Here is a 144,179-nt window from a genome sequence, read left to right as displayed (position 1 = left end):
CATCGGTGTGGACTCAAATCGAAATTAGATTCAGGTGGATATGTTGGTCTCTAATGATTGGTTCAGAAAAATCAAACCCCTCTCCCCCACAGGAATCAGTGAGTGGACGCAAAGTCAGACTGAAGATGTAAATGGAGTGTAATGAGTTGACAGTGCTATCTGATATCAGGTGTCTCTCCACAATCCAGAGGTTATAATTCATAGTTTTGCTTGTTGTTGTCTTTGTATTGCCATGGTGACTGCAGAACCATAAACTTGCAGTGGATGGAGAATGGAGGACAGGGTGGAACTCTGCGCCTGTCCTGGTTCTGCCAGCTCGCTGTGACAAGGAGCCACATTAATCAACCCCATCCAGTAGACAAGGGGAGAGTCCAAAATTAACATGTCACCAGATTTAGCCCATTTTGACGACAGAGAGGTTACTACCCCCCCTCCGCAGGAATACCCTGGCCCAAATATCCCTTACTGGCTCCGCCTGAAGTGAAGAAATCCTTCACTGGTGTTAAAGGTTAAGGTAATATGAAAAATAATTGGGCTCTATCACTAGACTTGTTTGGATAATGTTAAACATAAAATATATTGCTGAGCATGTACTATATTTGGAAGGTCAAATTAATTTATTAGGAAAAGCTAATTAAACAGACATTAATCTATTAGAGCTCCTAGTTTGACTGGCTGATTGCTGCAGGCAGATAAGGCCCAGACACCTCTGCAGGAGACAGCCTCTTTTCACACAGGGAGACAATGGAGCTCGCTGTATTGATTCAGTATAGATTCAAAGTTCAAGACATAGAGAGATCTCCGCCCTAAGCTCCATACTTGTTTTGGGGGAGTGCATAGCAGCAAATTAGATAAGATTGTTAGAGAGTGAAACGGAACCCAGTTAGGATGCAGCAGGGGGGGATTTTGCGCTGGTGATGCTGTGATTTGGCTCTCATCCGCAGGCCCCGGCTCTCATCCCCCTGCCCGATACAAGATGTAATTTTGTCACACCAGACTGAGCACCTCTCTGTCGACCCTATGGGCGGCCGGCACTCTGTTAGTTATGGTGAAAAAGAGTACGGCCATTTATCAGCCCAGGCGATTTCTTAAATGAGGACATATTGGCAGGTGCCCAAGCAGCATGAGACAAGATGAGGGCTTTACGGCGGCTGCGGCCAAGAGTGCTGAGGTGACAGCGGTCATCTTCTTCGGTTTTAATGGGGGGAAGAAGATGAGAATTTATGGCTAAAAACATGAAGGCAGTGATTGTACCTTTGCAGAAATTTGCATTCACTGCACTGTAGCAATAGTGCATGCAGAATGCATTTTAATTAGATACAAAAATGAGGCCCTGAGAAACACACACATTGGAAATACAAATGAAGGACTGTCATGCAGAAATATGTCACAGGCTGTCTGTTCAAATATGATAACAAGACATTTCTTCTGTATAAATCAATAAAGCAAGCCTGTTATCAATTATAATTCTTTTTGCTAAGGATGCAGTATAGCTGCAGTCAAACAACACCGCCCAGGCTGTATAATGAGAGATGGGACAAGCTCACAGATTAATTTATAACAAAAGAGTCAACAAAGAAAAGAGCGTTGTATATCACCTGGTGCAGACAAGATAAGTACAGGGTCTAAATTATATTTGTTGAGATACAAACATAGATGGATCACCTCTGTTCCCAAACAGTGAATTAACATGCAGCATATTCACCTCAGCAGGCGCCTCCTCCTGCTGCAAAACTTTTTTTTTCTTTTAATTTATTTGCTTATTTATTTATTTTCATTTAAGCAGGCAGCAGGATGGAATAATAAATCGACCTCTTTGGTGGTTGGTTAAGACTCATTAAAAATCTCTATAAAGCATTGGGGCCAACCGAGACTGTGTACCGTGTGAATAGCCTGCAAAATAAATATTGTGCTTCAGCCATATTTTCTTTCAGGGATTTACATTAATAAGATAGTGGGTGTGCAGTAATCAGCTAATGGCAAGCCTGGCCAAGGAGGGCTAATAGCAACGAGGTTGTGCTACAATTAGTTGGCGATTGCAGGCAACAGCTGAGACAGTGGGTTCCTTCGGAGGAGGATGGAGAGACCATAATGAGAAACCGTTTTTAAGCATTGTTCTGTTTAAAATGTAATGCTTACCCCAATTTGTTAGCAACATGCAGCCCAAGATACTAGCAAATTGTACACCTGTTATCTCTGATTTCTCAACAGCAACAACTCTATCACGGCGTGCAACAAGATATCCTTTCACACAGAACAACCAGCCAACAAAGACTGTACACTAAGTGAACTATAATCTTGAGTATGTTAAGTTTGCTGTATTTAGCAGTAAAGAAAAGGCTGTTCATTTCTAGGCCCGTCTCATAATTCCAGCCCATCCAGCCTTTTTAACACAGGAGTTAAACAAAGAACCCGACTGTGAGCAGAGGACCTGACCTCTATTCAAAAGGACATCATGTAAGCCCTTGCAATAGAACAGCGTGTAAAAATAGCAGCCTCCTGGCCCTCCTAACTAATCCCACATTGCTGCGTTTCTCCAACATTTCTGCACTTGATAGTTGGTGGATGAAGGAGAGAAGGAATAATCAAAGCAGAGGTGTTACTCTCACCAAATACTGTAGTTGTTTAATCATTAATTTATTATTGACATTCACAGTCTGATCACAATTTGATCATGTTGCCAGAGCTTTGGTGGGCTCCAAGTGGCTATCTCTAGTACATCAATAGTGGCGTCAAAACACCTTTGCCTGCCAGTGGAGTCAGTGTGTCAGGACACTGTCCTCTTACACAGTATTGTCTCATGTCTTCAACGCAGCAAAAAGCTAAAGTTTTATCAGATGATAGCTGTGCATGAATGCGCTAAAATGTTTTGGTGAACTGGGAATTTCATGTATCTGTCTGAAACGTATTAAGATAAGCGTGAGTGTCGCTCAGTGACAGTGAACGAAGCTTTCGCACTGTGTTTTATGGCACATGAGGATTTACAGCACCCAGCATGCCAGTGTTGTGTCAAAGATTGTTTCCTTGTTGAAATGCGTTCCCTTTACCTATAAATCTGAACAGCTAGTTCTCACTCCTAACTCTTCAAATACCCTCATTTTGTCAGTTGACCTCAGCATCAGACACCAGTGCACAGAGGCACCCTTTGCAGCGGTATGATACACATTGGGTGGCATCAGCAACGACTATAGTATAAAGAGCAAGAGAGTTCATATAGGGTGGGCAGAAGGGGAGGTGGACAGGTCAAACAAACATATGTGACATGACCTTGCCTTACACTACATTATGGTTGTTAGTAACCATATTTATCTTAACTTTTAAATTTTGTTTAGACTTAACCACATGCTTTTGTTGCCTAAGCCTAAGAAAACATACCTAAAATCAAAGTGTTTTACCTACATTGTAAGACTGTGGGCATGTAATGAGCAGAAACTGTACATATCCTGTAAAACAAAACAAAATAGTGTACTCTAAAAAGGCACAATGCAAGAACAAGCGTAATTGAAATGCTGTCCCTGAACATCCAAAACTGTTGCAGGAGAGTACTAAAGTAGTGTCCTATTTTGACGTGTAGGACCACTGACAAAGTGGCAGGAAGGTGTAATCTCTTTCACTTAACCATGGAGAGGGCCGCTATACATTTTAACAGGAGGGAAACACTATTTGCAGAGGGAACAGACTCAGACACAACCACCATGGCTAGTGCAAATGGCAATTCAGATGATAGAGCTACAGCCAGTTCTTATGGATATTTGAATGAGTTTTATGAAAAAAAAAAATGATAAAAATTCAAATGAAAAAAAGTCTTCCATTTTGTGCAAATTGAAAAACAAATCTGAATGTCAGCCACACTGGCAAGGAATTGAAAAGATACATCGACTCTAGCAGCATCAAGCAGTCTTGGGAAATATCTGTGAGTGAATAACAATCACAAGTTTCCTTATTGGAAGAAATAAATATAAACTAGATCAGTTTTTGGGACTGTGAGCTTTGTTAAAAATTCAAATTGTGAACAATAACCCGAATTATTTAAATCTGTGTAAACTGAACTTTGAGTCACTCTTGTAAAATTTAAATGTGCACAATAATGTCAACAACTAAATTTGGTCCGGATATTCATGGTCCCCAGAGGATGAATCCTGATGCCATTTTGGTGATTCCCTGACTTTTACTCTAGAGCCACTGTGAGGTTGACATTTTTGTTTTTTGGTCAAATGCGTTGATAATTATAAGATAGCTTGCCATGAAATGGCGAATGGAAATTTGGTGTAGATGTTTTGTGTTTCCCTCAGTTAGACACCCACGTCCGTGCTTCGTCCCTTCTCTGATAAATGGTATCTGCAGGCACATACGTCATCAAACCATGTGATGTTTGGTATTGCTGGATTCAGGAAGCTCTCAGTTGTTCAAAAATGACATCGTTTTCCTTTTATCTCTTATGGATTTCGCACCAGAGCAGCCTAAACACACAAAGTCCAAAATCGCGATGAGTGGCGACAAGTCATGTCATGCCGTTTTTCAAGGGGAAAAGTTAAAGGATTACTCACGATCTTAAGTGGAGTTGCGAGTGGAGACTTAGATCTTTTATAAAAGGTAAGAGTCTCACTCCTACCACTATTTTCAGCTGAGATATACCGCCTAGTAAGTGGGATCATCACTTTCACATTTCATATGGCTTTATTTGGTGATATTTATGATGTTTCTGTGTCACAGAAACAGTGTTGGGTAAGGGTTACTTTAAAAGTAATCAAAGTACGTTACTGCGTTACTTTTTAAAAAAGTGACCAGTTACTTTACTGCATTACTCCCTGAGTAAAGTAACTCAATTACTTTAAAAGTACTTCCAGTGTTACTCCCTGAGAAAAGTAACTCAAGCACTTTTAAAGTACTTTTGAGTATTCTACATTTCCTATTGGGCAATGGACCACAGGGCGCTAAGCCTACATTTTTTGTCTCCAAAATTAAAGTTATGGACCACTTGCCCTTCACTGAGATCCAATTCTCCCATCACAGCCGTCACTTTGACCAGTAGAAACACAGAACGATCTGCTGCCGTAGATGCTACAATATGTTATTACCAGTGAGATAAAGGTTATCTGTGAGATACAACGTTATGTTAGGAGTGTTTTATCTCTAATTGTTTAGGAAACACGAGCAAACATTAGCACAGTAATACTAAAATAACACGTTTTATGTGATAGTCACGGCACAGTGCGGCAAATATAGGTTGGTACGATTATAATATATGCATTTCCAGAGTGTTCTTCCACAGGAGTTCTTTCCACCTGGAATAAGCAACGCCGATATTCACTCGCATTTTGTCCCATCCTTGCTTATCTGATCTTTTTCTTTTATTTGGTGGCGTGGTTTCCCTCTTAAGGGGCAAAACATGTGTGTGGTCCTCCATTTAAAGTGCGACAGAATCATAAAAGTACAAAGCAGGTTCACGCAGAAGCGTCCCGGATTGAGCTTCACCTTCTCTGTCTTCAGTGACGGCAAGTTCTAGATAAACGCCACTGTATTCAAATATGGCGACGCAAGAAGGCAGCCTCCAGCATACCGCGCCCTGCCTGTGTATATATAGAGAAATCATTCTAAGCCTATGAGAAAGCTTCCATTTATATGTGAATTGCATTACACTTTAGTAAATATATATTTATGAAAGCAGTAGTTGATATTTGCTAATAAACAAGCATGTAAATTACACATTGTAACATTAACAAATAGCGGCGGGGCTTTTACTCACCACAACTGCAGAGGCTCCCAGCTTCATTTGAAACTAACCACATTATAGATGGTCCGTTATTTATTAATCCCTCTGTGTGTTTATATATTTACTTTTTATCCACTCTGTTGTCTTTATAAAGTTAACATATCGTTCTAAAAGTAACGGAAGTAACTGATGTCTTGTTTGAAAATGTACTTAAGTATTTGATTACTCAAACAGCAAACTAATGTGTTAGGTTACTTGTTACTGCAAAAGGTAATCAAAGTACTCTAACGCGTTACTTTGTAACACGTTATACCCAACTCTGCTCATAAACAACATCAGCTATCATAATCACACCTGATTTCAATAAGGTACAATGTTTGAAGCTGGCTGAGTGTTGTTTGATCACTGATAGTACTGTTTTGAAGCAGAGTGAGCACTTTTGTCATTTGGAGCTCCACCTGGATCTTTTCATGGAAAAAACGCTGTAGAATGGTCATACTTTGAGCAATCTTCTTCAAATTTGAATCAAATGTTCATTGATAGTGTGCCTACAGCCCCACAGTGTCATTTACCTGCTCAGATGAAGCTACAGACAGTTATTCCTCCTGAAAATCATTTTTTATTTTATTTTAGGCAAAACTTTTTACTGACTTCAGATGCCCATTACTCTGTCTCTGTATCACCTAGAGTGTTTCTGACACTTTAACAAGAAACTTTAGGGAGTTTTCTTTCTGGCAAGACCTCATGCATGCATGTAGTCAGAGCAGTTTAGACGCTACAGTCATTTTAATTTGGGTATGTCATTTTAGGCGTTTTTGCTACAAAATGGGGTTGGAGTGCAATGACTGTCATGGGAACTGCCCATTGGTCCGACAGCCCATTGTTCCGAAGTCCATTCCGAAATCATCATGATGCCCTGTGGTTAAGGTCTGGTTAGGTTTAGGCACAAAAACCACTTGGTTAGGGTCAGGAAAAGATCATGGTGTGGGTTAAAATGAAAAAGAAAGTGACAAACACATAAGCCGTGAGCCTGCTCCGCCTCCCCAGCCAATCGCGTCGCACCATACGCCCGCCGTGAGCCGTTCAGCACTGGGGACAGTCGGACTAATGGGATGTTGAACCAATGGTCTGTCGGACCAATGACATGGACCCATCATCAGGTCAAATATGAATTTATCCAATACTCTCGTTAAAATCAGTTATCTGCAAAACATTCCCGACAGCAGAATGTTTAGTGCTAATTCGCAAATGTTAGCATGCTAACAGGGTAAATGAAGACAGTGAACATGGTAAACATTGTACCCACTAATCATCAATATGTTAGCATTGTAGTTACAAACATGTTAGCATGGTGACTTTAGCATTTAGCTCAACATTCCTGTCAGCATAATGTTTAGTGCTAATTAGCAAATGTTAGCATGCTAACAGGGTAAAGTAAGATGCTCAATGTGGTTAACATTATACCTCCTAAACATCAGTGTGTTAGCATAGTTATAAACATGTTAGCATGATGACTTTAGCATTTAGCTCAGTCTTTTCTGAAAATAGGCTATGTGATTATTTGTGATGTTAATGTCATGTTTTATAGTAGTAACCAGGCTACTTTTGAACTTTTGAACTTTGAACTCATAAACTACCCTGGAATTAGCTGGTCCTGCTGCATTACCCACGCTGCATTTTCTCAACACGAACACTCCTTCCCGCTGATTGAAGCCTCATTAACTGTTTTCTTACACCTCCAAGCCTCCAGGCTCATGTGAGCTTGTATCTGTTTGTTTATTTGTTTATTAAAGAACCCCCGTGACTACTCAACTACACTTCCTGGGTTCCATACAAACATAAAAAACAGTACATGAATCAAATCAGACCCTGTAAGTGTGTGAGAACTAACCAGGGGGAAAGCTACCTGGTTAAATGAGAAAACATGATCAAGACATGAACGTTTTCCTTCCTTTTTGTAAATTAAAGTTGGTGCAAAGATGTCAAAGAAGGTTGCTACCTTCTGTCAGCAGGGAGGGAAACTGATTCCCTTCTTCTTTTAAAATCTTCAGCTTGGCTTTTAAGACCTTTTGGACCTGACCTCCTTAGACGCCCACATTAATGCTGATCATGAAGATTGCTTAAAAACCTTTGCAGGTATTTGGTCACACTTTCAATTTAGCCATTAATACAATGAGTGCATAAGAGCGTGTCTTAATGACAATCTGGGCCAACAGAGTTATAGATTATTCAAATTTATAACCTGGGCATCTGCATCACTTCGGCTCTGATTCAGTGATCTTTATTCCCAACGGTAATTGAGGGCAAGACAAAGTCACTTAATGCCAGATCTCCAAGTCACCAGAGTGGAGGCTGGAAGGGAATTAAATCTATTAGCTTTGCATTCATAAATTATTAAATGCTTAAATTCACTTTGTGATGTTTTAGTTTGCATTATGTACTTTTACATTTTTCTCCTTTTCCAGCAAATACAGATCTGTTAAGAATTCTATCTCTATCTCTAGAGTTGGGTTGATGTGCAGCAGAAGTTTCGAGTGCCTCCTCCAGTGATGAATGAGGACACAAAGCAGGGTTAGGAACCACTAACACTCTGAGGTTTGCCTTTGCCCTCTCCTGGAGAGCCATCTAGGACATTTCAAAGACTCTTTTTGTTTTCTTGTTATTCCCCGTCTCTTGACTGTGTATTAGTTTCTCTCCAGTTTCTCTCTATCTCCAGAGGGCCATATCGAGGTGGCAGAGGTACAAGCTGCTGTGCCATACATCCGCCTCACATTAAAATACAGAGAGACGTTGCCTTTCCTCCCCCAGCCCCTTTATGGTGGATTAATGATTTATTGCTCTGGCTCCTCGCGCTTCTCATCTTACTTGGAGGGGGGGCAGTTTAACAAGCACGCTCATTTTCTCCCCCGGCCTTCAGATAGTCCTCACTCACAGAGAAATGTGCCATGGTGCCACTGTGTGCAGCACAGCTGTGACCCAGTTCAGAGACTTTTTCACCAGAACAGCCTCAGTGGGGAGCAGAGAGATCCAGCAAGAAAACCAAACCCGACAGGCACAGTTAAAACCTCAGTCCTGCTCCTCTTCATGCTCTGCCACGTACGCCACAGCATGCTGATGCTCACATTGAGGGGACAAAATAATATCAACACCATGAAATAAGGACTTTAAAGTTAATTTAATTACCAGACACTGTAACAATGTCAGAGTGGGGTCATCAAGGTTACATGGCAATTACGTCATGATTTGGAGATGTAATTTTCCTGTGCAAACTTCAGAATCATAATTTTCTTCCCTGTTATCCAGCAGCAGGTTGCATCTTCAAGACATCTTCCAAGATCCCACTGATGTCTGTCTGGTCAGAATGATAAAATATTTGCTCGGGGCAACAAACAATGTTAAAATCCCAAATTTCCATAGACTGTGTCTTTCAGTGCCCCAGGTAGCGACCTAGCCAAGAGGGATATCGGTTAGTTTCAACTTCTGACCCCTCTTCCTGTTTGTCCACACAGTACTCAAGACTTTACCTATGTCCTATTAAATACTGTATCTCCTCCATTGTTTCCAGTGCTCATGCAGTCTGGACACAGACCTCACCTACTTTGCACTCAGTTGGTCATTTCCTGTAGCCTTTGTTTTCATGCACTGATCACTTTTGAGATTTTAGGCCATTTTGCTTCCATTGTCTTTGTAGTGGTAAGCAAATGTCCAAAACACACATTTACATTTATTTTGGTTCAGATTTCTGTCCTGCAATTTTATGTCAAAAGCACTTATTTAATCACATAATGAATCATTTGCATATTCATGCATATCATTTTTGAAAACTTTTAATACAAATAAAAACTGTCTTAATTTAAGTAATCAACTGGAATTTTCATGGTGTTATGTGTAGTTATTTATTTATTTATTTATTTATTTATTTATTTATTTTACCCTGTTCACCTATAGTGTCTTATTGATTTTCTGAAATAATGTATGGAATTTTACAATTCATATCTTCAAAGGCCATTTTTTAAAATGACTTTTTTCTCATACTCTGAGCCAGAAATCTTTTGTAGCACTTACATACACCAAACTTTCCAGTTTTACAGTTTTACAGAGGGGCTTATTCATATACTGTATCATTTATAGCCTGGTTTATATCACATTTTATTACAAAAAGCATTATGATTTTTTTTAATATCTGTTGACAGTATTTTCTGATATATGGAGTGATTACAGGAGATATCCAAAACTCTATCAGTAAAACCTTTGACTCAACAAACAAACCATTAACCTGGCTTTATCCATTTGTGATTTCTGTTTTGGAAATGTATGCAAATTAGTGCATATATGATTAGATGATGGATCATTTGCACATTTAAACATATGATTAAAGGAAAACTGTCATACAACGTGGGTCAACTGAGGACGTTTCATGGTGATTTCTATTCATTTAAAGTATTACCTTGATTTCTGAACCTCTTAAAGGGGCATTATGTAACTCTGGAGGAAGCTAGTTGATTGTTGAATCTCATTTCCATCATCATCGTCATCAAATACGGACCAAACCAACAACCCAAAGTGTCTCTATTACACAACTTGGGAATGAGACTCAACAATCAACTTTCTTTCTCCAGAGTTATACACAGTACCCTTAAAATTGGTAAATGTTATTGAGAAGCATTCAGTGTGATGTAACTCACCTTTGTACCAGCGTTCTGAAGTATGAATGACACAACTTGATTGTGTCTAATCTTGTGCTCTACATACATGTGGCCCGCTGAGTTCTCCATCTTCACCCATGAAGAGACCACTTCAATCTGGAGTGTAGCTCCACATCAGCTGGCGGTCTTTTAGCTCATTCATTGAACTAGTTTTGCTCTCACTAAGCTGCATCTTAAAGTCCTTTTTTTCATGAGGTCTTTGTGTTCTTTCATACACTCCCATTACATGGCAGACAATTTACATATTTCACCATTTATCATGCCCTTTTGGTTACATTGGGGTTTAGGAAACAAAGTTTGTTTATTTGATCAGAGCACCTGAACAGTGTGGCACAGAGGCTATTGTCCTTTGTATCACTCTGTATAGGGGATGTTTTTCACTTTATCCACATCAGATTTGCTATATAATTCATTTGGATGACTCAGAAACACTTACACAAACATATATAAATATATAAACACAACACCTTTTCTTGCTTCCATTTTTCACAGGTTTAAGTTATGGATCTAAGACTTTTTAATGCACTCAATAGATAAATTTCTTTCAAAGTTGGTCACAAATTTATTAAAATCCATGTTAGTGAGCACTTTTCCAAGATAGCCCACCCACCTGACAGGTGTGGCGTATCAGGATGCTGATTAAAAGGCATAAATTTGGCAGTAACATCCAACCAGCCTTACAACTGCAGACCGCAAAATTGGGGGCAAGAACAAAAGTGTTGCATTTACATTTTGTTCAGGGTAGATATTTCAATGGACTGAGTCTGTCTTCTTTGAAATATTGTGCTATTTATCTTTAAACAAAGCTGTTTTATTCACAAAAGGTAAAAAAATCTGCCTGATTGTGAAAATGCATCTTTTAATGCTCATCAGATTCAAATCAAAAACTCTAAACATTTCTTACCAGCAACCAACAAATTCAGAGGGTTGTGCGACCTCTGGGATGTGCTCTTTGACTCTGTGCTAGTTTACCTATATTTATATGACATTTACTTTTAACTTTATCTTTTAGGGTTTACTACTCGGGAGAAAACTTTTCAGAGTACACACAGACTTCTGCAGCCATTGTATTAAAACTGCAATAACCTTCGGGATGTTCTCGGCGATTATGGGTGCTTTGGTGCTGCACCAACATCATAGCCATAATCCCAGGGAAGAACATCCTCCTGGGTATTTTTGCTAGAGGCAATAACAAACTCATAATCAATACAGTTTGAGTTTACACCACTTATTTGCCTGTCAGGCGCTCATAGAAGAAAAATTTGTGTATCTGCTTTCAGATATGGCAAATATATCTCTGTCTGGCCTCTGCCGTCAAACGTGCCATATTTATGCTTTGATATGATCTCTGTATGCATGTGTGCATGCCATTTATATTCCTGTCTGTCACACTGTCACTTGAATTACATGTAATTTCAGTGGAGAGGCAGCAACCATCTGCAGAGTGACAGGTGTCTCTTCAGAGAAACATGAGACTGGAATGAGCAACATGACCTTTACTGGAATTTGAAAACAGTATTTGTACAAACGATATTTCTTTCTGTTTCTGATGTACTCTGGTACAAAAATAAATAAAATTCTGTCCTGCCAAAACTTATGCCACCCTTTTATAACTTTACCAAACATCTGACTTTATGACAGAGGCTGATAGCCATCATAATCCTCCCCTATCATACGATCTAAATCAATTAGTTTTAAATGAACAACCCTCAATTTCTGTGCAAAGCAGTGGGTCTTTTTACTCTCCTGGGTATTTCTCTCTCTCTTTAGGCATACAGATGGGTTTTCCTTCACTAATTTATGGACTGCAGCGTTAGAGCCTCTGAAATAGCTGTGAAATGGCTTTTTATTAACTCATTTTATTCACAGCGTTATCTGTTCAACCCGCACAATAACCTTCAATCTTTACTGAGTGCAATCACCATAGATCCGGTAAGCGACACAAGGAGCTAAACAATTTTTTATCAAAGTTTCTTTTTAACCATGTGATCTAAAGCATTGGTTTCCAACCTAAATTAAGCAATCTTGGCTTGCAACCCATCATTACAGGTTGAATGTGAGCTGTGAGAAGTGTGAATTGTTTCACTGTAAGAGGTTGGAAATGTAAGAGTCGACCCTCACTATCTTTTCCCAAGTTCAAAAACACATTTTTGAGTAGCTTTTTCTGTAGTTTTTCTTCTCTTCTTTCCCATTAATCATCCTGCGACCTCTCAGCTTGTTTTGACACCTATAGCCAACTAATTTATTGGACAGTTTTGGCCTGTTTATGAATCATCAGCCGCACTGGACTTATGTATGGTAGCTTAATGGTGACAAATGGTCAGAAAAAGGACAAAAAAAAGAGGTGTTTTGTACCCTGATAAGTTGCTATATGGTCACTTTTTCCACTCAGTTTTTAAGGAGGAACTACAAAAATACACAGAGTTGGGCACAGGTTCAACACACAGCCGCTATAAATCCCCATACTCACATGCTGACATGCATGTGTTACCATGGTTACCAAAGGATTTGCATAAATATGTATATACGTTGCTTATGCAGACATAGGCATAGATTTTGGGGAGGAAGGAGGCAGGGGATGTGTCCCTCTCAATATTTAGAGCATGTACATTTGTTCAAAAGCATGAAAGTAGCAGGGGACATTTATTTTGATACAACTGAAGACATTTCTAACATAGACTGATGTAGTGTAGACACAATAGTTGTATAAAAATCCCCCAGAATGCAAGAAATAGTGTTTGACACTCAAGATTTCCTGAGGGAGGACTCTAGATCCTCTGTTGCATACTTGTATCCCCCAACGTTAAACGAAACCTGTGTCCTTGTATACAGATCACTTCTGAGATGGCTCCCTGTCAGACCACATTGAACTGCACCAGTCTAATTTTCAAGGCAGTCTCTGTCTAATCTCTCAAGACAGATTCTTTAGCCAATCACAATGGAGGGGGCGTGGCCGAGACGTGCAGGTGTTCCCAGGAAATGTGTACCTACAGAAACAGCAAGCTCCGCGTCCATAGCGACCGCTCCACCCAAAACCCCGTCTCGTCAACTTGAAAAATTTTTTTTTTTTCCAGCGGATGTCTGAGTTACAACATGATTGAGCAAACTGGAGTAGTTTCATGTCGTATCCAACAACGGGAGGCTTTTAACAGATGACGTCCTGATGTTAGCTTTCCTAACTGTCCCTGTCAGCTGCAGCCACTGCTGCTTTCTAGACATCGTGATTTCCCATAACCGAATAAATACCTCACATAAACACAAAACTGCTTTGCTAGCTCACTCATGTTGTAACTAAGATATCCGCTGGAAAAAATATTTTATTCACAGACCGTTTATTGAGTTATTACCTTATTTTTATACAGTCTATGGTTATTACAGACACCGCTAACGGCTAACGTTGACAGCTAACGGTTAGCCCAGCTAATCTTCGATGTTATTATTGTTATTATTTACAAAACGTGCACACAGAAATAGTAATGTTTATTCAATCATTGTGTTTATAGACAAACATCAGATTAGTCTACACGGTGATATACTGATGTGAAAAATGTGATATATACATATATATATATATAGCTAAACTCTGCTGGTTTTCTACCCGAAGTATTTGTAAACAACACGACGATTCCCGGGGGGCACCGCCTGAAGTGAAGGGCGTGAGCGATCGCCGAGGCCCCTGCACTTCCGCTAGTCGAAAAACTCCGGGCTGTGCTTCCAGAGGCAAAGGAAGAAAATTTTTTTTTTTTTTTTTTTTTTACTGATGGATTTCCAGATTGGTCTCTGTCCAGCAGTTAAGTCCACACCAGAGTAAGATTGACATCTTTCACAACAGCCTAAATGAGCTGCACTTAACAGGCAAACACACTGGAGCTCGTTTGAGTCAAATGACAGTGATGTAAAGGCACAGTCAGATTTATATTGTGATTGGGAGCCCTGTCCAGTTACCAGAGTAAATGTTGGCAGTGTACGTTTCTACAAACAATAAATAAATTATATTTGTACATTTCATAGCTATGACGTAGCTCAGATTACATGTATACAAGCTGAGTTTCTCATCAACACAAGGAGGGGATAGTGGGTGATGTGACACCTAGGTGAAATGGTTGCCAGGTAGCAGACAGCAGCAGAGCAATCCTCAAGAGCAACAAAAGCAGGTGATGTTAAATGACCCTAACCCAGACTGGGTATTTTAAGCCAAAATGTGATGTTTTCCAAACCATAACCAAGTGTTTTTGTGCTTAAATGTAACCATAGATTAACCACAGTGTTCCATCCATATATTTTGGTAACTGCTTATCCTCTTGAGCGTCACATGGGGCTGGAGCCTATCCCAGCTGACATTGGGCGAGAGGCAGGGTACACCCTGGACAGGTTGCCAGACTATCGCAGGGCTGACACATAGAGACAGACAACCATTCACACTCACATTCACACCTATGGACAATTTAGAGTCAGCAATTAACCTGCATGTCTTTGGACTGTGCAGGAAGCCGGAGTACCCAGAGAAAACCCACGCTGACATTGGAAGAACATGCAATCTCCACACAGAAGGGCTTCCTGTGCTTCCTGTCCAGTGCTGACCACTACACCACCATGCCACCAACTACAGTGTTGTCACAACCTAAATTTGAAAACAGAAATGTATAGAAATGTAAAATTTCAACTTATCTGCTACATGTGGAATGTACAAATGTAACATATCTGTGCTTTTGCAGAAACGTACGATGCCAGCATTTCTTCTGGTGATTAGGTTTGGGAACCACAAATCCAAAATCTGAAAACAAAAGCCTTGTTAACATTGTGACATGATGACCCAAACACTTACTGTCCAAGTATTCATTAGATTCTATAGAGCTACTGTCTGGTCCAACTTTGACCTAACCAATATAGTGGATTTTTGTTTTCTAAATCCTTTCCAATTATCACTGTTAAACTCTGTCAAACAGCTGATCAGACCAGACACCAGTAACAAAAGTGACAACAATCTAATGAATGAAGCGTGGTGTTTTTTTTAACCCTGCCTGAGGTTTTTTGTTTTTTTTTTTTTGGCCTGATGATATTCCACCAGGACTGTTAGCTCATCTGCACCAAGCTGGTCAAACACAGAAAGAAAAGGCCTCCCCGAGATAATAGACCTGTTTATGTGATTGTCACACGTAGCCAGCCCACCTGGGAACCATGCCATCAGCGTGGGATGTCCTGGTTAGGATTCTTGTTCAATCACTGCTCTTGGCTGCCGCTCGTGTTGCCTGTGGCATTTTGATTGAATGTTTTCTATTCACACACAGAGCTCCCTTTAATGGCCCTTTTCATGTGACAGTGATCTATATGCAGGTAATTACAATTGGCTATGATGGATAGTGCTGTCCGATTTACCATGATTATCCTGAGATTAAACATGTTTCAGAAATCCCAAATGTCAAAAACTATTACAAGGTCAAAGGAAGAGTTGGGTCTGTAGTTCTTCAGATTATAATTTATCTGAAAAGAATATGACTGTGGTGCTTTCCGTGAGTATATGAATTTCTCTTTTATGCTAAAAACTCTTTAGAATCGAGATTGTGTGATGTTTGTGAGCAGCAATGCTTCACGTGCCATGAGACTGTATGTACCATATAAAGCATGTGTGCCTTGTTTATGATGATTAAATCTCTCAGCATGGCTGTCACACTGCGGAGTGTGAAAACACACTCATTTGATGTTTAGTCAGACAGGTTTCACAGGCCTGTCTGACTGACTGAAGCCTGCCAGAACAGCGATGGATGCTTTATAGATATGATGCCAGCGAGTCTTCTGTTCATGTCTGTGGGGAGACAAAACAGAGAAAATGGATAAAGTATTGCCGAATGCCCTTTTCTGTTAGTTATTTAATTGTCTTGTTGGCATATACTACCTCTGGTGTGGTTTTTTATTGTTTTTTTAGTCCCTTTTAGACCCTGGAGAGGCATTTATCTCAACTGTCATCGTGAGTAACAATTTGTTCTAAATTGACCTCCCTTGTTAAATAAAGGTTATGTAGGAAATAAAAATAAAAAAATGCCCAAGGTTGTTCTCTGAAAGCTTGGCTGGGCCGGTGCCAGCCAGGCAGGAGGAAGCCAAAGAATTTCCTGAACTAAGAGGACATCCGCCAGAAAGACAAGGCCTTAAAGTCTAATTGGTCTGATTAGAGGGACTCCTAAGCCAGCACTTCTGATTAAGTGGAGTGATGGAGGTGATAAAGGCCGACTGGCAGGTGGCGCTGGACCATTAAGTGTGCAAAATGAAGCAAAGTTCACTCCTGGCTGGATGGGGATCCTGTCTTATATTTTATCCTCTGTGAGCAGTCAGATGTGACCATATCAGTCATCATCTTATGCCAGCGCCAGCTCCATGCATCTTCCTGCTGCAGCCATTCATAGACTGACACATGCTCAAAGTGTGAACAGCAGCAAGGGCAGAGGCAGGAGCATTTCTGCTCCAGGAGTTTCGCATTTTCCTCCTCAGCCGACGTTTAATCGCCTCATTCTTTTTCATTCTTTTGTGTTTACGCTGCTGGACCCAAACATTTCTTCCCTGCACCTCCTGCAATATGCACAATTCAATATTTGTACTTACTGTATATAATAAGCAGATTAGATTTCATTTTCCTTTGGAGACACACCAACAAGTTAAAATTCAGTTTAAAAACAATAACTGTAGGAAGGGAGAAAGCAAAGACACCCATGTAGCTCCGCAGGGCGTGTGCTATAACTGAGTTTACAATCCACAGAAAAAAAAGTTGCTCTTTTCTTCCAATTCTGGTGACGTATGGCTGTTTTGTGTTCTTTAGCTTTGACAGATGTGCCTCAGCGTGTTCAAAGATCCCTCTGGCATCCTGAAAAAAGTCTCAACACAACTATGCACACTACACTAAACACAAAATATGAAAAATAAAAGTATTATTCACATTGTAAAACATAAGGGACATATTTTTTGCGAAAAGCCCATGCCTGAGCACTGCCAGTCTTGCAGTGTAATTTAGGGACACAAGTCCTGATAAGGAATTAGGTCGTTTGGGCTGGGTGAGGAGGAGGCATCGTATGCATGGAAAAGAGAATATTATAACCGCAGAGAAAACTCAGTGCTAATCCTCACACCTAACTGCATAATACTGATTTATCAGTATGGACAAGTGGAAACAGCATGCTTCAGCAGCTGATTCAACAGTGAACATCATGTTAATCACAAATAACATCAAGCCTTCCCTTTTAGCATCTGTGTAAATTAGTTTTAGCTCATTTGATTAACATTAAAGAGTTAGTTCAGATTTTTTTTTAAAGTGGGGTTGTCTGACATTAAGTTAAAGCAGTGAAAATATTCTAAATATAGCATACACTTAAAATGATATAGATTATTTTAGGAGGAACTTTTTTTAGGTGGTGAAAATACATTTTATTGCTGACCCCTCCATAGCAGTACATTGCTTAGCTTCTGTGTCGGACTTAGATTAAGTTTCTAAGACGACCCCACTACAAAAGATCCACGCTATCCCTTTGATTTTATTCAGCGAGCAATGTTTATTATGTCAATACAGTCATGTATAGATTTGATACTGGATGTCTGGGCTTTGATCTTGTCACTTCCACTGAGCATGCTCCAAGCTCAGCCCAGCAGAGACTGCAGGGGTAACTATAAACTTCCCAATGGAAACCGGTGGATGTGGAGTTGGGTCTTGTGAAATGCTACATGAGCAGCAGCAGGGTGAGCAACAGCAAGTGTTTGCAGTAGTGAGGCAGGGCAAAACACTAAGCAGAGCAATGACCATCACATAGATTCACAAATATGATGGGAGAAGTATTCAGATCCTATACTTTTTGTAAGTATTATTTTACTATTATATATATGATGTTACTGGATTCATAATAAATAGATGGACTTGCACTTGCATAGCGCCTTTCTGGTCTTTACAGTCACATTCATTCACACATTGACTCACTGGTGGCTGAGGCTACTGTACAAGGTGCCACCTGCTACACAGCTTTAACACACGCACACACCAATTAAACAGCCATCGGGAGCAATGTGGGTTCAGTATCTTGCTCAAGGATACTTCGACATGCAGACTGGAGGAGCCAGGGATCGAAGCGCTGATCTTCTGATTAGTGGACAACGCTCTCTACCTCCTGAGCCACAGCTGCCTATTAATGCTGCATTAATGTGTATGTTGCATTTTACTGCTGTAGATGTGAATTAAAGAGAATTACCACCCAAACTTGGAGAGAGTCACACTCATGTTCATTTTAAGTCTTAAAGGTTTAGCGTGTAGGATTTAGTGACATCTAGTGGTGAGGTTGCAAAGGATAACCAACTGAAACTGCAAGACTGTGCCAAGCATGTAGAACTACCAACCTGTTCTCACTCCTAGCTCGTCAAATGCCCATTTTGTCAGTGATATTGGCGTCAGACAGCAACATAGAAAGGCACCCTTTGCAGCATTATGATCCACACCGGGCCAAGGCACTATTTGATGCAGCGGGCAACAACCCAACTCATCAAATACAAATACTTTGTCAGTGGACATCAACGTCAGACACCAATGCACAGAAGCACCCCTGGTGACGATATGGTACACATCAGGCGACAGCAGTTGATAACGCTGCCAGCAACTAGCATAGTATAAAGACCTAAAAGTCGGTAAAGGGAGGGTGGGAGGGAGAGTTCGATGTGCCAAACAAACGCCGGACTTTCACACGAGAGCCCACTGTTCGTCTCCTGTGTGAAACAAAAGGTCAGTTTGTTAATTTAATAACAGCATAGTCTGCAAGTATTTGCACGTCACGTGACATATGTCTCTTTACGTAACATTAAATCATTAACAACTGCTCTTATTTTAAGCCAAACCATGATGGGGGTTTTTTACCAAACAGTGAACTTTTGTTGCCTAAGCCTAAGGAAATCAACTTAAAAATGAAGTGTTTTACTTATGTAAGTGAATGAGCTGTAATGAGCATCCATCTCTGGAACGTCCAAAACAGACACAGGAGGTGACTTAACCTGTCATATTTTGACATGTGGGTCCACTAACAAAGTGTCAGTATTTGATGAGTTGGGTTGAAAACGTATTGGGACTATGGTGGCCGATCCGAAGACGAAAAAACACAAATCACTCTAACTAGTCCATACCCATAGCTTTGGTAGCTTTGTAACCTTCTATCTATGCCAATCCTCAATGCCTATGTGCAGTTTCACATAGATTGACCACGTCAGTGAGTAGAAAAACGTGGGACAGACAGAATGACACACTGACAGTTTCCGTGAATATGTACAGCATACCATACCATGACTTAGTCATACCAAAAATTAAAAAACCAAAAAACATTGGCCACAGGGGGAGCCACAGCGATCGGCCGCATTTTAGCCATTTTTAAGCATTTTTCTGTTGTTATAGCGCCACCCAGTTGCCAATTAGAGTTAAATTTCTCCAGTCACCTTGAGGTGTCCTGTTCTACGTATCTACGAAGTTTAGTAAAAATCGATATGGCGGTTAGGCCTAGATAAGAAATTAGCTCTCTAGCGCCCCCATTTTGTTTGATCGGGTCAATAATGAAGAGATCCCCTCAGATTACGTGTGGTCATATGCCTACAAAGTTGCGTGGTGATGCGTGAAACCCTTGAGATGTTATACACCTTTATGTGATGAGCCACGCCCTCCACAATATTCATTGCCTTATAGAAGCTCAGTTTTAGTAAGTTTTCCAACTTTTGCCAAGAGGGAACTTTAGATATTGGTCCCTAGATTATGTTCACCAAGTTTCATGCAGATCGGTCAAACTTCCTAGGAAGAGATCAATTTTAAGTGTTTTTCAAAAAATTCAAAATGGCGGAAAATCTATATAACCGGAAGTTATGGGTTCTTGAGGCAAATTTGTTCCTCATGAGGAGAGGCATCTCTGTGCAAAGTTTCATGTCTCTATGACATATGGGACATGAGATATGCCCATTCAAAGTTTGCAATTTCAATTGGTTGCTATGGCAACCCCCCCTTGGCCAATTGATGTAATATTGCTTCATTCGCATCCTCCCATGATCCTCTACCACTGTGCCAAATTTCACATGGATTGACCAAGTCAGTGAGGAGAAAAACATAGAACAGACACACAGACACACCCACAGATAGACAGACTTTTCATCATTATATAGTAAGACTAGAGCCAGTGTTCTGTTTGTCCATTCTGGACTACACATCAGGGTGGACTCCATTATAAAGGACTACTCAGTACGCAGATATAAATGGCTCATTCTAATGTAACGAAAACACAAAGATTCTAAGTTTTGGGTGATTTTACACTAACGAAAATGTAGCCGTGACTATTATAGTCCACTTCAGCCAATATACAAATTATACACACTAGACCTTTAATGCTTTTTTCCTCACACAGGCAAATACATTGAGAACACAGAGAAGAATATCTCTCCCTGCACAGTTCCTCTTTAAATGTCCTGTATTACAAAAACAAACCAACAAAAAAACACACTGTGATCTGAGGTCGTGGGTATGATGACATATTCACAGGCTCACAAAATCTTCACCATTTAACTGGCAGGCCTGCCGTCTAAACTCGCCTGACTCCACAGTAGTCGCACATTATGGCAAGACAATATCACAAAAACCAAGTTACACAGCTGCACTCCTCTGCAGCCCGAGCCTGGATACAATATCTCTGAATGAAGTCAAAGCACTCCAATCTGGTTTAGAGCGAGCATCAGCTCCTCTTCTCTTTTTGACAAACACTGTCCACTAACCATGTGAGGAGGAAGAAGGCTTAAGAGATTCCTCTTCTCATAATACATGTCAAGTCCTTATTGCCTCTAGGTTATTAAAAGTAAATGTTATATTGACATTTCAATCACTCGGCTTTATTGCTTTCTCCAAGACACTGACAGTGAACGCTTGTATCTGAGGACTTTTTCCTTGGACTTTTGTTTCGGTTACATGCAAAGCTTATGTTGCCAGAGCAAAGGTCATCCATAGAGTCTCTGGGTGTTTTTGTATCCTGCCTTTACTCTACATAATTAGGTTTTCATAACAACATGCGGAACTTACATTTAATAGTCTCAGGGGAGAGTTTCACTGCACACATATCGTGAGGAAAACTTCAACACAACCATGCGTGCAGGGGATTTTCCTATTTTCTGCCTCTGCAATGCATATCCAAGGGAAAGATGATAGTTTAATTGGAAATCTGTCTTTTTTTTATTATTATTTTTACCGGCAAGAATGTGTGTGTTTACAAAACTCTCAGCATCTAGTCCATCCTTAATAAACCACCGGTTCCTCTCAGTCTCTGCCCAGTGACAGTTTCCAAAGCTGTGACATTTATTTCCAAATGGTAATTGATTCAGAGGAAGCTGTTAGTATGCAGCTACAATTTAACAACTCTCCTCTTGGGGGCGGGGGTGGGATGAAGCCCTGGAAAGGAGAGACACTTTTTTTTGTTGTTGCTTTTTTGCTGTTGTTGTTGTTTTCAGTGTTCAAGGCAGCCCCCCTCTTGAGATGGGAAAAAAGATTGAAAAAAAAGAGAGGTGGCTTGTTTTCCACGTTTTGCTCCAGACACAATCACACACACACACACACACACACGCAGCTCGGTCAGAGGGATGCTGCTGAGGCCGTTATTGATTGGATGCCACTGACAGAATGGACTTTGTCACAGGCAGTACTCTCCACTCAGGCTGCAGGCTGTGTTTACTGGTGCGTCTTACCTGCGAAGTCGAGGCACCACCACCAACAACAATAACAATAACACAAGGGAGCGACAGGCAGCAGTAATCCTCCCCAGATGCTGTCAGGCCTGCTGAACAGAAATAATGGCATCGCATCCAGCGTGCTTACTGCATGCAGGCTGCGCAAAATTGCTGGAGTTGTCACTCATGATTAGTGCTCGTGAGCACTGGCCACGGACCGTTACAATTATGACACACTTGAGGAGAACAAATGAAGCGATGATTGGCCATATAATGTGACCTCTAGCAACCGTCATCAGGGTTCATTGTGCGTCCTCACTGTGCGTTTTTCTTCAACAGCTGCTAACACGGATGAAGGTAATCGCTTATCATGAAAGGCGCTATTAAGTAAACACACCAAAAACCTGAGTGGAAAAAGAGCAATCGCTGTGCCCAAGGATTATTCCTTTCATTACAACAATCCAAGGCTTCTCTTGAAAACAAACAATAGCCCCAGCATTCAATTTGAGGTTGGGCTGGAGCAGAGGTGAAATGAGTTTAGCACCACAATCTTAGCTAAACAAGACAAATGCACTGTTTTCTATAGTTTACACCCTTTAATCTAGTCTCCCTCCCTGATCATTAGTGTTGCACAAGTGATGAAAAGGAAGAAATCATCAGCTCCCTCAGATGTAAGGCCTCTGTTTCCCCTGGCATCTTTCATTACACTCCATTTTCTCGTGGAATAATGCAAACCAGCATGATATGGATGCAGGATCGTGACAAGAAATTTCTCCTTTACTACAATAATAACCTTTTTTATTGTTATTTGATTTGACATGTGGAGCAGAAATATATCAGTTTGCTACATGCTCCCTCTTTAAGACTGCAGTGTTCCCTCTTTAAACTGCACCTTATTTGCCCACCAACACTGACGGCCAGATGTCTTCTCATAAGTGTGTGTTTGTTTGTCACAAAACACCTGTGATGGTGTGATGCACTCAGACAGACAGACAGACAGACACACACACACACACACACACAGTCTGCTCCTTGACTTCTGTTTTGATATTTACTTTGCAATCATTGATCTCCTCTGAGAAAATCTCAGCAATTTTTCCTTCCTTCCCTCCTGCACTGTGGTCGTGTACCTTGAGTTCATGCCCCACTCTTATGCTACATCTCAAAAACAGACATTTTAAACAAACAAAGATGCTAAAAGTTTTAATTTCCCCTGACCCTCCTTTGTATTCTTTAGGAATTCATTAAGTATTCTTTAAGGCGCAACTCATCCAGTCACTCAGGTCCAAATTAGAAGTTTAAGTGTTTATTATAATCCTCTTCTATGCATCACAGAGCAGTGAGGTGTGTCAAAGAGAGACAAATTACAGGAATCAACGCACCAGCAGGTCTCTGGTTGCTCAGCTTTACCAAGTTTGATGAAAAGACAGAGATGGGCTCCTGAAACATTCCTTTTGTTTATCCTGTGTGACGACTGCTCCTGATCCCCTCAGACTGATAACAGGAACAAAACTTCTCCAAAGATGTTCAGTTTGTTCTGTTTTGCCGACAGGATGCTGCCACTATGTAGGACATTCACATACTGCTAGTACACCGAAAAGCACTATGAAAATGAACAGGTAAAAAATGTATTGAAAGATTAGACCCTGGTAATTTTGGTGCTACACAAAACCTGTAAAATATGGTGTTGCCATATCTTAAATGCAAAGTAGCCACCCAACATTGTTATATATCCTCGAAAACTTAACATCATAAAGGGCAAGAACCTGATGGTCAAAAGTACTCAATTTGTTTTAACTACATGAGCCACCTCCAAAAATGGAATGGATGTAAAAATTTAGATCCTTGAAATACTTAAAGGGAAATTTCGGTTTATTTCAACCTGTCTCCTATCGTCCTAAATTTGTTTCAAGTGACTAGTGACATAAAAATAATAGTTAGCATGTTAGCCGTTAGCATAGATACAGCCGGGGCGCATAGTAGCGTCAGACCTGTTAAAACGTAAGTGAACGGGCATCTCTTCAAGTGCAAAGTTAGTCCACTAAACAAGCTTTTTTTCCACAAACAAACATGGCACCACACCGGTAAGGTAAGACAACACGTTTACATGTCGTTTTCTATATGTTCTCTGACATTTATCCTAACGATATGAGGCGGTCTTTGTGGAAAAAAAGCTTGTTTAGTGGACTAACTTTGCACTTGAAGAGATGCCCGTTCACTTACGTTTTAACAGGTCTGACGCTACTATGTGCCCCGGCTGTATCTAGGCTAATGGCTAACATGCTAACTATTATTTTTATGTCACTAGTCGCTTGAAACAAATTTAGGACGATAGGAGACGGGTTGAAATAAACCGAAATTTCCCTTTAAAGGTGCAGGTTATATTGCCTGGCCACACACTCAAAGAAATAGGGGTGGCATTCCACCAGTCTACAACTGAGCCCATACTATTTATTTTTCCAGTTGTCAAAACTACTGTTGTAACAGTGTGCATTTCCAACCTGCCATACATGCCATTCTCTCAGTTAACCCAATAAATTTCCATTTACCCTGCCTCTCCACCACACCTACCTGCCAGCCTATCACCTGTCCACACATCTGCTGCTCCTGCCAGTTCACCACATCCACCTCATCAATCTAATGCCCCTCACCTGGTGATCGTTACCTCCTGCCACTATAAAGACCCCTGCTTCACAGAATTTCCTTGCCAGCTTGTTCTTCACCTTACCAGCGTTTATTCCTGGACTGCTTCCTTGTTGCTGACCCCACCTGCCTCTGTGTCTCCTGTTTCGTCTGCTCCCCGGTAAACCACACAGCCTTCTGGGGGCAGCTGTGGCAGAGCAGATCATCCACCAATTGGATGATCAGCCCTGACTCTGAGCCACAGCCGATGTGTGTGTGAATGGGTGAATGTGACTCCTCGTGTAAAAAGCGCTTTGAGGGGTTGGATGACAAGAAAGGCGCTATACAAAAGTACGTCCATTCTGTCCCTGACCAAGAGCTCTGCATCCACCCTCTTGGTTTCTGTTTGTCTGTTCGCCGTGGTTGTTTGGAGGGATCATCACCCAGCTCACCATACTGAGTTTACCTGTTCATCCACATGTGGACTTTTGTGTTGTGGATTGCTTCGCTGTATGGCTGCAAATTCCACTTTTTATGTGTGCGCTGTGGTTCCACTTGTGTGTGCTGTGATGAGGAGTCCCTCCTTGTCTACAGTCGGCTTCATTGTGGTAGCTTCTCCTGTGAGTACACCTGGTTTTGGATTCCCTGTTCATCTGACATCATCTCCCATCTACTCCCTCATGGTACCACTGCACACGCTGGAACTGCTTGTTGTGTGTGTGCATTCAGCAGATGCCACTGAAGATGGTTAAAATAACACTCTAACAGTATCTCTCCTCACTTGCTTTCCTTGTAACAAGACCATAGAGGCAGGAAACAGCTACATCAAAACCATATATTGACGACATTTGGAATATTTTTTGGTATGGTTTGTGTTGTCATTAGTTGCATTAAAAAAAACTTCAGCTAAAGCCAACGTTAAATATTACTGACCAGTGTAAAAGAAATGCTGAAAGTTTAAAGGTCATTTGCTCAGAACTACAGACCTTTGCATTATAAAAAGTGTTGCATTTAAAATACATATATATACATATTAGTGTGGATGTATTGTTTGTGTTTGCTGTGCCACTAACCAGGGGATGTACCTTCAATGTGTGTGACAAGCATTCGGGGCAGCTCTACTACTTTGTCCCTTCATATTGCATCTTGATCTCTTGATAGATTTAGGCAACAAAACTACTTGGTTATGATTAGGAAAAGATCAGAGTTAAGCTTAGTCATGTGAGTCGATTCACATACACACACAAGGGGTCAGCAATTAGATTTAGGCAAAAAAAACCCTGCTCGATTAGGAAAAGATCATGGATGTGTCTAGAAAACAACCAGTTCTGGAGACACAGATGTGACTGAAAAGGCAGCACTTTGTCACTTCAAAACACCTGGCTTTGAGTAGCACAAACGCTGTCACCAGTGTTGATTTGTTGAACTTGAATCTCAGTCTAGGTCAATGTCCTCTGCTACCGAAGTAACGTACTTTGAGGCCCAGGGAGTGAGACCAGGTGGGCTTCATGTTGGACCAGGGGCAGACTGTGTGCTACAGTGACTTTTCTCCTGAGGTACAAGTGTTATTACAAGGCAAGACAGGCAGGGAATAACTGGTTAGCATACTCATTTCAGCAGATATCTCTGCAACACAATTCATTGATGTCTTTGACACAATGTCAGAACTGTTACTTCCTCACACTCTGTTGATAATGTTGATTCTTTTTTCAATCTTTTAAACTAGAATTCTGACCATGTCTTACACATTGTACCTATAAATCCTCTTTGAAGAAAACAACAATGGTTTGTTTTGATTAAAAGTCAGAACTGAATTATCAGCTGGCCTTTTGTTTCACCATTGATCCAAAAGGCTTGGCAGGCATTAGGCCAGTGCATTGTTTAATTTTCAAAGTCAAGCATCTTGTCAGTGAATGTTGGCTCCACCAATGCCCGACCTTGTCGCCAATCTGTCTGTGGTTTTCCTCACTCTCTGCAAGCATTGAGTGATTTTGTTCTTTGTTCTTGAACAATCAAATATAATATAATCAAACATGATGCCCAACCTTAACCCTCTCTGCCTGAAGCCTAACTCGAGCTTGATTCCTCCCTTGAGGGGATGTCTTTGCCCAAAGGTTGGCTTATACTAGAAAATATGTAGTTTGTAGTGCATGTTGTTTGACCCTGTCAGAAATCAAAAGTGTTTATAGTTATTCCAAAAAGTCACACCAAGTATGTAGCCATGGAGTCAACATTGGGGGGACCCAATCTGACAAGGGGGTCTGATTAGCATTCACAAATCTGCCTTTTTTTCCACCAAAAACACCCCAGTATATGTTGTATTGGGTTGCACTAAAAGGTGGAGTGAAAAGCCAGTCATCATGAAGAGAGGTGAGACGCATTTTTGTTAAAAATGGAGATCACATTTTCATAAATTCTCTCCAGGAAGACATTCATCGTGTTACACTTAGTCCTTTACATAGAAAGTGACAGAAATAGCTGTCTCAAGAATGGGAAAAGAGACCTTGAGAGAGAAGGTCAAACCCTGGCTGCTTTCTCACTTCCACACAGCTGACTAATCGCAGTGTGACGCCGGTGTAAATAAAACATTGTTGGTTTCTAAAAGTTACAGAAACTGTAGGTCTTGGGCGTGATTTGACCATCTGACGATCAGTTCTGACGGAGTATACTGACACCATAGGTCCATTACCAGTGCTTCCTTCGGACCTTAAACCTCATTATGTTGGAGCATCTCTTTGAAATGATGGGGGACAGGATCTTATATCTGACTGTTATGTCTTATTCCAACATACATTTTTGAGTACACACATACACAAAGTAGTAGACAGTCTCTGGTCTCTCATGAATCTGAAGCTATGTGCGTACACTGATCAGCCAAAACATTAAAACCACTGGTGGGTGAAGTGAGTAACAATGATCATTTTGTTACGATGCAATGTTCTGCTGGGAGACCTTTGGTCATGGCATTCATGTGGATGCCAGTTGACGCCCTCCACCCACCCAAACACTGCTGTGGACCCAGTAACCCTCCCTCACAGCCAGGGGCGGACTGGGACTAAAAAACAGCCCTGGACTTTGACTCGGCCCAGCCCACAACAACCGGTGCGCATACGGTATGCGCTTCCTTCTTCTTCAATTTGATTAGCGGCTGGCCGGCTCATAGATAGCTATAGGCCGGCTGGCATCCAATTTAAGGGCTGCCACCGAGCGGACTGGACGTGGAACAGTAGATTATCAGGGAGAAAAAGGAAAAAAAACAACCAAAAAAAAAAAACAGTGATGACTGCGTGGCAGCCGCCAGCCATCCTGGAGTACCGGCCGTTCTGTGATTCTCCAGAACCTCCAGATGGCCAGTCCGCCCCTGCTCACAGCAGCGGTACTCCCTGATGACAGTGGCCCCCCAGCAGAAAAATGCACCATGCCACACCACAAAAACTGCTCCGGAATGGCCTTAGGAATATGACAAAACGCTCAAGGTATTGACCTGGCCTCCAAATCTCCCACACACCAATCTGACTGAGCATCTTGGGAAGTGCTGGTACCCCACCTCACAACTGACAGGTCTTAAATGATCCGGAGCCAGTACCCTGGTGCCAGACACCACAGGACACCCTCCAGATGTTATGTGCCCCGACATGTCAAAGACAAGTCCGATCCAAGGAATGTCCACTGTGGATTAGGGGTACCTCTGAAGTACCAGCACATCCCATGGATGCTCAATCAGATCTGGAGACCAGGTCAATGCCTTGAGCTTTTTCTCACATTCCTCGGGCCACTCCTGAGCAGTTTCTGCAGTGTGGCGTAGGGCATTTTCCTGCTGGGGTCCACTGCCATGTGGAAGTGCTGCTGCCATAAGGTGCGAACCTTGATCTGCAGAGGTGTTCGGGTGGGTGAAGCGTATCAAGTGGCATCCTCATGAATTTCTGGACCAAAAGTTTCCCAGGAGAACATTGCATTGTAACAAGACAATCGATGTTACTCACTTGAGCCTATAGTGGCTGATCGGTGTATATTGCATTGAGTATGTAACTGACATGCCACTCTGACTGGATGTTTGCTTTATAACACAGTATTATATACAACAAAGAACAGAATAATTTGTTACCTGTCTTTTTTAAGGTGGTACATGTTTGATAAAACAGTGTTTGATCAGGAGTAAGGTTAGGCGAATGAGTTTGACAGGTGGATTGGTGTGGTGTCGGCAGTGATATGGACATTGTTCTTGACTGTGGTGGTGAGGGGAGAACTGATACTGGAGATGAAGCCCTAAATGCACCTGTTGATAAATGTGCCAACCTGCGTAGGATACTAAATCAAATAAACATATAACATGGATACCAGCTGCATCAAGAACACCAAGAAAACTTCAACATTGGTTTTCTCAAATTGACATACCCCCAGGGGGGGGTAAGGATCACTCTCTAAGTAAAAAAAAAAAAAGAACAAGAATTCTAAGATGTTCCTCATTTGAATAATATTTGGTAAATAATTCATCAGATCATCATGATCTCTTCCACATGGGAATAAAAGTCTTGGTGACAGGTGAGTTGGTGTAGTTGAACAAGCTCAGAGTGCACCGCCACCCTGTCACCACTCTCAGTATTATCTATTAACTGCAATGTTTTGTTCTGCCTCAAGAGATTCTTGTAATTAATAAATTAAATTTTGTAAGTAAAATTGTCAATCACAACTTTTTTTCCCCCCTCAGCACCGAGTAAAAGGCTGTTGTGACTCAGGAATAATTGTACATATTTCATGGAAGGAGCCATCGCTGACCTAAAAAAGAGGTTTTTATACTTCCTTTTAATGGAACCAGAAAGTGCATACAAAATAAACGTATGGATACTTATTGTGGAAATAGTGGAAATAGCCCAAAAAGAAGCCCAAATTATCACAACTAGCTCAAAACGTTCTACCCACCCAGTTAAATTGGACAGAAAACCTGGTAACAGCATGTGATTGGTTGAGAGGTGAGAGGGTAGTGACACCAGCACTGTCATGAAAAGTGATATTATGAAATAAAAGTGTCATTGGGAAAAGGCCATTATGAAATGAAAACAAACTTCTAGGAAAGGATATTTGTAAATAATAAAATATCTTATATCTTAAAAGAACTATAAAACAGAAAATGATGGAATAACATTTAATATCAGTGGGTCGAGTTATATCACTTTTTAAATTGTATCGCAAGATTGTGTGATTTCTCTACTCACAACAATTTATTTGAGATCATTTATTTGATTTGATCATTACTTGTTTATCATATATTAAACACTTTTGGCTAGCTACCTTTTATGGTTCCAAATTTGCCTCCCCACTTATCAGCCTCTCTGCTTTTTGATCATACCTTTAACAACACAGTATGCTTTATAATATGCTGATAACTTCAGAGTGCTGGATAACTCTGCAGGCCTATGTGCTTGATGTAAAGTAAAGCTTATTATGGGTCCACTTTCAGTCAAGAGGCACAGTATGGAGGATCAGACACCTCCAAGGTCGACAGGATACGAGCAGCATGGCCCCTTTAATGATACACAGTCACACCAAAATGGTGTTAAGATTCACTTTGCATCGAGTGTTGAGCTTTTGAAACATATCGAGACTGCCTGGCTCATTAACAAAGGCGACGGAGCGGACCCTTGAACAGGGCCGGTGTCAGAGGAGAGCAATTCCCCTCTGCACCAGAACTGGGGCAGACATTTTGGTTGGTGCTCTGAGCTAAGCCAAATCAAGACCCACATAAAATCCCTGATTGAAAGACAAAATATAGACCAACTAGATACTAGAGAGAGAATGTGGGGCAAATATCCGTGATGCTAATCAACGTGACAATTACAAGGCAAGTGCTTTCAAGAGCCTTCCCACAGTGATGTAAAGAGCTGTATTACTTTCCCTACATGATTGTTTGATGCTGTTGCCGTGGAAAGCTGCCTCCGAGCTCCAGATCTTGTTGTGTCATTCATTATTTCATTCTTCTGTGGAAATATGGTCTCATTATTCTTCAGCCAATGTCGACCCCGCCGTTACCTGTCAGCGCTTTTTGCTGAGGCCAGCTTTGCACACTCAGAGCTGTTAAACACTAATGGACAATCGCTCTTCCCTTTGTGCTCAACATGCCATCTGATGTGCCATTGTGACTGACAGAGGAATGGAGGGCCAATTTGCAAATGCTGACTTCTAGAGCATCCAGTGTGGAAAGACATTCATCAAAAGCTCCGTGCCCTTTTTCTTGTCTCCTTGTCATATTATCTGTGCAGTGCTGTCAGGGGCACCGTGGAGTTGATCACACTTTATTTCTAAGGCCTGCTTGAGTAGATAGTGTAAAGTATGGGTGGGCAATTAATGTCCACTTCCTCTTGTGTCTGAGATGTGAAATTAGTAGTGTGAGATAAAGTATAACTAAAAATCCAGAAGCAAAAGTATAAATCAGGCAGGAATCAGTAAGAAAATGACTTTTCAAACCAACTGTGGTATGTATTTCATGATCTACTTAACAATCTATAATCTTTCCTCTGTCTACAATATTTTAGCTACAATTATATACATTAGCTAAATGGTCCCCAGCTGTTTTGGGAAAAACAAGTTGTTTTTTTTTTTAAATACAAAAATACAAAGTCAACTCACATATCCTAATTAAAAGTTACATATTTCTATTAGCTGCGAGTGCTTCAAGCTAGAAAAGAAGGATTTTTTAACAAATTGTTTTAATAGTTTTTAGAGACCTGAGGAGGTGAAAGTATTCAGTATTTTACAAGAGTTAAAGAGATAAATGTCTTGAAAGGAAGAAACTAGTTTACGGAGCAGGAAAAATAGTTTCATTCTTCTTTCTTAACTTGAATCATATACGTATAGATGGTCATCGTCATTATGGGTATGTCAAGATTGCAATTGTCATCATCATCATTGTCTTCATTATCACCCGTTGGTGTCATCATTGACAATGATGACCTTTGGCATCGATCTTGTTTATTGAAGCAACAGCCAAACATTGAACCTCCTTGAGGACAAGCCAGTATACACACATGCAGTGCAGCCTAACATTATTCGGAGTTCTAGTGCAGATACTAAAGCTTCCAAAGATACCAAAAATGTCAGGCTCAATTTGGCAGAAATGTGTCTAAATTTATGCTCAAGACAGCTAAAAAAAATGTCTGATGTTGAAATGGTGCAGCCATAAAAAAATGTGAAGTCTTGGGTTTGACTATTTCAGTTTGTGTAAACATCATGTAGCTTTGGAGCTGAGACAAGATAAAACTGAATATATATGTCACTTTCAGACAGCGTGGAATAAGAAGGTTTGAGCAACTGTAAAGGATCTGATGAGGAAACTGTATGTACAGTATTTACTAAAGTAATTAAACTTATCGTCATTTAAACAATCACACGCCCTCTGACTTACAAGCAAGCTTAATAGCTGCTACCAGATGTCACTGTTGCCAGGTTGGATTACTTTTTTTAATTTAATTGAAGATGGAAAAATAGTTTGGGACTAGTTGTGGTCATTTGGGCTGCTTTTTGTAACATGCAGGCAGTTTCCACTTATGAAAAATTAGACTAAACTCTAATAAATCCATCTTTTTAGCCTATTAGTGTAATAACTTCAATATAGTTAAATGTTGCAGTGAACACTAAATATAATCATCTTGTCCACTGGGGGCTAGATGGAAGCTCTCTGCCATAAAGGTAATAACAGCAGACCTTGGTCAAACAGCATTCACCTTGATCAAATAGCACTCAAGCTGGCTAAGACAAATAAATCTTGGCAGTGGTTTTAGTCTGCACACCAGATGGATGAGCTTTGACACGTCGGATAATAACTGAGTGAATGAGGACAGTGGAGTTGAGGCAATGACAGCAAAGTATTTGAAAGTCAATTTGATATGGTTTCCTTTCGCTGTCAAATTACCTGTCTGGATGTTTTAATGTGCTCATTTCTACCATCTGGTACGACCAGATCTACCAGATTCAAACACATTTGTGAATACGATTAAACCTCCATCAAAATGAAAAAGACCATACCTTATTAATATCTGTCGTCCACTCCCTATTTTCTCCTTGTAATGCCTTTGTGGAGATGGAGCGTTGCAATATGGAGGGAAATGATAAATTAATTGATCTTTAAATGAACTGAATGTTGATGGATGAAACAGTAGGGCATGCGTTTAATGTGCTTCTTAAAGAAATCCAGTCTGTGGAGGAGGATGGGGGCAGCAACCACTTTTTTCAAATTGTCTGAATTCTGTCATCAAACTCAGATTTTCGATTCTGAGAGTGAAGTCTAAGAATAAAGTTTGAGTTTTACGTATGAATAACACATGAGAATGAAGTCACAGAAATTTAAATCTATGAATTGTAAGTCAGAATTCTGACAAAAGTGACAATTTTGACAGTTAAGTGAATCCTGTGAATCAAGTTGTAGCCTAAATTTAAGATAAAAGTTTTTAAAATTAGAACATCAGAGAATAAGGTTATTATTTATGTACCAAAGTCAAAAAAAAGGTCAAATTTAGAAGTTTCAGATACATTTGGAATTCAGGTGGTACTGAGAGCCAGTCTAAGACGCCAGGGATCAGCACACCTGGGACTCCACCCCTATCTGCTGCCTGGCACACAATGCACCGGACCATGATTCCTGTCATTGTGGTTAGTGAGCCCACAGGGTGGCAGTTCCATGCTACCCATTCAGGATGAGCCTGACCAGGCCCCTTGGCCACCAGATGCTCTCTGGCGAGCTCCCCCTCAGGTCTGGCTCTGGGGTCGCCCCAGTGTCCCCATACCAGGCAAGGTGTTTAAAGTCCACGTCCCACTGGTGGGAGACCCCAGGGTAGGCCCAGGACATGCTGGAGAGATTGCATATCTCATCTGGCCTTGAAATGCCTTGGGATGCCTCAGGAGGAGCTGGAAATTGTTGCTGGGGAGAGGGACATCTGGGGTACTTTGCTTAGCTTCAGATAAGCGGATGAAAATGGATGGATGGATGGATGGATGGATGGATGGATGGTGGTAAAGAGACTTCAACACAATGGCAATCCATTCATAATATCAAAGTCAAATTTAAGACTAAAACTTATTAATGTCAGATCAAAATCAGCATTATTCTGACAGTTAAGTGAATTCTGAGAATTTTTTTTTGAAATTTTGCAAAATGTTTATGAAATCTGAGAATAAAGTCATATTTCTTTATAAAGCCACGTTTCACTAAAAGAACCAAAAGTTTGATGTTTAAGTCACAATTTTCAGAATTCTGAGAGTAAACTACATGCTTGAAATAAAGTCGACATTTAGTTGACATTTGTAGATAAATGTCTCTCAGAACAAACTCTGAGAAACCAAATCAATATTAAAGTCAAATTTCAGAAAAAATCTCAGAGTAAAAGTCAGAATTCTGTGCTTAATTTAAGAACTTCTTTTCCCTCATACAGCCTTTTCCATACATCCAGTAATACCTACTTTTACTTTGAAAACCAGACCAAAAATCCCAATTGGCACCAGACATTTTTAAGCAACCAAATCCCTTCCATCCCCCCCTCTGTACTTGCATGGCATTTGATTTATAATTCTAAAGTAAACCAGCTCAGGCATGTTTTCACATTTGCCTGACAACACCACACACACACACACACCGTGCACACTGCAACACAGAGGACGTGATTGGTGACTTGTGAGTGGATGCAGCTTGTGTGTGCACTGATGCGTAAATGTACACCAACAGCAGCGCCTCGCCTCTTACAGACAACTTCTAATACACTGTTATCTTTCAGCTTTTTTTCCACCTCCGCGAGTTATCGAGTGGAGCCTGGAGCCATATGACCGGAGCAGGGGTGGGAGATGCCGATTGATAATTAACTGAGGTACCTGAATCGGTGACGTGGGTGGAGGGTAGGGGGGGTGACGAGGAGAGAGAGGGAGAGAGAGAGAGAGTGAGGAGGAGAGAGAGAAAGAAGTGGAGGGAGGCGGGCCGGAGAGGAGAGAGAGGTCTTGCCTCTTGTCTTGCTGAGGCTCTTTGATTCAGTGGCAGTGGCTGAGACAACCCCGTTACCGGCCACCGTTAACCCGGTAAGTCCTCCTCATCTTCTCATCCTCTCTCTCTTTCATTTAATTCTTCAGTGTTTATCTCTCACAAGAAAAAAATAGAAGTTAATTCTCCGTTTCAACTCAGGAAGTCTAATAAAAGAAAGTTTATGCGTAAAATAAAGGCGAATGAGGCGAAAAAACGCTCCACAGCGGCACATTTTTCATCCCTCTGTAATTCAGAGCAGGACGTTGTATCTATTTTCTAGTTAAATCACCCGTTTAATGTCAGAAGTGAGATTATAACAGAGAAAAGGTCGAGCCTTTTTACTTTTTGATGCTGACGCGCTCCAGACAGCCAAACGGAAACTTGGGCGCTGTCCGTGGTGCTGACAGAGTTCGCAGCTTTACAGTCAGTGCAGTTATCAGTCATTTGTGACCCACATTTTCCTTTCCATCATGTCTGCTTATTGTTAAAGTTTCTAATTCTAATACTTGGCTTCACATCAAGTCGCGTTTTAACCAGCTAAATCCCGCTGTACATGTCCCTCTTCTCCACAGTGTAACTACCAGCTCCGATCATACTCAAGATCCACATCTCATGGTAAAGATTTCCCTAGAGGACATCGCGTCTTCTTCGCGTCTCTGCAGCCGAAATCAAAGAGGACATTTGCCCAAAGTAAACTTTTATAAGAACACAGATTCATACTGGATGACGGCAAAGTCAGAAGATGCTTTGTGTGTCTGATGAGCGCAAAATCTGCCAGTCAAAGTCCGTCAGTCAGAGCTTGGCACATGAAGGAGTACCTGTGATGAAGAAACCCGCAAGAAGCTCCACGCGGTAAGAAGTGGAAGAGTGCTGTTCAGAGAGAAAGATCAGACAGAGGAGAGTGGAGGCCAAAGAACAAACACCAGCGCGTCCTCAAATGATGGGGATAAAGCACCTTCTGCTTCTTTTGATTTACTTAGACCCGCTGAATGTCCTGTGCGCCGTCACCGCCAACAAAAAGAACAAAATCTCGAATAAGAGGACCCCAAAGTTGAAGGAGGTCAACGGCAGCACCACCGCGGTCCCGCTGGCCGCGGCCGTTCCGGGGAGGATCACCCAGGTCCAGGCTCCCACGGTCCAGCACGACACCTGCCTGGGCTACTACGACGTGAGCGGGCAGTACGACAAAGAGTTCAGCTGCAACAACACCGACCACCGCTTCTGTTGCGGCAGCTGTTTCCTGCGCTTCTGCTGCGCGGACCGGGGGAAGCGGCTGGAGCAGAAGAGCTGCACCAACTACAACACGCCGGACTGGATCAAAACCCAGCCCCCTTCACCGGCGCCAACAGGTGATACCTACGACCCGGAGCTGGACCAGACCAACACCACGGTGTACATCAGCTGCGGGGTCGTAGCGCTCGTCATTGCCATTGGGATTTCTGCTAAAGTTGCCTATGATAAAGCCACCAAGCCCCCTCAGGAAATGAATGTGCATAGGTAAGATTCTCCTTGTCATTTTTCATAGACGATGAAAAAGCTGAAAAAACAACATTATAAAATTTGTGCAGAGCAGATTTCATACCGTGAAAGATAAACAGTATGCCAGCCTTAAGCGAGCAAACAGATTTTGAGGATAAGCCCACCTTTATATTCCTGAAGCTTTACGTAAAGTGTGCTCACTGCATTACCAGCTTATCTTTTTAGTAAGAAACAGGTTGAATGTGAACTGCACACAGACAGACTGATATAAAGTGTAGAAAAATACTGTCACATAACACTGCATATATCTGCTGTCTGGCACTCATTTGAACACATTTTTCTGTGCAAGGGTGGACTGTAAAAACATGACTGTTGTTTCCCTCCAGTAACCTTAAAGTGAGAATCTATCCTGGTGACTCAACTGACTTACAGCAGCCTACGTAACTTACAGCCTCAATATCATGGGTTCAAACAGGCTCATGACCTTTAACATGTGCCATTACTCTCCTCCCGAGAGCCTCCCCCGTCAAAAAATGTCAAGATTGTATACCTTTCCACGGTACACATCCCATTCTGTGTCAATCCCAGGAGGGGGGACGGGTGGTATTCTGTGTCCGTTCAACCCCAGAGGGATAAAGTAAATGCCACTGAAAGCCATTATGAGAGATCACGTTCGCCCTGATGGGAGTGGTCTCCTCTACAAGGACTGTAATTTTTTAATGCTCAAGGCACCAGTAGTGGTCACTGAATTGTTCCATGAGCGTTAAGACAACATGAAAACAAATCCTCTGGCAATTGCTATATAGTGATGTTGGGAAGAGATGTCATGCAACATCTTAACCATATTGAATTACTGCTGTTATCTGTACTTGTGTCCTTAAACACACCTCCCACAAAGCCTTGTCTCAATAGACTTACGCTGCATCTTCTTTGTTGCCACAAATACAACTCCAATGACCAAATTAAGTGCATGATTTGGCATTTGAAAGACTGCTGGTCTCTTCACAAGCTACATGGTAGTGTAAAGTATGCTCTAAACTACAAATGGTGCCAGGAAATTTCAGTTTTGTTGGAGTGACATGAGCGTAGTGGTGCATTCAGGCATCATGAAAACACATCCTGTGGCCATTTCAGTCTCCAGCTGAACAGAATTGCTATATAGTGACGTTAGGAAGAGATGTAACGCAACGCTTTTACCACCCTCATCGTTCTGGCAGCATTCGTAAAACTTGGTTATTAGATTTAAAGTATTTCTTGATGATATTAAATATTCATGACAATCAAAGTTGAAGCTTCTTTCGGACTGTGTGGCTGATCAGATTTGATTGACTGATGCCTGAGAAACATAAGCAAGCAACCCCATAACTGTCAAATGGTGCTAAATTGTGATTGGTCTACAGGTATGTGACATCAACTTCTATCCGACTGAGCCCCGCCCATTTCAAACAAGTGACACAAGCACAGAAAACACACACACACACGCAAAATATCTTCAGGCTTGACTCATCCGAGTCCTGTAACTATAGCTGGTATGATTCAAATATTACTGAATTGAGAGAAAATTTATCCTCAGGTTTTTTCTCTGTTATTATTGATTAATTATCATTATTCAACCAAAAATACTACACCTTTGGTGGCTCTCACCTCTCAAATACGAGATTTTGATGTTTTTCTTTTGTCTTCCATTATAATAAACTGAAAATCTTTGTGGTTTTGGAGTGCTGCAAGCACAAAGCAAGCAATGTAAAGATGTCAGATTGGGCTGTAGGAGTCTATAATGGACAGCACTGTTACTTCTATAGCCCAAATGTTTAATCGATAATAGCCTAAAGCAAGATATGAGTTTTTAGATTTGTTGGGGATTAATACATTTTTTCTTTTATTTTTTTGAGGGGGGGGGGACTTCTCATAGGTCATGTATTCATGCTGGTCACTTGGGGTCCACCCACAATTCAAACCCAAGCCCTTGTAGCAGGTATTGAAAATGTATAAAAGTATAAATGGGTTTTTAATAGGGGTTAGGTCTGACTAAAATGCATGCATGTTTTCCACCCACTGGTCACTTAGTCATTGCTCTTATCCAAGAGTTATTTGAGTCACCTGCCATTAGCTGGAGTTCTGTCTGGACAGAGCAGAGGAGGACGTTTTGCGTTGATTTAAGGATATGAAAATAACTGAGCATTGTTATGCCTCGGTCATGAAACTTTGGCACCTGCTGCTTTGAAAATGTCAAAGGAGATTACTCAGCTTTCTGGAAAAAAAAGGAAAAAAAATTAGTGACAAGTTTTTGATGATAAAAAATGTCTAAATTCTAGCCCTGACAACAGAAAGGAGCTCTCCCAGTAGATCAGTTATAGATTAAATTTAAGCTCCAGTGATTGTTAGTAAGTGTCTCTTCAGAAGTTGGCACAGTCAGCTTTTAATATCCATAAGGACTCGTGAGACTTTATAACACAGTGTTTCATTTGAAACAACAAAAAGAACAACAAAGCTCATGATGCAGCACTTTTTCCATATCTGCTCTGAGAAATGAAGAGATGGTGAAGTTTATGTCTTCTTACTGCGCTGCAATCCTAGCCATAGGGCGTACTTTCAAGTGGATCTGCTTAATGCCACCACTTCAATACGAGCAGGGGCCATGAGAGTTTAGCGAGAGGTCGATTAAATGAGGAGGCATGGCTTGCTGGGTGCTCAATAGTGTTTTTTTTTTCTTTTTATGATTTGTTTATTTTCACCGACCATTTGGCACATAGAGCTGTCGTAATGATGTCTGCTGGAATAGACCTCAGAGCCTGGCAGCAGACATTCATGCTGACAGCCGTGACCAAAAAGAAGTAGTGGAACATGGGATTAGCTTTATATTTGGCAAGGGTCTGCTCCTAAAAAGTGGGTGCTTCTCTAATGTAATTTAGACTCCTACCTCTGTGACTGAGGGGAGGACTGTGAGCAGAATACTGAGCTGTTGGCAGACCTTTGCTGTTTGGTCGGTGACCTTCACCGAAACACAAGAAATGCAGAGTGAGAGCTAAAGCCAGTGGTTTGAACAGGCTGTATTGATCACCTTCTGCAGGGCAAACCGAGATGCAATTTATGCTGGCTAGGTGGTGAGAATAATGCTTTGTTCTGTGATTGCAGAACTGAGAAACTAAGTTAAAAGGCAAGATGATGGTGAATGGGCAAAAATAGCTGCACAATCACTAAAAGTTCAATTCAGAAGGGACAGAAAAGTGTAAAAGTTTATATGAGAAGTTTGCTATTACATTTTATTATCAGTCCATTTGAGCTCTATTGCAGAAATACTGGTATCAGCAAATATATTGGACAATAAAAGAAGAAGGATAGCAAAGCAGTGCCAAAGATATGTTCTAGGTTTCCAATGTCATTACATAGTTTGTCAATTAGAGAATAATAGCAAACAATGACAGTTTTAAGTTTTGTTGTGCTTTTGGTTAGACTGATTACTCCAACAAGTCCTTCAACCCAATGGTCCAAGGTATATGTTCATATCTCAGAATACGACCCACAGGCATATTTTCTAAATTAGCGCACCTGCTAGTGAATGACAGACTAGCTCGAATATCCGCTAACAGTTTTAAACAGCTGGGTAACATTATGAATCAGGGTTACTACAGGGTTAGGTTTAAGTAACAAATTCCTTTGTTAGGTCTTGAAAAAACATCATGGTTAGGCTTAAAATATGTATATTTGTCACTAAGGTGATGCAGAATATCTCAGATGACATATGTCACGTGAGGGATTTCATGTGACATATGTCATCTGGGATATATTGCATCACCTGGGACATACATCAACACCTTGTACGTTTCATTCAAAATAACTCTACATTGACTTTTGGTTTCATACGGGACACAAACAGAGGTCCTTGGAAGCTCACGGTTAAGTTTAGAGAAGTATCATAGATTGGCTTACTGTAATGTAATGTCACTTGACATATGTCACATGACATACATAACTAACATAGTATGTTCTGTATACTAGCAAACTACATCATTATTAAAATAACTCGATTGATTTTCGTTTCACATGGGTACATGGACATCGGGCTCCCAGGTGAAAGTCCAGTGCTGGTTTGACCCATCTGCCTCCCCTCCCTCCCATCCTAAGCCAACTTTCACACTCTTTATACTACGTCACCTGACTTCCTCCTTTGTTCCTGTAATACTAGTGGTCGCCACCAAGCAATGCACGTAAATATGGGGCATAATTTCTGCTTGTACAAACACCCTATGTGGTCATAGTTTGGAGGACAGTCTTGGTCACTCGGTCTAATCTTTAAAGGGTAAGGCTGGTGATATCCTATATTTTTGGTACTGTCAATAAATGTCAAGACAAAAAACAAAACCAACAATGTGTGAGTCCATTTCTGTCCGATTTCCCCATCCTGTCTGCATCCCTCAGGCCTATTTTGATTTCATTTTTTTGTCTTTTATTTTATCCCCAAAATAGCTTTTGTTTTTTAGCAAATGTTCATCAAACAAAAGGAAATCTTGTATTTTTTGGGACTACTTTTAGTAGCGGTTTAATCCACATTTGTTGCTCTAGTGAGTATTTGGGGCAGCAGGACGATGTATGTGGGACTGAGTCAGAATAAACTAGAGTGTGTATGTGTCTGTGGTAATGAAGGAATATGTTACCCAGTGCAATTGTGTGGCTGAAAGGTGTGTTTTTAATTGTTTTTGGACAACAATAAAGACCTATGGTACAGAGGACAAAGCTAAACCAGGCTTGGATACCCCCTCCACCCCAACACACAGAAAATACTTCTTAGAAGGGCCAATAAATGCTGGCTTCGGTCTTTTCATGGGCTTTCTTGACAGTATCAAAAATATGGAATATTGCTTACCCACTGTGTAAGAGCTTTGATTTACAACTGTTTTGTTCATAATGTTCATACCTTTCAGAGGACACACAATTATATTGTAATAGCAGACTCCTGTCCCTTTAAAAATCAGTTTAATTGAGGCGTTCCCCAAGGGTCCGTTCTTGGCCCACTGTTGTTTTCAGTTTACATGCTTCTCATTAGGATAGAGTGCAAAAAACAATGAGAATTGACCAATATATTGGTAACAGATGTTTCAAGCTATTATATGATTGTAGTAGTGTCAACACCAAAAATGTATTATTTATCAGGCTCTGTTAGGGTTATAAAAATTGACAGCATGTCTGACAAATGCTCCTGCTATTTCCAGGTGACTTGACAACAATCAGAAGTCTTTTGTACTTTTGTGGTTTTGTTTCCTAGGCCAGATATTAGTCTTTCTTATTAAAACATATACTGAAAGTTTGTCCTGCTCTTGCAAACTACAGAAGCTCCTGCTGCACACGACATAGCAGCCAACTGGGACAATGCAAAATCAGGTCGCCTCTGTCTGCGAAAAAGAAACGGCTAAAGTGTGCTCATCCTGGAAGGGAAATGCTATTAATATACTGTATATCTCCCAAAGTCACAGAGTTATGGAAAAGTGGAATGTGTGGTTGCTTTAGGTTGACATTGACACAGTTAAATTGCCCTTTCATTTCCTTTAAGAAAACGCAGCACCGGCACTCCATCTCACAGGCTGCCACTGTGCCTCCAAAAGTTGGAAATGGTGTTGTTGAAAAATTGCTTTTATTTTGTGGCTTCAAAGAAGAGACACTGACTTAACTCTTAATAAATGTGCCTTGAGCTCAAGTCCGGCACACATAATAGTTCCTGTCTGTACCTTGTGTACTGTGTTATTGAAAATCTAACTCCCCTGTGACTCAGGGTATAATTAGGATTTCCTCTATGCCTTGCTCCATACCTCTATGATTCAAATTGGAGCTGTAGCTAAATAAATTAGGAGGACCTGAAGGGGGGCGGTGTGGAGAAAAAAGGAAGTGTTTGGTAATTGGGAAAGGGAAACATTTCAATTAAATTTTTTTTTCATTGGTGTGATTCAGAGCCCTGGCAGACATTCTGAGGCAACAAGGACCAGTTCCAATATCTCAGTATGAACATGAAAACATTGCAGCAATTGATGGGTCACCCAAAGACGAGACGCCGGTCAGAACCTCGAAGAATCACTACACACCTGTTCATGCCAAGGCATCAAACCACGGTAGGTGACATTGCTCTGCTTTTATACAGAAGGCCAAATATCTCATGTGTAGCTTTCTCTGCATGTCCATTTAAAAAATCCCACTTTATGTTATTACGATGGTAAAGACCCCCTTCGCTTTCTTTAATCTTCTACAACATTTTTTGATTGACATCCACTGAAATAGATGGACGGACTGTGAATCTTAAGCTTTTCCCCTCAATCTTCCTTAAGAGGAAACACATAAGGAAATATATAGCGAATTAAATGCAAGGCTCTGGCTGAATTCTCATCTCCCTCACGCTGCGGCCCCATAAGCCTACTCAGCATTGGCTCAAAATTGAGATGCAAATTATCATCTTCTGCAGGAGACGCAAGCTTTTTGTCCAGAGATAATTCTGTCGTGCTACGCTGTTCCTCCTACTTTTATCCAGTCGGTCTCCAGATCCCTGCTCCAGGGATCAGCTCGTTTGCTAAGTGCCCTAGTACGATGTCCCAGATTCAACAGTGTTGTGTTTCACTCTTGTGTCACCCTGCCTCCACCCTCCTTTCCTCCACCACCACCACCATCCAACATGGAGGGAATGTGTCAGAGGAGAGCTGATACAGACTGTACTGAACTGCAGGATGTGAGCAACTTTTCTCACTTTCTGCAGCAGAATGACTTTTTAAACTTGTGTAAACAAGCTGCCCAGACATTAGGAGAAGCTGCTTTTGCCTTTGTTCTTCTACTATAGAAAAGTAGATGACTCCACACTTGGTCACCAATCTGGTCTTCAGTAATCTTCTCTTCATTGAATGCCTGCATTATTCAAAGTGTCATAGTTTTTATAGAAATCATGTCCTCTTTTCTGCTTTCCCAAGTTTCAGAACATAAATTGACATTTTGACATTTTAGTAGTGTTGCTGGACATTATAACCAAATCAGTGAGTTTATCTTTGAAGTAACAAACCACAAAGTATTTATCAAGGATATGATCACTTTTGCCAGTAGTCGTCGATGCAATAAATATTCAGCCTTCAATTAAAAGTTTTTATGGGATTCAAGACCAGAAAACCCAGGAATCCAGGAAGTTAAATGTTTGTTTGCAATAAGCAGGAGAAGGACCGGAAGAGTAGGTAACCAGAAAAAAGCATCCAGCCTGAACATTCAGAGGTGCCACAAAAAATGGATTATTAACCAGACAAAATAGGCAAATGAGCAGCTACCCCAGGGCACCAAACCTCTATGTTAATAAATCACCATTAATTTAGAGGAAATTGAATTTATTGCAAATTTGCTTAATAATCCTGCATGCACCAGTAAAGCATATTATGAACTTGATGATAAGGGACCATGATATGCAGCACCTGCAGTATTACTGGTTGTTAAAGGCCCATCTTGCAAGCTAAAGGAGCCCTGGGTTATAAAAATCTAAATAAACAATGTACCAAATAAATTAAGTTTTGAATTCCACCCCTCCAAAGCATCCACATAAAACCTTGCTGCAAAGACATTTTTTTATTTCTTTTTCCAGTGTCTGAAATGTGTCCGCATGATTTGTGACATTTTTTGCTCATCTTTTTTGAAGTGCTGCAGCATTTTTATCAGCAGCAGCAAAGTGTCTGAACTTTGAACACATCTCAGAGGAGGTATGGGGCATACAGGGCAGAACAGGCTTTTTTATTCAAACTTATTACATGGCCTTTTAGATTTGTGTTCTTTGGCCTGGCGCTAATATCTGTACAGTCTCATTTTTTAACTTATTGTACTGGTCGTTGTAGGCTACGGTGCTGAGAGAGTAAGCAACATTTGTCTGTGTGATTCACAAAGCCACACATTATTATTTTGTTCATAATATTGAATGCCCACAGAAAATATGTCTTAATTGCCCAACCTGTGTCATAGCAGCCTGCTATTGTTTGCTGCGTGAACAGAAGCAGGACGTCACAGTGCAGGGGTGAATGCTTTTAAAGGGAGAAGGCATCAGAGAGGAGGGTGGAGGGTGTCCAAGCAGGGATGGAGACACTCCAGGGAAGACATGATTCAGATTTCTATGACAAATTCATGACGGTGGTGTGAATTTAAAAAAGATGACTTTGTTCTTTTATCGGTGTAGAAATGGTCAAAGCTCATTATATTTGTAATACAGCTTCTGGGTATGAAATATTTAGCTCAAGCTGTTGTTGGGCTTCTCTAAGTGTTACTATTGAAATTTTCCAGTATAAACTCTTTGCACTGGAACATACTACTGCTACTACGGTACCTTTTATTAATGTGTGGCTGCATGTGTGTTCCTGTGGTTTTGTGCACATGCATGTTCAATAAGGTGTATCATTTTATTTGTGTCAGTGGTCTGCTTGTGTGAGTTTGTGCCCCATATCCATAGATAGGGAAATAAATAGATAAATGCATGAATCAGTCCTCATGTGGACTGATAGTCTATTAACTGAAACTTGATTCATTTTTGTCATCTCCCATAGGTAACCCCCCCCCTTCTCTTTTTTCACTGATGCCAGAGGGTTACAATATGCAGATGATGTCTCTGTTTTTAAAAGAATAAAAGTTAGTATATTGTAAAAGCAGAAAGGAAAACTAGCACAATTTTGACCTTCACACTTTATTTTTAGTGCTTACTTTTTATTCTTTATTGCTGAGTAGCACAGCTTGTTTATATTTATTTGGTTTCAGCTCCATAGATAGCTAGATAGACAGCTGGATAACTGGCCACTTAGAAAAATCTTGGTATGACCTTTTATGATTGAAGACATCAAGGTTAAATCAATTTTCACAGATTCAGAATTTCTTTTGCCCTTGAGGTATTCAATAAATATATAGGTTAAGTAAATAAAACACTTTATATAAAGAAAGTACAGGTATCCAATCAATATTCCATCTTCAAATCCCTCTGTGAAAGGTACAGTTCACCTCAGTGGGAGCAGTGGTCATGTTTTCTTTACAATATCTACTTTCATGGTGTTATTCACTGAGGTGACGGAAAAGTGGTTGGGAAAAGAAAAATGGTCTATGATCCACATCTAGTTTATAAGATGGCCCTTATAAGGGAAGCCAGCAGCTACAGCAATTCTTTGGTCTGAAACCATCTCCTGGGTCACAGCGACAGATCAAAGTTAATGAGAATAAAGATAGATTTGAATAGATTTTTTTGATGTAGTAGCATAAAGGAGTCTAAAATATATTGGTGCTGTCAGGAGCCTCACTCAATTGATGGTGTCCTGTCTGTAGCTCACTCTCTCTGTGCAATCCTTTTTATCACTCCTTTTTATACACTCTATAAGTGATAAAATAAAAATTACAATTAAGCCAAAGAGAGCAGTTTTAAAGCATTCCTACCAAATAGGAAAGTATTAGCCCAAGGGGAAAAACAATAAAAGGAGGCTGATGGCATGCAGCAATGGTGGATTTCTGGATTTCAACTCAAAGCATCAGCAATATACCATGTGAACTCATCCCACTCGATGTTCCAGAAGAGATATTATACCTAGATGAGATGCTGATGAAGTGTGTCTTGGGGTATGGATAGTACCTCTCCAGAACTGTCCTTGAGTGGGCATTATCACTTCAATTTCCCTGAGTTCTGTTCTCTCATTTTTGTGCTCTAAAGTTTCTATGGTGCTGTGAAAATAGGCGACAAATGTCTTCCACACTTTGCAGACAGAATGGAATCATCTCGAAGGACACTCATGGCAACTGGGTTCATTTGAGTGCTAAAACCCTGCAGAAGTTGACTATGAAATGGCAGGAGACCAACTTTGGGATGATTTTTTTCAAAGAATGGCGTCATGATGCTGATGAGTCTAGATGTCTCAGTCTGCTTGTAGAGTTACGATTACAGACTGTGCCTGCATTTATTCAACTGAAGTCAAAACAATTTACACTCTGTGAATCATCTCATCTAACTCAGCAAGAAAATAAGAATTTGTTCTTAATGACTTTCCTGGATAAATAAAGGTTAAATAAAAAAGCAAAAAAAAGAAAATGAACATGCATTTTGTTTACCAAAATGTCAGACTATTCTTTTGTGATTTCCCTTTATTGGAGCTAAGTGGCCCCAGCCATGAAATACAACCCGAGACCAAAAGAACTCAAAAGTATGTGGAGAGCAAAGTATCCTCAAGCTTTGTATGATATCTACAAGGTTAATGCCCAACAAACGATAATGTACCTGTATACTCAACATAAAGTTACGTAGGTTAGGCTAAGGCATGTAAAGTTCTGTTGGTTAGGTTTAGGAAAAGAAACAGAGTGACGACGTACCTTAAAATAACTCAAAGTTCACTTGGTTTCACATGGTCCTGAACACCAGTCTACTGGGGGAAAGTCCTGTGCTGTCTGACCCATCCATCAACACAACGTACCTCCTTTCATGAACTTTCAGGCTTTATACTACTTCCTTCTTTACTCCGATCAGCTTATTACTTACTTACTTACTTACTTACTTACTACTATTATTGTCACGTGATTGCAGCCTTCTTGATTACATGGGTTCCACACAAATTGTGGTTCATCACTATTTGTAGGTGTATATATACAAACAGTGCATGAGAACACCCTGGTGGAGGGAGGTGTTTTATAGTTCAATAAAATCATTCCATCTGTTGATGAAAATTGTGATTGTATGGTTAGTAGACCTTAACAGTTAACAGTCATTTATGTTCAATCTAATGACATTTCCCTAAAGGTTAATTCAAATATAGTCTTAGTGGGCAGAAGTTCGCTGCATAGATCAGCCTCTCATTGGGTGGAACGAGCCACCCGCTGAAGTCCTGCCCTACCACCTCTGGTTGTGTAGCAGTTTTCAACCGTTTTCAACACGTCCTTTACTAACTTTTGCGGTGTTTGATCTTGCGGGGATGTAGCCATTTTTCTGCCATGGTTCGCGTCCTGTAGGTGATATTTTTGTGGGCGTGTTACACCAAAACCTGTTTCCCCCGGCAATATTTTTGCAAGCGCACCATTGCTGTGGCACCGCCCAGAACGATTGTGATTGGTTGAAAGAAATACAAGCAGCCAGAGCGTTTTTTTTCTCCAATCTTAAAGTGAAAGTCAGCCCAGCCAGACCTTTCTTTTCTTGGTGAGCGAGACTAATTCAAATACTACTTTGTAAACTTCACTTTTATCAGGAGATTTAAGTTTCCATCTCTGAACTAAAGCACTTCCCCCTGCATTCATGAATACAGTGTGTGATGAAAAACTTTAATATTGTGGTTATTCTCTATAAGAACCGTTAGGTCTTTTTTCATTATGCAGTGTAGATAAGGCAATTTCGAGGCACATTTCCAGAGATAATAAGGGGCTATAGGTTTGTCCTACCACATGGGAGCAATTCATATCACAGTCAGCATCTCCAGCTACCTGCTTTCAGCTCCATGGTGCCGTCCTTGGAGCATGTGGAGGTTATGAATCATCAGCATTTCACCGTGGGAGACATCACACAGATATACTCTACTGTATCATCTACATAGACACAACACTGTGCTGTTAAAAATCACAAAATGCAGGGAAATATGTTTATAACTTTCTTCGTTTATTTATTTCTTAGAAGGTCCCAAATCAACAACGAGCGCGTCAGTAATCAGTTTATAGTCATCCTCTGGGTTTAATAAAATGAAACAAACATGCTGTGTTGCTCTGGCTTGAGTGCCAAACCTTGGTGCGATGAAGACCAGGCCTAATGGTCCCAGGTGTTTCTTCTCATTATGATAATCTGAAATGCTGTTCGATACCAGCTTCCCGAGGGCCAGAGGTCTGAGTGATGTTATTGACTTGGAAGTGGTTCCTCGGAGAAAGAGGCATTTAACGGTTTGCTGGCTAATATAGAGTTGGAAAAGAGAGGTGAGGTTTTATAAACCAACTTTTTTGTTGGTTTGTTTTTTGTTCTTTTTGCTGTTTGTGTTGACATTACATTCTTTTATTTCTTCTTAAGACTTGTCTGTGATTGACAGGACAATTGAAAGCTGTCAGGGTGCTAGCAGGCACCTTGCCTTGCTCCTTTGTGTTCAGGCCACACTCTCAATTACAGCACTGGTCTGGAGCAGAATTAACAGTGATGTGGTACAAATTGCATTACGGAGTGGTCTTTTAACACAGGGGAAATCCAGAAGAGTGGATACCTGAGGTGTACTGGCATCCTCAAAGAAGGGGGGCTTAAATCCTGTCTAAAACCAAGTGTGTCCAACTGCAATCACCATCCTCTGAGGAGCCAAAAACACCGCAATTTTATCTTAAATTAAATGTAATATTTCACTTACTGCGGAGAAAGAGAAGGGGGTTTGATAAATGGATGATATAAAAGTTCTGAAACCTGCAGACTGCATCACTGGCATCCTTAAGTGATACATATTGACGAGCTGATGATCCCACCTGAGAGTCAGTTGTGCCATTTTAGCCCTGTTTAGTATTCTTGTCATCCATGGCTACTTCTTTATAAAATGGCAGATATGACTGGGGAGTTGAGTACAGATCCTCCTTATTGTTAAGGCCAGTCACAGCATTTACAATGGTGATATTTTGCAGTGAATTGTGATGGAACAGCCACAATCAGTGGATTTGCTAGTGAGGTGAGATAAATACATTTTTGCATTGAATTTAACTTTGTGCCATTGACCATTATCAAACTGTCCTCTTGACAGTGCTGACCTTTGAGGAAACAGAGAGCTGGATACTTTAAAATGGCAGAAGCTATTGTTGCTCAGTACTGAGAAAATAAAAAGAATCTCAAGGCTGTTGTTACCTTCTAGCACTAACATGTTCCTATTATGTTGCTGGTGTCTTAGCCATTGGCTCATGAGCTGTATTAGCTCAGTAACTGGTGCAATGCCATTGTTCCAATGGCTAAAAATTCTAACGCTCCATTATTCCGAAATATGTCACATTGGACCGAAAGCCCGTTTGTCCGAGAGCTCATTACAGGAAAAATAAACGCCATTGATTCAAAGTCCCGTTTCTATGGTAATACACATTCATTGCAGTTGATTTCAGTTTCCCAGCAGCATTTTAGCCACCAATCCTGCTTGTTTTTAGTGATCTTTTGTAGTGTTACTCAGAGGTGTTTGAGCCACTGATCCTGGGTGTTTTTACTGATCCTTTGTAGCATTTCTCAGCGGCATTTGAGACACCAATCTAGATATTATTACTGCCCCTTTGCAGCGTTTCCCAGTGGCATTTCAGCCAAGAGTCTTTTTGTGCCTAAACCTAACCATGCACATTCACTGCAGTGATATTGAGAAATGTATCGGCTACAAAATAATGTACAAATAAAGCATTTTTTCAGGCATTTGAGTTGTTTAACTGCAGGAAATGTGTATTTTCAAAGAAATGGGACTTCAGAGAAATGGGCTTTTGCTCCAATGGGACATTTTTCATACTGGGTTGTCAGAACAAGAAGCAGCCCCCCCAATAACTAGTTCTGCTAGCAGTCTGTGTCACCAAGCCTCTAGCACCAGCTATTTCACAACACACAGATGAATTACACTGTACCACTTTCTGGTGTGACTACAACTTTATGCAAAGAGAACATCAAGCCCTACTGTCCTCAGATAGTTTTCTGTAATATTAATTTCTCACAATTTTTTGTCTCGTCAGGGCACTATGGCAAAGAAAACCTGCGCAGTGGAGGTCAAGACATGCACAACTTCATCTCCTCTGGGTTTGTGACACTCGGACGAGGCCACTTGAAAGGTAAAGTCCATGCTCATTACATGTTCTTTTTATCCCCCAGTGCCCTGAAAACCTGGCTCAGAATAATAATCATTTCACTCATAAAGCCACTGTGTCATGCTGTCGTTCTCTTTCTGCCAAACAAGTATGCACAGGACCGTGCAGTAAAAAAACAAATAATGTGCCTGTGACTTTTGTTCCAGCTCAGTGGAAGTTGGACATTACAACACATAATGGCTTGAAGTGACATCTTGCAAAGTCCACACACACATTTATTATCTGTGATTAAATCCACACTTCCAATGACAAAGTAACACTTCCGCCAGTGTGAAGGCAGCACGGCACAGTAGTAGATTCCCCCACTATTGTACTCCTTTAGAGCTTTAATGAATCCGAAGCTGTGTTGGAGTGAGAATGAGCTGTAAACAAGAGGCCCGTTGTCGTGTTTTTACAGCGCAGCACTCCATAGATGAATCGGGGCAGATGTCCTGGCAGGGCGATCTGGACATCCCCATGTCCTACGGTATGTTCTCCAAATGTTTCGCTTTCTGCCAGAGAAAAAGCCACACAACCTGCTTTCTGCTCGCACCTGATATGAAAAGTCACTCACTCACTCACACACACACACACACACACAGACACACACACACACACACACACACACACACAGAAGCAGTGGAGTGCCCTTGGCCGATAATCACAGCTCAGTCATTGGGTGCAGAGTGCCAGAGTTGTGATATTTTATTTATTTTGTTTTGTTGGTGGTTAAAATATTTCCACTGGTTGTTTAACGAGGTATGAATGAATGTAATGGGCATACAGTCATACAGTTTATTACTTTATTATGACTTTTATAGACAGGTGAAGGTGTCAGACATTGACACATTAAAAGTGTGAGTCTCGGCAGCTGATAAACACTTAGGTGTCTGCAAGGTAAGTGAAAAGTCTGATTTAGTTACTGTTGGATTGATTTACATTTATTCATTTATGACGGTGTATTTTCTGTGTAATCATCAACCACAGTGTGGGTCTGATGTTGATTTCTTTTTCCTTGATCTTCGGGCATATATAGTTTCTGTTCAGCCATGTGTGACAGTTCCTCTGTTTGTTGTAAAGGCCTTCACTAGAGTGAGAAAGCATTTTAATGAATCAGAATCCAGATTTAACAGTGATTCATCAGTCTGTGTTGTAGATCTACAAAAACACCTCATCCACTTGTAATGGAGAAAAAGCCATAAATATGTGCATGGTTTTGACTTCCCCTGGGTCTCCCCCTTTTTTCTGTAAAATGAATGTATACACTTTTTTTGTAGCTTCTGTGTCAGATCAGGTTCATCATTTTGGACCCATGAAGACCTCTAGTTTATTGCACACAGGTTACTTTACTATTGCTGCTGTATGTGACATAAATATCCAGAGAATGCTGCACCGAAAGCTGTTTCTCCGTAAGAGGTGTATTTTATTGAATCAATGATTGTAACCTGACAGCTTTATTTTGGAGTCTTTGTGATATAGAGCGACAATTTCTGCAAGTAGAAGTTTTGCAGTGGAAATGGGTTTGCTGGATCATAAAATATGTCTGGTGCTACTGAAAAGGAAAAGACTTCTAAGCCTTTCTTCAACTTGCTCCACGTTGTCTTAACCATCAGCAATCTCTTCCAGCACACATAACTCAAAGTGACCAAACACAGTTCTTGTGGTCGCCACCTGGTTTCTCTGCAGCCTCTAAACCCTTAAGTATAGTTACATTTACATGTGTGCTCACTTTGTTGCTATGCTGTAACCTCTTAGCACACAAACACTGCATATATCACCTCATGATACCAAATAAGTGTGTTCTCCATTGATAATTTGCAGGTGAGAAGGCATCTTGGTTAAAGTCAGGTTAAATATGGATACAAAATCTACAATATCTAGACTCTATAACCTTATTTGCAAGGACTAGTATTACCCAGAGACCTCTAGTAATTTGTTATAATTGCGGAGGTTGGCTGCGATCTAAATCCCATGCCATGAGAATCTGCCATGTCCATAATTTGTAAAGTAAAAATTCCACCACAAATGATCTGCCATAAAGGGCCAAACACAGATGACATGTGACAATAATAGTGTCATGCACATTGGTATTACCCATTTTAAATGTTTTTTTTTTCTATTAAGGAAGCGTCAGTAGTGGTTGTGAGCGTTATCGACAGGCGCTCATGCCACTATGACTAGTATATTTAGAATACCATTATCAGCTATTAAACAGCTGTTAACAAAAACTTAAGGTTTCTTTATGTTTCAACAACACTGTGGATAACGTGCAGTTTAGACACAAAAAAAACACAAAAATTTTTTACTGTTAAAAAAAGATTATTTTTAGCTTCAAACCAGTCCAATCTCCAGAATAAATACTGGCACTGTAAATGTCTGCAAACCACATATGTGTAACATTTGTACATCATTATGTAGCTGATAGATTGACACTTTACTTTTTGGCAGTCTTGTGCTTTATGTATGACTATGTTTAGTAATAAAAACACTTGGTTATGAATTGTAATAGATCATGTTTTGGCTTAGAATACCTGGTTTTGGTTTTAAAATCCCTGCTGGAAATGCAGCGATGAAAACAGACCTACGTTTGGGGGAAAAACCAATTACATTTTGATGGTCAAAGGTCAAGGTCACTGTGACCTTGTCTCTCATTCTTGTGAAGGCAGTATCTCGAGAGGGAACTTTTTCAAATTTTGGACAAACCTTCACTTGGTCTCAACAATGAACTTATACATTTTGGTGGTCAAAGGTCAAGGTCACTGTGACCTTGCAGTCATCTCATTCTCATGAATGTAATGTTTCAAGAGGGTCTTGAAGGACTTTCCTCAAATTTTGCACAAATGTCCACCTGGACTCAAAAATGAACTGATTAGAATTTAGTGGTCAAGGGTAAAATTTCAAGGTCGCTGTGACTTCACAAAACATGTTTTTGGCCAAAACTCAAATAAAATGGCAGAAGCTATTGTTGCTCAGTACTGAGAAAATAAAAAGAATCTCAAGGCTGTTGTTACCTTCTAGCACTAACATGTTCCTACTATGTTGCTGGTGTCTTAGCCATTGGCTCATGAGCTGTATTAGCTCAGTAACTGGTGCAATAATGATGAGATTTTACACTAATGTTTAAGGATAAAATGGTAAAGTGATGACATCATATATCAATAACTCCAAGGTCATCTTCACTGTGACATCATAATGTTCTGCAAAAACACTTTTCTGGACATTACTCAATATCATATGATATCTCAGGGACAGAAGGGGAGAGATTGTCAGATACTGCATTGGTGACACTAATCCCGGGTACCCACCTTGAAATTGTGCTGCTTGTATAGATCTTCTGTGTTGCTGGGGGAAAGATGTATAAGCATCCATGCTTTCACAGACATGGATATACTGTAGCTGCAATTTGATTAGTTTGTAGAGGCATTCAATCACAAGGTAGTAATTTTTTTTTTTTTTTTTTTTGCAAGGTTTGTGTTTTGTTACGCAGAGCCTTGACATGATTGTCAGTGATGTCAGTAAATTTAGGGAAGATACAGACTTTGCTTATCCCGTTGAAATGTGCCACATGAACTACGGACAACAGCATTTCTGTCTCTGCTCTCTAATGTGTTGGAAAGTATTTAACCAGTTTCATAAAAGGACAACAAAACTGTAGAATGTATAGGTAATTCTGTTTCAGTATTATATATTTGTCAAGAACTAAAGTCATGTGGCTCGAGAAGACTTTTAGTGTTTAGTGAGGCAAATCTAAGGACACCTATACCCCTAAAAATACCTGCTCTGCTGCTGGTGATGAATTGACTGACATTCATTGTCTGTGACATATTTTAGTGACTCAACCCTGAAGCCAAATGACTATCACACACTGAAGAAAGCCTAACAGAAACATCTGTGTTTATTCAACTGTGCTGGAAATTGAAACTGAAAAAAAAGCTCTTGCACTTCCCAGATTAATTCCAAGTTTCAAACAAACAAAAATTTAGGCAGTAAGGAAACCAACTGACAAAACTGAAAGTATGTACATTTTGTAGGTTTGTATTATCTTTTGGAGTGAGCAACACACTTTTGGGTTAAACACATATTTGTAAGAACTAGATGGATGTTTAAACAGCTGCAACTAAAGACCAATATTTTAAAAGGGCGTCTGAGGCAGCGACCCTCTCCTGACTGACTGTACCCGTCACCCTCTCGCTGCACCTATTAGGTGACACGCTTTAGTGGCCTGATGGCGGTAGCTGTCACTTCAAAGCGGAGGTCCTGTCAGCTTCCGTCGTACATGTCTTAGTTTAACAGCTGGCTATCAGCAGGCTCTCTATCCCCCCCCCCCCTCACACACACACGTGCACCTCCTGTTCAGGGGAAGCAGACTGACAGATGTGCACCATGTCACCGCTGACTGCATCCTGCCCCCGCTCCAACGCTGCTGTACAGACACCTCATATCTCATTTCTCTGATAGATAACATCTATGGCAAACATATCTGCACAGGTCATCTGACTCCCCTGCCCCCTGGGTACATCATTCTGATTTTATCTGAAGAGGTGGAAAATGGTTAACTGCTGCAGTATTTGAGTAAATGTACATAGGTACTGTTTTGAGATGCTTTGATTTTAGGGAAATTTTGTACTTTTTACACACTTTTTCCTTCTTCATTTCCTTCTGGCTTCCAATTTTCCTCTAATTCATTATTTTATTTTATTGCTTTCCTTGCTTTCTCCCCTCCTTTGTTCTTTTCCTTCTTCCCCTCTTCTTTTCTTCCTTTGTTTCCCTCCTTTCCTTTCACTCTTTTTACATCAAATCGTACAATACATCCAACACTAAGTCCCGACTTTAGGGCACTTTTGTATTTTTACACAGAACTAAACAACAGCGGCATCGTGCTGCTCCAGTGTGTGATTTCAGACAGCATCCTGACATGGCAGAAACAAAAGATGTGTGACAGGCGTGACATTTTACACAACAGCATTGGCCTCTAGTGTGACATATAACACAGGCATCAGCTGGCTTTCTAAACAATAACAATTGCATTAACATGGCAATAACAATCATTTACCATCGCTGTTATATGGCGGCTGATCTGGTCCTCAGCTCAGAGGGTCAGAAGCTCCCGGACCTCATTGTTTTCCCAATTTGAAGACATTTTTGACAGCTGTTCTTTTTCTTTGAGTTAGCTACTAACTGCTATCAGCTACTTTTTAAATCTCCTGCAGTGGGTTGCACACAAAACATGTCCTGCCAGCTGTTCCATTTATACAGAGGTTGTTTCGGTGCTGTTACTACCTACCACTCTGTCCTCCCATTCTGTGGTGGCATAGTGGCGTATAATTCGTGCCTGGAAGAGGCAGTGTAAAAAGGGCTTTTGAATAATCCCTTCTTCCTTGCCCCCTCCCTCACTGCCTTGCATGATTCCTTCCTTCTTACGTGATGTCTTTCTTTTCAACCTCCTTTCCTTTTCCTTCCTTACACACTTTCCTTATTTTGTCTATGCATTCTTACCTCCTTACTTCCCTCCTTCCTTCCTCTCTCCTATCTTCCCTTCTGTTCATCCTTAATCTCCTCTGTCCCTTGTACTTTCCTGATTGTCTCTCTCTTTCTTTTCTTCTTTAACTGCTCAGAAACAAACAAAAAATCCACAAAACTGAAGATATGATTGTTTTTCACCCAACGGGAGAACCACAGAACACTGCACCAGCACTTTTATTTGGTCCATTTGTTGATAAAATATTTGAATTCATGACTTGAATTTGTAAAAGAGTATTTCTGTATTGCGGTACATGTACTTACATTAAAAGCTTTGAGTGGCAGCCCGCTCCAGCTGCGCTTATTTGCATTTCAAATGTTAGACGCTGTAGACAAACAAAACATTTACAATAATTCCTTCAAAATCCACTGTTTTCCAAGACAAAGCACGTCTGAGCATGCGAGGCTATGACCTCAAATTCGACCATGTGTGTAACATTTCATTGTTTGCGTGGGAGCGCCATAGTGAAAGGGACAGTACAAACAGTACAGAATCGAATGTACGTCAGAGCTAACAAGCTGCTAAACAAAGCTCCAAGTAATGTTGTCATTAATATTCATGCAACTGTGATATAACACGGCACTCGTGCTTTGTGTGGATCCACGCAGGCACACAAGCACCGCTGGTCTACCTGCTGGAGTATTGGAGTGTGCGAGGACAGTGCCAAGGCTATAAGGGATAGATTTATGTCTGATATCAGTGAGTGTTGTGGGAGAATGGTGTGTTCACTGTCCCTGTCTGTCCGTCTCTATTCACTGTGATGGATTGTCTGCAGTGAAGCGGCCATTTAACAGCTCTGGACCGCAGTGAGTTTATCCTGATGGAAGGCAAGCGGCTGTCTCACAGTAGATGTTCAAACAGATGAGATTCCTCAACCTGAATGAAACCTGTGCAATGATCAAAAGTGGTTGAGATGCTTTATGTTTGAGATTCATATCTGCTTCCTGATCTGGCAAGAAAAGAAGAATTATTTTCTACACAAACCACTGCATGTTCTGCATCTTTTACCAGGGGCGGACTGGCATTGAAAAGCTGTCTGGAAATTTGCTGTCAAGCTGCTCCAATTGGGTACACCCAATTCACGCTGACATATGCTTGTCGATCAACAAATCTCCATGGTCAACACAGTCCACAATAAAACAGTTGTACTCCATATACTGCCAGTCATAAATGCATTCAAGTTGCCCAGATCAAGCTGACAGAAAGAGCTAGCAATGGACTTGGCAAAGTTAGTGGAAGGATACGAGTGACTGCATCCAGTTTTCAAAATAAGATGTTAACAAAGGGTATTTAATGCCAGGGTTGGGGAAAAACAGACCAGCCCTCACAAGACCGTCCCACTGGGAAAATTTCTCAACTTTCCGAAGGCTAGTCCATGCCTGACTTTTACCCATGATCACAATGTTTCTCTGACCTTAACCAGAAAGTTTTGGTAGCTAAAACAGAACCAACCTTAACCATAAATGTGGCTCATATGAATTGTTTTTGTAAAAACATATAGCCAAGACATAGTGAAAAGCTCCCATTACAACTTCCCAGCCCCCATGGTCACATTCTCTGGTTGCCTTTTTAGACCAAAAGGTCCAATTAGCACTTTGTAAGTCCTGCCCATTTTCTCTCCGTGCTCCAATAAAAGTTGAGCAAACATGGTCTATTCCCTTTTTCTTCTATACCTAACTTTGATACACTATGTGTTAGGCTTGTCTATGTTGAAAAAAAAAAACCTGCACTTCATCAAAGAGCCACTTGAGGCAATTGGGCTTGCTTGAGTTTTTTGAAGACATTTGCAAGCTTGACATGAGAGCTCTGAGTCTCAGAGTCTCAGAGTCGTTAAGGTCATATGTGAGTCATTGACCCACCCAGCCATCTAATGACACACAAGATGGCCAGGTGGGTCAACAACTCACATGGTGACCTTAACGACTCTGACACTCAGAGCTTACATGTGAGCTCAACACCTCTGTAAAGGTTCACACCCACACAGAGTTTAAAGCCTGTGACTCTGCACCAGTCTTTTAGAACTAAAGAACCTTCTTGGATGAGAGGCGACATGTCTTCAAGAAACTCAAGCAAGTCCAGTTGCCTATGATATAGCACCTATGATGGTCACTTCTGACTCCAAAAAAATACCAAGATGGTGGCGGCTGAAATGCTGAAATCTTGGCTTCAAAACAGAAGCCCAAAGACACCAATAGGTGTTGTCACAGTAGCTACATCCATTACTTTATACACTCTGTGGTCACATCTTAATTTAGCAAATATTAGCAGAATGTATAGGGACATCAAGAGGAGTTAGCTTGTCAGATGTCGGCCAGGTTTGCTTCCTCCTTTTTTTCCGTGGTAATGTTTGGGAAAGGAGATAGGTTGGTTGCTGAAATATTTTTCGGATGACATGAATTATTGTTGGCCAGAAGAGATCAAGGGTAATGTTCCTGTGTTTATCTTACCTCTGTAAGGCTGGGTCAGAACCATGATCTGTAGTAATAAATACATAGAGAACTTTACTGATCACCAGAAGGGGAAAGGGGACGCAGTGTTGACTGATAGTCTTGTCATTCTCTGTCTCTCGTAAAGAATGTGTGGCTTCTCTCTTTTTCATTGAGACCACAATGACTTAGCATCAATTTGCATCATTTTGCTTTGTTTATACTGTAGTCTTTGCTATCGGCTTCTTGAAGCAGCACCAGGCTAAACAGAGCCAAAAATTGCCATGTTTCCTTTTGTCAAGCCTGTCTGACCTTAACTTCCTAAACTTTCCTTAACTTTGATGGACTTACATTGTATAATCTGACACTGATCTGCGCCTCAGGTTAATTTAGGTCAAGTCAATTTGATTTAAATTGCCCAAAATCATAAGTCTGTCTCAGAAGGTATGTGTGTTCACTCTAAATTAGAAATATTCACCTGACCAAAAGCCCCAAACCCCAAAATATATTCAGTTTACAATCACATAAAACAGAGAAGTTGAGCATTTAAGAAGTTGATACCAGAAAATGTTTAACATTTCTCTTGAAATATTTATTGATTATCAAAAGTTGTTGATTAGCTTGACAGAAAAAAGAAAATTCTGACGGATCGTTTTCACATTTTTAAAATAAGGAGCACCATATACCCAAAAACGTCCAAAGGTTAAACGATCCCGTTGTGTGCATTTAGCGAACATCTCCCAGATATGTTGTGTACAAACATTCCCCTCGTCCTCGGGGCTTATTCATCTCTCTCCTTGCCTTCTCCGCCTGTGGCATCCACTGATGTGCATCCTGCTTAATTACTTTTTCATGAGTTGCTCCCTGTTTTTGTCCCGAGGGAATTGCTTTCCCCCCTCATCCCAATCCACTTAAGGTGACCTTGTCTTATTGGGACGCACTGCTGCAGTACTCCCACCTCCCTGTGCTGTAATTCCTTCGGGCCTACAGTGTGTCTCTGCATGGGTGTGTGTGCGGATGTGTAGCTGAGCATGAGTGCAAATGGAGGGGAGTCATAGCGTGCCAAGAAGGTATCACTTGCCCAGTTTGCCTCCATTACCGAATCCTTATATGTCTCCGTATTTAAAGCTGCTGTTAGTGGCTCTGAACCCGAGCAGGCAGTAACTGAAAACTTTGAACTTGAGCATCATAGATCAATAAATCATGTAATGTGACATCATCGGAGCGCTGCACACTCATGTTTACCAACCTGACTATGATGCTTTATATTGATTCAGAGAGATCGAATGGTGGTGAGTCACGCTTTGCCTGGATCAAGTGCTTGCTCACTGCTGCTGCTTAAAATCCACTCTTCAGGTTTTGTTTGTCACTGAGTGTAGACATAAAGAGATGATGTTACAGGTGACTCTTAACAGGTGAAAACTCTTAATAGATATCACCATGAAAGTCCCCCAGTTTATTACTTAGATTAAGACAGTTATTTTTTGCACAACAACTTGAAATGTCATGTTTAAATATGCAAATGAGGCATTACCTAATTAATCATGCACTGATGCAAAGAAATGTAAACAGTGGATAAAGCCAGGTTTAATATTCTTGTTTAATTTCAATGATATATTAAGAATCAAGAGAGGGGGGTTGAGATGTCTCTGTTTTTATCACTCCATATATCAGAAAATACTATCACTAGCCATAAAAAAACAATTTTCACCATATTTTCAGTATAAAAGACTTTAAAAAAAAACACCACAGGTATATAGGGTTAAATTCTTACCTAACTTATCACTGTGAAGTATTACGAGTTAATTACTTACATTAAGACAAATATTTTTTGTACTACAAGTTTTCTGAAATTTTATGTTTAAATGTGACTTACTGAATAAGATATTTTCAGAACAGAATCTGAACTAGAATACATACATTAAAGGTCTCATATTGTAAAAAGTCAGATTTCCATGTCTTGTTTGTGATAATGCAGATAGATGTGCTGTATAAATGCTGTGACAGAGTCGAAACACTCAATCCACAGAGAAATGCACATACTCTTTATTTAGAAAATGTGCATGTAAACCAGCCGCAAGGACTTTTGTCTAGTTGTGACATCACAACTATACTATATAAATGTAAATACTGCTGCTACACTGCTGTTACAGTCCTTCCAGGGCTGCAATGACGGTGCAGAAATGCAAAGAGCACAGATATGGAAAATCCAAGAACACAAAAGCAGTAAGAGCAAACATGACTTTTTCAAGAGGGGGGCTTTATGAGACAAACACTAAAACAGAGCGTTCCAGACAAAGGGTGAATACAAATATATTCAGGCAGACAGTATGAAAAAAACAATTTGTTTTTTGAACATTAAAGCACGCACACATGTTCTAGTAGAGACCCCAAATACAAGTATGAATCTGAAAATGAGCACAATATGGGACCTTTAATTCTGGATGTTCTCTTTCCACTAGTGTGAAAGGAAACATGTAATAACCCAGAATCTCAAAATTGACCAGTACATGAAAAACTGTTTCCACCTGTATTGTTTCCCCTTCTGGAGTCTCAACTCTGGGTATAATTTGGGTCGATAAGGTGTAATTATTTTTAATATCTGTTTTTGTACAGCTTCACGCTGCATTCATCGTGTTGCTCAAATTTTATTTTAGTCTTTGTGTTATATATTGACAGAGGCCCCTGTGGCTCAGCAGGTAGAGCAGGTTGTCCTCTAATCTCTGGGTTGGTGCTTCGATCTGCGGCTCCTCCTGTACACATGTCCTGCTCCTTAGGCGAGACACTGAATCCTAATGCTCTCGACGGACGTGCCAGCGCTTTGCATGGCCGCTCCGTTCCCATCACCGTGGGTGAATGTGTGAATGAATGTGTGAAAAGGCTTTATATGCTAAGGTGGAGAGGCACTATATACGTGCGGTCCATTTACCTTCTACATCTGTGAGATTTTGGCTTTTTTTCTTCATTAAAAGCTGTTAAATGACCAAAAAGCACAGAGGGCTGAGCTGGGCTGTAACTGCAGTAAATAATAGACAAAACCATCAGCACCTCTTTCTCCTTCAAACTATGCCCCACACATTATATTAATTTCATCTGTGCATTAGTATGCACCTATTCTATATTTCTCAATGGGTAGAGTTGATTGGATGGCTGGATAATAAATGGAGATTGACTTAAAGTGAAGCTGAGATAAAACCAGGCTGGCCAGCTAATGAAGTTAAGATTGTGTAAGAGCTGTGTCAGACTTAACAGCCCAGTATCCTCAGGAACTAAGTCCATTAAACACCTTAAGCTTTCTGTCCAGCGCCAAAGCAGGAATTAGTGTTCCCTAGAAAGTACAGGGACAATGATGCTGCTGTTATTTTGCTCTGAACAGGTCTCATCTTCCACACGTTTAGCTGTGCTGAACCATTACTGGTTACGCACCACAGCTCATCTCAAAGCTGGCTGCATCCATACAGCACAACATAAAATACCAAAGAAAACGCCAGACACGGATGCAGCTTTATGTCTCGAGACGATCAAAGCGTTCACAGGGCTGAGACTCAAAGACAAGGCATCAGACAGAGTGAAACAGCAGTGAAAGCTTTCCCCCTCAGCTTCCTGTCACCGAGCTGTGAACTTTTCATCCTGGTGATTTGTGTGACAGTGGAAGCTTGTCGCGGCCCACGCTGGGCCAGATATGAACCCAGACACACACAAATCTTGTAAAGCTGGGCATTTTTGACCAAACGACATAACTCTCCGCTCTCAGATGTAACTACAGTAGAAGTTTTTTCTTTTGCCAAAAAGGTTGAAAAACAAGCAAGAGAGACTGAAATATTCATCAAGTTGTCGGGGTCATACAGCAGAAGAGATTAAAGGAGCAGGTGACGACAAGGTTAAATGAGACACTGTGCATTTTTATGCCACTCCACAAAAATTAATGTATATTTATTCCAAACACTAATTGGTGTATTTGCATAAAGTTGTTGGGGCAACCATGGAATTGCATTTTCATGGAAAATTCAGTTTTAAAAAGAGAACCCATTAAAAACATTTGTCTCTGAGCGAAAGTCGCTCCTGAATAAGTAGCATTGCCCTCAAGCTGCCAACGTTTAGCCAGAAACAGTTTAAACAGTGAATTATTTCCACTCAAAACACTTAATGAATAAATGCAGCCCTTTGCTGCATTTAACAGGGCTCCTACTGATCCTTAAAATCCTTGGAAGTTTGTGAATTTAAGAGAAAAAAAAACAAGGCCTCGGAAAATAAACACATACAGACATGGGTCATTAGAAGTGCTTTAGTTTATATGTGGTGCAAGAATAAAAAATGGAGTTCTTTTGATGTTGTCTGCCAACACTGTAACACAACACAGCTGAAAAGTGTTCAAGCCTCTCTCTCTTTTTAATTGTTGTCTGTGAGCTCCTGTAAAGCTGTTTCATTCTCATTATAAATACTCTCACTGTTACACCAGTAATTAACCTTGATCTGTGTCTCAAACTCTGCCGGGTTGGGTGCTTGAATTTGAGAACTGGGCCTGGAAAAGGGCCATGAAAAGTCCTTGAATTTGATATTTGGAAAGGTGTGGGAATTCTGATTTAAGTGTTGGATAAAGGGATGAAATAAGGGCCACAATCAATCGCAGGTGAATCAGGGGTCGAACCTGAATCAAGAATAATCAAAAGCCAGAAGGACATGTTGATGCAGGGCTACTGATACTGCTGAAGCCAGATCTTATATTTATAAGAATATGTTTACAAATAAATCTCGGTTCAGTCTTATGAACTGTATTCCACTTTTGTAGCCCATGCACACCTGCACAGATGTTTTTAGTTGTAGCTGATCAGATGTCTTACAGACATCACAAAATCTCACACTCCTTTCCTTTTAAATATGAATTTTAACAAAGGATTGTAAAATGCTACAACCCTATGAACATTTAATCATGGGTGGATTATGAGACAGTGGGTCCCTGGGCACAGATAAGCTAAAGGCCCCGCTGCCTCCTCCACTGTACATGGTAGCAAGACACAAAGACTTTGGGGTAGTTTTCACTTTGTTGTTGTTTTGCATCTCTTTGTAGTGATTTTGTGTCTTTGTGGTCTATTTTTGTCTTTTTGAGGGCAGTTTGTATATTTTTTAGTCATTCTTTGTCTCTTTTTTGTCTTTTTGAGTCTCTTCCTGGTCAGCACATGTTAATTTGAGTGACATTTTGCAGGAGTAGGTCGGAGGGCCCATGAGATTTTGGCCCTCCATGCTTGTGCCAGGTAGGCTCATTCAATAAACCATCCATAATCCCAGTAACATTGATATTGATATACTGACAAAGAAAACAGTGTTTGGAGGGATATAACAACCGAAAAACAGGATGCAGAGAGATTAAACGCACCTAAATAAGTTAAACCAGGACACTGAATAGGCATGAATTTGGACTTCATTCCTAAACCACATGTAATTCCATTCAGAGGCACAAATCATCATCTTTCCATAAGTTCCTCGATTCAAGTCGGAGACTTTGCTACACACCCTCAATTATTTTGTAGAGTTCCACTCATGATTTATGCGTCGTGTATGCTAGTGGCGAAACATAAAGTATTTGTTTTGAGGAAACAGTAAGTAAGTTTAACCTGAGATGTGATTTTTTGATGTGTGAACATCCATGAAAACTCAAAACCTTCATTCCGTCTCCAGGCAGTTTTCAGGCAGCATCGAGACTCTGATTGGTCTTTATCAGGTCATTTTAAGTCAGCGCAGCGTTCACTGGAGTGGTAATTTCCGCTTCTTTCTCAATGAGCGTGATTCGGAACAGCAGGGAGACCGTCCTCTCGTGGCGCACAGATCTGCAACCGCCAAATGCACAATATGAATTGATTCCTCTCCTTATCTCGCCTGTCCATTAAATAGGAGGCTAATGAACCTGATTAGGTTGGTTAGATGAAACTCACACTCGGAGAATCCCACAAGCCTTCCCACCACATGGCTGGGAGTGAATACTGAGATTCATACATCGCGTCCTGATGCACACACACACACGCAGATAGCCTCTTAACACCCCTCCTGATCCAGCCTCTCCTCATGCATTATGTAGTGCATGTTTGTACACTGAAATCACATCTGAAGAGCTGACCGGATGGAACGTCAACCCGCGCTATCTCACATTAAAGCACCACTTACCTTCTCCAAACATTCTTTATCTCAAATTGGAAATATATATCATCCTTCTTCCATTTTCATATCAAGGCTACCACATATAGTATCTGTTTATATGTGTGCTGGGCATTTCAGAATATATTTGAATATTCCCCAGAATTCAAGTGTCAGGTTTAGTTGGTGGATACGATTTGACTCTGGACCAAAGTGGAAAAAGCTGAAAAGTTCAATGTGACCTGCAAGATCCTGGTGTGTACTTTACTGAAGAGATCACTTCTCAGTCTGGACAATATAGTAGCATCTCCATCTTCACATTTTGAAGCAGTAAATTTAATGATGCCGCATTAGAGTGCCTTTTATTCTTCACTGAACAGCATCTCTCTGACGCAGTGTAAGAAAAAAAACATGACAGGCAAGGCAATGCAAATTTATTTATATTGCACAAGCTGTGCAGGTGGGTGTGGAGGTCAGGTCAGGAAACTCTGAGGATAACTAATTCTGAAATGGCAGGAGGTAAAGTATTAGTAACTGGCAGACGGGCAACAAAGCAAACAAGCAATAAAATTTTATGAACGAATTGGCTGTTGCTGTAAAAACCATAAATACGGGTACTCACAAGAGACAGATTAGAAAAGGACTGATCAGAATTTATGAATCAAAGGCCAAACATATCCTGACTTCTAGTCCCTTGAATGGATCAAGCTCCTAAACTTCCCATAATGCACCCACTCTGAGTCTCATAGTTAAATGCCCCTATTTTTAAACTCCTTGCCCGTAGTTAGTAAATGGATGTTAATGTGTAAAATCTAAATCTAAATATTAGAGTACATAATTGTCATGCTTAGCCCCATTGTTCATTGCTGTTGCATTTAAGTGATATATATTTTTCATCATGCTGAGTCCAGTAAGCATCACCTGCTCAGCTCAGACAGCAAACCTTGAGTGAGTCAGGCTTCACTTTCACATCCTCCCGTCTGAAGGCCGTGGGCTGTGCCACCGTGAAACACTATTAGTGGCATAACAAAGTTGTGAATTAAATGCGGCAGCGATGAGAAAGCACTATATGACACGTGAAATCCTGTTAGGATGCAGATTAACGTTATCTGTGCTGCACCTGTCAATATCTATTATGAGCGGAGGGCAAGGACAGGGCAGAGCTGGACATGGAAATGCCTCTGTCAGCACAGTGGCCACGGCCGAATACCAATACTTAAAAGAGGACAGCTTGTATTGGTATGCAAAGAATTAGCTCTGATACAGTGGGCAGGCCAGCCCGAGGCAGCGTTGTTTTATCATAGAGGAGGCATTCTCCCTTTACAATGAGGCGGGATTGCATTCAAACCAGAAAGCTGCCAGAACGATAGAATATTTCAGGGAAAAAAAAAAAAAAAAGCTGACAACCAAGGACGGGGAAAAAAAGGCCTTAAAGTGGCGAGAAGAGGCTGAGTGTTAATGGTTGTGTTGTGAAGGACAATGTCCTCATTTGGAAAACAAATAGGGCTCAATTTCAAAACATTTGCACTCACTTAAACACACCACCAGAAGACTCATACATACGCACTGGTAGTTTTTCATCTAAAAATATAAACAAAAGGTTAACACTCGTGGGGGAAAACAGAAGTTTTTTAAAGAGCAACTTAACACCCTGTCCTAGTGTGAACACTTGCCCTTCTCACATTCAAAATGCATTCAAACCCTAATGTTAGCTTAGCAAAGCTTCAGCAGAGGCTAGGAACATATAGTTAGTGATACTAAACACGGCAACACTGATGAACAAGTAGAGTTAGTATTACTATGACCAGCACCACTGTCAGAGGGGGTCAATGGGTACGGATGACCTCAGACCATAGACTGTCAATGTGGATGGAAATAGGAAGCTGGATGGAAATGGAAGCTCCCTAAAAGTGAAGCCAAACATCTTGATCGCTTATTGACTTGTATCAGTGACAATACAAGTTATATGTATTTACATGATAAATAAATTCATTTGTATCATTAAAACACACTTAAACTTGTCATCTGATATCCCTAGAGTTATTGTAAAAATAGCGCAGCCCAGTTTCGACCGCACCAAGTATGAAAGGCAAAGCTGAATGTGGCAAAGGTAAGGTGCTAGGCAGACCTAGCAAATAAAACCCGCTGTGGAAAGAAGATACTGGTATCTTATGAAACCAGACGACCTAAGCTATCCATTGGTACTATGTCATGCTATCTTGTCAAGACAACCCGTTCTCACTCTGAGGTCGTCGATTATCAGCGCTTGGGCAGTAAATTCATGCGTCAGACACAGGCGAAGGAAGCCATCTTTTCTCATCAGCATGATATATATGACCGGTCGCTGTTATTGTGTAACAGCGGCCAGCGGTGTCAGGGGAAACGTAAGTTAAGGGGGCAAAATGTCCAAATAGGGTGTGCAGGAGGAGTGGTGAATGGGTCCAACAACTACTGACTTTCACCTGAGAAGCTGGTGTTTGCTGCCGTAAGATTGTAAAGCCAAATCCTGCTTTTTTTTTTTTTTTTCTAAACCCAACCATGTGTGTAAATTGCTGAAGGACATAAATGTCATTTCATACTGATGTAGTGTGTTTATGCAAACTGTACATTTCCAGTGAAAAACAAAAGTGTATTTTGAAAACAGACCATGCACGTCATATGTCGACATGGAAAGGCCACGATCAAATGTAGCTATGTGACAAGTCGGAGTGAAAATGTGTTGGTCAGGAAGGAGCTAAATAATGCTCCAAAGTTGGGCTTAATCTTGGCAAGGGAAAAGAGGCTTTGCCATTTTCAAAATGCTGTTTTTTAGTATCTTTCCATACTGGGGTCTCTAATAGAAACTCTGGATTGGCAAAAGGTGATTGATGAGGAGTGACTTTATTTGTTCACTTGTGATTTGATCTCATGATTATATGCCTTGCAGTAATTTCTTCAATCAATGTTTGATTTTACTTTTTATTTTAGAATTGTATTATTCATTATTCATTTTAATTATTCATTGGAGCATTTTTTTTCTCTCCTTGTTTTGTTTTAAAGGGGGAATAACTATCACAGTCTTATTTAAAAGATTTTCTCTGTGTTTTAAAATAACTGACTTGACCTTTTGTGCTTTGTCATCATATTGAGTATATGTATGCAAAACAGAGCATTGCTTGGACCGGATTTGGAAATGGTTGTTAGAGACTCCGTCTCTGTCACTTCAAGGCTAATGGCCAAGAGCTCATTTGAAATTGCTTGTGTTGGTGTCAGAGCTAAGGGTGGATGAGTGGTGGTACTGGAGTAAATGAGGGGCCACAATTTGGAAAATTCTGTCCCCCTTTCCATAATTCCTAATAGCTGGCCTGCTACTCTCAGTTGCATGCTAATAGTTAACTGCTATTAACAGTATATGTCGGGGTGTAAATGTGATGTCGCCTCATCGTTTCGGGGTGAAGTGTCCCAGGTATGTCATTAGATTTAGATTTTTCACTACTTTTATGAAGGTCAAGTTGACAGAATTAACAGATTTTCTCTGGAAAAAGGGAAATAACTTCTACTGTGCACAGAAATAGGACCCAAAATCCAAATTTGATACGTTTTGAGTTTTCCAATTAACAAAAGATAAAATTTCATGTATGGATTGAGAAAGTCCTCCTACTCTTAAGACACAATAAACTAAAATTTAAAACCCACTAGATTACTGTGAAAATCCACTGTCACAAAGCCTGAAACGTGTCAAAATCTGACATTTTGTGGGAACATGTTTTTTTTTTTCTTTTCATTTTTTTTTGCAGGATGCCGACAGAATGTAACTTGTTGACTGTGCGTGTACACGCAAGGACAATGATCTAATCTGGAGTGCTCACACATTTAGAATCATACACTCATACGCACCACACAAAGGACTTGGTAAAGGCACAATGAGCTCATCAGACAGACAAAAAACTGCCGTACAAACAAATCAGCGCCCAGTTGGGTAGAGATGTGTTTTTTGTTCCACATCAAACCTCCCACTCTCTTCCACTCTTCTCCATACAGCGGTGCTGCTGTTGCTGTTCGAGTGTCAAATTGCGAGTGGCGGCGAGCTCTCGCTCCAGGCACAAATGGCTGGTAATTGTATGTAAAATGGCATCAGAAATTACAATTGCAACTCATCTGCAGGTTGATGGCACCACTGGAGTCTTCTCCTCCGTATGCTCCATTAGTCACTGCCTCCAAATTTTTTCTGTGAACGGGAGAAGCCCAGTTCTCCTCCACCAGCTGCCGCCCACCAGCTTCCTGTGACCCTTCGGGCAAACCTGCAATCGCTCGAGTGATACATCTTACACACACCAGGATTCATTCATAAATCTAGCTCTTTAAAAAAAAAAAAGAAAAGAGATGCGATGGAGCCCTCGCTTGTACCAATATGAAAAATTCAGCATCCGTACAGCACCACACTGCGGCAGTAAGTTCAGGGATTGCAGGCTTACTGCTGTGCAAATCTGTGGAGTAAGACATAGGTGTAAGAGCTGAGAGTGGGTAGGAGTGATCTTCTGATTAGCTCCTTCCCTTGTGTGTTGTCCTGGAAAAGCAACCAGCATGCACTGCCCTGCCTGACAGAGTGGCAAAGAGAGGATGGGAAAAGAAAGGAGAGAAAAGTGAAGGAGAGCTGGTGGAGTTGAGGAGATTTGGATATTCTAATGGGGGCCTTTTTTGCCCGTAATGTGAAACATCTATCACAGATGTTTCAACAAGCAGTGTGGCCACTTTTCTTTAGCGCTCATTAAGAGTCGACACCAGCTGAGTGCCTGCAGGAATGCATGAAGGTTCATTATAATATTTACCCATTTTGCTCTCATTCATCACTGGGTATAATGTGGTTTGCAGAGCACCATCAGCATTAGGTATTATTATAAGTGCGTACCGCGGAGCTGGGTGTACAGCCCACAGCAGCTCTTTCGCCTCACAGTTTAAAGGTTTTTCAATTGAGAGCTGGGTTTTTTCTGGGCTTCCTCGGGCGCTTTAGTTTTCTTCCATAGTCCAAATGCAGACAAAGTGAATCGGAGACTCAGTCCCACGTTAGACTAGAGTCCTGCCCAGGGTACACCCTCCCTTCCACCCAATGCGTACTGGGATACGCTCCAAAGACATCAAATAGGGCAATCAGTATAGAAAATGAATGGGTGGATGACTTCAGAGAGCAGAAGTCTAGAGGCTATATCTGCATTTTTTTCCGAGCCAGCAATAAAAAGGCAGGCACATCAGAAGTGGAACCAGGTCACACATGAAACAAGACATTTTTCATGTCTGAAGTCGAAGGCATGCAGTAAAGAAGGTCAAAAGACTGGACCTTTATGTCATGCTTATGGTTTTTCATTCATTATTTCTACAAAATCTGGACATGCCAACCACGATATGGTTAGGTCTAGGTGGAAGGTTACTGTCCGAGTCTAAACAGACACTGAGTGTATGTCTACGAAAGGACACAATCTCTGGTCTCTGGTATTGAAGTTGGACACCCACCACCTGACCTTAGACCTCACAACTACTTCCTGGTTGCTATTAAACATTGGCATGAGTCACAAATCTTGCCTTACTGAATTTTTGTCAATATGTAATCCACTGGACACCTTATATTTTAATACCCTCTTTAAAGGACCTGATGCCAGATTTTTCAGTCCCCATTTTTGAAACTAATCCATTTTGGCAGCTTAATCTGATGAAAGCAGCTCCAACCGGTCACTAGCCGAAGTCTCCATTTTACATTCAGTTTCCTTTTGTGCCTGCAGTTACTGATCACACACTTTTGGCAGAGTATGAGTGTTGATCCAACAAACAGTAGGGGAGTAAATCACAAGTTTCGTCAGGATACAATTTTGTAGTACTTCTTTGGACAACGATACAATATTTTCTGATATCACTGAGTCCACCACAATATAATTTCGATTCCATTCAATTCAGGGGCTTGCGAACAATATGAGACGATATCAGTAAATATCCTCATTGTCTTTTTCTTGGCTGCTTGCCATTTTCTGCCTGCCGCTCAGCCGCTAACACTGTTTGAATGTTTAGGAAGGAGGTGCGCATGGACCGAAATGGACACATGAACATGCCATGGGAATTTCAAAATAAAGGCACATCCCAAAGATATCGACGTGTGTTGATGTTCACACTTTGCACTGATATTGGATTGTTGATCACTAAAATGGAAACATCAATGCAGATCGAGGTATCATTGCACCTCTAGTAGACGGTGATTAAGCGTGCTGTTGAAGTCCAAATGTTTTTCAAAAGAGTATTTGGACAATTCTAATTCAGATTAATTTTCAAAGATGTTTGTCTTCCAACAAGTAATTTGCTGCACTTTTGATTATGAGGCTAAATTTGTGCCACGTCAGAGGACATGGTCTAGTGTTAGATAAAGTCTGTGCGTTGTCAGATTTGATAATGCTGAAGGTTCGACTAAGAAAAAAGGACTGACAGGGGGAGCTTTAAGCCTATCCCAGCTGACACTGGTTAAGAGGCTGAGACACACCCTGGACACAGGGTTGACACACATAGAGACAGAGAACCATTCATGCTCACATTCACACCTGTGAGCAATTTAAAGTCACCAGTTAACCTTTATGTCTTTGGACTGTGGGAGGAAAACACAAGAAGAACATGCAAACTCTGCAAAGAAAGGCTCCCTCCCCCCTGGGGTTCAAACCCTCCACCCCTTTTGCTGTGAAGCACAATGCTAACCACTTCACCACCATGCCGCCTGTGGTGTAATTTAAAAAAAAAAGCCTCAATTTGTTTAATACTATGGAGTAGCCATAAAGAGAGAAAAGAAAACTGCATTTGCAGTAGCAAAATAGTTAAAATTCCTCACAGATACAGAAAGCAATGAAATGCTTTCACTTCTGCAAGAATCTGGAAGCCAGAAATGTTGACTTTATGTCAAAGATTGTATAGCAGTGCTTCAAATTTTGGTTTAAGTGCATATATTTGGAGTCTGCATACAGAAGTTTAAATATTGCAATCCTTAGTTTAATGATGAAATGCACTGACACTGAAAAAGGTGTCTGGTGAATTTAATCAGTCATTGTAAATCGGTACCTCACCCACACACCTGCGGATGATTGCCTAATCAGAGGGTGATACCTCTCCTGTGGTGTCTGTCTTTTCGGAGAAAATACATCAGGCTATAAAAATAAGATGGTAAACTGAAGCCAGAGTATTGAGTTGTTTTGGGCTTTTGGAGTGCTGCCATTCCAGTTTATGTGTTTGAAAATGTTTGAAATGCTCGTTTCACAAGTCAGTATTAGACACAGCCAGCGCCCGGAGAAGATTTTATACATTTTACTCAGTGATGTGGAGCTGAGCTTGACTTCAGGTCATGTCTGAAAAGCTTACGGTTTTATGTATTTGGATTTGAGACAACATCTGATATGATCTATCTGCTGACTGTCAATTAGCTCAAGTCTTTAATGAATTCAGATAAGTTCTTACATTTTCTGTTGAATGAGATGGAAAAGAGATGTCTTTATGGAGCAGTAATGATGCATGCGGCCGTCTCGTCTCTCCCTTATCATCATGATGTGAGCTTTAATATGCTGCAGAGCTGTGGCCCTATCAGATCAGATGTGGCTCCAGGCGAGTGGAGCCTTCATGGGTGGAAGGGATGGAGGCGAGGAGGGAAAGGAGCGGCTGGGGCTCAGAGTGCATCATATTCTTCCCATTTCTCTCCAGTTCCAGACAACAGGCCCCGGCGAAATGACTGTGGGTGCCGCCAACTGTGAAATTAATTGAACTTGTGATCCGAGGGGTAGAGACCAGCATCCGGCCCGGGGAGGCAAGTGTGCATCCGCGCTTACATTAGCTCATGACAAAGGAACAGCCAAGCCCAGAGGCGCTGACTGGATCCGTGGTCAGTTTCCTCGACAAGATGTCTCCGGACATGGCTGAGATTCACTTGACTTGCGTGACATTGCAGCAGAGTGTGTGAGACATGCTGTCATGCTGTTGGCTCTTGTTAGAGGCATTTTGTAGAGAAAAATCAGATTTGTTCACAGACCCATCTTGTCAAGCTGATGATAGGTCTGTAGATCATGATTCTGTCATTATTTTTTTAAAGTAGATTTGGCCATCATTTCTGTCTGTAATGATACAATTGTCAAAGATGGCAAGAAACTGGAGCAATTAGACAAGTTGTACACAAGCATCCAGGATCAACACTGTCTCATTCCTAACTCATTAAAAACTGACGCATGGTCAGTGGCCCTACACGTCAAAACATGACGCACAAGCCCTCCAATGTCAGTTTGGGATGTTCAGGGACAGAGTGTGTATTTATGCTTGTTAGATGTATTGTGTATTTTCAAAATAAACTTCTGTTTTCACAGGATATATATAGCTTCTGCTCATTAAATCCATACAAGAAAAAAAAACTTTGTAACATCACTGTTTAAGGACAGACTTCCTGTGTTAACCCCCCATACTTGGTGTAGTTTTTCAGGGGCACTCACCTTTTGTTCTACCTCCAAAAAAGTAGTTTAGAAAATCTGGATAAACTGTTCAGCTGTTTATAAACTACAAAAAATACCCAAATTATAATAAAAAGAGATTTACCTGTAGTATCTATTAATCTGGATTGTTTTAGTGTGTGTTGCAGAGCATTGGAGATATCGGCTGCAGGGAAATCATGACCTAGTCACTCAAGATAATTCACAATTCAAACTGTGAGCAGTTTCTACCAAAACCACCAAACTACAGTTAGCAACCGTATCACCGAGCTGAAGGAAGTGTGAGTCTACTGCTAGCTCACCTAGCACCACTGAGCTAGCTAATGTTACAGCTCAGCCGAGGAGGATGCCATTAATTTTGACATCTCCCACTGTCACGAGCATGAGCCTCTCAACTGTGAGCAGGTGCACACTTACCTTTAAGACAGCAGGATACTTCAACACAAAACACTAGTTGGATCTTATAACAGCAACTAAAACAGATTTGAACTTGGAGGCTCAGGCAGAACATTTTTCTAACTTGTGACTGAAACAGACGATCCATCACTCACACCAACTGCAACTGGCCAAGTGTGCTCTGAGGTATGAAAGATTGGAGGGTTTTAACTTCCCTCTCTCAAGCTCAGTTTTATAATTCTTCACACAACTATAGTTCCATCACTGTATTTAAGTACAACACCATGATCGACAAAAGATCGTCAGAACTACTATAATAAATGTTTGCTTTTCGACATGTCTGAATACTGGAGGCCTTAGATTTCATCTTTATCTTTAATGAAGTGATTTCTGTAATGAAGATCAGAGTTCCTCCAGGTCTAAATCAAGGTTTAAATGAAATCCTCCTAGCAGGCAGGTTTAACTTGTGATTAATGCGTTGTGTCTGTCAGTGGGGTCATCATGAATTATTTGGAATATTTTAATGAAGATTTTAAAAAAAATAAAAAATGAAATACATTAAGTAACCGAGTACACATTCAAAGAAAATTTAGCAGAGATAATTCTTTTTCCTGGAGTACATATTTGCATTGATGCTTAGTACTTCCTAATGTGCTAATTATGTTTGGGTTTTTGATAGTGTTCTTTTTACTCCTCTAATTCCACCAAATGAAGGGATTTTTATGATTTTTTTTCTCCCAGCTCATATGAGCAGCCTCAGGGCCAGTGCTGTGTGCATGTCCTCTCACTAACGAGGACCAGCACAGGTGGAGGGAATGAATCTTGTTAAACTTGGTTCGGGACTCAAAAAGTAACGGATATGAAGGCCAAGGCAAGACTCACAATTAAAGCCACTTTAAGTCAGGATTAACTCTTAAAGCCTTATTTGATTTGCTCCCAGTAGTGATCATTGCCAAAGAGGGTAAAGTAAATCAATGGAAATATGAGAAAATAATGCAGGTTAAGCAACATCTGCCTCCATAACTGTTGTCATCTACAAGTCTCTATCTGATGAAATGTAATCAGTAGGGAGTAAATGAATCAATTACTTATATCTCATTTTCCTCTTGGCCTCAGACCAGAGGCAGAGCTGAGCAGACTGGAGGCTCTCAGAGTGAGGAGAGTAGGCCATCTCTATCTGCTTTAAGCAGATTGTGTCCCTGAAGTTTCCCAGCTCTGCGCTCCCCGGCCCTGTGGATACAATGCAATCTGCGCTGCCCCACATTAGATAAGTATCCTCCAGCTCCCATCCAGGTCACATTGCACCGCAGAGTGCAGCAGGGCTTCCAAGACTCTGCTGCTGCTGCTCATGTGGAGGAAACACTGCATACGTGACAAAGAGTCTGTTGGTCAAAGTGGTTCAGGTCGGCTGAATCATACCGCGGCTCCAAATGGATCGCAAGTCTGGCGTGATCTCCACCTCTGATGGCGTGAAGGTTCCCTCCTGATTACTGTCACAGAAATGTTGCTTTTTCCTCATTTTTACAAGCTGTCTGAACACTGAGGCTTCATAATGTTCCAGATTTAATATACTGTGCATCAAAAGTAAAAGTATTTAAAGATTCTGAATATCTGATATTGATACAAAAAAGGAGAGTTGTTTATTTAACCTTTAGGACTGAGTCCTAGTCAAGCCTAAAGTCACTTCCCAAACCAATCTCGGAACCCATCAGCTATTGGTCTGACGATAAAGCCTCTGGGGCAACAGCCAATACTTCAGGCGACCCAGTGTGGCCAGTGGATATCCAGGTCAAGACTTTGGGTGTATTCCCATCACATACATTTTCTTTGTACTTTTCGTAGGTACTACAGCTGCCCAATATGCAATCGGGACATACTACTTTCTTACATCACAGCCTGAACTTTGACCCTGATATATCTGTTATGTTGAAGATAAAACAAAATGCCGTTCACCAAGCTTGCCAGAGAAGGTCAACCCAGAGAGCTCTGCTGTTGTTACATTGCGATGTATATAGTTTTATCTTTAAAGTTATAACCACATACAAATGTAGATTCTTCCATGTTATACTCACAACAGTGAAATGACATGCATTTAACTATTTTCATAGTTATGTCCTTTGGTTGTTCGTAATATTTATGATTATTTTGTCCATTTAAAAAATTCTCCTATTATTACCATTCAACTGGTCATTAGTCACTTGAATGCGCTGTCATCCAGCATTGCGGTTTCTGAGAGCCATCAAAGAGCTGTCAATCAGAGTTGTCAATGAGCTGTCAAGCTGTTATCTGTTTGCAGCTCAGTCCATGTAACTTATTTCTGGCTGTGCAGAGGATTGTGGGTTAAAATAGACAGAAAAGCATGTTGGCTTGCATACTGCAAAATATGACTTGGGCCCAATCCCAGTACCCCCCCTTGTCCACTACCCCTTGGCCCTCGAAATGAAGCAATGAAGGGTAGGGGTTGAAATCTTTCCCTAGGAACTGGGACCTGACGACGGTAACGTTAGCTATGTATGAACTTTTTTCCCCGTCTTTTGCTTGGTGATAGTCATGGCGACGTCTACCCCTCACTGGCAAGTCAGCATCTGAAATCCCTCGCTCCGAAGGGATAGTTTCATACCCACTACCTCTTGTTATGCCCCTTACCCCTACACACAAAAAGGAATTGGGACAACCCTACCCCTCGCGGAAACGCACAAATGTAGGGGTAGGGCCAAGGGGTAGGGCTGAGGGGGGGTATTGGGAAGGGCCCTTGATGTAGAACATCCTGGTATTTTTGGCATGCACTGCATTTGACATACCATGTATTGGGAATGCAGATTATGTTTTTGAGAAAGCTAATATGAAGCTAAATTGTCAGATGATAGCTGACGGCTTACGAGTTTGCATTTTGGCTAATGTGTTCCGCTTCTCCATATGTTCTTTTTATTTGTTGTTCAAACACGACTGGTCAATACTACTTGACTAATGATAACCGTGTCCAATCAAGCCTCAAATTCTGCCCAGCGACATCCAAATCAAGTCAAAAAGTCCTTGAGGACAAGTCTTGCGTCATGTCCAGGTCAAGTCTTTGTAAGAAATATAAATCTTTCAGGTTTCTGAATGTTGACCATTACAATAATTTAATATAATATAATTAATATATTAAGGGGCGGCACAGTGGTGTGGTGGTTAGCATCGTCGCCTCACAGCAAGATGGTTGCCGGTTCGATCCCGGGCGTGGGAGCCCTTCTGTGTGGAGTTTGCATGTTCTCCCCGTGTCAGCGTGGGTTCTCTCCGGGCACTCCGGCTTCCTCCCACAGTCCAAAGACATGCAGATTGGGGACTAGGTTAATTGGTAACTCTAAATTGTCCGTAGGTGTGAATGTGAGCGTGAATGGTTGTTTGTCTCTATGTGTCAGCCCTGTGATAGTCTGGCGACCTGTCCAGGGTGTACCCTGCCTCTCGCCCAGTGTCAGCTGGGATAGGCTCCAGCCCCCCCGCGACCCTCAAGAGGATGAAGCAGTGAGAAGATGGATGGATAATATATTAAAATATATATAATAATTTAACATTTTTCTTTTAAATCTGTACTTTTACAACTGAGACAAAGTCCATTCAAAGTTAATGCTTAGTATTTAAATATTTAGTTTCTGAAGGTCTTGTCTCCTTAGATTTTAAATTAAAGTCTTCAAAAAAATTTACCAATCTCTAAGAAATCAGGAAGAAATCTAAAAGATATGACTAGAATTGAAATACAAGAATAAAACATAAATTTTAGAAGAGCGGAACATAATGTTTGTGGCATAAGGACTGAGGAACTTTATGGATCTCATCAAGGCTTTGAGATTTATGTTATAAGCCACAATCTTCCACAGTTTGCCATCAAAAGCCCTTTTAAAATCTCAACATAGCTGCTGCATTGATCAAACAAACTGTTCAGAAAGCATTTTTGACTCTTTTCTAAACATTGTCAATTAATTTCAGCTCTGAATTTATCCTTTATTCAGCTGTGATGGAACATGTAGCTGTCTGCCTGAACCTCAGCATGACGCTCATTTATTTATAGAAGGCAAAGTATAGTGATATTTAATTAGAACTCTTTGAATCTGCTGTTCAAATATCACAACCTTTAAGAAAACAGCCTTCTTTGTTGCAAAGCGCCACGGCTGCCTGCTTGCCTTAATCAATTAAATGCGTAAGCTTTTAAGCTCATTCCTCTTGATATCTGTGATATGCATAATAATGACCTCATTACTGGAGGCGTCGGTATTGTGTTAGAGAGATTGGATGCAAAACACACTTTTATCATTTGTAATTTATCCTTCAGAGGGGCTGAGGAGAAAAAGAAACAAATGGTGAGAGCAGACTGGGAGACTGTGACAGAGAAACCAGACACTGTGCGAAACTGAAACCAGCCTGAGTCATTCCAGGCATGAACACACATCCAACCGTACAAGGCACCTGTACTATCTGCCCATGGTCGGCTGCAAGGTGTATAAAAAGTCTTTCAAAGACATGTTCTCCCTCTACGTATAAAACTTGTCATCTGCTATCTTTTAAAGATGCCAGCTGCCAAAAGGAAAAGGAAAAAATGACCTTTATTCAATAGAGATCAGGCCTCGGATGTGTTCTCTTTCAAGCTGTGCTGTTTCTTTAGACTCGGTTCTCAAGGTCTCTCTCTGCTGTCAGGGTCTCAGTGTCAGGTTTATCTGTTAAAGGACAATGTTCCTGTTTTTATTTGATAATTGGATGGCTCTCTGGCCTGAGCACAGCCTTGAACAAGGTGCAGCTCAGAGTGCTTGGCTTGTTTTTTTGTTTTTTTTTCCCAGAAATATTCCCATATTTCAGCCCAATAATTCAGGAAAAATAGTAGTTTCATACAGAAAGAGCTGTGCGTGTAATTAAATAATTACTTCATAAATATATAGAGGGTTCCTTGCATTTGAAGGCATTCTGCAGATAACTAATTCATGCTTTTTTGTTATTTTTCTCATGCCAACAGACTGTCTGAATGTCAAGCAGGGGTGTGAAAAGCACTGAGAACAGAATGCAAAAGAAAAAAAAACAAGAAGCAACAGCCCCAGTTAGTTGTTATCCTAAAGTGCCCTTTAAAACTCAAATACATTTTCACAGACATATAAAAGTTAAAGATTCAGAATAGTGTTAAATTATGCGATCTCCTAAAGAAAGATTAGAATTAAATTGTCAGTCAGTGGAGACACGTGGATTATTTGGACAGTTTAATTTAAGATCAGCACACATTATAATGCTGATGACCCAGACTGCTTTAACATGTGTCAGAAACAAAAGCACACACCCCAAATGAACCAATGACGACATTCAGCTGGGGTTTTACACTTTTTTCTTCAGATAATGATCCTATCAACCTTTTAACAAATTAACATTTGTTAAAAGGGTGTATAAAGATTTTGAAAGTAGAAAGATTTTGAGTCTGGCCCTCACCGATACACCCTTCCTACCCAAGGGGCGGCACTAACTGAGGCATATTAAATGCCGCTGCACGCAATTAGATAGCACAATGGCCAATCAGAGCAAAAAACAAGGTGACGTATTCATTGCACTAAGCCCCATTTGTTTGCCAAACAGTGGGGCTAACTGATATATTATGCCGTCAGTAAAACGGCAAAAACGTTCTTCCTGGAAGCAAAGGCTTCTGGGGCAGTCTTCTGTTCCTCTCGCAAGGAAAAAGATAAGTGTAGTTGGCTTAATGTTTCTTCCAAAACTAAATTGAATGGACGTGGTCCTTCGGCAGCTGCCATCTTGGCTGTTTACTTTTCTACTCCTACTGAGCAGCGTTGTCCTCATCATGTTACGCCCGCCCAGAGCCCGCGTCTGTCAGATAGACTGATCTGATTGGTCCGATGGCGATTCAGTGGACTCTGCTCGTTGGGGCCAGATCCCCAGTGTAAATTCGAATTTGCTAGGGGCGGGGCATCTGGATTTCCAGGTTATTCCATTCCTGCTCTTGGTGGAAAATATGACATCAAACTCCCTTTAAGAAATACGATATAACAATTCCTTACGTGTTCATAAAAACACATAGCTTTAGAAGCACAAGATTAAAGGCATCATAAGTCCACAGCCTTATTCTCAATTCAGCATCAATATATTCTATAAAGATAAATGGTATTTGCTTAACATTTTGGATTTTGTCGCCTGAACTCACCACTAGCCTCTGCTGGTTAGTGGTTGGTGGATCAGATAAAAGCTGAATCTTGCCTCCTTGGAATTCCCTCCATGTTTACAGTCCATCTGGACTGATGCTTCTTGTTTGGTGCTGGAGAGGGCAGCTATTTTTTACTATTTGCATGAGCCAAGACTAAAAATTTATGATAATATTACACATGTTTAACTTTGCCAGTGTGGCAAGATGCAAAAAAAACTTAAGACAGCTCAGACTGAGTTTTATGATCACCTTACACCAAAGAAATGAGATCGTTGTAGCGCACAAAAACTGAGGTAAATCCTCCGCCATCAGAAATGTATCTGCGACAGTGAAATTGCCTGAAAAGTAGTTTGGTGTAAGGCCGGCTTCAGACAGCTGAAGCCAATTTCTCAGCATGTGGGGAAACATTGTGGTCATGGATAAAATTGACAAATGTCAGCACTGACTGTGCGATTGGATATTAAACTGGGTCTATTGCCAAATGCGACAAGTCTTTTTTTCTCCCATTATCTTTTGTTTTGCAGTGTTTCCTCCTCTGATTTCACTAAGTGATGTGCTTTATGAGATCCATTCCAGCTTTTATGAGCAGCCTGAGGACAGTGCCGTGTGCAGGTACTCTCACTAACGAGGACTAACACAGGTGTTTGAGATTAATCTGGTTTAACTTGGTTCAGAGCTCCTTTGTCAAGACAAGTTCATTTATATGGCCCAAAGCCACACTTCAGTCCCAGAGGGTTGTTACCATCTGTGCGTGTGATGCCTCCTGTCCTTTGACTCTTGATACAAATGTTAATGAGGACAAAATGTTGGGAGAGATCCTGCTTTAAGATTCTTGCATTGTAGAGGAGAAATAGGTATTAGTAGAAGAAACAAGTGCAGTACAACATAGAATTGCAAGGTACTAGGAATGTAGAACAGAATGAATTTATGCAACTAAGAACTGCAAGGTAACGAAGAGTGTGTTGTAATTCTGCTTCATATATGTTTATCATTTTGAACAGAGACTTTTAGGTGCAACAGGTTTAAGAGTGGTATTCCAAACAAAGACAAAACATTTATCTTCGTGAAATTCAAACCATCATTATTTAATCATCTAAATTCCTCTAAAAATGCTGCTTTTCCAAACTGAACGAATCATAATTAGGTCCAAAGGGGGAATACTGTCTTCACTGTCAGCCACTATTGACACCCAGCAGGGAATGTGACACCTCCGACAGGTTTGCACATCCCTGTGGACTGTTTGTACATGGGGGATACAGAGAAAAGCTGAGGTATAACCTTGCTGGCCCCTGGTCACAGAGGGGCAGCATCACAGCGTTGACACGTTAATAGCCGCCTTTAAAGCTCATCAGGTTTTCCCACTGAGATCATTAGCAAGCTGTCACTCCACACAGCAGCAATAACTCCCCCTCAGAGGGTTTTCACAGCCCTTTAATCAACAAAGGATTGACCCAAGAGAAGTTGGTCCCAAAATGTGACAGCACATTCAGGACTAGAATCGTCTTTGTTTATTGGGGGGACAGCTCTATTAAATGTTGGTGCGAGGGCTGGAGCAGACGGCACACTCAGGATCCATGGAGGTGATTCTTGTGCTTTTTGTCACATGATGAGCAAAGAGGATATCTTCAAGTTGTTTCTGTTTCCCAGTTGAATCTATTTCCCTTTTTTATATTCTTCACATTGTTCTTAAAGAAGAAGCATATTAATTTGTTTTTCATCCCCCCTGGTCAAAAATCTGCATAATCTGTGTGTCAGTACGTGATCTCAGACACTCATGCACATGTTGTTGAATTTAACTGCCATTTCTTAATATACAGTACAAAAAATACCTTACATTTCTGTCTACGTAACATCATTAGTAAAACTAGCTGCCTAAATATTAGTGAAACTTAATTTGTCATTTTGCCTCTCACTGGTGTATTTCTCTATTTGTAGAAAGAAGTTGCATCATTAGTTCGATCAGGAGACTCATACGGATATGTGTTTCACTATGGTGAAGCCGAAGTTTGCCAGAAAACCCCCAAGTTTAGTTTCGATGCTGGTGGTGGTAGTGATGAGATGAAAAAGGTCTGAAGATCTAGATGTGATGAGGAGTGTTTTGATAAGCTCAGCCTGGGCATCAGAGGTGATGACTGGAGGTAGAGGGGTGGGGGAGGGCAATCCAGTGTCACTCTGACGTCACCGAAATCCGACACTTGGGCAGTGTGAAAAATGTCCTTTCACATCTGCACAATACACGGCCAGTTGCTGTTATAGTTGAAGGACGGCCATTGGCATCAGGGGGAAAAACGGTGTGACAAGAACGAAAGTTAAGGCAGTGAAAGTCTGAGAAGGGCGAGTGGGGCTGACGGATGGGCCCATCATCCATTGACTTTCACCCAGGAGTCTGGTGTTTGCTTCATGCAAGATTGTAAAGCAAAACCATGTTCTTATTTCCCAAACCCAACCACATGCTTTTGTTACCTAAACCCAACTGTGTGTGTGTGTGTGTGTGTGTGTGTGTGTGTGTGTGTGTCTGTGTCTGTGTCTGTGTGTGTTGGCAAAATGTAACCATGTGCATTTGTTGTTGAAGAAAAAAAAAAAACGCCAAACACAGTGTTGTAGAATGTCAACAACCAACACGCCCAGGGTTCCTTGCACATCCTATCTGGACATGGAAAGTCCATGACCAAACGTCGATATGTGACAAGGTCAATGTGAGAATGTGTTGAGGAGGACGCAACAATTCCCCCTAAAATGTCAGCTGACAGCAGAAAAGAGAAGACCAGATTTAACGTTTGAAAGCAGCAACGTGATTGGCTGATAGAGATTGTTGCAAAATTTGATTGGTTTAATTGGAAGAGTAGACCCTGATTATGCAGAAGGAGGAGGGAGTGAGATAAAGAGAGGGACTTGTGAATGAATGAAGCATAAAGATAATCTTCTTGATTGAACTTGGCTGAGCTTTACTGGGACAACACCATCAATCCTAAAATCAAGAGGTGAACCATTTCTGACAGATTTCTGATGCTTTTAATTTATGTAGAAAAGTTGTTTAACAGCACTGTAAATCAAATTATTCTAATACATAAATCACATCTTTCAATATCTCAACTGTGAGATTAAATCTGATTTGTGCTTTTGAAAAATACCTTTCCATTTATTTTCTGTGTGTGGTACAGCATTCAGATCTTTCCATGGCTGTCATGAATAGTTGAACACAATCTGTGATCTAAAGTGGCTTTGTTTGCTGGAGTACTTTTTGGGGGGATATTTATTTATTCAATACCTGATGCTAAAACTCAGCAGGGAATCTGCCGTTGGTGCCATCATCTAAACATGTCATCATGCGAGTTCCCTACGGAGGATCCGGTTCAAAGCGTACGCAAAATACTGCGGATCTACCTCTTTTATGTAAAATTAAAATAAAGCGGAACCTGCAAATATACAGAGGATGTTTAAACTTTTCTCCAGTGTTTAAGGCTTAGTGTTTTCCCCTACACTGTTATTGCTACAACTGGCTGCTTCTAATATGTTAATCATATTCATCCTCCACTGTTACATCCATTGTTGTTGTGGTTAAAAAATCTAAATGTCCTGATCTGACGATCTTTCTGAACATCCCAGCAGTTCTGACAAACGCGACTGCTGTGCACAGATGGTGTTTCCTCTCTGTGACACCATCAGGGATCGTTGTTGGCTTGAAAAACAGATTTGTTGGTGTGATGATAGAAAATATAAGTTCCACCTGCTCTCATGCTGCAGCCTGACTGACTGAATGCAGATGAACACTGTGGCTCCTTATTAACCTCAGCCATTAAATTCTCCTCAGTCAGGAGGGGGAGAATCCTGGGCTGATGAGAGGCAGCACACTGGTTAATGAGTGTTTTTAAAAGAAGCATGACGTGATGTCTGACTTTTACCATCTTTTTACCAGTGACCAGTAGGAACTTCAGCAAAAAGTTGAAACTACTAGAATACTAATACTGCCGTTGCTTCTAGCACAGCCCACTGATGCTGAGCGTGGAAAGCTGAAAACATAGGTAGTGCACAACAAAACAACCATGTTAACAAGTAGATGTTTGTCCTTTAAAGGGGACCTATTATTCTTTTTCTTATTTTCTGTCATATCTAATGTAGTATTTACATTATGTAGCCTACACTGCTACATGTAGCCTACACTGCTACATATAACTACATGCTAACATCAGAGAAACTCATTTTGGTTTAGAAGCTTTTACGGTAGAAAGTGCCGCTCTAATCTGTTGCAGCTACCCCCGGATGGAATGATGGGGCAGAGACGCTGAGAGTGAAGGATTGGAAGATCAGGACCAATCAGAGCAGTCTGAGTTTTTGTCAGGAGGGGGACTTAAAGAAACAGGCACTGAAACAAAAGGCCCGCTTCCACTGAAGAAGTTCCTGGTACTATTTGGGGGGCAGGAACTACTACAGGAACGTCCTCTTGCTCGGCCCTCTCAACCGCCGTGTCTCCACTGAGAGAGCGGAGTAGGAGGAAGGTTCCTGTAAAGTTACCGGGCTTTTAACAGACGACGTCCTGATGTTAGTGTTGCTGCTGCTGTTAGCTGTCCCTGTCAGCTGATGCTTTCTAGACATTGTGATTTCCCAAAACTGAATAAATACCACACATAGCAACACAAAACTGCTTTGCTAGCTCAATCATGTTGTAACTAAGATATCCGCTGGAAAAAAATATTTTTTTCACGGACCGTTTACTGAGTTATTACAGACACCACTAACAGCTAACAGTTAGCCCAGCTAATCTATGATAACCATGTTATTAATTACAAAACGTCACATCCCTCCTTGAGTATATCCAATCAGCACCAAGTAACCCCCAAGCCCCAGCCAGGAGTTTCTCGGGGCCGTTCTGAGTACCTACTCCGAGGCAGGGACTTGTTTAGCCCCTGTAAAAGTTCCGGAACTCTGTCCTTCGGGGGTGGTTCCTGCGGTGGAGACATGCACCAATGGCCCCGGCCCCATAAAATTACCCCGATGTTCCTGCGGTGGAAACGAGCCTAAAGCGTCTCAGACAGAGGGTAGCCCTTTTTAAATAGGAATTGTGCAAATTTGCAGGAAAGCCCAATCAGTCTTTTTTCAGCATTGGCAATATAAAAACAAAATCAGGGAGTGCGGCAAAATGCCGCCTACCTACTTTTGTTTAGAATGTGCCTTTTTCGGGGCAATGGGGGGCGTGAGCAAATAACGAAACGTGTAGCTCAGCGTGTGACGTAAACAGTGATGTACTCCGAGGGAAGCCGCGGCTCATCAGTCCTTCGGTTCTCTCATAAGTTGGCCCGTTCTTCACCATCCCTGTCATCTGACAGTTAATGGCCTCTTCATTTGCGAGGACAAGGAGGACGCGCAATTCTTTGTCTCCCCAGTTGCTCATCTTTACAGTGTCTTTCAGGTTTGTGTTTCCCTCTTGCTACTAGTACTAGCTGCTCATTCCTGCTATCAGCTGTTTCCTGTTTATCCACCGCCAGTGGGTCGCACGCGCGGCGTCACCAACAGCTCCTCGCACAAGTCATCAACAGCCCCTCGTTCTTTTTTTTTTTTTTTTAAGATATTTTTTTAGGGCATTTTTGCCTTTAATTGATAGGAAAGCTCAGAGTGAGGGGGGGGGGGGGGGGGTGACATGCAGCAAAGGGCCACTGGTTGGAATCAAACCCGGGCCTGCAGCAACAGCCTTGTACATGGGGCGCCTTCTCTATCCATTAAGCCACCGACGCCCCCGCCTCGTTCCTTTTAAACCAAGAAGGGTTCCGCCAATATGACTACCCTACGAGGCGGAAAATTGGGCACCTTGGATCAACTCACCAATCCGGCTCTGTGTGTCTAAATGCTCGCAGCTTGCCGGCAAAACGGCCCAACATTCGCCGAAAATCTGGCAGTGTAAAAGGGGCTGGTGAATACAGGTGTCCCAGCGTAGACAGTATGAGGAAAATAAAGTGTTTTCTGAAAAATGAACCATATTATTATGTTCTGGAAGAAACCCAAAATACAAGTATGAACCAGAAAATCAGCGTAATAGGTCCCCTTTAAAACTTGCTTAAATATTGTGGTAAAAATGTATTTGTGTTTAACATCCTCAGAAAATGAGACGTTTGGGATCGGTCAACACAATGATTTGTTTTGATAAAGATTTACATAATTATTTTTATTTTTTGACAGTGTGTGCTAAATTGGAAGTGTTTGGAATGCACTGAGAGTTTTTGTTCCCAAAGAGTGTTTCTAAATCTAATGCTTATAACGGCTAAAAACTTCAGCACCTAACATAATGCTGAATCTATCCACCCTTTATTATCCTCATTTTGTCCCAGGAAGTAGTAAAACATCTTTACACTCAGGAAATTATTTTTCCAGAGATGCAATAAGTGAGATTATTGAAAAAGCGGCACAATAATGCGTTAAGGGTTTGATTCTCACTGAGTCTGAATACTGTCTGTATATCACAAAAAACTTTCTGATACAGGAGGTGATGAAGGTTTTGTGTTCCCAGCAGCCATGTGAACAGGACTTGCACAAATGTTACTTTCCACCAAATATCATTCATGTCAAAACCTATATTCTTTATAATCCTAAATTTTATTCAGATATCTTGTCTATGAAAATACAATGAAATGTTGAGCATTGAAGAAAGCTCCTGAACAGACTGTCCTCCATTTACTGTAAACCATCGTATGAGACGGTGAGGACAACCTAGATGCATAGATCCATAAATAGACTCAATAACAACAAATATCAAGTCTTTACCTAGATATAAGATTAGAAATGAGATAAGTGTTCAGGAACATTTCATTAACATGTATGGTGCATGTTACATTTACAGCAGGATCCATTGATTTAACATCCTACTAAGGCTCTCTGCTGTGCTTTTTGCATCTTCACACAAGATCTTCTTCTGCTGCTAGATGTGGATTTTAACATATATTACCAGATTTAAATGAAATGTAAAGAGGTTTCACTCTTTGGAATTACAGTATTGCTGACAATATTTAATTAAATATATATATATTTTTCAGAGTTGGTTTTTTAAACCAACACACTCATCACTCCAAGAGATTTAGTCCTTTTTGGATGAGACATGTTCTCATGGTGGGAAATGCAATTAGTCAAGCAGTCAGCAGGGATCTCAAATGAAAAGTCACATTTTTGATGAGTTCATTAGATTTCAGGGGAACGCGGGGCGACGTCGGAGGAACCCTTCGGCAAACAACTGGTGTACATGCAGCTTAACAAAACAAAACTGGCACCGAGTGATTAAAATATATTTGAAGAGGGATTAGAGAAGGTTAACAGATGCTCTGCTGGGTTTTACAAGATCAGCCAAACACTTCATTCTGCGTTAGACTCTTACGTGTGTGCAGTTGTCAGAGAGAAAAATGTCCTCTGTACGTGGAGCTTTTAATTGGCTTTCAGTCCTTTTACTGTGTGAAGATAAAACCTGCTGTTGTAATGTCACTGTTCATTCATATTAAGTTGATGAATGACTTTGATGTTCTTGCGTCATGATTAAAATGAATTGTGATGATCTGTTAACTGATGTTGCACTGGCAATATTTTTCCTCGGCAGCTATTGTGGCAATTAAAATGTCACAGGAAGAGGGAAAAAAAGGCTTAAGAACACAGACAGGCATGATGCAGAGCAGATCAGAAAGAGAGGAAGAGAGGAAATGAAATACACTCTGAGAGGCGGCATATTTAACACTTGACCCCATTATGGAGAGTGAGCACAGAGGTGTGTCTCTGCTTTGCTGGCCTTTGCACTGACGATGTTCATTTCAGAAAATTACATGATCTTTGGTTGGGATTCATGGCCTACTTTCTGCTGTGATATCCACACTGTCAAGATCAGACACTGAATTAATAACTCAGATACTTATGTTATCGCTACTCTCTGCTTTCTCCAATATAAATGTTCATGTTCTCCTGTATTATATTTCCAATTCTAGCCTTTCCTAAAATAACTTGTTCAAAAATAGAAACGTTTAACTGGTTTCATACCTTCACTGATCACTTGAGAAGAATGTTGGGATTTATGTTGTTTAAAAACAAATGCGTAAAGAAAAAGAAATTAATATGACAACAGTTGGGGGCAGCAGTAGCTCAGTCCATAGGGACTTGGCTTGGGAACTAGAGGGTTGCCAGCTCAAGTCCCCATACCTATTAAGCATGGAGCGTGGACTGGCAGCTGGAGAGGTGCCAGCTCGCCTCCTGGTGCCCCTGAGCAGGGCACCGAAACCCCAACTGCCCAGGGCACCTGCCCAAGGCAGCCCCCTTGCTCTGACAGCTCTCCATTTAATGCATGTATAGGTCCTGGTTGTGAATTTGTGTGCACTTTGTGTCTTTGTGTATATGACAAGAGTGAAAAACCTGAATTTCCTATCAGAGAAGTATTTCTTTTTCTTAAAATATCTTCTCTTTCTTTATTAAAAAAAAAATCAGTTACCATTCATAAAACTCAAACTAAGCTATTAAAATAAGGTTTTGAAAGGGGGAAAACATAATCATCAGGGCCACTAGCAGACTCTAGGAATTGATATGTACCATTAATTCTCCTTTTTTAGCTTTATTTTGGTCTTCACCATCTGTTAAAGGAAATATCTGTCTCTTAAGGCCAAAACACATTGGCGCCGTACGACGCGCGTCAAAACAGACGCCTCCATTATTCTCTATTTACAAACCCACACTGGCGGCGTGTCGATGTGCGTCGACATGACGTGCCTCGGCACTTCTCACTATTGTCCTATTTTCCAGCGTCGCTGCCCTTGAAAAAGCACTTCTTTTTCAGAGAAAAGCCTGTTTTGTACTTCCCAGCTCCCGTAGTAGCAGCTCTGTTGAAGAGCAAAGAAGAAGAACTTTAGCACCATCTATCGTAAGCAACTCACATTGGTGCAGTCGTTGTCTGGTTGTCGTTTTCTTTCTCTTCCTGCGTCTTCTTCCTCGTCTTTTGTTCTAATTGGTGGTTGGCAACCAGCCAGGCACATTACCACCACCGAGCAAAGTGGAGTGTGCAATAGAATTCCAGTTGACGTCCCGCAGCGCGACGCTTTCTGTGTGTGTTGGGGCTGGCACTTGACTCGCACCAATGCCGCCACCGTAATGTGACGCCACCGCTGTGTTTTGGACTTCAAGCAGTTAATCCTCCATTACAGGGCCAGCCCTAGACTTTTGAAGGGCCTAAACAGGATTTCGTTATGGCGCAAAATGCTATCAGAGACCAGAGGGATCTAAGCAACTGCTTTCATCACTTATTGGGCAGGGCCAGTTCTGCTCCATGATATTCACCAGCTAGTCGCTAGGTACATCTGACTGACATTTGTTGCAGGGCAAGTCATGTAGATGGTGTACAGCGGGTTAATCCAGAGTTCTTTCTGTAGAAAAAAGCTGCCTGCTGCTGGAAACAACCTTCATGAGAGTGCTGCTAGTGAACCAGACCAGTAAAGCTTGGAGCTGAGAAACGAAAACAAGCGGCTTCACCACAGAAAACCCATTTGATCTGCGGTTATCAAAATATTGATCAGTACGGCCTTCAATTATCAAATTTATGTGTATATTTGCACAAATATGATGATGATGATGATGATGATATGCATGGATGTGATGTGCATGAACCTAAGGATTGTAAACCACAATATGATGGAGAAGAAAAAATCAAACACAGTTTAACGCTTCATGAGTTGGCATGCTGGTCTGTATGTGGTAGCCATGGCAACATTGCCTTTGTAAATGGAGTTTCCTGTAGTGTGTAGGGCTGGAGGGAGGTTAGATATGATGCACACTCATGGTGCGATGTGAACATAAGCCTCGTCCGTCCTGTGCATGCTAATGTCCGGCCTCGGCTGGAGACGCTGAGCGGCCCTTAGGCGTTCTCCCTCAGTCTGTTGACAAGCTTCCTGTCAGGAGCGGCTGTCAGATTCGTATGAAGCCAAACGATTCAAGAGGAAAAAGAAAAAAGAAGGTGGGGAGGCGAGGACTGTTCCCTGAACGCTGCTGGAGAAAATAAATGCTTTACGGTCAGATAGTTTAGGTTGTTTGTGGCTGGATTTACCTGGTCAGGTGGGGGAAAAAAATCAAAGCTTACAGTGTGGATCGCTGAGTAAGCTGTTGTCCTCTGAGAGTCTGACTGCAAGGGTTTAGTATGTGAAAAACATTCTCATTACCTCTGGGTTAAAGCAGCATTAAACGATCTTGACTCCTAAGACCCAAGTACGTTCGATTCAACACAACTCTGAATGTGGCACTCGTTTGCCAGACTCATAACAAATAAACAGAATCTCCTGAAGTGTGCTGAAACCTGAACCCTTGATGACACAGCCAAATGTGGCATTGATCCACCTCCTTTGACATGTCGGTAATCACAGAGTGGTGCACTGTCAACATTAAGTGTGTGGAGTTTTTGCTGCAAAAACAAATTGCAGACCAGAGGGTCCATTTTAGAAGACAGGCATCCAAACACTTGCCCAAATAATAAACATCAACCTCCAAAAAGTTATACTTAAGGACCTCATAACTTTTAACTCCCTGGTGGCTGCATTGCTTTGCACAGTCTTACTTTTAAATTCTAGTGGAGATCCCAGTGTTTCCAAAGATACCACATGACAGGATGAATGTCGGGGAAATGGTTTTTAAAATGTTGCATGGGACATGTAGAATATTTCCATCTGATGGAGTGCTACAGCCCTCAACATTGTTGAGTTGAATATTTCTCTGTGTAAATATCATCATACAGCTTCAGTGAAGTGAGAGTAAGCTGATACACAATGATACTGTCAGGCAATGTGGAGAAATATGTTCTATCACAGGGCTTTTCAAAGTCTGTGAGTCCCCTCTATGTGCCACCCAACAGCCCCAGTTGCAATGGATTCAGTGAGTTAGCAGTGGGCTAACACTTGAGCATTGTCTTTTTTAGCCTGTTCAGCAAGCTGGCAACATTTAAAAGTAATTAGCTGTCGGCACTTCCTGTTTTGCAGTCTTTATTTTTCCCCTTTCACACATACACTGCAGGTGTTCAAACCTGAATTTATGTCAAAACTATATGGAAGAGCTGTATGTGAGAACACAAATGTTTGAAACAGTTGGATCAGACATCAATCATATTTTATGCTTCGAGCTCCCAAGTACAAAGTCCATGACATGTCCAATTGAGCCCATGTGTGATTAGGGCAGGTAATTGTCTGAGAAATTCACCACAAGCAAGTGGGTCTTTTGATGACATGTCTATCATGAGGCTCGTGCAAAACCGAGGAATACAAACACCCGAGGGTGAAGACGAAGAGTTGTTTACACATAGACGGCAACGTAAATGTCTAACTGGTGAGAAAACAAGATTTGAGAACTTCTGTCAGTAAGAGCCAAAGCTGAAATTATCAAACAAATTCAAGGAACGGCAAGAGACTTGGTTGTTTATGACCAAATTACCAGCCAGCTACATGCATCTTGCACACTCTACCCAGGCGCAACCCCTCGCCTAAACCAACCAAAGTGTTTCCAGCAGGTGAGAATGCTTTTGAAATGGATTGTCTCTTTGATTCTACATTTTCCAGAGTTTATGAGAAAATCGCTTTTGTCAGTCCTTCCATTTTCTCAACTGTTAATGTGATCAACTTTACGCTTGGCAGGTGTAACACTGAGGACCAAAGGACATGCAGTGTTAAGTGTGAGCTCTTGCCATCGAATGGTACACTGACTACAGCTACAGCACATTCAGCAACAGATGAAGAGACACCGGAGATGTTACATTGTAGCAAACTCAAACATTTAAGCATCAGTGATGTTTTAGCAAATGACGTGTGCACTCCAGCATTGCTAGGGGATTCAACTATGTCATGGCAGGTGTATGTCTCAGGACTGAAGAAAAGTACAGTGTCAAGCTGGAGTCCAAGCCATCGGATGGATGGACATGATTAGAATGATACTAGATTATATTAGGGTTGCATTATTTATTTATTTAACACTGAAAACTACACCGAAAAAAAGCTATTAAAATTAAAAAGTGCAATTACAAAAAGTGCAAAAACTCTAATCAAATATAATAAATCTTAAACTATTTACAGACATGAAAATAACCCTGTGTATATTTCTACTTTTGAAGTGAGCTCCTTAGAATCAAGGAATACACACAGCATGTCAGGCACTTCAGTCAGTGATCTGTAACAGTAGTTAATCACTTTTTGGCTCTCTTCCATCATGGACAGCTGCTGCTTTAATTTGGTCAATGTGCACTTTTCACAAACAATCGCAAGCCCATTTATGTTTGTTAGTTACCTTTTAATTCCAATTTGTTCACTGGATAGGGGACAGCCTCTCTTGTACAGAGAGACGCTTTGTCATGTATTGTTTGATAGCCAAAGCAGGCTCCAGGTCATCAGGCTGGTGGCCACTTTTTCTCCCCACACGTGACAGGAATTGGGAAGGGTGGGTGGAGGTTGTATCTCAGATCTGGCCAGCAGCAGTGGTGCATCTATGTCTGGCAGGTGAAGGAGCTGAAGCGGAAAAAGTGACAGATTGGAGAGATGTTCTTTATTGTCATATGCAAAAAAGATGTCAGAACTCGAGTTAAAATGTACAAAATGTACAGAAGATAATCACAAATAAAATAGAGACAAAAAGAGAATCTATGACAGACAAAGTGCAGCTGGTGTACAGTAGTGATAAAATAAAGTATTATGCAGTGATGTACGTATGTGCATAGTGATAACCAGTTATGTAGACGTTGATGAAGAAGACCTGATTGTTGGTGGACGGTTGGTTAGTCAGTGTGGCATTGGATGCTGGAGATGCAACGGCCTCTGGCCACTCCTTAGTTCTAGGGCTTCCAGTCTGGTTGAGGGGCTACCCCCCATGTCCTTCATTTCATCCACCATCACCTCCATCTTGCTGCTGAGGTGCACCACTAAATTTCTCTCCTGAACACTGAATTTTCCATGGCTGAAATGTTTAGCCAGCCCAGCCCTTAGATGATCCAGGTCCTGCCTAAGGTCTTGCTTAAAGATGCAGAAGGCAGATTTTGAGGCTGTGAAGCTGCGCTGGGGTGTATACCGTCATGACTTTGTGCCTCACTGTCACAGCTTGGCTCCTAGACTGGGAAAAAAATGGGAAACACACAGGTATTACAGGTACTAATGAATACAATAATTTATTCATCACAGAATAACTGAAACAGGTTGAACAAATTGATGGGAAAAATCTGTAAAGTCAGAAGTGTAGGGAGTGGATGAGTAAAAATCTGCTGCATGACAGATGTTTGGTGAGAGGAGATCTGCCCACCAAGGACTGGCTGCTGCTCTGGCTTATATGAAACACACACACCAGACACAGGTGTGTCCCATGCCACTGATTAACCTCCACACAGGTCTGCAGCCCTGGAGAGATAAAGCAAAGCAACAGCAAAGTGCAACAAGGCCTTCACATTCTCTTCTGCAAAAAACAAACTGGAGTAACAGGACAGTTAGTCTCCAGAGGAATCGCTTGTTTGGGGCATTTTTTCCTGTGACAAATAGGCAGAGTTGAAATGTAACTCAGTCTGTACATGAGTCCTGTATTTAAGGAAAAGTGTGTTGGATTTAGTGATGTCTGGTGTTAAGGCTGCAGAAGTGAAACTTCTCTGGTGTGCCAAGCATGTAGGAAAACTACAGTGGCCAACGCAAAGATGTGAAAACGCAAATGTCCCTATCTAGAGCCATTGTTTGGTTTGTCTGTTCTGGGCTATTGTGGAACAACATGGTGGACTCAGTGATAGAGGAGCCGCTCTGTATGTAGATAAAAACGGCTCATTCTAAGGTAACGAAAACTGAAATGATTCTTAGTTTCAGGCGACTGGTTAAAAACATAGTCATGAGTATTATACACCATTTATGCCAATACATGCCCCTATATCTCACACACTGGACTTTCAAGAACAAATTTGACATACTTGTACTTTATTTTTCTTTCTATGCTACTTTAAACCTTTCTGGCACTACATTTCAGTGAGAAATATTGTTCTTTTTATTCCACTACATTTATTACACACGTAAACTTACTAGTTTAAAGGAAATTTATGGGGAACTTTAAAGAGAAAATCAAGAGTTTGAGAAGTTAATTGAAGACGGAGCTAATAGACATAACTATCATTTGTTTTCCATTGGCTGAACAAGGCTGCAGTTTTGGCAGCGATTCAGTTACTGGGTGAGTACAATTCCATTTAAAGTCTCCAATTAGTTGAATTGATTCCACGCTAAGCTCAGTCACCAGAGACAACCAGCACAAATAGAAAAGGAGGTAATTTCATCTCTCGTATTTGGGTCAGTCATGCCTCCACTCCGAAATAAAACTAAATATAACACAAAACTAATAAACTTAAATTATTAGTAAGAACTCAATTTAAGCACAATCATCTTTTTTGTTCTTGCATTATTGCCTTAATCCTTGTATTTTTATTCTTCTCAAAGTAATATTAATGCCTTAATAGGGTGATACATAGAGCATCAAGGTGAAGTGATAGAGAATAGCTGGTGCTGCACTGTATAATGCAGACCATTACCTGGGCCTACCAGAGCCAGAGAGACTATCATGACTCACATTAGATTAGACCAGGCTTCTTTCATTGTTCCCCAGGGCCACATTCATCTTGAGGCAGTCACCAAATATTGACTGTAATGGTGACAAATGTGGTCTGCATTGTACAACACTTTATAGCTTATATTGTGCTCTCCTGTATAAGGCCAGTTCATTACTGGAATTCATTATATGTGCAGGACAGACTGGGTAATGCTGCGAGAATTGAAAGGCACCAATTTACTTTTAACAATATGCAAGGCTCCCCTAATCCCTCGCTATAGACCTCATCAGTGAAACGGATGGCTGTGAATACGCAGCCCATGAATCTTTAACCACCGCCGCTCTATTCGGTTGTTTTAAAACACCCCAGTTCTAGAAGTTGCTTCGCTGGCAGTGCTAAAATTCAAAGTAGAAGCTCCGAAGTTAATCCCCACGTCTGTGTGTGGCACCTACTCAGTCATGTGAGTCGCCATGCAGCAGGTGAGATGATGACATTTCAATCCTGATCACTCGCAGACCCTCACTGCGCTTTTTATCAGAACCTCTGGGTCGTGGGATCCTGTGGTGTCTCTTGTTGGTTTATGTAACTCGTGTCCTGCCTGCGTGGACATGTTCGCCATGCAGTGTGCTACACCCCGAGCCTCGTGTGCTGCCCTAGTTAAAGGGGTATTTTAAGAGTTCCCACACGGGTTCATTTGCCCTCGCCTCCTTCTCAAGTTCAGCCTTCTTTCCTTCTGAAGCATCCTTTAGTGTCAGACCGGAGAGAGGAGCCCAAGTCAATTGTTACACTGTCGTCTTGTTATATTGAATAACCTGTGAGTATTAAAAATTAAATTACATGAGTTTGCTGGATACAATCAGTCAGTTTATTTGTTGCATGAAATTATATAAGGTTCAACTCCATTAAAATGCAATCCCTTATGTCCTCCTTATTGTTCTTTTAACACTGTAGGCTGCTGCTTGAAAATCATCATGTTTCCACACTGCAGCCTTAAGTTGTGGGCTGCAGTATGTATATATGAGCCTATTTACACCTGGTATTAATATGCATCTTGGGTAATCCGATCATAAATGGACAACTCTGTCTCTTCATACCTAGAATTAGAATTTGTCTTGAGTGGCAGCAGTGATCAGATCTCACTTCCCTGATATGCAAATCATACATAATTTCCATTTACAAAGACTAAATGCATTATTGATTGTAACCATTGAGAGATTTGTTGTGCGCACCCCGTTGTCCCTCCACCTCTCCCACCATTAGGACAGTGCAGCTGCAGTGTGGGCTCCATGCTGAAGACATTTTTTGAGAGTCTGCCCACACACGCAGTGAGAGCGCTAACTGTTAGCATCACATGGTTAACACTACCTGGTGGTTATTAATGTTTTTTACAACAAATTCAAGCCATTTGGAGTTGGCTAAGTTTGTTGGGACTGTTTAACAGTTGCTGCTGCATTAACTAGTGCTAACTGGACACAGGTGTTCGCCAGGAAGAGAGAAGTGACTTCAGCTCTGTGTCTCACCTGTGTAACAGCAGCAACAGAAAGTTTGTCAGATAGTCAGATAAACAAGGACGTAAGCTGAGCAGGAGGTCCAGGATGCACTGGGTGCATTTACAAGTGACAGCCTTTCGGGGCTGAAAAATGAATCCAGTGCAGAAGTGCCAAAAACTGCAGTTCCTCAAATGACCACTTGAGGCTGGCTCCAGAAGCCAGTCAATCCCCATAAACCCCCATGGTAAAACAAAACAAAACAAGAAAAAAAAGGTTTTTATCTCTTTAGCTATTTTCGCTATTCATGACAACTGGAGGGGGGGTGAAATTTTATAACTTACCCGTTTACATTTTATCAAGACTTGAAGTTACACATATTTAAGGGTGTGGCTGCATGAGTGACTCTGCAAGGCCTCACCACAGTTCATGAGTCAAATCCACCTGTCACTCAAACAGGGCCTACAGCTTCCTGAATGGTTCTGATAATCCATGGTATCTGAATGATTTAACTGTAGTTTTGGGTACAGTTGCGTCTGTTGTTTTACAAATAAAATCCACCACAGACTATGAGAATTCATTATTATGACTCTCACCCAACATGTCATCAAACGACAAAGCTTCTTTTAGCTCATGGGCTGTTTGAAGAGCAGTTTCTCAATGCAAGTGACTGCGAATAGAGCAGTTTCAATGGATAGCATTGGTGAAGTCCTCCAAGAGCAGTAGAGCAAGCCATTGTATGCACTACCATTATGTATGGCTATTTTTATTCACATTAACTTGATTGATTGTGTAACTCATTATTGTCATCAAAAGTTAGGAGGATAATCACTTAAGTTTATTTATAGAACTCATATTAAAACAGACTTTACTGAGTGCTTTACAATAAAAGATCAAAATGAAAAGAACATTACTCGGGCCAAATGTAGAATACATAAAAAGTATAATAAAATTGAGCACACAATTGCCAATAAAAAAATCTACTTCACTGTGCACATTTGACAACCATAATTTAAATAGCTAGAAGCACATCTGGTGTCTGACCATAATTTCCATTTTGACTGTGCCATTTCCCACAGCGAGAACTGTGGGTGCACATGGTCTAACGTAATATGCATGAGGTGACCACCTTCTGACTTCACATCTTTTATTTTTAAATTATTTTTTGGGATGTTTTCTGGCAGTATTAGATAGCTGACAGGGAATGAAGGAAGGTCTCAGACTGGAAGCATACAGGGGACACTGCAGTTCAAGGTCTGATATCTTGTTACCATTGCCGTTATGCTTTTGGAGTGGTTTGTTAGTCAGCAGGATTATGGAAAAACTACCAGCACAATTCTCATGAAATTTAGTGCAAGGGTGTGGCATGGGCCAAGGAAGATACAGGACACTTGGCCTTGGTAGAAGGAATGAGATTGAATGGTACATGGTAGTAAAGTTCATTAGTGACAAAACATAGCCAGTTGAAGAAATCAATGACTCTACATCACAATCCACATTTACGGGTACCAGTAATCCCCTGGGTTAGCCTAAACATGTATCTGCTCAAACTTCAAACAGAAAGCAGTCATTATGGAGCACTTGGGGACTGGGAGATCTTATGGAATAAGCAGTTACAATTATAACAACGCTTTCGCAAACTAAAGTGTGGCTATAAAACTGTCACATACATATGCAACTACTTTTACTCAGTCTAGCTGTAAATTGCACTTGTGGACTTTAACCATGTGTCCAAGGGTGTAGGTTTTGTTTCAACACTGGTGGGAACACATATGAGATAGGGGGTTTTGGCGTCCTTTGCTAGAATATTTGAGTGCAAAGACTTTTCTGCATTCTGGTGAATTTTATGCACCAGTGTGTGCTTTTTCTGCATCAATTTATAGTGTAAATGTCTTCCGTCATGTTCTTTTTTGTGGGGGATAAATGCACATGTTTAAAAAATCTAAGCCTATACACGTCTTTTGATGTCCCCTAGGTCTAATTTTGGGAAGTATATCGGATATATATAGTGGCTGCACTTGCAGACTTGCATACATAAGACTCAGGCCCCCAGGAAGTGGCCCACAAAGACTTTTTCCCATTGACTCACTTGGTGAAACAGAGGGATGTAAATCAGTGGAAAAATATTTTGAAGCATCACAATCCCTGCGAAATGACTCGTTCCTCTATGAGGATTTCAGCCACACAGTCTGATAACATATAGAAGGTCTAAGAGAGCCACACAATTAGATCATTTCAATCCCATTCAAGTTAACCGAGTGCTAAACCATAAGTAGCCGCCTTGACGTAGGAAGTCTCTAGCATGCCTGCTCTATGGACCACACGGAAACACTGCTGATCTTACAGATAATTTCATACACGGCAGTTTGAACTTTTTGGCTTAATGTGCCTTCAAGTAACTTTCCTTGAAATTAACGTGGCCCTGCCTCCAATGCTGTATCCTGTTTTCTATATACATATGTAGTAAGACTGGATTATTGGCACTGGCCTTGTTTGTGATTATGTGAAGTTGTGTTTAAAGATTTTATGAATAGGCACCTATTCACACAAAAGCGTTTAGACCATGCACTGTGTAGCAAGTGATATATTCAGTTCTATGGAGAGCGGAGAAACACTGATTTAATGATGTGACCCAGCAGTGGCTCACTTTTTTATTTTCTCTTATCACCCGTTTTATCTTTTGATGTGCTTCAGATGAATGCAATTTCAATAACGCTCCACTCAAACAGCACCAGAGTCATTTTAATGGCTTTTGCTCAACTTTTGGAGAAATTTAATTAGCAGGATATTATTGAAATCATCCGTCCCGCTGCGCTGTGTTATTTGTGTTTCTCCCTATGACCTGATGTAACAACTTATGCTCTTTTCTCAGACTAACTTCTTTCAACTGATGATCTCCAGTCTGGTTTCATTCATCACGCCGGAAATGAATTATGAATTCAAAATGTTTGTGCTCGATTGTTTTAATCTGCCAAGGTGATGATAGGTTTCTAACCGTGTCAGCAGTAAAGGAGGTGCCTGCCAGTTCATAATGGAGGTTCATTACTCCACATGCACATGATCAGCATTTCTGGGAAGTTGGTCGAGACCTTTTTGTAATTAAATTTAAATCTCCTCCTCCTTCAATTATTTGAAGAGCTTCGATCTTGATGATTTGTCAACCAGATAATTTTAAAGTTAATCTATGACCTCTATCAACCTCTACAATACTAATTACAACATGTATGACAGCGCCAACTAATATGAATATTTTACCAGTGTGGAAGAACGGATTAACTGTTTACTGTTAGGCAGAGAGCCAACAACATTTTCAAGCAAAAAAATTAAATAATTATACAAGACCTTTTCTCTTTTCTTTCTTTTTTCTTTGCAGCATCATCCCCCTTTTGTCCACATATATCTCAGACTATTGTCATACACTGTGCGTACATAATGATAATAATAAGAATAATAATAACAACAACAACAATGATACATTGAATTTTTATAGCGCTTTTCAGGATACACAAAGACACTTTACAGAGCAACAACAGCAATCAAAAAAAAAAAGAAATCCATAAGGATGGAGGGAGGGAAACAGTCCAGAAAGGTTGGCCAAGGTACACTGAATTTAGAGGTTATAGGCAAGTAATGCAAAACAATTCACACCTTAGCATGACCTAGTAATTTATAACCTTTATAACCCATGTAATCGGGTAGGCTGTGATCATGTGAACAATGAACGGAGAAAAGAAACTGAAAATGCGTATTAAGATGCAGGTTGGGGTGGTGAATGGGTCACAAAACATGAGACTTTTCCCCCAAGAGACCCTTGTTAGGAACTGTGTGAGACCATGTGAACTTTGAGCTGTTTTAAAGTTTATTGTCACCATGTTTCTTTTCCTAAGCCTAACCTTTGTAACTTCATGTTAAATACATAACTTTACGTTAAATATGTGCTTATTCATTTGATATCATTGTAAGAGGATATGTTGTTTGGTTATCTGGATAATATTGTGAATCACAATTATTTTGGCAAGGCTATCATGACATTAAATTTTCATCTCGTCCCATGCCTAGTATTCGCGGCCCATATATTTTGCTCTGTGGTGCAGCACGTTGATACCTCTTGCCCAATTTAAAAACACTAGCTCGCTTATTTTCAGCTGCTCCCTGCTATCCTCGAAAGCTCCTGTTTTGACATTATGTTTCCTTGTCAGGAGCCACAGCCGACACAGACAGCCGCCCATATCACTACATGGATTCCAGTCATGCAATGCCCACTAGGATTTCATCTCCAAGCAGCCATAACCCCTGCAAACCCAAAGACAGATGTGTCTGGCACCCAAAATGAACAGACACAGCAAGAGGTGGAAAAACGAGCCACTCTGAGGGCTTGTTAGTGCATCACTCTGTCTTGTGAGAAGTGTCTGGATGTTGTTTGTTCCACTAGTAGAAGAGGTGTGTTTTTTAACTTCGTTGCACCCTGATTCCTCCAGCATTTTCATCTCTCACTTTTGGCTAGGTTCAGCTTTTATTTAGTTTTCATCTATCAGGTCCTAGAAGTGCAATTTCCTGTTTTCCTTTAATGTATATATAAAGTGCTGTCTGTGTGATTGTCACGGTGTGTTAGCCACAGGCTCATATTTGCAGTAAATACACTGTGAATTCTTGCCTCGGTTAATGCAATCTCCCTTCACATTGAATCATGTATTTCAGGTTCAGATGAAAAAAGAACATGCACATAAAATGTGCCGCAGCCTCTTCCTGCTTCTAATTAAAAAAAGCGAGATGTTTGGTTCGAGGGGGAGAAAAGAGTGAGAGACATGAAAGCAGAGATCAAAATGTGACTGGTGGAGGCTCACTGTCAGCAGGAGTCTTCAGATGGAAGACAAGAGGTAGCAGGAACTTCATTTACTCCACCGTGTGAGACACTTGAAGGCACAATGCGTCTCCGAACAAATCTATCTCACAAATTGTTGTTTGATTCCTCCTCTTCATCTCCGACTGTAAATTAACGCCCTAAGGTCTCCCAGTGTACATCCTCTACACATGAGGCATGCAAATCATGACTCGCTGTTTTATTTTCTTTCCTTTCAGTGCAGCTTTTGTTCAAATGTAACTCTTTTGTGTGACTGTATGATACCTCCAGGATGCCTGATCCCATGCAGCAATACTATCAAAGAGTGTTTTTAGGGCTTTTTAAAGCTGAAACTTTACCTGATGTGTGGAGTCAATGGCACTTAAATTGGAGAAAGAAAGCAGCTTTCCTAAGGCGAGAGGAGTGAAGGTAGCAGGTCTTAGTAATGGTGTTACAAATGTCACCACAGCAGGAGGTTTAAATGTTGCCCAGGAAAACAAACCTTCACAGAGGGATTTGGTGTTGTTGTGATCGATTGCACAATGTTGGAGCAACTAAAAATGGAAATGACATTGAGACGGCTTAAAGGGACCCACAGTTTTTAACATGTTTCATTTGTTTGTTAGGCAAGCAAATACAATCAGTGTGCATTAGGTAATGCTTCCATCTGAGCTAAATAGGTGGGCTTTTATGGAGTCATGTTGATAAGAGAAAAATAAAAATGTCAGTGTCATTAATAAAAATGTCAAAACAATAATATGCTGAAAAAAATAGTTGTTTAACAGATAAACACTTACTGCTTCTGGTTGTTTTTCCAAGAGAAACACACACCTACCGCTCGCTGCAGCATCTCACTCACGAGACGCATTCACAGACACTCAGGGAAACCAGCACTTAACTTAACATTTCACTAACACTCGGAAATATCAGTACTTCAACTTAACAGTACAGAATCTGGGCTAAATTTCTCTTATTTATAACACACATAACAGTAATGTGGCCCAGTTCGTTACATTATGAAGCATCTATGGTGGTATGAAGAGGGTCCGAGGGAAAAAGAAAGCCCAACCAACAATTTTAAGTTGTAGGTTGGACAAAAGAATGAAAATGTCTTCCTAACAGGAGGTACGCTACTGCTAGAGCTCCAGTGCCACCACTCACGAGTCAAATAATGTTAACTGAATAAACGTTAGTCAGCAGTTAGTCAGCCGCCAGCTGCTAACAACGGATGTTAACTTGCCCCTCTTCCTCTCAATCTTGACTCAAGGGCCGCTTAGATTTTTCGAGGAGCTTTCAACTGCTCCATCAATCTCCATGACAACTGTGCAAACTCCATGCGCTGATAAAGAATGAGGTTCAAAGCTGCAGAAAAGCTAGTCAGTTGACCTCAAGTCAGCATCGTTCATGTCAAAATAATTGTCAGTTGCAGCCATTAAGAACTGAACAGGAGCGTTTCTAAATGTCTGGTAGAAGCAACCATCTGTGTGAGCATTTGATGGTTATGAGTTATGTCAGCAAACATAATGTTTACAGTGGAACTGATATCATTTACTATCTGACACAGTGACTAGAGGTCTGTGCAATCCATTCACAAAGTAATAAATGTAAAGTGAGAGAGGGGAAAGAGAAGCCACGTGTGGAGAAATTTCTGAAAAAGCGTGTGTGCCAGGGAAAATGCTATAATCATATACTACCTGATGAGGAAAGAGTCATATATAATATAAAAATATCACCCCAGTCTTGTCTGTAAACACACACACACACACACACACACACACACTGTAGTTTATTTTGACTCAGTCTCAGATAAACAGTCCTCCAAATCTGGATTGATCCACCACTGGACATAGTCCTTAATGATTGTTTGATTGAGACTTGGGGGGCTTTCACATCATTTGATTAGTGTGCACTGTGTACTGTAATTGGGCACAGTGTGCTGATCTGTACTCAAGTCCATTTAAAAAGGTGGTTTCTAGAAGAGTTCATGCTTAGTCCAGTATAGTACGCATTAGGTATGAACACCATAGAGCAGGAATACTCAAATTGGTTTGCCCGGGGACCACTTTTGCAAAATGACAGGAGGCCCGGGGCCAGTTAATAAATAAATGTTATTAATGAATTAACTCTATCCAATTTTTTGGAGGTAAGAGGTATATCCAGTTGCAGCAGCCCCCGCACAGGTCAGGTGTACAGGGGCATTCCAAGGAATTTAGGATTTTATTCGGGGCCCCTGAGGATTCTCCCCTGGCACATTTTTGATGACCAAGCTCTATTTTTATGCTTTTTATGCACTCAGGCACCTTATTTACATTCAAAGTGACTGTGACCCAGAGTTACAGCGAGTCGTCCACTTTTTGGAAGATCGGCAGTTCGATCCCTGGCTTCTTCAGTCTGCATGTTGAAGGATCCTTGGGCAAGATACTGATCCCAAATTGCTCCTGAGACTAGAAGAGTGCAGTCCACCAGTCTACCATTTAGCATTTACCAAAAAAAAAAATTCAATGTAAACCAGTTTATTGTCATTTTGAATTAGAAAATGGTTGGCAGGCCCCACCCAGCATCCTGTTGAGGGCCAGATTTGGCCCACAGGCCATAAATTGAGTACCACTGGCATAGACTGTAAATAAAAAAAAAAAAAAATGGACATAGCAACGAGATGTCACCCATTGGTTTGTTAACTCCTGTTTTGAAGCCTCGAGTTCGGCATTTTGGCTGTCACCATCTTTTTCACTGGCGCCAGAACTGATCATATTTGGCTGAGAGTTTGGAGCCGTGGAGGAGTGAGGGGTTGATCTGACTCAAAGACAGTAATGATGCCTCACAGGCAGCCTGTCACTCAAGCAGCCCTTAAATATGTGTACGTTTTAGCCTTAATAAAATGTAAATGAGTTATATAAAAACCCATCCCCAGAAAAGTCTTCAGGTATGTTGAAAGGAGCTTTAGAGACCAAAAAGGTTTTTCATACGAGACTGTAAACACGTTTATCTGTGCTGTAAAGTTGGGCATTTTAAAATGGGGTTCTATGGGGACTGACTCACTTTTTGAGCCAGCCTCAAGTGGCCATTCAAGGAACTGCAGTTTTTGGCACTTCTGCATCGGCTTCATTTTTGTATTTGGTAAACATTACCTGTCGCCAAACACGGAAATAGACTCCTATTTAACTCAACTACAAGGAGTTTTTACTGGTTATAAAACAGTCTTAATTTAATACTGATGCCTCTATATCAGATGGCATCACAACCAGCTATGGACAGATCCAGATACAGCATTGCTGCCACTGGTGACTTGCAGTTGGAGCTTTGGCAAAGCCAGAGAGCCAGTCAGAATAATTTTCAAATTTCTGACTGTGGTGTCCCCAGTGGTAGTATTAAAAAAAAGGAACTGTGGCAGACAGCAATGCACACTGCCGCACCTTCTCTCGGGGATGACTGATCGAAAGCAACACAAGGATTATCTAATTTCGATTGAAGTGCAAACTTATGCTGTCCAAATAACAAAGATGCTCTCATAGATAAAAACTCTACATGCAGGGGCTTTAACTCCTTTCCCACTGTGCTTATTGTTTGAGTGTCAACATGTAGGTTTGGGAAATACGACGTGGCATTTTAAAACTCTCCCAGGAATTCATAAGCCAAAACCTAATCTTATAGAACAGGTTTGCAGCTTCTTTCTTGCTGTTCAACATCACCACCTCTTTGATGTTGCTCAGGTCAGAAAATGTCACGCATCCCTCAGGGAGTTGCATCCATCCTCTACTCTCACCTGTGTTTCTCCTTCTCTTTGTTTGGCAGTGTGGGATTTCTTCACCTGTGCGTATATGACAGACCACCTATTCTACCCTTATCTGTTCACTGACCCCTCCTTTTGTACCAACCAGACGGCTCTTCAAAAGCTCTGATACAAAAGCCCGACAATCACTTCGCTGTTTCATACACATTCATTCTCTTTCATCTCCAGTCTCTCACATGCTCCTTATCTCCCCTTGTTTCCTTTGAATCAAAAGGTTGAAATCAGATAGGAAGCAGATATTTTGGGGAAAAAAATATTTTCTTTATTCCTTATGTAACCAGGAATGTCCCCAAAACATTGAAATAAATCCTTTTCTTCTGTCCTAATAATCTGATCTTACCTCTCTTCTTTGTCAGTAAGCTACACGAAACAACAGAGCATCAGATCAGGCTTTATTTCTTTTATACCATCAACACACACCTGCCTTATATCAATATATTAAATAGAAGACCACACATTAGAAAAGCAACAAAAAGAAGCATTTTTAAAACAGTAAATTCTCCAAGTTGTAGCAACGAAGTAGCATTTTCACAGCATGCCTCCCTGCTGTTGTATAATTAGTGGTCACTCCTGCAGTCAGGACCATGGGGGGCTCTTTGAGCTCCGGGGAGACAACCAACAACTGTGGACACACAGCGTGTACAAAAAGACCTCCCTGAGAAACGAGTCAATTAACTCGCTCCCTAAAAGGACTGCTGTGTGGATTCCTGTCACTCTGAATGCTCTGCTGTTGTTAATTTTATACATATGTTACCTTTAGTAGCTGGAAAAATACAAGGTGCAGACTGCTGATGTACAAACACCGAACATGGTGAGAAAAGGGCACGTAGGTGTTTATCTGTATCACAGTGAGAGTTCATGCCAATCATACACTGCCGGAGTATGTCGTCTTACTGTAAGGCTGGGGTTAAATTCATCCACAAGATGACTCAAGCTATGACTTGAGGAAGCTTGATTTACTTGAAACTTAGCTGCCTTAAAGACTTTCAAGCAAAAACATTAAAATCTAAAGTTCTGACCCTAAAAGTCCCAAAAGAATAAATGCTACACATAAATGGGACATTAACAGACAGACCGTGCAGACCTAGCTATTCACCTTGAGTAATAAATTATTTGGCCTTTGAAAGGACTTGATCTCAACAATGTAAAAACTCTTTGAATGAAAACTGCCCTTACCTAATTTCAATTGTCAGCATTCAGAAACCTGGAAGACTTCAAGGTTCATTTATTGTCATTTTACAACATGGGCTGTACAACGAAATTCAAGTTATAGTCTCTCTATACCACACAATTTAAAAAAAAAAAAACTGAAAAATTGGCCAGGATTTTCTGCACATGGGTCTCAACATGGAGGTGGCTAGCAGTTAATGGTGCTAACAACAAAATGAACAGTGCTAACAACAGAAACAAAGCTAACAGAGCTAACGGTGTTACCAGGAGGTATGCCATTTGTTGTTAGTGGTAAGTGCCATATGGTAAGTGCTGTATGAGCGCAATGCAGAGCAATGGTGATTAGCTAGCCAGTGATACACAAACAGGGACTCAAATGCACCAACATGCATATCTGGCAGAACGGTCTACCATGACAATGAACAGCAAAGCTCAGATTGCAACAAACACACAGAGTGAAACTTCATTCTCTGCTCAGAATGCCAGTACTCCATTATATCTTTATATAGCAAATACTTGTTTGCTTCTATACTAATGCTCTGAATGTCATGGACAGCTCCTTTAAATTTTAACCCAATAGGAAACAATAGGATAGCACCACATAGTAAGTAAATGTTATTTGTCAGGCCAAAATTCTGATACAAATATGAAAGATTGACACAGCACTGACATCCCTCAGCAATTACAAAAAGACACAAAAAAAACCCCACAACAGATTAATTAAATGTGGAGCTGAATGGAGGCACTCTTTATTGGAACACAAGAGTATATCTTTGATGCCATCAGTGCAACAATGAAACTACTGTGGAAAGTAATTAGACTACAGGAAAGCATACAAACACTAAGAACAGCATGAGGCGAAGGACTGACCTCTGGGGGACAGCAGGTGTCCACGTCCTGTTAGACAGTGTAGCTGGAACCACTGTGGGGTGACATCCAACCCAGTTCATCAGAAGTGAGGAGAAGGTCATTACTTGTGAAACTAGGACAGCTTCTGTTCTTGTTTTCAGATGTTTACTCCCAATAAATGTTGCTGCTGCAGTTCAGCTGCGTTGGTTTAAAACCTGGAGACAATCTTTGGGTTCCTGACAAGCCTCTATGGGACATCTCTGAACATAATCCAGATGATGATTACATTTGTAAACATCAGTTTAGTAGTATATAAGCGTCATTTCTAGGAGGCGGTGTTGCAGTGTGACATGTGGCACTTGTGGAAAGGTCATGCAGTATGAGTGAAAGTTCCCAAGTGTGTCAGGATTATTACAGCATGTCAAAGGAAATGGAGGCTCAGTGTGACCTGGGGGTCAAAGCTACAGCCAGACACCTTTTGGCAAACACTTTGCACCTGCAGCCCACCAGCAAGCTGCAGGCACATTACCAGTTCAAAAGAACCCAGAGGCTCTTTGGGCTTGAAGCCAGCGTTTTAATAAGCAGTCTGACTGTGTACCTGTTGAGGCGCAACCTGACTAGAGGGCATGTTTGACACAAGGCTACACAGGGTGAGCAAATGTTCTTAACACCTTCACCCAGGGGCTTCAGGCAGAGCCAATAAAAATTAAAAAGCTCAGCAGGGAGAAGGAACAGAAACTTGATTGTATCTTGAAATTATGAATACACAATCAAGACATTGTTGCTAGTTGTTATGAAAATGGGATCTGTGGCATCTATTTAAAAAGGTCCTCCTGTTTGGAAACCATTTAGGTTCATCTTGACATTTCCAAAAGTCCCACTGCGCTCAAATTTTAACGAGTGCTGGCATTATCACTGGAGTGTTCATTTGAGATTCTTATGAGGGCGGTGGATATTGTGGATGACAGCACCTAATCAATTAGAACCGCGGCCTCTCAGACAGTGTGCAACGCTGCTGTCGCTCCATCTCTGCTCCTGGGAAAAACAGATCTTATTCCGTCTCTTATGAAGTCGTGTTAATCTTAAGTCTCCTAATAAACACCATTAGACGAAGGCAACAGTGGCGTCTCTCAACACGTACCGCCTCACAGTGTTCAGCCATCGTTAATTAGCATCATCATCCCCAATTGTTTACTTGTGGCGAATGATCATTTAATTAGGTAACTTCAGATGGAGGATCCAAATATTATGGATAGATTATAACAAGATCAGTGGCAAACAGCTCCTGCAGCGGCTTAAGGAAGCTTAACTCTGTAGGACAAGTATCAATCACATTTATATGTAAATAGATGTAATTATCTGTTCTAATCATCACACATTACTCATGAGGCAGGGAAGAGAAGGGCGCTTGTTGCTTTGATTCTGTGAAAGTGGCAGAAGTGTGAAGGAGACAAAGCCACTCAAAGACATGCAGCACTGAGCCAAGAATTGCTCCACTGACGGAGATGGCTGTAAAAAAAAAAACAAAAACACCCACTTACTCAAAAGGCTGCCGGTAAAAGATTCTCTGAGTAGTCACTAAATGGCGAGAGACTGATGCCATTTCTTTTTTGTTTTTCTCCAGGATCACCAAGGTTAGGTTTGTCTGGTTTGGAAAGAAAAGCATGTGCAGTGAGAGTGTCCTGCTAGGATTTCATATTAGTCACGGACTCAGTCAGCAGCTTCTTATACTGTGTTAGCTCACCATGATTCAAATAAGCTTGAAGTTTCCAGTATTTTCTCATTCACCCATGACCCCAAACCTACCTAATCTTATTAAGAGTTTTTGTCTGTATTTTAAGCAATTTTAAGCACTTTTTCTTAAAACAAGTGAAAATGTCTACCAGTAGGTGTTTCAAAGACTTTTTTTATGTTTTAGACAGTAAATCTTCAACCTTTTGTGGCTTTATATTGTGTCAGTATGAGCAGCAACCTCAGGGGCTGAAATGAAGCCAGCATGGAAGTAACAAAAACTGCAGTTCTTTGAATGCCCACTTGAGGCTGGCTCCATAAGCAAGTCAATCCCCATAGACCCCCATGCTACAAGGCTTAATTCAGATTCAGATTCAGATTCAGAATACTTTATTAATCCCGGGGGAAACTGTTTTTGTTCCAGTGCTCCGTGCAAAGTAGAAATAGAAATACAGCAAGAATGGAAACAAGAGATAAAGATGACAATATAAATAAAATACTAAAATAGACAATGAAATAAATAAAATAAAATATTAAAGTAGACAATAAAATAAAAATAAATAATAAAATAGTGAAGTAGACAATCTGAAATATATACAATATACAATGAAATGGTTGTAGCTTTTTAAATGAAATGAGAATGAGTAGTTATATTGTTTGTTTTGTTTTATAAATAGCCAAATGAGTCCAATCATCAGAGGGAGGAGTTGTACAGTTTAATGGCCACAGGTAAGAATGACTTCCTGTGGCGCTCAGTGGTGCATTTAGGAGCAATCAGTCTCTGGCTGAAGGTGCTCCTCTGTTCGACCAGAGCGTTGTGGAGAGGGTGAGAGCCATGTTGAAGTATTGCTTCAGTATTCAGTATTGAAGTATTCAACAGCATCCTCCTGTCTGACACTGCTGTCAAAGAGTCCAGCTCCACCCCCACAACGTCACTGGCCTTTCTGATCAGCTCGTTGAGTCTGTTGGCATCGGCTACTCTCAGTCTGCTGCCCCGGCACACCACAGCAAACAGAATAGCACTGGCCACCACAGACTCATAAAACATCTTCACCATAGTCCGGCAGATGTTAAAGGAGCGGAGCCTCCTCAGAAAATAGAGGTAGCTCTGTCCCTTCTTGTAAAGGACTTCAGTCAGTACATTTACATGGACAGTTTATTCCACTTTTAATCGGAATGAAAGGCCATTCTGATTGAAAAACGGTCATTCCGATTGAAAATTAAATCCGATTAAAGGGGGTGGTTTATTCCGTTTGTCATTCCGAATGAAAGAGTTTTGTGTGCATGTATACACTCATTCCTCTTTAAGTTCATTTCTGTGCATGCTCGTTTCCTTGCCCTTCTGGTGCGATGACGTATATAGCAACGGGCTGCATAGCAACGGGCTGAGCTAGAGCAGTCGGACTCGTTGCACTCACCGTTGCACCGGTTTCCATTCGCCACAGCACGGTCTTCTGCCTCCCTTCTCCTGCTCAACAGATGAAGCATTAGCAGAACAAGGTTGTTGTCGTACTGCTGCTTTAAGAATATAAGCAAAACACGCCCGAAAAAGGCACTAAGAACAGCGTTGTCAAGCATCTTGTTATCCGGAGCGAGGACTACAGTGTTTTCTTCCGGTAAGACTTTAATTCCGAATGATTTCATTCAGATTCATTTCATTCCGAATGAGAAGCTATCATGTAACCGTAGCCAGAGTTCTTAGTCCAGTCCAGTTTATTGTCGATGAACACACCCAGATACTTGTAGTGTTCTACAATGTCCACGTTATGCCCCAGGATGGAAACTGGGGTCACTCGTGTCCTCGTTCTCCTCAGATCCACCACCAGCTCTTTTGTCTTTGTTGTGTTGAGCTGCAGGTGGTTCAGCTCACACCATGAGACAAAGTTATCCACCACAGCCCTGTATTCAGCCTCCTCACCCTTGCTGATCCATCCATCCAATGACAGCAGAGTCATCAGAAAACTTCTGAAGATGGCAAGACTCTGTCTGGTAGCTGAAATCCGTGGTGTAAAGGGTGAAGAGGAAGGGAGAGAGGACAGTACCTTGTGGGGCCCCGGTGTTGCTGACCACTGTATCTGACATACAAACGCACGTACTGTGGTCGGCCAGTGAGGTAATCCACAATCCAGGACACAAGGGGGGGGGATCCACCAGCATCGCCGTCAGCTTGTCACCCAGTAGAGCAGGCCTGATGGTATTGAAAGCACTGGAGAAGTCAAAGAACGTGACCCTCACAGTGCTCCCCGGCTTGTCCAGGTGGGCGTAGACACAGTTCAGCAGGTAAATGAGGGCATCCTCAACTCCAATCCGGGGCTGGTATGCAAACTGGAGGGGATCCAGGTGTGGCCTGACCATAGGCCTAAGCTGCTCCAGGACGAGTCTCTCCAGGGTCTTCATGATATGTGATGTCAGTGCCACCGGTTGGTAGTCCGAGAGACCGCTGGGCTGCGGCGTCTTTGGCACTGGAACAAGGCAGGACGTCTTCCATATCACAGGGACCCTGTCTCCTAACATGTAGAGGTGTAAAGAGTGCAGGTTGAGGAGGGGGAGAGTTGAAGTCCAAAGTGAGAGGAGGGCAGGTAGCATGGGAGCCAGAGGAGGTGTGAGGAGTGGGGGATGGGTGTGAGGGGCTCATCAAGTTAGATGAGGTGCTATCAGGAGGAGGAGGGGGGGTCAGAAGCGGTGGTGGCTGGAGACAGTCAGCAGGAGAGCCAACAGGGGCCGGGGCTGCAGTGTCAAACCCACTGAAGAACAGATTTAACTCATTGGCCCTAGCCACACTACCATCAGCTCCACTGCTAGTTGGTCTGTAACCTGTGATGGTCCTCATACCACTCCAGACCTCCCTCATGTTATTCTGCTGGAGTTTCCTCTCCAGTTACAACAGAACTCCAATTTACAACAGAAATAAACATGTTTTTATGTTTACACCTCTGTAGCCAATTTCCCCCTTTATGACAACTATGTGAGGGGTTAAATTTTTATAACTCACCCTTTGACATTTTATTAAGGCTTAAAGTTACGCATAATTAAAGGAGCTATATATAAGAAATCTAAAGCAAATAGTCATAGAATCCTCCTAATATTTCACAGAGACTAAGGAATAATGTTCATATAACATACTGATCTCACCGACAACAATAGTACAGCCAGAATATTCGCATTTAAAAAAAAAATTTACGGTCCGCAAATCATGTTTATGTTTTGAATTTGTGTTTTGGCCTGTTGTGCCGCCCACCGCCGTCTACCTGTCACGCAGTCAGTAGAGTCTCAGCATCAGTTACGGTTACGACTGAGGTACAATGGCTGACGGTGTGACTAAACTCAAACAACCTCGTTATGATTCCCAAGTGCTACTCTTCTCCTCGAATACTTTCAACTGTTATTTATTTTCGATCATACATTGTAGCCCACCTGCAGGTGGGTCATCGACCCGACTGATTTTTTTGAGAAACAAACGTTAGCAGCACGGCAAGCAGCATTAGCAGTGTCCCGGTACATAGCATTCTCCTGCGCTGTATCCCGGCAGCAGCGTTAGCAGCAGAGAAGCTGGACTTGCTCGAACGGTCCGCTGGAAAACCGAAGATCAAGGACGTGGCGACGCGGCCCTGCCAGGGCAGCTGCCCGTGGGCAAACAAATCAGTCTCCAGCATGCCGCTGTCCAACAACCTCGAATCTGTAGGGGAGGGGGGGCGGACATGACTCGCGGCAGTATTTTGAATTTGAGTGCAGTAACCTTTTGGCCACATTCTTACATACGGCGCCTCTAAGGGCAGGGATGCTTTGAGTGACAGGCTGTCTGCCGATAGTATCCTTGACCTCTGGTCCAATCCACCCCTTACTCCTCCACAATGTCAACTTTTTCGCCCAAATATGGTCAATTCTGGCTCCAAATAACCAAGATGGCAATGCCTGAAATTCCAACCTCGAGGTTTCAAAATGGGACTCCACAAACAAATGGATAACGTCATGATAGCTATGTTAATTTTCAAGTCTGTGGTCCTAACTGAATGTGACGCGAGTGAGCACTGGCAAGAAAATCTGTTTGAATTGTTTTCTGCTGGCATGTCCTAACTGGCCATGAGCAATACAGTGCAACGTGACGTGGCATGCCATTTTGAGCCTAGCTTTTGTCGGGTATCCTTTCTCTATTTATTCCTGTCACTTGTTTTGAAATTGTGGAGTTGAAATAAGGAGTTATCTATATAATACCTGGTTGTTTGCAAAACGTAACAGAAGTGCATATTTAATGGGTTTAGTATGGACAGAGTACATCCAATGTGATGCGATTGTCAGGGGGAGACTACCTGCTGAACAAAGTAGAGCATTTAGCAGCTAAAGAGACAAATGATCCCCTCAGGAATTGGTGGAGACCAAAAACAGAGCTAAAAGAAAGTGATTATTGGACTTAAATTCATCTGGTGGACACAAACACAATGTTAATGTTAGTGTTATTTCATAACTTCTGGGTATGTAAACTGTTTAACTAAAAGTTGCTAAGATTAACTTGTCACCAGTTTAGTTAGTTTATGTGTACAACTTGTTATGCTACCCTGAAGAAGCTGAAAAATAAACGCATACAGCTTTAAAATTCCTTAATTTTAACTAAAAAAGGGATACAAAAGGATATCAGCATTTTTGTTTAAAAAAAAAAACATTTAGACCAATACAGGGGGAGATGAAATTTATAGAAAAAGAAATCATGATCGCATTACTGAAATCCTATCCTGAGGTTCAACAGTTCTTTAAAGTGTTCTATAAATTATTCTTTGTTTTTTTTTTTAGATATTCTTTTTGTTGTCCAATAAATGAGGTTTGTGAACTCAATTATAACCACAAGTATTTGCCCTCCCGTCCACCACTCTCAGAAAACCTTGTCCACAAATTTTAGAGTCAAACTGCTGGAAATAAAACACTGACTATTCTGAAACAAGTCACATTTAATAACTAATTCAACAAATGAGTCAAAAATACTAAATCGCCTATGAAACACTCACCAAGTGTTGAACTGGTGTTTAACAAAATAACAAATACAAAACATGGTCTCTGCCCTCAATGGTAGCCACTGCTCTGGATAAGATTTTTAACAGTGTGTGTTTCAAAAATACACTGCTTTTCTTTCCTTGCCCCTCTATGCTCATTTATCGCTGCTCCTTTGGCCTGCAGGCTCCAGAGAGCTCTAAAGTTTGTCTGCAGGAATTTCGTATTTCTGTTAAGAAGTCACAAGGTCAGCCTGAGGGTAGAAAAACAACAGGCTGTGCCTTCTCTTGACTGGAAAAAGCATGTCAGGCGCACATGATGCGGCCAGGAGCTGCGACACACAATCCCTAATCAATAAAGGAGGAACAAAGATCCTCAGCCTCAGGGGCCCCTAGTGGGAAGTCGTCATGCGTAATGCCGAGCAGGTTGCCTCAGTTCCCCGTCTCTGTTCTTTCTGGAGAGGAGGGAGGACTGTCTGAACCACACAGACACACACTGATCTGTCAGAATTATAGATAGCACTGAAAGCATGGCATAGAGATGGTGACAGACTCATGGAAGCAGCCTCCTCTCCCCTCCAGTTCTGAGGTGTTGAAGTGCACATCGGAAGCTAAACAAGTATTCTTCAGTCATTTGTTCAGGGTGACTTTCTAGTTCACTCCGAGTTGTACATGATGCATCACTGCGCAATCTTGTCCGATCATGAACTCAAATTAGCCGCATCTCAACTGAAACGCTCCCCTAACTTGAAGTGAAAGATGTAAACATTTAGATTTAGCATTCTGTACACTCTGGTAAATGCCAGCAAGCAGCCGAGCTCGGCTCATAATTGCAAAGTCATTAAAAGATCTGGGTTGTAATTTTCCAGTTTGTGGTGTCTTCACAAAGCCTGCCTTTTCTCCTTCATTTAATCATTTCATCAGCCTGCTTATCAACAGTTGCTTTGTGCCAAACTACCAACGTAATTACGGGAAAACATGGAGCGTAATTATGGAAAATAACTTAGTGGATAATTCATTTTTGGAATACTCTACTGCCTTTCCTTTACGCCAAACCTGATAAGAGAGTCTGAAAATGCTTGGTGTGTCTTCACTTAATTACTTCTGACATATATTGTCTGTGTTTTTGCCGTGACTCTTATTAAATTCTGCTTTTTAGCTTTGAACCATCAAAGTTTCATCATGAAACTATTTCCAACAGGGCTTCATTCTGTCAATGTTCTCTAAGTATAAATGCAAGCTGAAAACTAATTTCACTCTTTGTCGTAAGAGTTCAGTAGAGAAAAGGAGCTAAAAGTTTGCTTTAATTACTTCAAGAGGCACTGAAACACTGGCTTTTTTATGCCACTTATTTTAAATGAAGTTTAGCATCCAATGTCATTTTCAAAAATCTTTCCTTTTCATACCTTTGTATGCCAATTTCTGGATGGTTGAGGTTAGGGTAAGATCATGGTTATGGTTAAGGGTTAGGCAGCTGAAACACTTGGTTAAGGTTAAGAAAATACCATGGTTAGATCTGGGGATACTGCTGGTTCAGACTGACGTCAGCAGTGTATGAGAACAAAACAGCCTCCTCCTCCATTTCAATAAACTTCCTGTTCCTAAAGCGACATGCCTGCGCAGCACCATGATTTTAATGCAGTGGACTGATCGTCCAGGAAAGCCTGGCTCGTAGTTGGTGTTCTTGTTCATTCTAGAGGTGGTCAGGGCTCTGTGCAGACCAGTCCGGTCCTTAGTGGGAAAATCATTGTGTCATGTTGAAATGGGAAAGAGCAATGTATCCTCATACAAAGGTTCATATATCGTACAAAGATGCACATACAATGGTAACTGTAAGTGATCAGTGAATGCATGAGTCAAACTGTTTGTGTTATGAGTTAGAATCTACTTTTGTTTTAGCAGATTCTTGTTACAGTGCGGGATTTTCTCTCAAGACCCAGACATCATTCCAGCATCAGCTATCAACGTGGATCCTTCAGTTTCCTCTTTTATCAGCCTTTTGCTTCATGGAGTCCTATATTTCACGGCAAGGATAACGGCAGCTTTGTGTGATGTTACTTCTGACATATCGGAGAAGACATCAGATAAATCTGTGCTTATCCTTGTTAGTAATTCACAGACTCCTTGAGATGCCGTCGGTCCAGCTCATGACACTGTATGGGTAAGGCTGAGAGACTTTTGTGTTCGTGTGGACTGATGCCTTCTGTTGTACACATCTGAAAATGTGCTAATATAAGTAATGTAAATGCTTCCCCAGCAGTAAATAAGCAGAGGAGAGTGACTGTCTGCTTCACAGCTGCAGCTTGTGAGATGGAAAATTAACTGATTTGTCGTCAGCAAAGGATGCTACTGGAAAAAAGCCCAGTCTTTACAAGACGTTATGATTTCAGGAAGTTCACTTGTAGACAGAATTAAGATTCATTCATGTGCATAGAGAAATACCATAATTGAGTGAAGTGCACAAAGTGGAAAATGCTACTGGGAAAGTGTATTTTTTAAAAACCTAGTATACTGAGATGTGCCATTAAGAGGCTCTGGGGTGTTTCCTTGATGAAAAGATGGCAGATGTGGTGTCAACAAGATGCCAACATGTCATCAAAGATGAGTAACAGCCAATGGATTAAAGCATCAGCTGCATGAATGACATACATTCATCTCTTGTTATTTTGCTTCAGCTATGTAGCTGTTTGCCACTTGAAAAACATCCACAGAAATGCCACTTATGCCTTGTTGATGCTTGTATCAAATATTAGCTATGGGCCTGGAAACTTTGTTTAAATCAGTAAGTGCATTTCCATTCACTTGTTTTTGTTTTTTTTTAATTCGTGCATTATAAATCTGAGAGGAAATGTCAATTTGGGAATGTAAAACAAAACAAAATGGAACACTTAGCTACTAAATGATGGCATACATGAAGCCTATACAAATTCTCAACAATGCATTATGTGGTGGTGGGCACGAAATGTGTTACAGTTTTGTGTTTGAAACATGAACACAATGCCAATGCAACATCAATAAGGATCTTTTGTCGCACTGGACATACAAATTAATTATAAAGAGCAAAAAAGTATAATAGGTCGGGCAGGAGGGATGGTGGATAGGTCAAACAAACATGGACTTTCAACCAGGAGGCCGCTGTTTGTGTCCCATGTGAAACCAAAAGTCAATGTGGTTATGTGACTTTACAGACTTAAAGTAACTACACAAAGTACTTTACATAGGTACTTTACATAACTACGCAAAGTATGTACGTTTTTATGCACTTACATCCCGTACTGTACATAGTTATTTCAACCGAGACCACAATCCTTTCCTAACCTTAACCAAGTATTTTTTGGTTTCTAAACCTAACAATGTGTTTTTTTTCCCTAAATGGAACCAAACTGCAACTGTTTCACAGTAAAAATTTCGACCATTCGTAATAGGTTTGGCATTGGCATTATTTTTGCATTATTATACATCATTTTTACGCATTTTGTGCCCACCACCACATCATGCATTAAGAGATCATGTCCTTTTAACATATTTCTGAGAATGTGATAGCGTGTGACTTAATGTCCACTGCAGAGCTCAAAAAAAGAGTTCTCTGTGGAGCTATGACGAGACTGTAACCCTCCTCATGGTAACACATGAAAAAACATGGCTGGATTTACAGAACTTACTTATAAATGTGGTGAAGTAAATGGACTTTACAGACGTGTAATTCACTTGAATAACCACTAAACTGTTGGAATACATTGACCGTATTGTGAAACATATTAATATAAAATTGCAGTATAAAATACTATAACAGAAAAGTGTTGGATCAAGCTACCCTGACCTCTTCTTTCCAGTGTCCAAACACAACAAAATGACTAACTATGGTTTTGACAGATCAGTTCAGTTCAATTTTATTTATAAAAGTCCAATATCACAAATCACCTCAGAGGGCTTTACATCATTCTGTCCGTGCACCCTCACAGTGGATAAGAAAAAAAAAAAAAAAAAAAAAAGGAAAGAAAAGAAAATACCTAATGAGACCCCAAGCAAAACTCTGCATTTAAATCAGTTCAGATCAGTCTACTCTTCACCTTTCTGGAGAAGCAGTACAACTTTAAAAACAAATACACTGACGGAACTTAAATTTCCTAAGTAGGCCCTGACATTTAGTTTCTGGGGCTGTTTCAAGGACTATTTGTTCAAATAGGCCTGTTTGATTCTAAAAAAGGTTTTGGTTGAAGTGTTGCTTCAAAGTGATGATAAATTGTAGCTGTTGCCGAGTGCAGTGAATTTGGACAGATTAAACCGCCTAGCTATTTGTCAAATAATGGTCATTTCTTCAGATCTCAGATTGTAAATTGTCTTGATTGTACTGCAACTTCTTCAGAGTTTAGTATTTGAGGTGTGCTGCCCATCACAGGTCCATTACAGGTTTAAGTCTTGAGCAGTGTGAAGGTGAAGACGTTCAAAATGAAAGCTCTCATCTTTTTCTCTCTCTCTCTCTCATGTCACTTTGTCTCTCCATCACACACATACATATGCACAAGGGCAAAACGAGGTGATCTGTCCCACCAGGTCCACATGGTACTTCACACTCTGCCAGCATAATGACATAGCATGGGCTCTCTCCACAGCCAGCGTCTGTCCATCAGCTTCCCCAGAGCGAGCCGTTTAAAATGGATCTGGGTCACAGTGGGATCCCCTCTGTCCACCCGCTGGAACCTGAAAGCATTCGATTCATTTATGACAGAGCTGCCTGCATTACTACAGCCAATCCATGTGACACACTTTAGTGGCAGTGAGAGTTGCTGCATTATGTATTAACACTTAGCAGGTGCGTTCTCTTCTATACACTTGAAGTGCTGAGCTCTGTGTCAGCTGGATTTGGTAACGCCTCAGTGTGAATGATAAAACTGATATCTAGAAGAGAAGGAAGAATTCCCCTGACGTTTGCTCCACTTTCATGGTCAGTTGTGGTATTACTGCAGCAGCAACAGTTTAAACCTTTAACATCAGTCGCTGTACAGACTAGAGACCATCTTGCAATCATACCAGCCACCACAGAGTGATCTGCAAATGAAACAAATATGGGTCAGGGGCATAAAGTGGGGAGAACTGGCTCCTTCCCTACTTCCTACCCCCCTACTTCCAGCATTGTTGCTTGGACCACACCCAACCCCAGACTTCGCATTAGTGACTACATCTTACACTTGTGATGTTATCGCTGTGATAAAATATGTCCACAGACAAATATAAAAACAGCTGGCAAAATTCTCAAAACCATTTCTGTGGTAGTTGCCTACAATAGTTGTCTCCAGGATAACATTTTGCCAAAGTGACACACACAGACTCACAGGTGAAAACAACACCAGCCCCACTGTCACAGCTGGTAAAAATTGCAATGTTCTGCTGGGAAAACTTTGGTCCTGGCATTCATGTGGATGCACCTGACACACTCCTTCTACCCAAACACCATTTCAGACCAAGTACACCCCTCATGGCAACAGCACTTCCCAGTGGCAGTGGCTTCCCCCAGCATAACAATGCACTATGCTACACAGCAAAAACTGCCCAGGACTGGCCCAGTATGCGACAAAAAGCTCAAGGCATCAACCTGGCCTCCAAATTCCCCAGATTCCAATCTGATCAAGCATTTGTTGGACATGCCATTACCCCATAGGTACCCACGATCCACGATGGGGCCTCCTTGAATTGGAGTTTGGCTGTCAAGGCACAGAAACAGGATTTCTGGGGGGTGTCCTGTGGTGTGTGGCACTGAGGTGTTGGTGGTGTATCCTTTGAGTCTTGTGGGTTGCAAAGTGCGGTCCAAGCACATTCCCAGGGATGCTCCAACAGATTGGGATCAGTGACTCTATCTTCTTAGGAAACTCAGTGGCCTTGGGGAACTGCCCATTAGTTTGACAGCCCATTGGTTCGACATCCCATTGGTCCGACCATATTAAACTCATTGTTCCGAAGTCCGTTCCAAAATCATCATGATGCCCTGTGGTTAAGGTCTGGTTAGGTTTAGGCACAAAAACCACTTGGTTAGGGTCAGGAAAACATCATGGTGTGGGTTAAAATGAAAAAGAAGTGAAGTGACAAACACATAAGCCGTGAGCCTGCTCCGCCTTAAGCCGGTCGCGGCGCACCATACGCCTGCCGCGAGCCGTTTAGCACCGCGGACAGTTGGACTAATGGGATGTCGAACCAATGGGCTGTCGAACCAATGACATGGACCCGTGGCCTTGGTGTTAGTCAGCAGATTTTAGTATTAGTGTACAAAACTATGGTTGAGAGTGATTTAACAACTAAAATAGTTGGCAAGCCACAAAAGCCTTTGTCCCAAGTCTTTACAGAAAGGACGAGGAAGAAAGCGAGGAGTATCTTGGCAGATAGTTCCCATGCCAGAGTCCCTCTGGCAACAAAAAGTGTATTTAAGAAGTCCTTTATCCCAAGTGCCATTAATTTCCTTAACTCAACAAAGTGACTGATGAGTTTTTAAACCATAGACGGACAACGGGCTGATTAAATGTGTTAAGCATTTTGTAATGACTTTGTATGTTTGTTTTACTGAATATTTGATTGGTTTTTACAGTGTTGTCTGGTGAGCAAAAGACAAAGTCCCACTCCTGGTGGATAATAAACATTCTATTGTGTTTGGAGCAGCAGAGCATGTGGGATAAAGACTGTATATTAATCCACCTCTGAGAACAGTCCCAAACAAATTGCTAATTACTCCCGTTTGTGACATGTAAGATATTCTGTATATTCTGGAAGATACTGTATGTTTGCAATATCTTGAAAGATTGTTAGTAAGGTAGCTCTTTTTTATGGTTAAGGTTGTACTATTGGTCCCTTAGTTCCTTTTAAAGGTCCAGTGTTTAGGATTAGACTCAGTGGAAGAGGACCTGCTTTGTATGTAGATATAAATGGCTCAATCTAAGATAACAAAAACACAACAATTCTTATTTTCAGATGATTTTACACGAATTCAAACACAGTTATCTATATTATATACCATTTCTTCCAATAGATGCATCCAAATCCTACACACTGAACCTTTTAAGGTTTATTTTCATAGCCCAACATGGCAGTATGCTTCAAACTTTGTGGCAACAATACCCCAGTACACGAAGTCAGGTACATAGAAAAATGTTTTTTCCTGGTTGCTGAATGTCATAGCCTCCCCATTCCCCTTTTCCTGTCAGCCTCTCTACTGTCAACCAAGCAATGAAGGTGAAAATGGCCATAAAATATTCTTAGAAAGCAATAAAGAAATGGTTTTCTCAGCTTGAACACGACTGGCCTGCACAGAGCCCTGAGCTCAACCTTATCCAACACCTCTGGGATGAACTGGATCGCCGACTGTGAGCCAGACCTTATCTCCCAGCATCAGTGTTCGACCTCACTGGCGCTGTCTTGGCTGAATGGGAGCAAATCCCTGCAGCCTGGTTCAAACATCTGGTGGAAAACATGAATAGAGTGGAGGCCGTTCTGGCAGCACATTAATGCCCATGGTTTTGAAATGACGTGTTTAATAATCACATACGGCTGGAATGCTCTGGTGTCCACATACTTTTCTATATGCAATATAGTTTTAGGCATAACTTTTTGTGTCATGGATTTTTTTATGTCTTTACTGTTTAAATTCACTAAAACATACAGTGTGTTCTGTCAGAATATGTGCACGTCAAGTGTTTTTAAAAGGCGCAACTGGAGAGTGACAAACAACGGAAAAAGCTCCTTCCACAGCTGTTGCAACAGACTGTAGTTTATTGCAACAGCAGTGTACTCAATTTCATTTGGTAACCTGTCATTTTTGGTGGAAGAGGATGTCTAAACAAATCAGATTCTGGTAACTGCAACTTTAAGTCAGCAAGATGAACTCAACTTTTTCTTCTGATGAAATTATCCTGTCTCTGTACTTGTGGAACAAACAAAGAAATACGAATATGAGCATCAGACTGGCCTCAAATAATTTCCAAACATTGCTCCCCTTCAGTTGTTCAGATTTTTGCAGTTTACTTGAGGATGCAAACTCACATTTTCAGACATCTTACTGCAGTTTTCAGATGACATTGCTGCTTTAGTTCTGTTTGGTCAGTGGAGAACAAACACTCCAGCCTCAGAAATAACTATATTTTGTGTGAATTCCCTGTCACTGCTTTGTGTCGTGTGATTTGCTCACTTTCCCGAGGCTGATTCACGCCTGGCTACATCTATCGAGTGCTGGGACCAGACTTTTCAGTGACATTCACCCTCCTCATAAACAAGTTATTAGTTTTTGTTTTTTTTTACAATGAGTGCTCAGTTTAGTGGCAGAGTTGCTGCACAATAGCAGCAATAAGAGTCAAATACCTCACATAAAGGAGATAATTGGATCACACACATGTAAACCCTGAACTGAGATTACCTCAAAGAAAAAACATCCTCGCTGGGTGATAAACTTTTGAACCCTGGTTAAACACCCGTTGTACATTTTAATGTGTAAAATTTATGTGGCAGTTGGTTTGCTCTGCTCTGGAGGAAAAATAGTATCTGCAATTACACAGATAGTAAAAGGTTGTTATTTATTTGGTGCAAAACTGCTTTCATTTCAAGTTCATAGCAGGGTAATTTAGCTGAGCTCTCTGTAGCCGCTGTAATTGGTCCCTTGATCAAACCTGTGTGATTGGAAAGCAGAGTACAGCTGCAGGCAGAACGGACCAAAGACTTGTTTTATAATTATGGTACACAACGACTTAAAACCATTTAAATGGAGTCTTTACATTTCCTCTTTTCCTGAACTGTTCAATTTCAGTTGAGATAAACAAGAAACTCCGACAACGCGTTGAAATCTGAACGATTCATCTTTACACTGGCTTAGATCTTAGCAAAAGTCAAATAACATTTGTCAGAAATGTCACATCCACCCGCTGGGGAAAGCATTATCTTTGAAATACAGGCACTGATCTTTAACAAAAGCAGAACACAACCCCCCTGTCGTCACTTCAAAGCTTGCTAAAGAGCTCATATGTGTAGGTTTAAGCTATCAGAGGCAGGTTTTTATTGTCTTTACCACTCGTGTAAGATGATAGATGAACATATTTAAATGCAAATAAGGTACAACTATCACAGATACGTGTTTTGTTTGCTCTGCTGTTCACAAACACAAAGCGTAATTAAATAAAGGCAATATTTTCACTCTGAAATTATTTGAACTCCCATCACTGCTCAGTGATGGAGGTCTCAGATGATGTTGCTTTGTTGTTTAACCACTTGAACAACACATAACGATATTAGTGCAACATCAAAGATGGATCACCATGAGGTGTAGCTGCTTCCATGTTCCCATATAAAGAGGCTGTAATCAATCATTTTTTGGCAAAGCAGTGGTACACTGTGGGTTCTGTCAAATGGAAGAAACACTCACAGTCCAATAACTGAGCCATGACAGTTTACCGCTCACTTGAGACACACTGAACAAATCAGAGCTCACATATCTGTGGAAACGGCAAACACTGACCAGACTGGATGGAAAAGACATCTGATACTCTGTCACACAGAATGATAACATTTGTCAGACTGCTTGTTGTGCTGAACTCACAGCAGGGACTATCTTTAAAAAGGGTCAGTTTACCTAATCCCAGAACACATATTTCACCCACTTGACCATGGCGACACAGTATCTCGATCAGTGGTTCTCAAACTTTTTTCAATAATGTACCCCCTTTGAAAGAACATTTTTTGGTGGAAACACACAATGAACAAATGAACATGATTGCATTTTTTGTAGCAGTTTACAGCAATTTACAAAATATTGAATTTAAGATGTGGTTTATCGAACTTAGTATGATTATTTTAAGAATTATGAATGGCTGAAATTTTTTTTACATTTTTAAAAAGCATCTCACATACCCCCTGCCGTACTCCAAAGTACCACTGGGGATAGCGTACCCCCATTTGAGAAACATTGATTTAGATCATCCAAGAGGTGTCTGGATTATTAAGGCAGGACAGGTTATTTGTATCGCTTATTACAGGACAAAATGGCCATTTCAAAGTGTTTACATAATGTATGAAACAAGTAGACTTTAGACACCTATAGGGCTTTTCCATTGGCACTGTTGGCCGGGCCAAGTAAAACCATGCTACGTTAATTTGTGTTTCCATTACCGGGTTAAACGTAGCGAGTTGTGCTGAGTTGTGCCCAAGATGGATCATCTTCAGGGTGGGTCTAAGTGTGCCTGTCTGCCTCCACACAGGTTGCGGTGACATCAGATGGGCTTCATTATAATTATTTATAATGCAAATAATGAAGACTCAAAAGAGGTTATTAGTTTATTAATTGTGTTACTAATTACTGTGCTGCTCAAAAGCTACTGGCAGCTACCAGCAACTTTTAAGGAAGTGCACTGTTGTATAAGGATGCAAATCCCTGCCACACTGAGATGACATGCCGAGTCAAACCAAGTCAAGTTGAGCCACCACATGTGTATAGAAAAGGGCTATCTACGGCTATGCTAGCTCTGTGTCCCAGCAGTGTCCAAAACGTTGTGACCAGCACATTCTCACTTGCACTCACAGTAGCTCGATGAGTACCTCCATTTTGTCAGTGGGCATCGGCATCAGACACAGATATAGAGAGGCCCACTTTGCAGTTCTATGATACACACTGGGCGGCGGCTGTTTCTGACGCAGCAGGCAGCAACAGTAGTATGAAGTGTGAGAAATTCCACAAAGGGTGGGTGGGAGTGGTTGGTTGATGTGTCAAACAAATTATCAGACTTTCCCCCAAGAGCCTGCTGAGTCAATAGAGGGTTTTTTTTGTTTTGTTTTGTTTTGTTTTTTTAACAATGTAGCGTGCTAGTATGGGTAGCATGCTATGCAAATGATGCTTGTCATGTAATGCTACATGATGTTAGTAACAACTATACTATTATTTTAATGATGTTTTTTTTCTAAATCTAACCACTGAATTTTGTTGCCTAAACTTAAGGAAGTAAACCTAAGAATGAAGTGTTTATTATCACGCTAAAAACTGAAGCGGCAGGACGCATCTTTAGCCATGTTTTCATCAGCCTGTTTAGCTGCGCATCTAGAAGTATTGCATCGGAAAATTATGATGGAAACGTCAAAATTCGAATTAAAATCCCCTGATTCGCACAAACTAAAATATGCTCGCTTTAGCCCGGTTTTGGTTGATTCGAAAAAATGTTGATTTGCAAAACGGGGGATGGAAACAGTTATGTTTGAATTAAGTCGGACGTAGCGCACCTCTCTCCATGGTGATATCCACACTCCAGGTCGGGAAGGCGGTAATGCATTTACAAGCTGGTTGCCAACCACCAGAAAACGTAGAAGAAGAAGAATGCAAGACTTGTTTTGTTTCTGATTCTGCAGAAAACTCCCGCGAGTTTGTAGTTTTCACCAAAGTCCGTACATTTTTTTTAAAGATATTTTTTGGGCCATTTTGCCTTTAATGGACAGGACAGGTAGAGAGAGAGAGAGGGGATGACATGCAGCAAAGAGCCACAGGCTGGATTCAAACCTGGGCCGCTGTGGCAACAGCCTTGTACATGGGGCGCCTGCTCTACCACTAAGCCACAGACGCCCCAAAGTCCGTACATTTAATGGAAACACACACAGGATTCGTATTTCTTTTAATGTGCATTTCCCAGTGATTCAAATCACTTTCGGATGGAAACATAGCTATACTTTAATGTTAAGGTCCACTGACAAAGAGGTGGCATTTCAACAGTTGGGACGAGAAAGTGTTGCTGCAACTGTAAAAAGACACTGCCATTAAAATTTTTAATGTCAAATGAAACTCACCAAAGATACCAAAAGAAGTTACCAAAGATACGTTTTTTTGGTATTTTGAGTGAAGTGACCCTGTAACGCCAAGGATAAGGACAGTCTGATGCTGACTGATTTTCCTCTTGTCACTCTCTGTTCTACCCACAACAGGAAACCACCACCATGACTTCCAGCACAGCCACCTGGATCTGACCGCGCTCACACCTAAACTGGGTAAGAAAACAATGTAATGTAGCATCGTCCTTAACTGGAGGTATGCCATTATTTATAGTGCAAAGGGTCACTGTGTAAACTTACAATGAAAAAGTACATGTGAAATGCATTTCCAGAAAAGCATGCTGTATCATTTCAGTACAAAAGTAAAGTTCTGCTCTGACTTTGAGGGGTGGTGATTGACCCAACTTGACATTCCCAAATGATATGCATTATTATATTTCTCTAAATGATAGTAAGCCAAACAATTCCAATTTCAAGGACAAAAGTATATCTTTCACGGGGAAATTAAAATCTGAGAAACTGATAAAGAAGTCCTTAGAGAAAATGAAAAGCAAAACAGTGTATGATAATCGAAGGATCATCTGTGCAGTTTGCTGCAGATATTGAAAACTCAATTACTGTTATTGCATTCCATCTATTTCTCTAAATGTGATTTTCTGTGAAAGGAGAGCAAGTTTAAGTGTGGAGTTACTGAATGCTCCTGCATCTAAACGGCAATGAAATGAAACACTGAGTAATTAAAGAGGGAATCTGGCCCTACTGGTTATGAAAAAATCCCTTCTATGATATTCTAAAAACCGCAGAGGCCAACATTTTGTGTCAGTGTCGTTGATTCATCATACAAACTTTTCTAGCATTAATGGAGCGCTGCAGTCCACATTCTGCATGCGCTTGTCTGCCTCTTAGGCAGGACAGCCTTTTCACTGGGAAAATGGGTTTCAAAAGTACTTTCAGCACCAAATAAAACTCTTCAAACTGCACTTTTGAAGTCTATTTAGTTTCTGATGAGGATGGTAGCTCTTATGCATAATTCCAGAGTTGCTGGTTTAGACTTTGTGTTAACCCTTGGCAACATTCCTGCAGTACTGGCTTTGAACAAGGGCAACCTCTATAGGATGGGAGGTTTGGTTGAAGAATACTGTGCACATTGATTGTCATTGATCCTTTCTTTCTCACTTGGATTTGTTAGCCCACAGACAAATGAGATACGGTAAGTAATACACATACACCTGGTGTTTATGTGTATTTTTTCTTCACTTTTTCTTCCACATATATCATGTAGAGATCAAAATTCTTCAGCTGCACACTGGGGGTCATTTTTTTATTCTCTTTTTGTTTCTCCCTTTTTAAGCGCTTGTGTATTTTTTGCTGCCACAAAATTTCACGCCGTTGCATTACAATCCATGACCTTTGGTCTGATCTCAGAATCTTTTCTTCACACATTATTTCTACTGTTTCACTCCACCTAACTGGCTCTATCTTCCCTACAAACCCAGACACATGCCAGCACACTCTTTTTCCAATTCAGTGAATGTCTCCCCTCTACACCATATGTTCCTTGGTGTTGTGTGTCCCTGTCCTCCTTGCTGCAGTAGTCACCCAGTCCTATTTTTAAATCCAGCACCACAGTCCCTGCCCGTATCCCAGCCCGCCCCGCCCGCTGCGCCTCCTGACCCATGACTGGGCGTCCCAAATACTGAAGCCACAGGAGCTCTGTGCAGTGCAGGGAGCCTTCATGGTGCCATACATATCACTGATACCCAAAACTGAACTGTTAAAGGAATTTCGCAATGTGTCACTTGAGCTGCTTAGACACAGTTAACAGATTTGCAGCTTGCTCAGAATGTGTGAAGGATAAGAAGCACAGATTAGTACATTTTACTCATGCTACAAGTCAACATTCAGTAAACCGTGACCTTGAAATACTCAATGGAAAGTCACCAGACTCCCTTCAAAAATCAAGTTTAGTTCAGGCAATAAATACTATAGTTTCTAAAATGTTGTCTATAACCACTTCTGAATTGTTAGGGTGTTCTTTTAAATTTAACACTGGACATCAAAATTTCCAGTTCATCATCCAAGCATGTTACCTCTTCTTTTAAACTTTTTGTACTGTTTAGTTAAAGTTCCATACCTGACCAAAAACACTCAGTCAGTGTAAGAATGGGATACATTTATTTGCAGATGACACCATTTTGTAAATGTACAAACAGAGGAGGAGAAAGGATAGTATCTGAAGTAAAATAACACAACAAGCAAGACTTATTTAGTGCCACTCCCAACATAAATAAATGTAAAAAAAAAATATGTAAAAAATATGTAAAAAAAAAAAAAAAAAAAAAAATACTCTGCTATGATTCCTTTTAACATGGATTTTCATAAGAAGCTTTTAAAAGGAGGAAACAGATCTACTCTGCATCTCCCTCATTAAGAAATTCTAGATCTGGCCTCCACACTATCCACCACCAATGCTTGGGCTAGGTTTTACTTTTATTTTTTGCTTCTCCAGGGCTGGCTTCTAGTGCTAGGTTGATAGCTGCGAGAACAGTGTGCATCAAGATGGCTAGCCTTAACATTAGAGAAAATACTGAAAAGATTTGAGCCATGGTCTGACCCAGTCTCAGATGAGGAGTCTGTCATGCACCAAAATGGGCAACTCGCAAACATATCTGAATAGTAAATGTAGTTAGCATCCATTATTTGTCCATGTTGTTTGTTATGTTGTTAGCTTTTGGGCTAACTGGCAGTGGCCAACACATCATTAATTGTTGTGTAGACAGACATTTTAGGGACATAAACATAATAGGATCTTTAAATATTTAAAATGGTCATAGTACATAATGTACAAAGTCATTCTCAACTACCTAACTACAGCTAGTGTATGCTGTGTCAGTGCATTGGCTGTACCAATTAAACACAGTCTTGTGTTCAAATAAAATGAACCAAATATTCACTTCGCATTTGGACTGAGTGCACATCTTAGGAGTTAATGCAGATCAGTGGCTCCCTGCCTGCAGCCGTGCTCTAATAACCCAACATGCTGATATTGATTCTGGAGCAAATAGGTCAAAATCAAACTGCTGTACATCTCAAAATGCATCCAGACCTTTACAACCACTACAACCCTCCTTCCCAAAAGCAAAAGAGCACAAGCACATCCAGCACAAGTCTTTCTCAATTCACACTTCTCACCACATCACATGGCCCTCTATATCAGCCTCCCTTTCTCTCCTTCAGTAAAGACTCCCAGTGTAAAACCCATCTTTCTTACTGACTGTACTCTTGACTCCACCGCACCGCTTCCTCCCCTGTCCCCTGTAGAGAGACCCCAGCGGATGAACAACATCCTGACCTCAGCCACGGAGCCCTACGACCTGTCCCTGTCCAGATCCTTCCAGAACCTCAGCCATCTGCCGCCCTCCTACGAGCTGGCCCTCAAGTCTGATTTAAGTAAATACTCCTCCTCTCTCCACAGATTAAGTAGGTGGTCCTTCATTCGTCCTTCGTCGCCGTTTTTTTTTTTTTTTTTTTTGCCTGATGCGCTAAAAAAAGACAGGGAATGACGTCACCCTCATGCCCTGTACATTAAAGGGTTGCCACATTCACCACGTCTGGCCTGATGAAACATCTGAATGTCCATTACAGAGACATGCATCATGATAAGTATCTACAGATGTGTGGTGGCTCATCCTGCGGTTAATGCTCTCACTTTTTCACCTTTTTGGCAAATAAACTTTTTAAAATGCATGACAACACGCGAAAGCCTCCATACTCATTCCCATCGACTCATCTATCGGTCCAATCGGCTGACATCTAATTGGCGTGTAATTTGGCTCCATCTGCAGCCCATGTCATGTTGTTAATGTCTCTTAATGACATATTAAGAGGGGGTTTTTTTCAGCTGAATGGCTTCTATACAGCAACAAGATGGCGCTTTAATGTCTTAGCAGTGCTACAGTTCATTATTTTCACTGTGACAAATGCAGCTGGATGATGACGTGGATGCAGCCTCTTGACCAGTGCATATTGCTGCATGTATCTTGTCTTTATTTAAATATCCTTTTACTGATTTAACCTTTATCAAACCAGGGAGTCTCTTGGGAAACATTTCCTTTTTTACAAAACAAACCTAGCCAAAATGGGTTGTACCAATCATGCATAATTAATTTACAGCCTTTACATATACGTACATATATGTGGTACTATAATGAAAGAAAGCGTAACTGCTTAAAACAGTTACATTCTTCATAAAACATGTTCTGAATGTTGGGTTTGAATGCCTGATAGGAAGGCAGTGTTTCCAATTATAAGTTTATCTTGTAAAGGATTCCAACAATGACAATTATTTATGTAAGGTTTTGATCTGATAGTTTTTTGAAGCAGTAGAAAGCATTCTGAGGTAGATAGGGCACTCACCAGGGATGGCCTTCAAGATGAAACGATGCATATGAATCTTCCTCTGTATTTTAAGTTAAGTTGTCTGAGTAACATTTACACAGTGGTGAATTTGTGGGTCATCATTTAAAATAAAAGATTATGGGTGCTTTAAAATCAAACCTGTTTGGTGCAGCTCAAAATAGCACTGGGGAATGTACCCAGTAGTTTGTTCAGGCTGGTGTGAAAACTGTTTAACTGACTGGTGCACACCAAACAGGAGGGCCGAGACCACCTGAAAGTGTTTGGGGAGAGAAAGCAAAACAGGCCAACCAAAGAATTTTACAATATTATTTATGTGATTTTAGCATGAATTAAAAGTTTGACTATCGAGAAACTTATCTGTGTAAGCAGCATACATAGTTATTCCAGATTGGGTAACCAAGGTAATGTGCACTGTCTGTCTGTCACTATAAGTCACAAGTGACAAGTGACAGTTTTGTTGTGTTTGTGTCCTCCTCCATGTATTTTAGCAGATCCTCATTCAGAAATAGAGAAGTGTAGTGACCACACAGTAACTACAGCCTGATGTCATCCCCAGATCTTCAAATGCTAACACTTTTTCACGCCCCTAAGTGTGTGATATTGATGCCAGAGGCACCCTTTAGCATCTCAGCTTTCGATGAATTCCATTGTAAAACTTGATGCTGACACAGACTTTCACTCAAGAGACTACAGTCCGTGTTTTGTCTGAAACCAAAAGTTAGTCTTGTTTTAATGTAACGTTATGTAATTTACATACCTACATCCCGTATGGAACCAAAGGTCAATGCTGTTTAAAGTAACATTTTGTAATTTACATAACTATGTCCTGTGGAAAACCAGAAGTCACCATTGTTTGAACGTAAAGTTACATAATTTACGTATGGCCTGCGTGACATACTTACGTCATGGTGCATTACATATCACACGTACTTAATTAAACTCAAAACAAAATATTTTTTCTAAAGCTAACCAAGTAGTTTTGTTGCCATCACAACATTAACCATGTGTTACAATGTACTTTGGCTGTGTATCACATAAGCCCTTTTAAAATAGGAATTGTGCAAATTTGCAGGAAAGCCCAATCAGTCTTCTTTCAGCATTGGCAAAATGCCGCCTACCTACTTTTGTTCATACAGAATGTGCCTTTTTCGGGGCAATGGGGGGGGCGTGAGCAAGTAACAAAACGTGTAGCTCAGCGTGTGACGTAAAAGCAGCGACGTACTCTGAGGGAAGCCGCGGCTGGTCAGTCCTTCGGCGATTCTCTTGTAAGTCGGCCCGTTCTTCACCATCCCCGTCATTTGACAGTTAATGGCCTCTTTGTTTGCGAGGACAAGGAGGGCGCACAATTCTTTGTCTCCCCACTTGCTCATATTTACTGTAGTTCCTGCTATCAGCTGTTTCCTGTTTATTCATCGCCAGTGGGTCCCACATGCGGCGTCATCAACAGCTCCTTGCACAAGTCATCAACAGCCCCTCCCCTGGCAGAAGGGCGCCTCGTTCTTTTTAAACCACAAAGTTTCCGCCAATATGACTACCCTACGAGGCTGAAAATTGGGCACCTCGGATCAACTTGCCAATCCTGCTGTGTGTGTCTAAACACTCGCAGCTTACCGGTAAAACAGCCCAACATTTACCGAAAATCTGGCATTGTAAAAGGGGCTATAGAAACACTGAAGGGTTCCCTGTGCATAACTATGAGACTCCAAAGGGCCTGACAAAGTGCTGGTATTTGCTGACCTGTGAATGAAAACAGGCTGATAACTGTCCAAATAAATATTTCAAAATATTTGTATAAAGAATCTATTTTTTGACAGATCATGTTATCTAGCAGAATGGGTTTTAAAGGGTTAGAAATTATTTTTTTGGGCATTTACAGTGGGATTTAATTGGTAAAACAATAGTTGAATTTGAAAAGGCAGCCTGGCCATTGCTAATCGTTGCAGTGGGCCTGATTATCTGTTATACCCTAGTTTGCAGTATAACGAGTGACAAAGGGTGAAAATGTGCAATGCAGATAGTGTTACTCGTTTCTTTAATCTGAATACTCTGTTTAGATAATGCCAAGGTGTATAAAAAGTAGAATTATTGTTGCATTTATCTCTGTTTCGAACTGATGCAGAATTTTGCAAACATGGTTCAAACAGAACCTTTTAAAGCACCAGGAACAAAAACACTTTATAAAGTCTTCCATTTTTAGTCGACTACTTACACTTCAGATCCTCCACTTGAGACCATCCATTTTTCATGCGTCAGTTTTTGAGATGAACCGCTTTCAGATGAGCTAAAAATGTTGAATTATAGGGGGACGTTGTGGTCGCAGCTGGACTCCTCTCATCTGAGTATGAAAATTACTTTGAGTCAGTGAACTCATCGAATGGCACATTTTTCCTCACACAGCTTTCACCTTCAGACTTTCCTAAATATACTCAAGTAAACAGACATTGAATATGTGCTGCTAAGTGTGCCATCATGTTGCCGCTTTGTCAGTCGATTGATTCAAGCGCAACCGTGGAAACACACTGTATGCTTGCTTGTGTACTGTGCTGTGAGTTATCGCATTTAACCGATTTGTTGACAGAAAATCTTTTCTAAAAACATTTCCTTTGGCCTTAAGAAGCTACTCTGTGTTTACAGTGATTTATCAGAGAAAACACTGCAGAACATTAGGGAGTACTTGTGCTGTACTTTCCTCTTCAAAGCATTATTTGCAGGAATGAATTCAATGCATAGCAGATTTACAAATTGCTATGCAGTTGTATGGAATGCACGTGAATGCACCATTCACTGTCCTTGAATCTTAAAAGACGTTACACACTCAGAGAAAGCTATTTAAATGTGTCATTGGGTTGTGTGATAGAAAAACATGCATCGGCGCAATCTCCTTTCAGCCCATTCAACGTTGGTCTTTTATACATTTGCCTTCTCTCTCCCTTATCAACTCTGGGCTTTGCTCTTATCTTCCTGGAGCCTTGTACACACACAGAAAACCACAGAGATGAATCACACCGGACGACAAAGAGGCTTTTCGAATTTGAGACAGGAGGTCTGCCGAATTTGTCACACGAGCAAGCAAAGTCGTCCCTTTAAGAAAGCCCTTCCACTCGGAAAAAAAAAATTAAATTGTGGGTTTAAGCATGTGTGAGGTCTTTGGAAACAAGCCTAAAAGTAATATAATTAGTTGTGATTTTAATTAAACCATCTGGAGAGATGATGATGACTAAATTAAATCAGTACGGTTTATCTGCGTGCTTGTGTGTGTGGCTGCTCCTCCAATCTGTCTGTCCTTCAGTGATGTCAACAAGGCAGAGATTGAGGACGCTGCTCTAAGTGACCCGCTCAGCTCCTCCAAGGAGGCTGCAAAAAGGAGGAGAAACAAATCTTGTTTGGCTTTGTTGTCTTTCACCTTAATCACCCTAAAAGGGATTAAAACACCTTTAAGAACAAACAAACCACCTTTAATCCTCCCCCCCAAAAAAAAAACAGTAATTAAATTGCTACATGTCCCCCTTTAATTTCACCGCTCCTGCTCCAAACCTCTCTGAAAATCACTTTATAATTGATGTTCGACCAGTTTCACCAGTGTTAGTGCATTATATGATTACGGTCTTCTGTGATCAATAGCTGACACATAAATATACTGGTTATATTGAATCTAATCTAGCAGAGTGGGAGCTGGGGTTTAATTAGCTGTTGTTAGCTATTTCCTGTTTGCAGCTCCGCTTCACGTTTGGGACCCTTTACCCTCTCGCAATCATGTTAATTGTAAAGTGCTGCATTTTATCAGCACCGCAGAGATGAGATGGAGCAATATGCATCGCCCGTGTTAAATCATTCCAGTCGCTTAATGTGTAAACGCTGTAACATGTGTACACTTATAAAAAGCAGGTATTAAATCAAGTGGTGGAAAAGGCAGTTTTGGAAGTGCATTTGTAGTCTGACATGTTAAGGCAGCAGAGAAACCCATTGAAATTAATATTACAGTGAATTCTCAAATCTATTTATGTTAATGGTAGAGTGAGGGCTAATTTCTACTGTATTATATTTCAGTAAGAAGCCTTTCTGTTTTAACTTGCTGTTGATGCTAATTACTTCCAAATCAACACTGCCTTAATGTTTACATATTGTCATAATACATTCAAATTATTGTACATTTCCTTGGCACTTGGTCTGTCAGTACTACAAACAACATTCATTCATTCATCTTCTAACCGCTTCATCCTCTTGAGGGTTGCGGGGGGGCTGGAGCTGACATCGGGCGAGAGGCAGGGTACACCCTGGACAGGTCGCCAGACTATCACAGGGCTGACACATAGAGACAAACAACCACTCACGCTCACATTCACACCTACGGACAATTTAGAGTTATCAATTAACCTAGTCCCCAGTCTGCATGTCTTTGGACTGTGGGAGGAAGCCGGAGTGCCCGGAGAGAACCCACGCTGACACGGGGAGAACATGCAAACTCCGCACAGAAGGGCTCCCACGCCCGGGATCGAACCGGCAACCCTCTTGCTGTGAGGCGAGAGTGCTAACCACCACACCACCGTGCCGCCCCACTACAAACAACAATTCTGTCATAATCACCACTCTTTGGCTCGGAGTTTCTCTTTTCAATAGAAACATCTTTTCATTCAGGAATTATTTCCAGTGGCATGTGCTTTTCAGTCAGTCACTGTAAAGTCACTGCATCAATGGACATGAACACACTCAACACACAGATTTGCATTAAAAGGCTTCCAGGAACTCAAGAAGCATAACCCCTCAATTTCCTGCCCATATGGAAATATAATTTATAAACATATTGAATTTCTATATATGAAATATATGTACATATGTACACACAATATATATATATATATATATATATATATATATATATATATATATATATATATATATATAATGTTCTGTAATAATAGAGTAATTACATAAATTTCATTTTTCAAAAAACATAGTGTGCACATACTGTACTTGTTTTTACTTGGTGTCAGTCACCAGTCCTCTGGCTTTTACCTGAAACTTGCCTTTTATTTTAAAATGTATGTTATTTGTCTTTTCGCATCATAGCAGGGCATAATGCATTCCTGCCACATTAACATTTAAGTGTATAATCGTTACAGATCTCACACAGTGACTGGAGTTTGACCTATTGATGGAGCTATGGGCCACAGCTTCTCGATTGTGTGTATACTTGTAGCCTCTGGTTGAGTTTGGTGACATTTCCTGCCATAATGTCACATCCAAACCAAGCCTTCAGGGAAAAATGCTGGAGCACATCGCCACAGGCCAAAGTTAGGCCTCTTGCATTGGGAATGCACAGAGCAGTGGACATGAAACCACTCATGGAGGGACAATAAGGTGACCTTCTGTATCCAGGCATGACATCTCTCCCAGAGCAGCCAAGCATCCACACAAACAATTCCCATCATCCCTCTTCTCCACGACTCGGTGAAGCGTGGTATGGTCCTAAAACAGCCATTCGACCTCAGTGTTCTGCAATAATTAACTACTGCAGAGGTAACGACCCCTCAGCCGCAACAGTTAATCAGTGAGCTTCTGTGGTAGTGTCCCCCTGTGAGCCAGCACTGCCAAAAACAGGTAGATAAAAGTCTGCCAAGAGCTGATTGCCGCCTGTGGTTAATACAGCCGTAAATGACTTCGCCATTAGGAACACCCAGCGGAGAGCCCGACCTGCTTTCTGGCAGGGGATTTAAACAACTGGTTGCCCATTCAGGCACAACCAGCTTATGAACTATTGAGTATTGTAGCATGCTGATGAGTCCTCTCTGCACTGAAGGACAACTACACTGATGAGTCTGCTGTTGTTCTGTTTTTTCATGAAAAAAGAGGACAAAACCATTCAAACTGTGGACAATTAAACTATATGTGTTGATTATCATTATCACACCATCCCTTCAGCAGCAGCCACAAGGTGTAGGACAAATATAATTGAGACTAGATGCATCAACATATTCCTCTCTAATGCTTTACAACCACTCTTGGCCCAGGTGGTCCATGGCCTTTTTCACAAGAGTAATGTCTGAGCACTGCTTACATGCAGATTTCAAACTGTGGCAGCATCACAAATGATTGGTGCTTGCAAATTGCAAATAACTTTGCAAGTCCAACAGGGCTCCTGCACGCTCATGCAGAAACTTCTGTTTAATCAATGAAATGTGTCAAAATTAACAGGAAATTATCTCGTGCTGCAAACTGCCGGTTGCTAGTTGTAAAGGTCTTTTCAGACCAAACGTGAATCATTTGTGGGAAGCTAAATCTGAGTTGGCCTTGGTGTGAAAACTTTCAATGTGAAAAATTGTCAATGAATTTAAATGTGGTGAAACAGGCCCCTGGTACTGTGTGAGGATGGGAATGGAGAAGAAGTTCCACATTGGCCAATCAATTGGTGGTGTATGCCCTCAACCTTATTGACTTTTATCAACGCTGGCATGCTTCCCTGACGCCAGACCCCTGCGTCTATGCTGCTGCATGCAGCAAGAAGGATTCATGATGCAGAGGAAGAAACTGTTTCAATTTCAAGTTAAGGTGGAAACAGCAGCAATATGCTGAAACATCTTTCTACATGACATGAGCTTAAACACCAGCAATGCCATGACACTCTACAAATGAGTGCCACTACTTTCGAATTGAGCAGCACATCTATACCGAGAATTAATATTCAGTATTATAATGATACTAGTGCCACGCAGCTACACTGTCTTCAGTCTCAATTAAACCTGTGTAGGCCCAATTTTACCAACAGAAAACTGACCAGGAATCAAAAAGGCAATTGATAAAGAACTGAACTGAAAAGCAGGCATTAGTATAAATATAATTGCATCCTTGGTACTGTGTCATTACTCAGTTCAAATATTTTTTGTGATCTTGCTGCCTAACTGTGACAAAAAAATTCCCCAGATTTGTACTACAGCTTGCAATCCATGCATGATTTTGTTTCAAATGCACCAGGGCTGTTAGTGTTATTGAATGGCCTCCTAGGAAATGCTGGACTCACTAACTAGAGTGGAAAGCACATTCATATTGTACAAGGGTTTACTTACTCAGAGCAAGCCAGAAGTCTTCATAGTGTTGTCTCTCTCTGATTACCTTTGTCTTTTTGCTCCTCAGGTGATAAGGACATAGATGACTACTACACGAGGAAGCATCATCATCCTGACTTTGGTGGCCGGGGACCAACCCACTTGGTGAAGCTGAACGCAGATCCCCAACAGCACCAGCAGCGCCAGCGTCCCCGCCGAGTCCAGAGGGCCATGTCCCAGGACCACGTCTTGTCTCCTCCCAGGACGCCACGTCGTGGAGATTACGGCTTATCTTCATACGGCGTCATGGCGGCTGCCGCATACAGCAGCAGCCGGCACCTCTCAGAGGAGCAGCTACTGTCAGCAGACCGCCTCCACTCCCAGGATCCCTTGCTGTCCCCGGCGATGAGGCGCGACAAGTTCCGGGAGAAGGCGATGGCACGGGCTATGTCTCACGCCGACATGCTAATGCCCGTCACGCCCGTCATGGACCGCCACAAGATGACCAAGATGCACTCTCAACCCAGTGCCTCTAACGACTCCTACAACACGCTGACGGTCAACCACCAAGCAACCACGTCTAAGAGGCAGGCGTTTGCCAACCGACGAACACACACGGTGGACCACCTACAGTACATTCCTGGCCACCACCACACATACCGCACTGCCAGTAAGAACGAAGTAACGGTTTAACCGCAGAGTGGTTAGCTGAAGGATTCCTGAAACACATCACGGACGTCAACAGAAATCTCCAAAATCAGCAAGTCTCCTCAGCAGAGGTGTTCTGTCTTCTACTTAAAACAACCTCCTACATTAAAACTCTTCCTGCTTTTTAGCACAAGCTTCCTGTGTCATCCAGAATCAACCCCGGCAAAGACATCTTTCTCTTAGAGCATCATAAGGGCTTTGCGCGTTGACACAGAGGGATCCTTCATGCCAGACGTTTGACAGCCTGAAGAAAATATTTTTTAAACTGGACATGGGACTGGAAGGGAATTGTATCAACTTTATAAATATATAAATATACTATATTTACTATTTGTATTTTCAGTCCTTGTTATAGCTTTAGAGATTCTCATTGACTGATGTAAGCACTTCAAGTGGTGCCTCTTGAAATTGTCCCATTTCAACGATGAAGTGGATTTGTGGGTTAAAAAGCACAATTAATGAATTCCCTTTTTTTGTTGGGTTTATTTTACTCTTCTTCTTTGGTAAACGGCCAGGACATATCAGCTTATTAGTGAAAACAGAGGCTATTTCTGTTGCATACAATAGATGATTGTAAATAGGCTATGTTAGCAGCATTAAAACAAGAAAAGCTGGCCCTTTGACATTTTTGTTTTATTTTCTCCCACCTGGAATCTATCATAGATTCTCAATAAATAATTTTAATTTTAGATAAGGCAAAGATCCCAAATTGATATTATTTCCACAGATGTCTGCAAAATATGTGGATGTAATATGTATATGGGGAGTATTTTTCTTTTTTTAACTGTGCTTGTAGCATAGAATTATTGTGTATGAAACAACCTCTCACCACCATTGAATGGCAGCTTCAGTCTGCAGACGTAAATCCACAGGTGAAACTGGAGCCTGGTGGTTGTCTGAATTAGCTTAATTTCTGTTCACACATCTCCTTTGCTTTGTCATCCACGAGGATGACCCTCCCCCGCCCACTCTGCTTGGTTTGTGACTGGCCAGCTGCTTCCATCTTTACATATCAGGTACTTGTTGTGTGGGAACTAAGGGGGGAATAGGTTGAGTTGTAGTTTTGTGTTGACTGAAACAATCAGTACTAAAGAGGACGTCATAATCGCTAGTCAGTCGAGCATTAATTAAAACTGTGAACAGTTTGTCCAGATGTTTTCATTAAAGCAATGCCTTATCATGGAATCCCATGTGCTCTTAATTGAACAATCATGCTTTTGTCACATCTTGTTGTCTTAGCTTTTTGTGCAATATTACTGATTATAGTTTACCAGCAGAACCAGCAGTAAAAACCTGTACAGTGATAGATGATACAGTACATATACCTCAAAAACACTAAATTCAATGACAGTGGTCTCAAACTTCAAAGGTTAAACAATCATTACATACTAGAGGTTTCTATTGGACATTTGTTACAGTAGTCACATTACCTAAATTAGCTTTGATGAAGGTTTATGGGCTTATAAGTGTGTATAAAGATCTTATGTTCTCAGCTGTTCATGAACTGGAAAGTAGAGGTCTTCATGGGTTCACTTGGTTTCTACTCATCAAAGCCTCGTTTCCACCAAGCAGTCTGGTTCAGTTCAATTCGTTACACATTAGAACGGTTAGCGTGTGTTTCCATCGTTGAGAATTGTAGATGGTTCCTAAAGAACAGTTCCATTCTGTCCCTTTTTTTTGTCACCTCTCTGTTGAGGGACCTAGCACACCGATCCAGTACTAAAAGGTGTAGCTGGAAACACTAGTTCCTTGTTTGGTCATGAGAAAATGTACACTCTTGCTCTAAGGACTCATTGTGCAGAGTCGCTATTTTTAAATATTCCATCAATTGCAACAGAGACCCCAAATACTCCAGCCTATTCTTGTTTGTTCTGAAAATGTCTACGTACAACCCTGTTTAGCACGGTGCTGACGTTCCTCTGCATTGCCTGTGAAGAGAAAATACAGCAAGTGCTGGAGAGAGCAGTGACATATCAAGTAATAACCCCACCTATATTTAAGAGTACTGTCTTAGGTGGAAACACTAACAGATCCAGGGTTTTGTTTAATCCCCATACAGGATTTGTACCCGTTCTAAGGGTACTATACCTAAAGCGTTTGGTGGAAACGCGTCTTAAGACACAAACCAGAAATATCCAGGTAGGGTCTCGATCTGTTTGTCAACATGCTTAATCAAGACCATTTCAGTCCCAAATTCTGAAATATATGTCCAGATGAGTAAATCCCAAGGAAAAACACTGAAGACCCAATTTTTTAAAGATGAATTGTGAATTGGTTTGGGTAGCTCTTCTACAAGCACACTGCCAATCGTGTCCAAAATTTTCGACCTGTGAAGACCTCTACCGAAGAGTCCAAAAACCTTGACAGTATGTATGTTTACTGTCAAACAGTTTGAGGGTCAAAAAAGGGTCTTTAGTAAGAAAATATTTGTGTTTCTTAGACTTGCACTGTCCATTCCCAAAATGGCAAGAATTATCAAAGTTGTGGGTGTCTCTTAGTGATAACATTAATCAGATTATAACTTGACCTTACTGTAGAAGTAAAATATCAGGAACATTGCTGTTTCTATGATCAGATATTTGAGTTGTATGCTACTGTATATAAAGACTTGTTACGATGTTATTTGTATTTGGAACTGTCTTTTTTCAATGGCAGGAGAGCAATGTCTCATTACTCATGAATCCATATTTATGTTGAAATGCGCTCATGTCTTGTTGCACATTTTTTCCTAAGTTGGCTGTCTTTATGGGGTTTTTTAATGATGTTGACCTTGTAGGGACGTGGGAAGTCGGCCAAATGAGTTCAACAAATTCATTTCTTTAACTTATTTTAAACTTGATGTGCTACTTTCTTCTTTAATGCCAGGTCTGTATTAAATGATGTCAATTAGAGATTGTCTTTTTTTTCCCCTAAAATTATTGTCTTTGTACATATATGATTTTTTTTTCCTTTCCTTGGAGAGTGCTTGCAGGTAATGAAGTATATTTGATAGCTATGGGTGAGGGGGGGGTGTTAATTGTTCAGTAGACCGCTTCAGACAGATATCTGTACCCTTCCACCTCACTCATCTAATTTTCACAAACTTCTTTTCACTTAATTAATAATGATGTCATCCCAAGAGCCTTTTTATCAATGTGCAATATTTCCTGTTCATGCAGCATAACTCTATAGCCACTTTTAAACTGTTGTGAGGTTCATTTGCTGCCATAAAGGCTTTGTTGTCCTTTTCATTTAGGGCTAGTTGTCTTTCATAGTCAAAGAGAAGGGTTTTTTTATAATACAGCTAAATGTGGAATGAATGAAACAGGTGTCTGTGTAATTGCACAAATAACTGGAGACTAATTTAAAGGCTTCAAAACAACATAATATGACTGTTCTTGTGCATTTTCTGTTTGTTTACAGACTATTAAAGCACATCATGTGTTGTAATCGTCGATTTAATCATTATCATCTTTATGAAATAAGTAGTATCACAAATAGACATTTATTTTGTTGAAAGCTATCATCACAAGAATTGAATGACTTCATGATAGTGATCAGTGTGACTATGAAAGTCGTTTTGGGGATTTGTGTGATTTCCTAACCACTTAACACCTTTGTGTTTGACAAAAAAGTAATTTGAATCAGTTATCTTGCTCAATTACTGTTAACCTTGGTGAGATATTATAGTGCTACTTGCACATCAAAAAAAAAGCTGAAAGGGGCAAAAAGCAAAATCGTTTCACCACTAGGTTTGCTGTTGTGCACTGCCTGTAGACCAAAACAAAGTGTGTCATGAGCCACACCTCCACTACCTCTGCTCTCCACCACCACCGCCCCACGCCCCACTCGCCTCGTCTAAACTTAGTTTAGCAGTTAGGGATGTCTTACACTCACTCTCGGTCTCTGCTGTGTTTAGCTATTCCCCTGCCTACTTCAATGATGATGGTACTTAATAAATGTAATATATTTGCTGAGATGGAGGCGAGGCTCAGTGACTAGAAGAGCTGGTAGAAGCGCTCCATAACTGTGAGTTACTCCAGTAGCCGGTGGCAGCCGACTCGGCTAGAGCCATCGCCGGATCCTGGCTAGTGCTAACACTGGGAGCTAACGCTAACGTTCCTACTCTTCTCTGTGAGTGAGAGCGATGATACATTTTACAATGCTAATTGTAAATGTTAGCTGGGCTGCCGGGCTACTCACCTAACACGATCGTAAGGCCTGACCCATTGCTGCGGCCAAGCTGCTAATAACTCAAGCTCCGGACATTAGCCCATGCTACGATTGTAACGTTAAATTTAATTGAATCGACACAGCCACATGTGCCTAACGTAACTGTAACACTAATTAAAACAGACATTTGACTTTGTGTTGTTACTTAATGTTACCTGTCCAGGAGAAGAAGAGCTAGCTCCGAGTCAGACTGTAGCCCCTTTAGCTCTCACAGTGCTCTCCACCTTGGAAATGCAAGACCAATGTTAATCCGAGTTCTGTCCCTTTCTTTATCCAACAACTTCTTCGCCAACGACCGTTGTTTCTTTAGAGGTAATGTCGGATCCTGGTCGTCTTCAGGTGAACGTTCCGCTCTCCGCCATTTCGCTTCGAAAATACGCGCTGCCATTGCTCACTGGCTGTAGCCTTTTATAGGGAGGGAGGGCCAAGGGCTCCGAGAGGAGGGAGGAGGCAGCGATTTACATGACGGTACATGAATGCGCAGCCAGACCGGCTCGTAAACAAGGGGCTGGAGATAAACACAGAGAGAGGGTGTGTGACGTCATGCTATACTCCAGATGAAATTACACTTCTAGTTCTTCACATAGCGATTTTTTAATTTCTTCAATCTAGAAATGATGAATATCCGCTTATTGCCCCTTTAAGTCAGATTAAACGAGTTCAAGAGCTGTGAAAAATTATTGTCACTGGCAGGGGCAGAGTGGTGGGGTGACAACCAGGGCTCCAGCCCCAAATGATTTCTTGACAGCCCAGAAACTATGCTATTCCCTAAAGAAATCTAATATAATTGAGTAAACATGAATCTGTTGGTCTGGGCCCAAGTCATTATGCCATGGATTTAAAGGTAGCAAATTTGTCAGCAAAACATTCATTCTGTGAACATGTACTGCAGCATAGTATAACCAAAATGCATTTCAATTTTATTAATGCTGTTTACACCAAACTCCCACCCTACCAAGGCTATGTTATGTAATTTAAAAATAGTAAGATCAGACAAGTTTGCCTCTTTTTAGATGACAGGTGTGAAAATGAGTCATCCTCATCATTTGTTGAGTTATGTATATAGCTGCTGTAAATAGTGAAAAAATGTTCCCAGGGGAGCATGACCCATACCCCTCCAGAGGTTTGCTCTGAGCACCGAATGTTTACAACGTCTGGCTCCACCTCTGCACACCAGGATAAATATTAGGAACATTAGAGCGACAATTTTCACATAACTCAGAGCAGCTAGCGACCCAGAAGAGGTTCTGGTTACCTTCTGAAAAACAAACTGACTACAGACCTAGTTTCACGAGGTAAGACCTCATTTTCTCAGCTGGCATGTACTCATTATCTTTGTTCTATTTAATTATGATGTGTTAAAATGCCAATGTGCTGTACAGTTGGAAAATATATAGGCTAAAGCGCTTGGCGAAGTTGTTAAGTCCCAGAATACCTTTCTTTCTAACTTGTGATGCTGGGACACATTAGTGTTAGCACTAGCTAGCTAGCTGTTGGCATTACTATTCATCTCAGTCGTAATTACTGAAGGCAAGCTGATATTTTTACAACTGCACTGTGGCCTCTGTCGTCCAAACTGATGACATTTCATATGGGAGTTTGGTTAAAAGCGTTAAATCAGATCTGTGGCAAACTTTAGACATTTCATCAGTAGATGAAACAGGGTAGAAGCATTAGTATTTGAGTAAGTCACCTAGCACCTTACACCAGAGCCAGCAGGCTGCATAAATGAAAAAAGTGGCCGCAAAAGGTCCCACAGCTGGCACAGGGCCCCATAGGATGCTTGAAATGTCTCGCACACACAGCCAGGTGATCCTACGCTCACTACGCTCAATATGCAAGTTGCACATTCCCAGCAAATTACACAAGGGCCCCGCCTCCCCTCATTACGGCCAAGGCCGTGACACCCCTTTGTATCAAAGGGAGTGTTAAAGTTTACAACTTCCATGAGGGGATGAAGTAGAGCTACCCTTCTAGCCAGGAAAAGAGAGAAAAGAGTGAATTGCCAGGACAGCAGTAAACTGTTCTCTTCTATCAAAGTTTGAAGTTAGCAAATAAGAGTCACTTAGCTTGCAGTGCATCGCTCTCTAGCCTGTCTGTCTGTCTCTCTTGCTAACCTTGCTGGGTAGTAAATCTCTCAGTGTCTGTATCTTGCTTCCTTGTTTGCCAGCCACTTCCACGGCTGTGGTCTGTGACTTTCTGACTAACAAAATGAGAGTGTAACACAACTATTTATTAGGTTAGATAAACGGCAAACAGGCAGCGATGCTTATAAACTGCAGCTCGGAAAAGATAACTGCATGTTAGTCGTACTGAAATATAAAGTTAAGTTAGTTGTAAGAGTTGTACAGCTGGTACAGAGCCCTGAAGTTCAAGTTTCACTTCAGCTCTCATGATACTGACCCTTTGGAACGTGTTTTAATTCCAATAGTTCGTGGAGTTTTATTCAGCAAGCGAAGGCAGGCTCCCTGTAGCTTCGGTCTTTTTAACTGCCTCTTCCATCAGAGGTATTATTCTTTTTTTTCTTTTTTTTTTTTTTTGCTTTTCATTCAAAAGAGCACAGATGTTTGCAGTGCTTTTTTTCAGTGGTTCCACCCCACTGCCTTTTTAAGCTACTTAACAATGAGCCACAGACAGTTATTTACAAACCAACACAGGACAAATAGAAAGCAACAGATGGAATAGCCACATTTTTTTCAGCGTTGTTCTTTATGCAACCATAAACATGTAATCAAATGTGGCATTTGAGAAGTGGTGCTTTTCAGTTCTCACACTTTCAAAAGACTGGCAGAGTTAAAGCAATCCCCAGCATGTGACTAAACAACCATTTACTTAAAGACAGCCTTTGTAAGGTTTCACACTTAATCCAGTTTATTTTCTAGTCCGTTAAAATGTGTGGTCAAACGGCAACTTCTCTCTCCATTTGGTTTTTTGTTCCCTACACACAGCTGCATCTGTGATCATGTCCAAAAATGCAAGTCGATACTTGTGACCTTCTGGAGAAAGCTTTTCCTAAGTTTCCTGGGAGAGAAAGGTGCTTGGAGACAACAGCTTTCTTACCATTTTTAGACCGACTGTGTGCTTGGCATTGTGAACAATGAATAAAGAGGTGGCTCTTTAGTTTCCAAGATGGTCACCATGGAACTGTTCCCATGGGAAGTGTCACCTGTGTGCTGAATATTTAGACTTTATATGTTCTGTAAAATTATGTATCTGTCAGTCTTCTTTATATTATTTGTCTTAAAATTAGATTTTTTTTGTTACACATGCAACTCAGTTTCTCGATGCAGTTTTTTGGATACTCAGACTGGGTGCATGTGTGTCCAGAGAGGATTTGGCAGGTCTCAGATGCAAATCCTACAACATATCCTCATCCAATGATTCATATGATATCCCACTGAATTATCACCCCATGAATGATGTTACATACTCAACCTAACGTTACAAAGGTTAGGTTTACATGGCACCTTAAAGTGATGGTTCCAAACACTGGTGTTCAGGGTAAAGTCCTGTGTTTTGTAAC

At 41.0% G+C, this 144,179-nt stretch overlaps 1 protein-coding gene across 2 annotated transcripts; it reads left to right on the top strand.

Moving 5' to 3' along the window:
• Window positions 1-34,745: 34,745 nt before the first annotated feature.
• LOC125878977 (protein shisa-6) lies at window positions 34,746-136,707 on the top strand. 2 transcript variants are annotated; one of them, XM_049560528.1, is made up of 9 exons: window positions 34,746-34,800; window positions 35,317-36,241; window positions 42,167-42,324; window positions 49,889-49,984; window positions 50,418-50,486; window positions 124,431-124,493; window positions 125,467-125,487; window positions 127,599-127,727; window positions 135,825-136,707. In XM_049560528.1, exons 2-9 carry the CDS (start codon window positions 35,682-35,684, stop codon window positions 136,427-136,429), a joined length of 1,701 nt encoding a protein of 566 aa, XP_049416485.1. In that variant the 5' UTR covers window positions 34,746-34,800; window positions 35,317-35,681; the 3' UTR covers window positions 136,430-136,707. The 2 variants fall into 2 exon arrangements, with proteins under 2 accessions (XP_049416485.1, XP_049416486.1); XM_049560529.1 differs by lacking the exon at window positions 125,467-125,487.
• The last annotated feature ends 7,472 nt before the right edge of the window (window positions 136,708-144,179 follow it).

The sequence above is a fragment of the Epinephelus fuscoguttatus genome, linkage group LG19 (genome assembly GCF_011397635.1).
Source record: "Epinephelus fuscoguttatus linkage group LG19, E.fuscoguttatus.final_Chr_v1".
In the NCBI taxonomy this organism is placed as follows: Eukaryota; Metazoa; Chordata; class Actinopteri; order Perciformes; family Serranidae; genus Epinephelus; species Epinephelus fuscoguttatus.
The sequence above is the reverse complement of the archived record's forward strand: the minus strand, read 5'-3'. Positions and strand labels throughout refer to the sequence as shown.

Bases quoted from the DNA above. Each gene is read 5' to 3' on its own strand.
- LOC125878977 (XM_049560528.1), top strand. From the start codon at position 35,682: ATGATGGGGATAAAGCACCTTCTGCTTCTTTTGATTTACTTAGACCCG. The intron at 124,494-125,466 runs GTAAGAAAACAA...TGGATTTGTTAG, and splicing joins CGCGCTCACACCTAAACTGG to CCCACAGACAAATGAGATAC. The intron at 127,728-135,824 runs GTAAATACTCCT...TTTGCTCCTCAG, and splicing joins GGCCCTCAAGTCTGATTTAA to GTGATAAGGACATAGATGAC.